This window comes from Pipistrellus hanaki (genome assembly GCF_964339955.1).
Source record: "Pipistrellus hanaki genome assembly, chromosome: 11".
Taxonomy (NCBI): Eukaryota; Metazoa; Chordata; class Mammalia; order Chiroptera; family Vespertilionidae; genus Pipistrellus; species Pipistrellus hanaki.
Window position 1 is genome coordinate 2,056,122 of NC_140513.1, and position 121,896 is coordinate 2,178,017.

Consider the following 121,896-nt stretch of genomic DNA (forward strand, 5'->3'; position numbering starts at 1 on the left):
ACTTAAAACAAAAAAATGAAATCTCATAAAAAATTAATGGCAGAGTGCACTGTGAAAAGAAGCAGATGCAAACATTTTTGGAATCCAAAAGATACTCCTAAATATTTATTATTTGTTTTTAGAATCTTTATGATTGATTTTTAGAGAGAGGAAGAGAGAGAGAAACAACGATTTGTTGTTCTATTTGTGCATTCATTGGGTGCTTCTTGTATGTGCCCCAACCAGGGATCAATCCTGAAACCTTGACATTTAGGGATGACACTCTTAACCAGCTGAGCTACCTGACCAGGGTAGAACTCCTAAATATTTTTTTTTAATTTAAAGGAGGAGGATATGTGTGTGTGTTTTTATGCTCAAGCACTGGAGAGCCAGGCAGCGGGCTGCCGGGCTGCTGGAATGGCTGATGAATTGCAGGGAAGAATCGGGAGGGTAGCAAGGCCCTCGCACACCTTGCTGCCTGCTTCACACTCCAGTTCCCTGTGGCAGATGGGGCGGGAGACAGGTGCCCTGCCCGTGCCGCCTCTTTCTAAACGCTGTGGACGTGGTTTCTAGTCCTCTGACTTCTTTGTGCTTGCCAACTCCTTCACTTGCCCCACTTTAATGAAAGGAGAAGTTTCTAAGGAAAGTCGTCATTGGTTTATTAAAATGTAAGTGCTTCATCAAAACGCATGTTTCTTAGATCAGGCATAAGACAGTTCCCTGAATTTATTTATCTCCCTCTTCTTGAGTAAGGTGGGTGTTCAGATCTGTTGATAGAGCCATCAGTAAGCAGAGCAGATGCGCTTTGTTCTCAGAAGCAAAGGTTTCTGAGATGGGAGGAGGGCCCTGCACGCGGTAAGCTGCCCCAGCGCACGCTCAGCTCCTGTTCCCGGAGGTCAGCGGTCCAGCTTGTCCCGCGGACCCACGCACACTGGAGCAGCGGCCCTGGCGGGCATGCCTGCGCTGCCGGGCGCTGGGAGAGCCGGCCGCTGTGGCACGTGCAGTTCTCTGTACCCCTGACTGATAGCATTACTCCTTTCTTCTGCCTGTTCAAGGTTTGACCCCAAGTTCTCATGCCGCTCTTACTTTTGTATTCCTCCTCTATTTGTCCGCCAGCAAGAAAGGGATGAATAGAGCAAGGCAGACAGTCAAAGGAAGGATGGGATTGGGCTGTGTTTCACCCTCCTTCAGACAGCAGGCACAAATATGGGCGAATTCAAAGCTGTAACGGTCCTCTCTCCTATGAAAAATAGATTTCCTGCCCTCCGTAAGTGCCCGCCCTCCCGCTCCCTCGCTGCTGCACAAGCTCTCCGGATCCGTGGCCCGGAGCTGCAGCAGCGGGGCTGCGGGCTGGGAGCACGCGGGAAGCGGTGACACATTTCAGGCGAACAGCTGTCAGCGCCGTGACATTTTCATTCATGGCTCCGGCAGAGCAACCTTTAGGGGAAAGGGGGAGCAGCCTGGTCCCACAGAAGCGCTTGCTGTTCGTGTTTTAATCTGCCGCTACATTTTTTAACAAACAACAACGTGTGAGAAAAGCACTTATTTTTTTATGATCTGTTTCCTGCCCCAAAACTTGCTTCCTTTTCCCTTCTCCCCGGGAAGTGCCGTCAGCCGCTCCCGGTTCCTTGGTCTCTGGTGCGTGCCGCACGTCCCACGCTGGGCGCGGTGGCCTCCTCCGCAGGCAGGTTGGATGGCTGGCTGGGCCTCGTGGCTCTGGCTGAGACTGTGCCCACATTCTGTTCTCAGCCGTCGGCACATGGTTCTGCCTCCACAGAGAGCTTGCTCCTCACTTGGTGTTAGGAGACCATCGGAGACCTTCGGTGGGTTGGAAGAGAGCAGACGCAGGTGGCTCACCCCCCGTTACGGATCGTGAGCTCGCCCGCCGTTTCATTAAATTCTAAAACACAGGACTCTCTGTGTTTGGTAAGAGCGTCGTCCTGTTATGCCAAGGTTGTGGGTTGGATCCCTGGTCAGGGCACATACAAGAAGCAACCAGTAAATGCATAAATAAGAGAAATAACAAATGGATGTTTCTCTCTTTCTCCCTCTCTAAAATCAGGATGAAGCGAGGGAGGGAGGGAAATTCTAAATGCAGCCCACTGAAAATTCCCCCGGGAGGGAGGGACTTACTGGGACCAGTCCCCCGTCCCTTCCTCCCAGGCCCCGGGGGTGAGGCCAGGCCCTCCCTGTGGCGCTCCTACGGCACGTCTGCCAGGAGAAAGGCCAGTCCTGGCGTCGGGCCGGGGAGTTGGGAAGAAGGAGTGTTTATTTTCTCTGCTCTCCTCTCTCAGCACTTCGGAGATGAAGATGGAGGATATTCTGGCTGTCCTGACAAGGGATGATTCTTTCCAAGCCAGACGCGGTGGTGGCCAGGTGAGTTTGACTGCTTGTTTGCTGCTGACAGATGTGACTCACTCTCCACTGGGGCGGCGGGGATTCTGGACGGATTGTTGTGTGCCCTCAAGCAAAGTGCATGTGTGAGGACCAGCAGGTTCCGATGAGGCCCAATCTGACTGAGCCTTCTCTCCACTGCTCCTGGGTGTTGGGTGGCCTCATCCAGTGGCTGGGCCAGCGTCCTCTGGACGTCCACCTGGCAGACAGGCTTCCTGCCCAGGCCACCCTTCGGCCTTACCGCCCAGCCCGGCGGGTCCTGTCCCATTGTCACCAGTGACAACTGACAAGGTCGTCCACCCAAGACTGCAGGTCTCTTCTCAGACACACTGAGTTCATCATTTGCTTAATGTGTGCATACACAGAGGAAGAAGAGAGTTGAGGTCGTTAAGAAGAAAACGTTCATTCCGCGTGCAGTCCCGTACAGGGTCCTGCGCTGTCTCCCCGCCAGGCAGGCCTGCCCGCCAGTCCTGCCCCCTCAGCAGCACACGTGTGTGAGTGTGCGAGGGAGTGGGTGGCGTTGCCGTCAGTAACTCTGTCTGATACACTAATCATTTGGATATTTCACATTTGTTTTCTGGTGCCTGAGGATAGACTGGGAAATCAGAGCCAAATAGACCAAGCTTAAAGAGGTTTTATCTGTCAGTGTGGTGCTAATTTGGATCGATATTCTCCCCGAGCTGGGGACTGGGTTTGACTGGCCCTGACGGGAGTTCTCTTGGTCGGAGAATACAGAGGGAAAGGAGAGGAAAACCACAGCGCCTGTCACCTGTGAGCTCGGGACTTGGGACTCCACTGGGCTGTGCACAGGCTCGGTCTCCTCTAGCCTCCCGCCTGCAGAGGAGGAAGCCCAGGCTCGGAGGTGAAGGGATGTTGACAAGGGCACACTAGTCGTCGGTCCTCCTGGGATGCGAGAGCAAGCAGTCTGATTTCACAGCACACACCTTACACACCAGCATCCCTGGAGCAGCTAACCCGGGAAAATGGGCTGCTGCCATTTTCATACAGCTCATGGTAACCGTTTTTATAGACCGAAACTGGTCGGTAAATGGTCCACAACAAAGCTCCCTGTGTGTAAGAAAACTGGTTAAAGACTCAGCTGATCAATAAGCTGTGTTCGGCGATGTTTGGTGGCCTGAGGACCACCCTTCCTAAGATGTACCATCAGGACAGCTGGCCAGTGACCCAGGACACGCCTGGTCTTGACACGCCTCTGCTCTTCTAGTTCAGGTTTTTATTTTTTATTTTTTTTCTTGGTGTCTGTAACCATATTTATCCCTGAGGCCCAGCAGAGGGGATCAGGGCCCATGAGTCACAGTGTTTCTATGGCAGCCGTTTGGGCCAGTGTCTGCCATGGATGGGGCGGCACCGGATTTGACATGGCTGCAGGTAGTTGGGGTTTTAATGTCCCCACAACTTGCCTGGTGGCCCCAGAGAGCTCTGCGGGATGTGCAGGGCCCCGGGCGAGTGCTGGAGGGGGCCGTGGGGCAGAGTGGTTCAGAGCATGGTCTCAGGTCACTCCTGGTTCCCCTTCCCAGAGGTGTGGCTGGCCACTGCTGGCTTCTAGTCCTCAGCTTCTCCGTAGTAAACGTAACGGTGGTTTCTTCTCAGGAGGACGCTGGAGGATGGAGTAAGAAATAGCCCAGACCCCAGCACAGCTGCCGTAGGGCATTGGCTATTTTTGCTGTGGTTCTTACCAATCATTGCCATATTGTCACATCGCTTCATAGCAGATGTGGCACCAGAGCCCGCTCAGTGACACCAAGCCTTCTGCATGGCACCAGCAGCTGCGGCCCCTCTGCTCCGCAGGACACGGGGCCCAGTTTTCCTCCAGCCTGGCCTTGGCCCGAGGCCAGCCTGAAGCCTTGCTGAGCCCAGAGGGCCAGACCCAGGGTCGCACACTTGGGTGTGTCTCCGTGCTTTACAGCTGGTGGCTCTGCCCTGGGGGCCCGTTAGCCTCTCCCAGCCTTGGGTTTTCCATCTGTACAACGGGGGGAAGCAGAGTGCCCATCTCGCAGGGTGGTCAGGAGGTTTAAATGAGTCGAGGCATAGAGCACCCTGCACACACTGCACCCCAGTCTCCTGCCCTGATATTTTTAAAGTTTGTGGTCTTTGTTTTTAAAAAGAAAATGCTAAGCATTCATGGACCCAAAACACCCAGTTAACTTAGAAAACTCCTCCGGGGTTCTAGGTTTCCTGTTGATGACAATCTGACTTGTTTGACCCATTTTAACTTGAATGCAGAGGACAGGGAACAAATGGGCTAAATTGACAATGTTACTCATGATCACGTGGACACACAGCCTAAGAGCTGTGAACAGCAAGAGGAGGGTAGTGGAGGCTGGGTCCGGCTTTGGTTCTAGCTGCCGTAGGAAGTGCAGTGCGTCTTGTTGGCTGTGTGCACTGGGGCAGCACGTGGCCGGTGCTGGCAGGTAGGAATGGGCCCAGGGGACGGACCTCCCCACGCGGAGCCGGGCGGCTCACTGCCCTGCCCTCCACTCACCTGGTTGAAGCCTGTTGTAAGTGTCCCCTTTGGCACATACGCTTCTGGGCTCCTGTATACAGAAAGCGAACCAGGGAAGCATCTGTAAAATGTATATTTCATATTTAGGCACATAAAATATACATAGCTGCGCCTGGGCGTATGAGTTCACCACCTACAAAGAGAATACATTTGATCTCCTCACTTTTCCGGGAAGCCCTCAGAGGTTTCTAGGGAATAAAACTCAGCTTGGCAATAAAGTGATTAAAACAAAATCCTTCCATTTAGTTTTAAAACGCTTTAGAAGTTAGCAAGATCAAGACACATGCTTGCCCCCGAAAAACCCGCTCCCCACTTCCGCTCCCACCTAGCACTCTACACCAACAATTGGGCGCCGCAATCTCCAGCTCATCTCCTGGTTCTGGTGGGCGTGGGGTCATCTCCACACACACGTTTCTCCTGTGAGGGTTTTGTCCTGTGAAATACGCCGTAAACTCATCCTGACAAACACTGTCACTGCCTCGCAAGACATTGGAATTAAAACAAGATCACCAGCCCTTGCATCGTGCCCTTTGATCGTCTGTCCGCCCCAGATCGTAGGGTCTCCAGACGGGGACCGAGTGCGTGCGGCTGTTGGGAATGTGTCTTGCCAGACGGCCTGGGTCCACTCGGTGCCGGCTGGCTTCATTAGCCAGCGCTGAATCCGTGCCTTCGGGGTGCCAGTGCGTCCTGTGGGGCCCCCGTGCCCCCGGGGCCTGACCCACCCTCATTAGGGGAGCAGCTTACTTGTCTGGGCTGAGCCGCCTGCGTCACTCTGCCCCTCCGTCTTCGGTTTAAATTTAGACTGTCCTCCCCACAAGACAGCCAGAAGTGCCTCGCTCACTCTCAGGAGGGGCAATTTTAAGATGGAGTGTTTCTGGGAGCGGGTGGGGGTAGGAATGCATGCTTTTCCTGAAGTATAGTATGTTTTCTGCCAATAACTTTTCTCATTTTGACTAAAACTGACCTCATCATTTCAGACGTGTGAACCCAGTTTTAACGCCTCTCTACATATTCCACTCGTATACACACTCACATTTTTATATGTGTGTATATGTAATTTTTTTTTTTTTTGGTTGGGGAAAAAAAGATGCCTCATTTTGAAACCTAAAGGGGGGAATAAGAAAAGCCCTTTGTAATATATTGCCATATTATCACTAAATCCCCTGACAGTTGTGTCACAGAAGCAAGTCACCTGTCACTTAAGCTTGAGGTCTCTTTAATTTTCTCCTGGAATTCGCACCAGGCTGTCTTTAATTTGAGGCCTTTATTGGAATTCTGAACCCTCTCTGCCTCCCTGGCTCTCAGATCTATTCTGAGAGCTGTTACAGAATGTATACAATAACCAACAGAGGGATTCGGAGGCTGAGTCTGTTTATTTAACACTCTGGAGGGATTTTTGTGCTTATTCGGTCCTGGCTGCCCGGCTTTCAATATCGCTTTGACAGCCATTCTGCCCTTCTCATTAATTTTAAACAGTTAAAACACAGGAAAAAGAGGGAAAAGTTTTCATTATTAAAGTGCTTTACTTTTTAATAACAGAGGATTCTGTCCGCCAGGGGAAGGGCACCCTCGCTAATTTCGCGTCCGTGTCTTTAAGAAGCGCGGGGAAGGTGACAGTCGCGCTGCGGAGGCGGCTTAACGAAAGGAGGGCAGCACAGAAAGTTTGCATTTCACATCAGTTAAGCGGGAGAAGAAATCCTTGTTAATGACAACAGCAAATGTCCACTTTCGTAACACGGCTTCCGAGTGACTTTTCTCCTGACATTTGAGTGGAGGATACCCTTAGGGGCCTGTGCTGTGAAATCAGCCCGCCTGTCATCAGCCAAACAGGAGCAGGGATGATGTGATTAAACTAAAAACATTTTCAGGGTGTTCAGGCTCTTAACACAAAGGTGAGTGTCGATGGGGAAGAAGGGGGCTTTTCTTCTCTCCTTTGTTCTCCTGGCGGCTCTCAGAGCCAAGGCTCAGGCGTCTGGGGCAGGCCGGCAGCCGGCCAGGCGCGCTGTCCTCTGCGGTCAGGACTGGGCTGGGCCGCCTGGTTCTCCCCGTTCCCTCCTCTCCGGGGGGCGCAGCAGAGGCTGGAAGCCCGTTCACAGTCACCGTGTCAGCCGCATGGGCTGCGCAGCATGCTCTTTTGCATCTCAGTTTCTCCTTCAAGCGTGTGTGTTTGTTTTAAGATGTGTAAGGAACAAAACACTCATGGCGGGGGGGGGGGGGGGGGCTATAAGGAATGGAAATCTTCGCGGTGGTTAAAGGATGAAACCATTTTATTAACCCGTCCCCTCTGCAGGGTCTTTCGGTGCACATAGATGCGATTTCTTATAGGGATAGCCGGGAGGGAGTGGGGGGGGGGGGTGCTGAGAGAAGGAGCTGCACAGCCTGGGGGTGAGGACGTGCTCTCTGGGACTCGGGGGAGCTCACCCAGAGGAGCAGCGGGAGGGCGGGGAGATCTGGGCCTCATTAGGAGGTAAAGAGTCTGTTTGAGAACAACGTGGCTTCTTTGGTGTTTTAATGCTGGAATTGGACCTGGAAAATTCCAGAGTGTCTCCAGTGGACTTCCAATCTGAGCATGCGTGCTAAGAGGCTGGGAAGAAAAGTTAGTAAATAAGTGAATAAACACAGACCGCATCTGCCCCGTCACAGCCATCCTTGCCTTTGCCCAACGTGAACATCTTCATGGCCCCTTTCCCTGGTAATATTGAGAGGATTACCCTGCCGGCCCCGAGGTGGTTACTGTGATTCACTGTTATTAAATCTATTTTAAACTGCTTCATTATGCCTGCTCTGACTGTCTCTCCTCTAATCCTCCCATCACCTCCAGCAACCCCAGGCTGCTGGCTCCCAGGAAACCCAAGAGCGAGCCACGGTCTTGCAGACGTTGTTCGAGGATTACGTGCACTCCTGCGAGGGAACGGTCGCCTGGGCCAAGAGAGGTCAGTCCGGCTCCCGGTGCGTGTGGGTGGCCAGCCCGGCGGGGGCACGTGCGCACCTCCGCCCGCACGCCCCACAGACGGGTCGAGAGACCGAGCTGGCATCTCTGCTCACCGGCAAAAGCCTTCAATCTCCCTAATGCTGCGGGGCTGGGAGGCAGGCACGGAGGGCTTTAACGTGATATTAAATGTTAATTTCATCCTTCCTCGCGGTTTGCACAAATGAGGCTTTATCTCAGCTTACATCACGACCAGAGCTCTGACCCGACAGCGTGGGGCTTAGCGATCCATTTTTCTCCTTTGAAAACCGGATAGGGGAGAGATGACCTGTCAGTAGAAATACCTGTAGAGATGGAAATTAAAGGTGAAGGACAGGCTGGCGATATTCGACCTGAGCAGTGCCTGTTTAAAAGGACAAAGAAAAATGAGAAAGCACCACTTCGTAGGGCATTTACAAAAGAGTTGGGCATTAATCTAATATTCAGACCCTTTATAGGGTAAGTTGTCTCCTGGGACCCCCGAGCATGAGGTGTGGGCTCAGCAGTTCACGTGAGTGCGGAGCGGAGTGGAGGGCTGGCGGCTTCTGTGGTGGAGCGGAGTGGGACCTGGCTACTGAGGCTTCCTCCTGTGGGAGGGCCACAGTTCTGGGTGGTTACCTGCTGGCTTCCTGTCTGTTTTGTTCCTCTTTACACGAGGATACTTTAGGGGGGAGAGAGAGAGAGAGGTGAGAGAGACATATCTATTGGTTGCCTCTTGAATGAACCCCAACCTGAGGCCTGGGATCAAACCTGTAACCCAGATACGTGCCCTTGATCAGGAATTGAACCTGAGACCTTTCGGTGCTGGGGCCAACACTAACCACTGAGCAACTGTTTTGAGAAAAATGCCTGACTGGTTTACCAGTACGGGAGGTCCTCAGATAGCATCGTTCTGTTAAAAGGCTGATGAGATGCTGCAGGAACTCCATCTTGTTTAAGTCAGTAAGGCTGTGGTGAAGCCACTTTTGTTATATTTCGTTTTGCTTAAAGCCGCAGAGCCTATCCACGACATTAAATGAAGACTTACTGTGTACGAACCCCATGGCATCCTTTCTTTTCTTCTTCTTAGGAGTTGGAAAAAATTTTTTTAAATCATTTAACAAATATGCATTGAGCTGGGCACTGTTCTAGGTGCTTGGGATACGCCGGATCAAACCAGACAAAATCCTTACCTCTCTGACATTCCAGCGGGAGGGCGACACGTTAAGTAAATTACACACAATCAGCCTATGAGAAGGCGATCTGAACTGTGTGGAGCATGGAGCAGAGGAGGGCTGTGGAGGGGTGGCAGGCAGAGCGCATTGTAAGTGGGGTCAGAGTGAGCGTTGTTAAGGTGACGGCAAGAACTCCGAGGTCAGGCCCCTGGCGGGATTCCAGCCCGTGGGACTCAGGAAGCAGCCAGCGTGTGGGGCTGGGGCAGAGGCAGATCACAGCAAGCGTCTGGGGCACCTGCCTCCAATGGGGCTGTCAGAGGGCTCGGGCCAGCGCTGTGTGTGGCCTGACAGGGGCTTCAAAAGAATGGATTTGGGGGCAAGGGGGGAGCTGGGGGATGGGCCACAGGCTGACCATGGCCATCAGGAAGTAGCTGGTAAACATGGGCCGGTCAGCCGGATCACCTAGTGCCTGTCGTGTATTTAGCTCTGAGAGCAGGCCAACTGCACAGGTGAAGGTGAAGTCCCAGTGTTCGCCCCATAACCGCTGGTACCCAATCAGCATGCTTCCTTCCAGCCGGGTCTGGATACAATCCAGCCTGAATACAATCCCGGCATTTCCCTGACTGAATCCAACAGCTCCTAAGGGGTTTCCGAAGGGCCTACCTTAGAGCTCCGCAGAGTTGGGCTGTTGCAGTGCCTTAGGCACTCAGCTTGCGGTGCTGCACATGCCGAGGCTCTGCTGCGGATGGCAGGGTTAACGCACGCCGCGGTGAAAGAGGTCAGCAGGCCACAGGTATGGGCGGCGTTCTGGCGAGACCAGACCTGCTTGAAGGTGTCTGGGTCATAGGAGTGAACGTCACAGGAACTGATCCTTAGGGAATGTGGTTCTGTGCCTTCTCATCATTACCACTGACCTTGTTAACACCAAGAAGCAGAGGCACTTGTCTTCCTTTGCGGGGGGGGGGGGGGGGGGGGGGGGGGGGGGCTAGGAAGTAGCTGTATCTTTGTTCTCACCGGCTAATTGGTTTCCACACCAGATTCCTGTGGCCAGTCAGTCAACCCTTCAGGCCTCCAGCTCTACTGTCACTGAGGCCCGGCTCGGAGGGTTGGGGGGTCTGCAGGTAATCGCGCTGCAGACATGTTGAATTTACAACTTGGGCCAGCTACCACACCCCTAAGTGATGCTCTTTTGCATTTCAGTCTTTGCATATGCAAAACCCCACTCCTGACTCGCCTCCCTTTATGCCTTTTCAGAGCCCACCTCATGAATAATTAACAAAGCAGCTGGGTTTCGCCTTTGTGGCAGAAAACTAGTTGGAAACTGGGCCAAGAACGCATTTGTTTTCCTTTCGAATTTTCTGACCCAGTCCCTGTTCATAGCCAGCGTTAATTGTTGTCAGTTTCCAGAAGCATAACCCCCTTTCCCCTCATTTCTTGCATCTTTTTAACTAGAGATTCAAGTGGCAAAAATAGTGGTAACGAAGGTTTGAGCTCCAGACCCTTTCCCTGCAAATTCCCACTTCTGCAGTTTGCTCCCCTTCCCCAACTCCCACCCCCACCTTCGGGCCTCCCCCGAGAGCAGGGGTGCTGTGCGCAGGAGCTGTGTTTGGCTTGGGAGGGACCTCTCAGAGTCAGGACAGCCGAGGCCCCGGGCCGGTCAGCCGCTCCTCGCAGAGGTCAGAGGAGGACACAGAGCCGCTGTGTCCCCCTCCCCGCCCCTTCCTCTGGGTGGTGGCCGCAGTGACGTCAGGGCGGGAGGTGTGGATGCCGGACTCTGGACAGACAGGTGCTCCTCTGGGGCCAGATTGCACTTGGCTCCCTGCTGCCTCCTTGACCCGAAGCATCTATAAGGCCATCTTTCCTGATCAGATGCCAGGAATAAATGCCATTCTCTGAGAAAGGCAAGATGTCCACGCAGCGTACTTCAATCTAGATTTCCCTTCGTTCATCAGCCGTGTGGCTCTGAGCCGGGACTCCTGACTGGAGTGCCCCAGCCTGGCCCAGCTTCCTCCCTCGTCCCGAGTAAACGTCCGCTTTCATTCCTTCTCTGCTCGCCCTTGTCCTGCCCCACAGCCCGCTCACTCTGCGGTCTGGACAGGGCCCCTCGGAGGTCCTGCCGAAGCTGCCTGCCCCTGAACTGCCTGCTTCGGTGTGAGGACGCCAGCCGTCCCCTCCCCGGTGAGAGGGGGCCTTGGGGACAGGAGGTTCAGAAAGAATGCTGCCTGGCCAGTGGTCCTGGGAGAAAGCACTCCCGCCACCTCTGGGCAAACTCAGTTCCATGTAAGGCTGTGGCCCCCCACGCCCCGGGGGGCGAGGAGGAATGGGGAGCAGGCAGAGGGGGCTGGTCTGCCCCAGCGGAGGACAGGGCCGAAGGAGAGGCTGAACCAGCGTTGGTTATAGACTTGAACAGCGCGCTTCATTGGCTTGGCTTCCATCTGGTTTCTTAGACAGTAAGCGGTGGGGATGGGGCAGGGGGAGAAGAGGCCTGGGCTCCCGGGCCGGGCGGCATGTGCGCTCTCTGAGGGTGGGCTCTGTGCTCTGTGTCCGGGGCCTGCCATCAGCCTCCAAGCAGCGGGAGCCATCGGCAGCGTTCGAGTGTTCTTTGAGAAAAGCAGCAGTCCCCAGATATGAAAAAGGGGAGTAAGCACAGACTTAGAGAGGGTGCAGAGGAGTTGCCTTGGTTATTATTTCTCATCGATTGGGAAAAGGAGTTCACTTTGCTCAGTAAATAGAGCTTTGATGGATTCCCAGGACCTTCCCGGAGCTGATCTGCTAAAATGACACTTTTTATTACTGTTCATAAACGCCAGTCTCCGGGTGCTGCTGGGATATTACGGTTAAGCTGCGGGCAAACTTGCCAGTCCAGTGGCTCGGCAAGCCGGCAAGGGAGGCTGCTGTTCAGTGCCCGCCTCCCCAGGCATGCCCGCTGGGCTCTGGTGGCAGGAGACTGGCTGGGAGGTGCAGTGAGCAGCAATGGCCCAGACGCTTTGAGAGCAGCCCCGCCTGCCCTGCCCTGCTCTGCTGTGCCCATGAGAACGGCACACACTCCATTGTCACTGCTCCTGCAGACACTCCAGGGGAAGCCTTTCCCCAAAGGGGTGTGAGTGGACGTGGCCAGAGCGGCACCCTCCTGGGACTGGGTCACCAGTGGGGCTAGATCGGGACCACTGCCTGCACTGTAAGACTGAACGTGCATGATAGGGTGTCGGGTGATGGCCATTAAGCTGTTAGCAGTCCCCAGGCTGAGCTGTTTATGGCCTGTTTTAGAAATGTAATCCTTTTCTTTCTCCTTTAAAACTTGTGCTTCACACCCTGGCAGGGTGGCTCAGTTGGTTGGCGTGCCATCTGTACAGCAAAGGTGGCGGTTCGATTCCCAGTCAGGGCACATGTCCAGGGTGCGGGCTCGATCCTCAGTTGGGGTGCATGCGGAAGGTGGCCAATCGATGTTTCTTTCTCACTTCAGTGTTTATCTCCCCTTCCTCTTTCTAAAAAAAAAAAAAGGAACGAAAACCAATGAAAATTGTTTCATTTCCTTTTGGGCATTCTTTGAATGCGCAGTGTCAGTCAGTCCTGGATACTTGAGAATGAATTTGGTTTTAAACTCCCGTGAGTGCTGGATGAAGTGGTACCAGTGACTCCTCTGGATTGGGGAGCTGGAGGCGGGGCTTGTGGTGGAGGCAGCACTTAACCAGAGTTTACACACTCTGTGTGCCAGGTGCTGTGCTGGGCCGGGCCTGATGAGGAAGCGGGCCCTGCCCTCTGGAGTTACTGCGTGCTCAGTCAAGTCTGAAGTGATGTTGGGTTTATCCAGGTGATAATCGGACCTGTAGGTGGTAGTTGGGGGTTTTGTTTGTTCCTGAGGGATTGAACAGCACGCAAGTTTAGGTTGAGGTTGCGGTGTATATAGTACTGCTGACTGGCCTGGCGAGGGGCCCGCCCAGGGCAGCCTCTGGCTGGAGTGCGTGCAGCACTCGGGACCCACCTGACAGCCTCCCTCCCTTCCTTTTCTCGCAGCCCTGCAGTCCTTCATCCGGGCCTACGCCACCTACCCCCGCTCGCTGAAGCACATCTTCCACATCCGATTGCTCCACCTGGGCCATTTGGCTAAGAGCTTCGGGCTGAGAGACGCCCCCCAAAACCTTGATGGCCCACCTGAGAAGAAGAAAGCGAACATGAAAAGGTAAGATGTGCAGATTTGCCCCAAGTCTGACGGGTATGGAGAGCCGCAGCAGGCCTTCTGTGTAACCTGCACTCTGATTTCCATGGTAAGTGACCACCAGTATCTGTCCTCTCAATATAGGTAAGTGCTTGGAGCGAGAGGATTCAATACCTAATTGTGACATTTTTAAGGCACTGGCAGAAGTTCAGTGGCGTCTTCAGCCGGGTCCTGATTGGCGGGAGCAGCAAGACAAATGTGTTGCTATCCTCACTGCCGTGGAGTGCCTGGGGGCTTCCCACTGTGGGAGCTCCTCCCGGGACAGCCTCTGGGGCTGGTGCGCAGACTCCTGGTGGTTCCCGGAGGCTGGGCTGGTGGCACACCTGGCCGGTGAGCGGTGAGCGAGGCAGGCAGCTCTCCCCCTCGCAGGGCCCGGCCGCCGTCCTTGGTGCCGAAGGGCAGCCGCAGTGCTGAGCGCTCCGAGGGGAGCACAGGGACGCCCTCCCTCGGAAGCTCGCTCAGGACCCTCCTGGTCCGGGGAGAGGAGAGTCGGGGAGGAGCATTGCCCTGTAGGGGCTCCGGGCTCTGAGCCCATCTTCACACATCAGGAGGCCCCTCAGCAAAGCCCATGGGTAACTTCCTTCCCCAGACAGCGTTCCCCAGCTGGCCCAGCCCAGGCCGGACCGCGGTGTGGGGTGCCATGGCCGAGGCGAGCGCAGGGTTTGGGGTGGTTGGCGTTCTTGCTCCCGCAGCCTGTGGGTGGGACACAGTGCACAGATGTGTGGGCACAAGAACCTTTGAGTGCTCGGGACAGGCAGTTTGCATTGTGTAGCCTTATATTTGCACATTAACCGCAAATGCCCAGACCCACGTGCCCTCTGTCTAGCGGCAAGCCTGCAAGCCGCGCGCTCCGGGACAGTGCCATCGCGAGGCATTAGCCTTGGTGGCATTAGCCTTTTCAGGGCCAGTTTCTCTGGCGTGAAATGGCAGGGAAGGGCCACTAGCGGGCATGACGTCGGTCTTGGAGTCACGGGGTGTGGGCCACAGGTCCAGCCCCGTCTGGTGTGCGCTTGTGAGCTCTGGGCCCTATTTTGCCTCCATTTCCTCAGTGACAGGGGAAAAAGAAGTCTCCATCTCTAGCTACTTTACAAGATTGTCTTCAGACCCAGAATGAGGAATTACGTGTGAATGTCCTTTGGGACCATAAAGGGCCAGACACAGGCCATAAAGGGCCAGAGCTGGAAGCCAGAGGGCTAAGACTCTGGAACCTCTGGTTGATCTGAGCAGGGGCTTGGCATCCACAAGGCTCTGAGTAACGGGTAAGGTTCTGCCTACTTCAGCTCCAGCGTTGGTGTTGGTAAGAAGCTGCTGCTTCCTTCATTACCAGCTCCCACTCGTGCAGGACAGTGTCTGAGGCGGGCGCTCCTCCCCGCGCTGCAGCTCTGGGCGCCCGCGTACCAGCTGTGCGGGCCGGGGCTCGGGGCACCAGAGGCTGCCCACCTTTGGGTTCGGGTAGCGTGTATCTGGGCATGTTAATTCCGGTAACAAGCATGTGACAAAGCCTGAGGCCTGCCCTGCGGGAGTGGCCTGGCCATCGGACACCATCAGAAGGTGGGGGGACCTGCCAGGTGAGACTGGTCAGAAGCACATTCTGGGAATGGCTCCCCCTGACCTCAGTGGAGCCCAGGACCCCATTGTCACAGGTGCCGCCGCCTCTGGAGTGTCATTGGCAAGTGTTACCCAGGCAGCCGCTCTTCAGACTGGCATGTCCTCGGCTCCCACCCAGGTCCTGGTTGGCAGGGCGGAGGCCGGAGGCCGTGGGAGGGGCTTAGAGCCAGCATTGTCCTTGAGAGGCCACTGGGGAGAGCGCGCTGCCTGCTCTGCCGACCCTCCTGGCAGATGGCACCGGGCGGCGGTGCCCTGCGCGGATTTCACAGGCTTTCTTCAGGGAAGAATGGGGTGATTAGCCGGCACAGAGCGTGTACGATGGCACGGGCAGCCTTTGATGTCTGGCTGGCGCGGCAGGGAGCGCGGTGAGCGACAGCAGTGTGTCACGGGATTACGGCGCCGTGACAATGCGGCTCTCTGTTCTTGCCATGTCACCACCGGCACAGCGGCTTCTCGTGGCCGTGCCCTTCTCTGGAAGGCATTTCTCTCCGCTCCTTACATCCGCCCACCCTGCCTCTCCTGCCAGTGCAGACGGCGCTCGGACACGGCGGGTCCCTTCTTTCCCGGGAGCTCCTGTCACTCCCGGGGGAGGGCCCGCTCTGCCGCTGATCTGCCTGGGACGGATAATTGCGGACGGTGAGCAGCGCAGAAACCTGACAGGCGTTCCGCGCTCTGTCGGGGACAAGCAAGTGCCGGGGCTGCTCTCTGAGGACGGAACCTACACAGTGCAGGGAACGGCTGTGGCCATGGCTTCTGAGCTGCGGCGTCTCCGTGAACCCGTCTGTCCCAGAGAGCGGTCCTCCATTCTGTGTGGGCGGTGAGGTGTTCGCCACACTGTCCTCGGTCCGCTCCCTGTGTGACTGCCCGGAGCGAGTGCATGTCCTCCGGACCTCTGTCTGCCAGCGGGCCTGGGCTGTAGGCAGGTCCTCTCCTGCTCCCCAGCCCAGGTCTCTGCAGCAGGCAGGGGGATTCAAGGGGGGTTATGGGGCATTTCCATGCAGTGACAGGGCAGTCTTACCTCGTCTCTGTGCTTGCCTTGACCACTTCTCAGGAAGAGAAAATCAGGGGTTCACATCCCCAAATGAAGTCTTAATCACCAGGTGTCTGCTTTCCCTCCTCAGTCCTGAGGGGGGGCACAAAACCTCTTCTGACACCTACACACCCGCCAAAACAGCCCCGCCCCACAAACCTACAGGCACACGGGCTGGCACTGTGCTGACACACTGACTGGGCGCCTCCCCACACCCCCCCCCCCCCCCACAACATGCGGTGCAGACACAGCCTTTCCCTCCAGGAGGCAGTTCGGGGTTTGAAGCCATGTGGGTTCAGCAGAGCCTGAGAAGCGGAGCTACGTTCCTTCCAGAGTTGGTGTCTGCCCAGGAGACGCTGAGAGCCAGCTCCATCTCTCTGAGGGGCAGGGCGGACCGTGGGGCAGGGCGTCCCTGTCTGTGTAACCGTCACACACGAGCAGAACGTGTTCAGGCTCAGGGAGCCGGCCCAGGTCCTCATCTGTCCGATGCTCCGGAGGAGAGAGAAGCGGGTGGGCCCTGAGGCCGGGTGTGGTGGCGACCTGCCAGGTGTCTGCTGCCCCCTCCCCACCAATCTTGCGCGAGCTGGTGCGATCATGACAGATACGAGAGCACCATTTCTCCCAGGTGGCTGAGTTCCTAGCCACTAAGTGGCCTTCCCCTCTGGTGCCTTGTCTTCTCACAGTCCCAGAGCCACGTTCTCCACCCACACCTTGGGCCTCCTTGAATCATTCTCTTCCCAGCCCATCTTCATGGCTCTCAGTGTCTCCTGGACTTCTAGAACAGCAGTCACTGTCCACTTGGGTTGTAGACAAGAACACGGCCTGGCCTCTAGGGGCAGCACAGGAGACAGGAGCCCACGCTGATCCTGTCTTTGGGACGTTTGTGCTCAGGAGCGGCGTCCAGACGGGACAGGGACAGGAGTGCTGAGGGAGGTGGCTGGCTCCCTGGTGGCGAGCGCCCGGCACAGAGTGGTCTGGGCCGCATCGTCCTTGCTGATGCTGCGTTCACAGGCTGGTCCACGCAGTGCCGTGGGCGCAGGCCGCAGTGGGCCTCGCTCCTTCCCCTGGCGCCCGTGCACCCGCTTTCCTTCCCTCCACGCCAGGGACGGCTGGGGGCCCCGCCGCCGGCTCTGGTGTCACTACACTGAGCCCGAGCTGTCCATGTGGCCTTCTGTTCCACCGCCTTCTCTCTGACCCTGCAACTGCCTGCTCTCCGCCGCCTGGGACAAGCACCCCGGCTTCCCCACCGGCTACCGAGGCGATTAGCGGCTCTCAGGGTGCCGGCGCCTCCTCACACCTGGGTCACTGCAGACAGCGGGAGCCTCGGAGCACCGGCCTGGAGCTGGGCCGGCCCGGACAGGCCAGCGTGCGTCAGGGCAGCGCCCAGCGCTCCGATGGCTGGTCCTTGCCCGGACCCTCCAGTTCATGCCGCCTCAGAAACAGGAGAAGCATGGCAGTCCCGCTGCCCTTCACCTTAGTCATCCTAACCCTCCCTCGGAGCCGCTGTCTGTCTCCTCACCTCCCCACACCTCACCTCCTTTTTGAGGGGCCGTTCCGCCCCTCCCCGTGGAGTGATGCCAGAGGCATCCGTGTGGCTGTGACCAAGCCCACGACCTGGGCACGTGCCCCGACCAGGAGTGAACTATGGCCAACCACGGAGGCACACTGGCCCGGCTCTGATTCTACCCAAACTGGGCTGCAGTTTGACCCTAAAGCATAAAGGAAACTGATGGGCCTGAAAATACAGATAGAATTAAAAATCCGCCCTGCCCAGAGCCGAGTCCTCCTCTCCCTGCTCTCCCGCTCACCTGCAGGCGCTCTGACCTCCTCGCTCGCTGGAGGGGCATCTGCCCGCCCTGCAGGGTGATCCACCCCGAGGGGGCGAGGGGGTCGCTCAGCCTCCACTGCAGGGGCTTCCCTGTGGTCAGATAAACTGATGTGTTGCCTGGTAACACCAGGCGGGTGGATGCTCAGGAAGCCCATTGGAAGGGGTTTGGTATTTGGGGGGCGAGGAGGGCAAGGGAGCTGGCAGGTTCCGGGAGAAGGACAGCTTGCCAGGAGAAGGGCCGTGTGCGCCCACCCTGTGCCTGGGCTTAGCGTGTTTCATCTCCCATCTGCTCCTGGCTCTCCCGGCTCGGCCTCAGAACGAGGGAGGGACAGGGAGCCGCCGGGGCGGGTGGGAGAGTGGGTCCCGCTGGGGTGGCCCTGCAGGTGGACCCCGAGGCGAGGCTCCCTCCTCAGGGACTGGTTTGGGAAATGCGGGCCCTGCTTGCTCTCTGGACGCCCGGGGCCTTGGGGTTTGGGTCCCACCTTCCAAGTACTGTTGACCTCGAACAAGTCAGGTCTGAGCTGTGGGCACTTCGGTGCGGCCCCTTGTGTAAGTCAGGCCCATGCTGTCCAGGGCACAACTGTGTTTCCATGGTCGCTGGGACCTGGCTGTGCCCAGGGTCAGTGCCCCGTCCGCCTCTTCAAGGCCAGCTGTCCGGGGACCGGGAAACGTCATACTGACTAGAAAGGCCTGAGGTCATACCCTCAGAGCGAGCAGGGCCATCTCCACTGCTCCTCCCAGCGGGGCCTGAGATCCCCGTGGCCGTCCCCCTCGCTCCCCGCCCAGTGGTGTTGGCGAAGGTGTGGGTGGGGGTGTGACTGTGGCCCTGGCACTGTCTGCTGGGCCGCCAGCTCCATCGGCGCCAGTGCACCCGCCCGGGTAGAGTCGTTCTTGCCGTGGCTTCACGGTGACAGGAGCAGCCGCTGAGGTGGTGGAGGAGCGTGTGCTGGGAGGCTATTTTGACTGAAACTTTGCATATTTTGAAACTCTGGTTGTTACATTTAAAATTATACACATTGTGAGCGCCTGGTTCAAACGAGGGGGAAGAGAAAGCACGCCTTCCTGTCACACCTTTCACTCTGTCTGTCATGTCACCGCCTAAAAATACCTGCGCGCCGAGTGGCAGCCTTCATTTCGGGGGTTTCGGTGCTCAGCGGGCGGCCTGTCTCCTGCACCACCAAACCCACACCAGCCCCGGAGGAGGGGCGTCCACCCGGGGTGGTCAGTCCCCTCGGGACGGGGCGGGGTCCGGGGCTCACAGCCCTGGCACAGCAGGGACCAGAACAAATCACACGGGGCTCAGCCTGGCTCCTGTGGCCTCGGGGAGCCGCTGCGCATCTCTGAGCCTCCACTCCTCATCACAGCCCGCATGCGGCCAGCAGGCGGCATCTGTGTCCTGTTTCACTTGAGCCTACGAAGCCCTCGGAGCTGCATCGTGAGCAGCACCCCGTTTTCCTGTGGGGGCGTCACAGAGCCAGGCCCCATCCCCACCTGCCCCATCGTCCACTGAGATGTTTCTGTGCGACCACATCATGGTCCTTTGTCCCTGTAACCGAGCTGGCCCTCCTGGCACACCGGGTGGTCCGTCCTGGACCAGCAGCCTGGAGTCCCCCTGGCCGTCTGCATCTTGGCTTCTGCAAAGGTAGGCTTGGGCGAGTCACCCCCTCCTCAGGTCTCAGTTTGTAAAGTAGGACGACCGCCTCCCCCGCCTCATCGAGCAAAGGTGGTATGAGGCAACAGAACCCCGAAAGCGCTCCCCTGGCTGCCTCTGACCCGGCCCTGCAGCACGGGCCCCCTCCCCCGGCTCAGCTGCCTTTGCGTGTCTCCCGAGTGGATGCCGGGGTGTGGCCGACACAGGCGGCGGCCGGAGCCCTGCATCGTGTGGTTGTGGCTGGGCGGCTCCCTGAGCTCTGCCGTCTGCTCAGTCCTGGTTCAATTTGGGTTTTAAAGTTCTGTCACATTTAGTCTGGCTTACCCTCCAATTATTACAGCAAAAAAAATGTTTCAAAGATAAGTAGTGGAAGGCAACATCTACCTCTTGGAAGCACCCCAAGAAACAGTGTTCCCCAGAGACACTGCCACTTCGGTGGTGTGGGCTCAGAGGTAACTGTGCTGGCGCTGGTGCTGTTTTGGTTTAAGTCCCAAATTAGGAAACATTCTTTTATTCTCCAATTTGCATTATTATTTTCCCTGTGTACCTTTGAACTTCTACACATTTCCCCTCTGATCCCTGGGGCAGGCCTTTGAAAGCAGCCCTGGTGCGCTCTGCTCACTGGGGCTTCCTTTGTGGGCATCACAGGTGGGTGTTCTACACACTGAGGGCAGGACCTGCATCGGCAGAGATGCCAGCCAGCCTGACCTAGAGCTGAACCCCAGCCATCCCGGGGCCTGGCTGCCTGAGCTGAGGCTCAGCGTCTGAAATCGATGCTCAGCCGTTGGCCTTTCCCACGTGGGTCGGGGCAGGGAGAGACCCCTGGGTGCCGAGCGCATGGGGTTGGGTTTGTCGGCTCAGAGTAATGGCAAGGGTCCCTTCAGCCGCTGAGAGATGTCTGTGTGGTGCCCGCCCTGGCTGCGGCCCCTGCCGGGCAGTCAGCTCAGCCCTGGAGGGGGGGCTTCAGGTGGGTTTCTCCGTCCTCTGGCGAGCTGCCGCGGCGGCCGCCTTGTTTGCCATCAGAGTGAATGTGTAGCGTTCTTTTTTCCCCGGAAAACAACACAGAACAAAGGCTCCCTTTCAAAGACGCCTGCTACTCTGCCACCTTTGTGAGAATCTGCCATTGCCGTGTCTAATCTGTGGCGCTCACAATATCAAAACAAGCATGGGAGGACCACTGCGCAGACAGCGCGCGGCTCCGTCTAACCAGCCGCCGCAGCCTCTTTCTGACGGCAGCGGGAATAATCAGCTTCTCTCTGCGTCCTGTTCTCTAGGCCTGACCTGGGGAGGAAGGCCCAGCAGCAGCGCCTTGCCGAGGCCTTGCTCTCGGAGTTCGCCAGCGGGCTGGAGGCTGGCGGTGCCAAGGCGAGAAAGCAAAGCAGACAGGCCGAGCCAGACGGCGAGCTGGACGAGCCAGACGGCGAGCTGGACGAGCCGAGCAGCGCCGACAGCTCCAGCGACGACTGAGGCCCTCGCCAGCCCGGGCCGTGGAGGAAAAGAAAAAGTGCCCCCATGACACAGAAATAAGCCCAGAAAGTGTTCTCAAACTCCTGCCACTCCCGGCCCGTCCTGTCCTCTCTGACCTCCCAGTGCCCTTCCTTCCCGACAGCCCACAGCCTTCCCTGGGGTCGTGGGGCCCCGGCCGCACAGTGTAGCTTAGCAGTTAGCCCGTATCTATCTGTAGACCGTACGCTGCTTACCCTCTCCCTGCCCCACACCCTCGCCAGAGCCCTGCGCCACCGCTGTGAGGCCCGGTGCTGCGGCAGCCAGCCGGCTGCCACCTGCCTCACACGCTGACCTGAAGAAGTTCCATGTGTACCCGTATTGGCATGCCTTTTGTAAACCGTTTTAAGATCTGGATTTAAATTTGTAAACGAATAAAAAATATTTATCCAACCATTTGGTCGATGTCCAAATGCTTTGTGGGGACCTGAGGGGTTTGGTGGGTCAGCGGACTCCTGTCCGCAGCTGCCCTGGCTCGTGCTGGGGTCACACATTGCTCGCCCTGCACGTCCACGGGAGACTCTCGGGGTGACTGACTGACCATTGCCCTTCTATTTGCCTTCGAGGTCAAAAGAAGCCAAGGCCCTGCGCTCCCCCCCCTTTGAATTCATCTCGTCTGGTCTCTGTTGTGGCCAGCCTCGGGTGCCCCTCTCCCATGGTGTCTGCTGGGAAGTTTGAAGGAGGACCCCCGCAGTGTATTGATTTCTCAATAAATGTAAGATTTGGACACGTGACTCCAGGGGGTCTGAGGAGGATGAGGGAGGGGTAAAGCCACCCACCTCTGTCTGCTTTGTCCCTTCTCCCACTGTCCAAACCCCCCCCCCCCACACACACACACACACACACACACCCGTTCCTGGGATGCTGCAGAGGCCCCACTGCAGCAGGCCCTCCAGACTGGCCCGGAGGCACCTCAGAGGCCGGAGCGGCTGGCCCGGTGGCAATCCTCATGCCCATAGCACACGCCAGGGCGGGGGCAGAGCTGCCCTTTATTTTGATGCCTGAAGGTTCACATGATTTGGATGAGAAAAGGAGGGATCAAACTCCAGCAGAAGCAGCTGTGTGAGAAACAGGATTAGCGCCTGATGGGGGCCGCAAAGGAACCCGGCTCTTCGTTCCCACGAAGGGGGAATCCAGAGAGCTCGCACTCCTGGGGAGGAAGTGCCAGAAGCGTGCAAAGGGTGAGCGACTGAATTCCCGGATCAGAACTTCCCTCCGCTTGCTAACACTTCGGTGAGGGTTTCTCATCAATACAGAAACAGAAACGGGCTTAGCAGCCTGAGGGTTAATATTCCCCAAATGTGAGGAACCTCAGAAGAAATCTTCTTATCGCAGCTCCTGGCAGATCAGACGGTTCAGGCGTCAATTAGGCAGAGCTTTGGCCTAATTCCACGGCACACATTCCGTGTGGTGTGCCTCCTCCGTCCGTCCTGCCTTTTCTTTCCTCTCATTTCCCAAACTTCCCGCTCCTCCTGCTTCGGGTCAGGGAGGATGTGGGTGTTTCCTGGTGGTGCAGCCCAAAGCCTTCCTCCCTGGCGCCCGTGGAATGTGGTTTTAACGCCACCCTCAGGTCTGCGACCCCGCCGGTCTCACACCACGGGGGAACCCAGTCTGTCCCTCCGGCTGACGCAATTGGAGCGGCATCTTAGAGCCAAGCAAACGCGAGAAGGGCCTTTGGACAAAGGCCGTGCATTCCTTCAGATTCCCCTCTCGCTGTGGTGGAGGGAGGCGAGATCGGGAGGAGGGGAGTCCATGAGGACCCTAAGGCAGCCTGTTCAGACTGCTGGTGGCCTTGCTGCAGCGCTTCCGTCCCCCAAGGGACAGCCAGGGACAGCCCTCCGGACGGAGGCTTTTCCCCGGGAGCCGGCGCCCGCGGGAAAGGGCGCGGCACTCATCTTCATGGACATCCCTTGTCTGTCGTCTGTCCACGTTGGACACTCAGATCAGCTCAACTATTCCCCGCAGCCTCACACCAAGGCCCCCGGGAGTCTGAGCTTCCCACCCCTGCTGCCCCTCCCGGCTGGGAGTCTAGGCTTATGGGAGCGGGGGGGCAGGGAGAAGGAGCATGGGAGGGGGCAGAAGCCTGGGAGGGGGCAGAGGGAAGGCTTCGGGGCCTCTTCCTGTCCCGCCTGCTGGGAGGAGTGGGACGATCACACTTTTTTCTCTTTTAAATGCGGGTTCGCCCAGCCCTGGGGCCGGAACTGCCCGGCTCCACCTGCGGCGCCGGGAGCCGAGCCGCCTCGCCCCGCCCGGAGGCCGAGGTTGTTGCCTCGGACGCGCAGGGCCGTTTAAAACCCCGTGATTGGAACTTGTCGGAGGCTTGTTCTTCATCAGTGTGAGGCGGCCGCCCCCGCGGAACAAGGACAATTACAGGGCGCGGGTCCGGGCGCGGCCGGGCGTCGGAGGCCGCCGCCCCCACCGGCGCACAAGGAGCAGCACACCAGTGCGCGTCGTCCTCTGATAGATTTTTAATATGATTTTAGAGAGTTTTGTTTGGTCTCATTCTTATTCAATGAGATTAATCTGGAGCACTTATCCCCTGGGTCTCAGTCCGCCCGCGCGCCCCGGCGGGGTTGTCCGGGGCTTGTTTGCACGGGGCTCTGAGAGACTCCTTTCCCACTTCATTAACCCGGCCCGCGGCCCCGTCCCCGCGCCCGCGCCCGAGCTGGGGATTTGCCGCCCCCATTCACATGCAAACCACCCCAAAGCCGGCCCCTCGACTTAATTAGCTGCTGTGCACTTTGCCGAGTGAGAATAATGCCCTCTCCTCACATCGGGAGCCGGGTGTGCGGGGGAGGGGGGGGAGGGACGGGTTAGGGAGCCATCGTAGTGGGCCGGGGCGGGTGTGGTGTAAGCTGTCCCCCCTCCACCTCCAGGCAGCCCTCCGGGCACCACCATGCCATCAAAGGAAGGGGCTCAGGTCGTCGAGCCCCCAAACCTCCCGGGCGTGTGAGCTGCAGGTGGTGGGGGGGGGGGGGAGCACCTACCCCGCCTCCCCACCTCCCGGAGAGGGAAAGGCCTCAGGAGGTGACCTTGCCCTTTGACCCTGAGCTGGAGGCCTGGAGTGAGGCTGAGATGTAAGCCCCTTCCCCTCTGGGGCTCATCCCCCCACTTACTCTGACTCGGGGCGCAGAGGGAGGGAGGCGATGCGGAAGTGGGGGTACCCGCTGGGCGTCAGGTTCCCAGCGAAAGCTCTTGGGGTCCCACCCTCCCGGGACCGGAGCCGCCGGGCGCGGGGCGGAGGGCGGGGCGGGGGGGGGCGCCTCGGAGCCCATCTGTCAGGCCCGCACCCGGCGGGCCGGTCACCAGCTGCCGGCGCCCGTGTCGTGGCCAGATGAGCCGGCTCAGCGAGGGCACCGCGGCCCAGCCCGGCCGCAGCGCCGGCCGCTGACCCACCGGCCCCCGGGACAGGCTGGGGCGGCGGGCCAGATGGAGGGGAGGCGGAGGCGGGGGTGGGGGAGAGAGGGAGACCGAGGCCGGGGAACCGCCCGGGCAGCACCGGGAAGCGGGGGGTGAGGGTGGAGGGAGCGGGGTCCCGGGAGGGGACACTCAGAGGGGCCACGGGGTGAAGAAGCTGCCCGCACAGGCGCCGTCCTTTGTACGAAGTTTATTTCACATTTAAAAAAGCGAGAGCCGAGCGCCGGTGGGGCTGGGTCAGGGCTGGGCAGGCCCCGGCCCCTTCCTGCCCCGCCTGCAGGGGGCAGCTCGGGGCACAGGGCACGGACTCACGGACACGGTCACGGCTCAGGTCACGAATAAATAACCTCATATACACTTTGCACACCGTATGTACAGGCGGCCGCCCCTCCACGGCCGCGTGCGGGTGGGCTGGGTGCTGGCGGGAGCGCGGGGGGCAGAGCGCCTCTGGGGGCGCCCCGGCCGCTTCTGGGAGGGACAACGGGGTGGCCCTGGCGCCGCAGGGGTGCCGTGTATGTACATCCGCGGGTGGCAGTGCTCCCGTGGGCTGGCCGAGAGGGAGGGCCCAGGGAGGCTGGGGGTCCGGGTCCGGGTCCGGGGTCCGGTCCGGCTGCAGGAGACTTGGCCTCTGGCCCTCGGGGACGCGCGGCTGGAGGGCCAGGGGCACCGGCGCTCACCGGGGCTGCGCGGCGCGGGGCAGCACGCCGGCCAGCGGGGGCAGCGGCGGTGGCTCGGCGCCCTGCAGGCCGTGCAGCAGCAGGCGGGGCACCAGGGGCCGCTGCAGGGCGGGCGGCGGCGCGCTGGGGCCGCGGTACAGGTACAGCGCGGCGCCCGGGTCCAGGTTGGAGACCAGGCTCTGCGGGTAGAAGTACGGCGACGGGAACATCCGCTGCAGCGCCGAGTAGTTGCCTGCCTCCGCCAGCAGCTCCAGCCCCACGGCCGTCTGCCGCTTCCACTTGGTCCTGGGGGCCGAAATCAAGGCCGGCGGGGTCAGGCCGAGGCCAGACAGCTCCGCGGCCGGACCCCCCGCGGCCCGGACCCCCGCCCCTGGGTGCGGGGCCATGGTCCTGCGGGAGGCCCGGGGACCCACCGCGGTGTCAGTGAGGTAGCGCCAGGCTCCGCTTCCCCAGGTTACACGAATCGGCTCCTTCCAGCGGCCCCGCCTCCCACGGCCACTCGTCCCCTTTGCAGAGAAGCAAACGGAGGTGCGGGCATTTTCCCAGATGGTCCCCACCGGGCAGAGCCCCGCTCCAGCCTCTAACCTCTCCTCTGTCCAGGGAGGCACAGCTGTCCCTCCCTACTTCCCCGGTGCACCCGCCCCCCACACCCCCCCCAGGCAAGATGGCCCGGAGAGAGGACCGGGAACCCTGGGTTTGCTACCACCTGTGGGCGAGGCTGCACCCCAGGAGCCCAGGCAGCCGCTTCTGCAGAAGGCGCCCCCGCCCCGCCCCGCCCCGCACACCCTCTCCGTCACCCAGGTCCGGGGCTGGGGCACCTCAGCCCGTCTGTTGCTGAAACCCCCCCCTCAGGCCGCTGAAGAGGGGGGGCGGCCAGGAGGTTGGGGCGCAGACCCTGAGTGTCCCGGGACCGAGGCTGGGCAGCCCCCTGAGGTCCCACGGAGGCGGCTCCCACACCGGCCGTTCCCCTCCCTGAATTATTCATCGTCGTCATAATTGTGTAATTACTGTAACGGGCCTTAATTATTGATGCCCGGAGCAGGGATCGTATTTATTATTCATGGCCGATGCGTCCGGAGGCTTGTTTATGGAGAGCGCCGGCCGGCCTCTGCCGGTGTGCGAGGGGCGTGGGGCTGCGTGTTCCGTGTGACGGTGAGTTATGTTGTGTGTGTGCCTGTGTGTGTGAGTGTGTGTTCTGTGTGAGGGTGAGTTATGTGTGTGTGAGCCTGTGTGTGTGTGTTCTATGTGAGGGTGAGTTATGTTGTGTGTGTGTGTGTTCTGTGTGCAGTGAATTATGTTGATGTGTGTGTGTGCCTGTGTGTGTGTGAGACCATGGGTTGAGTGTGTGTATGTGCGTGTGTGTTGGTATATGTGTATCTTTGTCCCTGAGTGTGGTAGGGAGGGAGATTAGAAAACACCAGTTCCCCAGTCCCCGGAGGAGCTGGGGCGGGCCCTCCCCGTTTCAGCACCAGAAAGACCGAGGAGGCCAGAGAGGCTGGTAGAACCCAGAGCCCTCCCGACCCCACCCCCAACAGCCCCTGCCCCCTACCTCCCTACCATCCCCACCCCCACCCCACCCCAGGGACCCGCCTATTTGTCCTCCCAGAAAAATACTCTGGACACAGACCACCACCTGCTCTGGCCTGAGGCTCCCCCGGGAGGACTCGGGGCCCTAAGTCTGAGTTCAGGCGGCAGGTGGGACCTGACTGGCCCATGGTCTGTCTGCCCCCCGCCCTGGGGGAGGCCTGGCGCTGGAGGCCGGCTCACGCCTGTCTCTGTGACGCGGGCAGGGTTTGGGCAAGGCCTTCTCTCCGGTCCCGGTGTCCCTGCGTTCACAGGACGGGGAAGCCCGGGGCCCCTATGGTCAGGCCTGGGACGTGCTCCGTGGAGGGGGTAGGAAAGGCGAGGGAGCCCCTTCCGCCCTACCCCCCCCCCGCACCCCTCGCCCCAGCCCTCCCCCCAGCCGGCCTCACCTGCGGTTCTGGTACCAGGTCTTGACCTGCGTGTCGGTGAGGTTGAGCGAGGCGGCCAGCTCCATGCGGTCCTGCACGCTCAGGTACTTCTGCCGCTCGAAGCTGCGCTCCAGCTGCGCCAGCTGATGGTCGGTGAAGGCGGTGCGCGCCTTGCGCGGCTTCTTCAGGCGCACCGGGGGGCTGTCCCGCGAGCTGGAGATCTCCCGGTCGCCCTCCTCCTTCACTGCGGGCACAGGGGCGCGTCAGGCCCGCCTCGTCCCGCGCCCCGTGCCCGCCGGCTGGCGCCCTCCCGCCCAGCTCCCCGGCCTCGCCGCGCCCGCTCCCCCGGCCTCACCGCGCCCGCTCCCCCGGCTGGCGCGGTCGCTCCAGTAACCGGGGCTCCCGGACAGCAGTGGTCCGGCTGCGGCAAAGCCACTGGGAACCGGGACCACAGCCCCGGATGGAGGACTGACCCCCCGGGGAGAGGTGGCCCAAACCGAGAGGACACACCCCCTTTCCCTGCGCTCCCCGAGGGTGAGCCCAGCGGCTGGCGGCACGCCCTCGGGGGAGGGGCGCAGGGGTCCCGCCGGTGGCTGTCGGATGCTCTGGCTGCAGGGGGCCGGTGAGGGCGGAAGCTGAGGGCGGGAGTCTGGGGAGGAAAACCCGCTTGGAGGGACAGGACGCTGTGCGCCCGGCGCGAACCCTGGTCCGGACGGTAAATCGCACCCACACCTCCCGGCCCCTCGGGGGGTGCAGACCTAAACGCCGGGCCCGCCGGGTCCTAAGCTGCAGCAGCGCCCGGTGCCCCAGGCTGAGCTCGGGGCGAATCGCAGGCGCCTGGTCTTGGAAAATTAAGCGATGGGTTTGTGCAGAGTCCGTTCCCCGGTCCCCACTGCGCCCACTGTGGCTCCCAACTAGCTCTGCATTGTGTGTGTGTGGGGGGGGGTTCTGCCCCTCGGGGGGACCCCCAGAGAGTTCTCACGCCTGAAGCCCAAGGACAGGACCCCAAGAGGGTTATTTTTCCCGAACACCACGGCGGCTCTCGCGGGGGTGACCGCACGGAAGCGCACACTGGCCAGGCAAACTCCGTCTCCCTCCTTCTCCCCTAACGCGAGGGTGTAACCAGAGAGACCACTTCCCCCAAAGGGGGTCCGGCTGGGCCCCCCCCCCCTATTCTCTCCGCCTCTCCTTCACGGTGAGCCTCATTGTGCCTGGCGTGTGTAGTGACAAGGTTCAGCTGAATGCGAGTTGATTCCTCTCTGCAGGAAACAATAATCCGGTTAATTGAGCCACCAGGGAGGGAGCCGTCTCAACCGGAAAGGCCTGGGTTTGCAGCGGGAGGTGCGGGCGCCGTGTGCACCGAGGCGGCTGGCGGGGCCGGGAGAGCCTCCGGGGAGAAAACGCCTCCTCCGGCCCAGCGGCCGCCCTGCCCTCCCGCCCGGCAGGGCACTGGCCGGCGCTGGGAGCCGGCTCCGCAGGTAAAGTTTAACAAAGTGCACGGAGACAACGGTCCAAACTCCATCGTGAAACCGCGGAAACCTGGATTCTTGGCCTAATTGCCCGCCGGACTGTTTGTGAAAACCCGCTTCTGGGGGCTGAGGCTGAGGCTGAGGGCTGAGGGCTGAGGGCTGGGGCTGGGGCTGAGGCTGAGGCTGAGGGCTGAGGCTGAGGCTGAGGCTGAGGCTGAGGCTGAGGGCTGAGGCTGAGGCTGAGGCTGAGGGCTGAGGCTGAGGCTGAGGCTGAGGCTAAGGGCTGGGGCTGAGGGCTGAGGGCTGAGGCTGAGGGCTGAGGCTGAGGCTAAGGGCTGGGGCTGAGGGCTGAGGGCTGAGGCTGAGGGCTGAGGCTGAGGCTGAGGCTGAGGCTGAGGGCTGATGAGGGCTGAGGGCTGAGCTGGGGGAAGGGGAGCTGGTGGTGGGGAGATCGGCTTTTCTCTAATCCTCCCGGCGCGGGCGGGAGCCTTTGGAGGCCGCCTCCAGTGCCTCCAGGAACCCGCCCGCCCCCTGCGGCCTCCGCTCCCAGCCCGGAGGCCACACCTCAACGCCCCGGAGTTTTTGAGACCCCCTCCGCCCCGGGGGAGGGTGGTTTGGAGCAGAGTGCCCGCTCGGTTTCTTGGCAGACGGATGGACAGACGGACAGACGGACAGACGTTGGCTCCAGCAGCTGGAGTCCCGGCAGACCTCCCTCCCTGGAAGCCTGGCCTGGCTCCTTCCAAACAGCACTTTGGACTTTCGTTCTCCTCGGAGCCTTTGAAGACTGACCGCCCCCCAGGCCCTCCGTGGAGCAGAGGACGCGCTCGGGAAGTGGGTGGGATGAGGCCCCCCGGCTGCTCTGTGTCCCCGCCAGCCTCTTCCCTCGGCCCCGAAAAAGCAGCTGCACCGCTCCGGGCTCGGCCGTCCCCGCCCTTTCACCCCGGGCTTTGTCGGCGCGAAGGCGGCACCACCTCGGGGTGGGTGGGAAGACCGTCCGCCCTCCTCCTCGCCGACCGGAAAGATACACGGACAGCGGCCCTCCCGCTCCCCGGTTAGACATCTTCTCGGACCCGGGGGCACTGATATTCCCAGGATCTCAAACGAAACCTCTCCTCAAAATCCCAAATAAAAGGAGACAGGAGCCCGATGCTCTCCGCCCGGCACCGCCGTTGGCCACTCCTGCCCCTCACTCTGCCACAAAGCGGGTGTTGCTGAGAATTCCCAGCAACAGAACACGGTTATAAACAGACGATCCTGCCGCTGCTCTGCCTTCCCTGCCTTCCCGCACCCGTCCTCCCCGGCAGGTTTGCTTCGCCGTGGGAAGCAGCCCTGGGGTGGAGCCCGGGGTTCTGGGCCCCAAGCCTGCGGCCTCCGGGGCGCTCTGCTCCACCTGCCCGCTTCCTGGCGGCCGGGCTGCCGGGGCCGGGCGGGCGGTGCTGGGGAAGCCGAGGACAGCAGATGGGGCGTGGGGCCCCGCGCGGTGCGGGTTTGAGGTCAGGGCCTGTCCACAAACGAATTCTCGGCCGGAAGGAGAGTGCTCCGAGCCGGTCTGTGTTTTTGTGAAGATGGGTACAAACAGGGGCCCGAGGTGCAGGCCCCAGGCGGCAGAGCAGCCGCCCTCGCAGGGAAGTTCTGTCTGAGGAAACGGCTCGGAATTAATTCTGAGCTGACAGAGCTCCGAAGGGCCTCGGCCAGCCGGGCTTCCGCTGCAGGGGACATGGCTCTGTGGCCGAAGCCCTGACTCCCCCCCCCCCCCCGCCCCGCCTGCCTCCCACTTCTTGCGGGGAGAGAACTGGTGAAAGAGCTGACGTCCAGGCAGGGGCCCGGCCACGCGGGCGACTATAAAATTAGGGTTCTCCTTTTTCCGATTCCCTTCCTTCTTCCTTCTTTTCCCCTCCCTCCCCCCTCCTCTCCGCCTTGGTCTCAGCTCCCTGGTTAAGGCGGGATGAAAGGGAACAAGGGCAGGTTCACAGAGGTGAGAGGCAAGCGAAGGGCCAGTGACCCCCAGGTAAGGGGACGGGGGCTGGCCGCTCGGAAATCGCTCGATTCTCTTAAAAATCAAATTCAGCGAGAACCGCTGGGTGGGTGCAGGGCTCCCCTCTGGACCAGCCCTCGGACCCGCTCCCCGCCAGCCTCCCAGCCCCGCCTGCTGCTGCCGCTCCTTTGAAGTGAGCATTCCTTTTGCATAATTCCCGGACCCAGAGCGCTGCTGGGCCCATGGGGAGGCGAAGCCCGGTTTTTCTCCCCGGAAACCCAGATGAAAGGGCGGAGAGTTCTGACTGTTCTTAGAATTCACTCTTCTGAGGAGGGCGCTCAGCGGAGCCCTCGGGGTCTGGTGGTTTTGCAGTCTTTTCTCGGCCTCTGGCCAGAGGGGCGCCCGCTCCTGCCCTCCAGCCCCCCTGGCAGGGCAGACTCAGCGGAAGTTTGGAGAGTTTGCTCTGTGCATTTGGGGGTCTCTCCTGGGCGCATAGAGTCCCCTTCCCCGAGGTCTGCACCAGATCTCAGTTGCTCAGAGGCATAGCCACGGGCACCGGGAGGTTCGGACAGGCCGGCTGCTCCTGCTCCGCGGGCCAAGGCCCCGGGCCGGGGAGGGGGCGCTCGGAGCCGGCCGGTGCTGAGCCCTCCGTGTGCACGAAGTTTCCTGCTGGTTTTTAGAAACACAGCTCCCCAGCTCCCGCCTCCCGCCGCCGTCTTACCTTTGTACTCGGAGTCGGACGAGGCGTTGCTGCCCCCTTTGTCCAGCTTGTCCCTGAAGTCCTCCCCCGCCTTGGGTGCGAGGCGGCCCCCCGGCTCCGGGGCGGCCGGCGGCCCGCTGCTAGAATAGGGCGCGCAGGCCGCCAGGGGCTTGCAGTCCGCGAGGATGTCCCTGATCAGGAAGGAGGAGGTCACCGTGCGCGACTGGGCTGGGGCCGAGAGCTGGCCCGGCTGCAGGTGCGAGTCCAGACCGGGGCCCGGCGCCCCGCCAGCGCCAGGCCTCGGGGCGCCCGCCTCCAGGCAGTCCCTTGCCGGCGAGGCCGGTGAGGAGCAGTCGCTGCTGCTGCTGTCCGAGCCAGGACTCAGCTCCAGGGGCGAGCGGCAGTCCCCGAGCAGGGGGTCCCCCTGGGGGAGGGCGGGGCTGCCCGCCCGGTGGGAGAGGATGGAGTCGATCCCAAAGCCATTGGAGCCTTCCATAGCCAAGCGTCCGCCTGTCCCCTCCGGCAGCTCCCCACCCACCCCAGCCCGGCCGCGCTGTCCTCGCCCCTAGCTGCGGGCTGGCATGGGGAAGGCGGGCAGGGAGCCTGCGGGCACCTTGGATGGAGTTCAGCCTCGGGGGAGCCCGGCAGCTCTGGGACAGCCTCCTCTGCGCATTAGATCCGAGAGGGCTCAGCGCGTCTTCTGCGGCATCGCGCCTCGCCGCCAGCCGAGGGGGGGTGGTGGGAGTGTCAGGGAGGGACGGGAGGGAGGGCGCGCCAAGTTGGGGAGCGCAAAGGGGGAGACGGACGGCCCGGGCGCTCCTCTGGCGCAGGAGAGGCGCGAGGGTGTTGGAATCTAGAGAGAACGGCGTCTGGAAATCCACGCCGCGCGCTTCCTCCGGGCGACGTGGCCGCAGGCGGCGGGCCCGCACCGCCGGGGGCCGCGGGCTACGGGCCGGCGCAGCGGCGGGCACCCGGCGGCGTCAGCACCGCGGACAGCGGCAGCGGCCCGGGGCGCATGGCTCTCCGGCGGCAGGTCCTCTCCGCGCCCCGCGCCGGCCGTCAGCACCGCGGACAGCGCCCGGCCCCGCGCTCCGGTCGGTCCTCCGCGCTCCGCCGCCCCCGCCTCAGGATGAACTCGGGTCACTACTTTGGGGCCGGGTTTTGTCTCTCTTTTCCCTCGGTATGCGGTGTGAGTGTGAGTGTGAGTGTGTGTGTGTATGTGACTGTGTGTGAGTGTGAGTGTGTGTATGTGAGTGTGTGTGTGTGTGTGTGTGTGTGTGTGAGTGTGTGTGTGTTTTAAAGGGGGCCAGCCCACGTGTCCCCGGAGTGACGCCGCTGATTGGCTGCGGCCGGTTTTGGGGGTGATGTCACGGCTCGGCGGTCGCGGCCCGATTCTCTTTCCGTTTGATTAAAAGAGACACCGAATTAATTACCGCCCGGCCCCCACTGCGTGCGGCGGTTCCGCGCGGTTTGCCGTCATTAGGCCGCGATGGGGCCCCTAACGGGGTGATTAGCTGGGGGCGGGGGAGGGGTCCGAGCCCGCGGCGCCCCGAGGCTCGGGATGTGAGTTGTTTGTTTTTTAAGTTCTCATCAACCCTTTCCGGCCGTTATTCAAGCGATTCGCCCCGGGGCTGTCCCAGGGCCCTGTTCTCGGCCCTCCCCGTCCTTCTTCCTCCGCCGCGGAGAGGGGCCCACCGGCGCCGGAGCGGGTGTGTGCGGAGGGCCCCGTCCTGGGGCCGTTTCCGGGGTGCTGGGTGTTTCCGGAGTCCTAGGTGTCTCGCGTGGGGCGCTTTGTGGCCCTTCTCTGCCCTCGTGGAGCCCTGCGGCCTGGCGGGCGGGAGAGCGGGTGTGCGCCCGGGAGGGCGGGAAGCGGCTTCCCTGGGGTGGGGTGGAGGGGGTGGGGGTGGAGAGGGTGGGGGTGGGAGTGGAGAGGATGGGAGGGTGGGGAGTCGTGTCCGGGACGCTGGGGGCCCCTAGGAATCCGGGCGGCCCGGGGGAGGCGGCAGGGCACCCATCCAGCCGGACCTGCGGCGGCCCGGCCCCGATCCGATCCGTGTCTCTGCGCCTCTGAACAGGGAGCGCGAGGGCCTTCGGGGCGAGGGCAGCCGCCGCCGCCGCTTCCCGTGCCTTTCCACCCCCCGCGCCCCTGCCTTTCGGGGTGCACCCTGCCTTTTGGGGTGCCCCGGTGCGGCCCGCGCGGGGGCGGATCGGAAGCGCGTCCAAGGCCTTTCCCAGCGGCTCGGGGACCGGGACCGGGTCTGGAGTCCAAGGCGGAGGGAGTCTCGCCCGCGGCTGCCGTGGGGCCTCCGAGGCGGGTCCGCGCGCCCTGCCTCCGCCCCCGGCCCCGCGCCGGCTCCGCGCCCCTCCCGCGCCGGGACCAGCCCGGACCCCGCACCGGCGGCGGGAACTTCTCCTCCTCCCCGGGCCCGGCCCCCGCCCCCCGCGCCGCCGGCAGATTGGAAGCGGCCCCGCCGCCGGCCGAGCGGGGCGAGGACCGGCTCCCCGGGGACGGCGCGCCCGGCTCGGCTGCAAGCTGTCGGGAGGCGGAGCGGGCGCCGGGGCGGAGGGCCGGGCCCGCCCTGCGCCCCCCGCGGGGCCGCCGGCCGCTGGGCTCCGCTCGGCGGGAGGAGAAGGGCTTCGGTCGGGGCCCTTCCCGCCGCCCCGGGCGTGGGCCTGGTCCTGCCGGGCGGCTCCGGGGACCCAGCGCCCAGCTCCGCTGTCACCCCACTCTGCGCCCGCGTCCCCCGGGGCACCCCGAGTGGCTCAGGGGGACCCCCTCCTGGCCGGTTAGGGCCCGCGGCCGCCCCGCAGACGCCGGAGCGCCCGCCCTGCCCGCGGTTGGCGGCTGCGCTGAGATCCCGGGCGGCGAAGGGAGGCCCGGGGCGCCGGCGGGCCCTGCGGGGCGCTGCGGGGAGGCTGCGGCCGGCGGGAATGGCGCGGGGTGTGGGAGTGAAAACGAGCCTCCTGAACCCGGACCCCTGCAGCCCCTGCTTTCCCCAGCCTCTCCTCCCGCCCCCTGCCCCCGCCTCTCCTCCCGCCCCCCCAGCCTCTCCTCCCGCCCCCCCAGCCTCTCCTCCAGCTCCCCCAGCTTCTCCCGCTTCCCCAGCCTCTCCTCCCGCTCCCCCCGCCTCTCCTCCCGCCCCCCCCCAGCCTCTCCTCCCGCCTCTCCTCCCGTCCCCCCCCCCCCCCGCTTCCCGCCCCCCCAGCCTCTCGGAGCTCAGGGGGTTCAGAGGCTGCAGGACACCTGGGTGTGGCATGGCCGCCTCAGGACATCACTTCACTCCTGGTCGGCCTCCCAGCTCCACCCCCACCTGCTCCCTCCCTCCCCATGGCCGTCCTCCCTGCACCTCCGAGAGCCCACACCTGCCCGTTCCGCTGAGGCATCGGGGTCCCGGGGTTCCGGGTGGGCGGCCCGTCCTCCCTTCGAGAGAGGAGACTGGTGGTCCCCGAGGGTAGGAGGGCCTGGGGGCTGGGTGTGAACCTGGGGAGCAGGAGGCAGGCCCTGCCCCTGGCTGACCCCGCCCCCCAGGGGAAGCGCAGGGAAGGGAGGGGAATCAGGTGACCGGCATTCCCAGGACCGGCCGCCAGGACTCGGCCTGAGCCCAGGGCCTAGAATGGGCGGCCAGCGCCCAGCCCTCTTCAGGGCTCCCACCCCTCCTCCCCGCCTCCCCTCCTCGCCTCCCCTCCTCTTCCACCTCTAGCTGCAAGTCCCAGTCCTCGCCATCATCCACTGAGATTGCTTTTCATCCTCCAGCTTCTCATGGCCCTGAGGCCCTAGGAGCCCCCGCACCCCGCCCCGCCCCCAGACAGAGCAGCCCCTTTCCCAGAGCAGGGAGTGCGCTGCCCAGGGCCCTGGCCCCTCTCCACAGCCGGACCTCCGGTCCCGACCTCTGCCTTTCCGCCCCACACAGCTGCTAACGCCAGGGGCCCCAGGGGCGTGGAGGAGGCAGCCTGGCTGCAGATCACATCCCTGCACCGGGCTCTTTTGGCGCGGGTTTGGCTATGGCCTGGCTCCCAGCCCCCCAGCTCCCCAGGGGCCGCCCCGCCCGGAGCAGATGAGGTTGCCTGAGGAAGGTTGCACCTTCCGGAGCCGCAGAGCCGGGGGAGCTGTGCCGTGGGCTCTGGGAGGACCCACGTCCTCGCTCAGGAGTGACCTGCGGCTCCATCCACCCTTCCCACCCGAGCAGCCACACCAGGGGCCAGTGCCTCGATGCCTCAGGCTGCGTGTGGCTCCAGAAGCTGCCGGACGGGACTGGGAGCGGGCCTGGCTCAGAACCCAGGCCCGAGGTCTTTATGGAAACGGTTCCCGTTTAAAACTGTGGTTGACAAAATATACGGTTTGTCTTGGTGGCTGAGTTTCGGAGCAACCCCGTCAACGGTACCTTAGGCCAGGGCCTGACCGCCACCTTCCTGCCCCCCCCCCCCCGCAGGGCCCCAGCAAACCGCCACCTTCCCGCCCCCCCCCCCCCCACCGCGGGATCCCAGCAAACACTTCCTGAGCTGCGGCCTCACCTGCTGGCCGTGAGGACAGGTGCGCCGGGAGAGGCAGCGCTGATGGCCCAGCGCGGCCCCGGACCTAACAGCAGACCTGCTCCTGGCAGCTTGGAGCGCCAGGCTGGTCTCCCTAGCCGTTTCCCCCCACACCCATCCCTCCCTCCCCCCAGACACACCCCAGAGGTCAGCTCCCCCTTTGCCCAGGGCCTCCGACCAAATCATTTTCCGCGAGGAGGGGAGGGGCGGGCAGACAGGCCGGCCGGGTGCGGTGGCGCTGTCTGCAGGCAGATGGGTGGGACGAGGACTCGGAGGGTTTGTGGGCCTCAAGGTCAGGCTGTGCTCAGCCGTTTTGTTGGTTTGGCCCCAAACCCCACGGAGCTCCCGAAACCAGAGCGAGGTTATTCTTTCTCCTCGCACTCCGCCCTCTCTCACGCAAGCAGGGCCCCCCGCCCCCCCTGCACGCACACCCAGCGTGCAGGCTGGCTGCCGCCCTGTCAGCGGGGAGCTCGCAGGGGACCCGGTACCCACCCGTCCCCGTCCCCTCATGGGGGACTTCCCCCCCACCCCGTGCCCTCCGGTACCGCCCCCCTGCATTCCGTTCCGGGAACCTGGTGAAAAGTCAACCTAGCTTTTGTTTTCTTTTTAAAATATATATACTTTTACTGATGTCAGAGAGGAAGAGAGGGAGGGAGAGATAGAAACATCAATGATGAGAGTCATTGATCGGCTGCCTCCTGCCCGCCCCCAATGGGGATCCAGCCTGCCACCCAGCGTGTGCCCTGACCAGGAATTGAACTGTGACCTTCCGGTTCCTAGGTTGACGCTCAACCCCTGAGCCAGCAAGGCTTGTTTACATTCTTTAATGAGTTCAAGCATCAGAGATTTCCAAAGTGAAAAGGAAGGAAGGAAAAGGCGGTCTGTCTCCAGGAGGGAAATGCAGGAGGAGGCGCGCGATGGGGGCGTAGGCCGGGCTGGCTGAAGGCAGGCCCCCCCGGAGCCGCTGGTCCACCTGCTGCCAGGAGATGGGCTTCCTCTGAACCCCGAATCTGTGGTCTCTAACCAGCACCAGTTGGGGAGCTGGGACGGGTGGGCCCAAACGCCAGGCCTTCGCTGTGGTCTGGGGTCTCCTGGCCCACGAGCCATGCTCTCTCGTCAGGCCCGCCAGTCGCAGGAACCGCCTCTGCCTGGTTCTTTGCTGCCATCGCTGCTAAAACCCTGCACAGCAGCCAGATTCCGGACCCCACCCCCTCGCTGTCTTCCTAGCAAGGAAATTATTAATTATCTGGTTGAGAGAGAGAGAGAGGCAGTGAGAGAATGAATGAGGTTTGGGCTCTGGTAGAATGATCTGGAAATGGGCCGGAGTCAGGGGGGAGAGTCGGTGTGAAAAGAAAGCTGACCTCCCAGCCAAGAGATCTGCTCTGCCTCGAGGGCTGCTAAGCACCTGGGCCCTTCCTCTCTTGGGACTGGCGTCTCCCCAAGTCCCTGCCGAAGGCTCCCTGCACGGCCCTTCCCCCCCTCCTGCCAGCGTGGGCACCCCTCCCTCCGGCTGCAGGGGGCGCTTCCTAGAATTCCAGGCCGCCGGGGGAAGGTCCAGACCAGCCCCCTCCCCCCGGGCCCCCACCTGGGCTCGGTTCAGTCTCTGACGGGCTGTTGCCAGGAGACCCAACCAGGAGGTAAAACATCCGCAAATGCCAATCAGCTGGGGAATGAGCAGAGACGGGTGCATGCCACACGCCGGGCACGGCCGCCCCACATGGCACTGGCCGCGGCTTGACTGGGACTTGGGACGGAGAGCTGGGCTTAGGCTGGGCTCTCCCCGGGTGCACAGTCTGTGAGAAATGGTCCGAGGGGCAGCCCCGGGACACAGGATGGCGGTCAGCACCGGCGGGGACCGGCTGCGGCAGGTGCGCCAGGACACCTAAGAAGGTGGGTGAGATGGAACCCGACCTGGGGCCTGGTGCGGGTGCAAATAATTAATGAGGGACGAGCCACGGGGGAGGGGAGGGCTGGGCGCTTCCGCGGCCGGGGGCGCGGGCCTGCCAGCGGGTGGCGCTGTAGGACAAGGAGCTGAGGGCCCCTCGGAGGAGAGCCGCTTCCGCCCAGGCGGGGCGCACCCAGAGCCGGATCCAGGAGGGGACGGAGGGCGCTGCCCCTGGGTGCCCGCTGCCCCTGGGTGACCGGTGACCGGCACAGCCCAGCAAGTCCCACTGCGCTGCCCGCCGTCTGCGGGGCGGGAAGGGATGGGATGATCAGGTGTGAGAGGTTGCCGCAGCCTTTTCTGGCCCAGCCCACACTTTCCTCTTGGCACAGCCAGCCTGACAGGGCTGGGCGGGGCACTGCCCTGGGCATCTCCTCGTTGGCGCAGCAAGCGGGCCGCCCCTTCCCTGCGTGAGGGGTTCAGACACAGGGTGCTGGTAAACACCTTTCCCCTCTCGGTGCACCGGGCCCCACAGGCTGTTCCGGAACCTCCTCTCCGCCCTCGGGGCGCTGTATGGTAAGAAAGTGGCAACGCACACGTGTTGGGGCTCCGGCTAAGCTGCCGCACCTCCTTTCCTGCAGTCGTTGTCCGGCGTGGCCTGTGCGGGGGCTTTGTCTCACGGTGAGGCACAGAGAGGCTAGGACACTGGCCGAAGGTCACGCAGACATGACCGGGCGGAGCTGGGTTTGGGCCCTGGACCGAGGGGCTGGCTGCGGGCTCGGGCCAGGCCTCTGCCCCGGGGGCGGCAGGCTTCGGGCGCTTTAGCTGAGAGGAGGGGGGTGTTCTGCTCCGGCTTCTGTGGGGTGGGAGGACTTCAGGCCTGTGGAAGGCCGGGCTGAGCCCCAGTCCTGACGGGGTCATGCGTCCGGCTTTCCTGTGGACTCGGCTGCGCCTGCGCAGGGGCGGCTGCCAGGGGAACTCACTCAGATCTCCAACCACCAGGCTGGTTGTCCCTGCCAGGCCCGGCCTGGCCGGTAGGGGGCGTGAGTCACCGCGAACATCCACGCTGAGGTCTTTCACAGAGATCGGGGGCACTGCGCACGGGCCCGGCCCCTCCCAGGCGGGCCCTCGGCTCTGGGTCTGGGCCTGAGCCTCCTGACCCCACGCCACCTCCTTTCTGAGAAGCCAGGCCCCACAGGGTCCCTGCGTCCGGAGCATAAAGAGGAGCCGGTCAGGGCAGGCCCTGTGAGGGGGCCCAGGTGCCTGGCGGGGGAGGCACGGCCCAGCTCTCACCTGGGTCCCGCCCGGCCTGGGCAGGAGTATGGGTCTCGCCTCCGCCTCCGGGTGGAGGGACGCCACCCAGTGTGAGGGCTGCTCCGTGGTGTGGGGTGAGGGGAGCGGGAGGGGGTTCAGGGATCCACTGATGTTCCCCAGGGAAGAGGGGCGGAGAGAAGGGGCGGGCCAGCAGGGCCTTGGAAGTGACCGGGGCTCGATGGGTGAGGTGTCAGGGGTGAGGGACACACTTGGCCCGACAGCGGGGTTGGAGGAGGCCCCGTGCATGCTGGGGGGACGCGGAGGGAGCAGCAGGTTGGCGGGAAGGTCAGGATTCTGTCCCAAGTTGGACACATGAGCTGGCATCCGGGGGAGGAGTGCTCCGGCCAGGGGGGGGCAGGGAGGAGTGCTCAGACTGGGGGGGGAGTGCTCGGGCCGGGGGGGGGGGAGTGCTCCGGCCAGGGGGGGGGGAGGGGAGTGCTCGGGCCGGGGGGGGGGGGAGTGCTCCGGCCAGGGGGGGGGGAGGGGAGTGCTCGGGCTGGGGGGGGGGAGTGCTCGGGCCGGGGGGGGGGGGGGGGGACACACGTTCTCGGGCCGGAAATGAGGTTTGGGAAGCCGGGGCAGTCCCCTGGGGGAGGCCGGGGGAGCTAACGGCCCTCGGGGCGTCTCCTGCGGCCGCAGCCGCTCCCGCGCCGCTCGCAGCACACGGTTCGCGATAGAGACACAGGAGGCTGACAGCGCGTTTTAATTAAAATAGGTCAGATCTGTGCGGGGAGGAGCCGGGGATGGAGGCCGGAGCCGCGGGGTTGGCTGAGAATTCCTTCCTCTGTGCCTCCAGCTCGCTCTCTGAGGTCCACCCTCAGGGTCGGTCTGGGGGAGAAGCCGGGGGAGCAGGCCCCGAGGAGTGAGGGTCCTCCTGCCGCGGGTGGAGGGCCTCAGGCACCCGGGGGAGCAGCTGGAACTCTGCGTCTAACGAGGGCTTTAGAGCACGTGTCCCTGATGCGGGCACAGCCTGCGGACTCGGCCTGTGGTTGGGTCTGTGCCGTCGGTGAGGGTGAGAGGGGCGGGCGGCTGCCAGAGGGCGGGCGGGAGGGCCCCCAGGTCGAGGGGCGCTGGGCGAAGGCGAGTGAGTGTGGCCTAACTAAGGGGGGGGGGGCTCTTAGCAAAAATAACTAACGGAAGACCTGCCTCCGAGGCCCTGCAGCAGCAGAGCCCACGAGAAAACAGGGTGGGGCGAGACCATAGTCCTTCCGGGGCTTTCCTCCGCGGCGGCTAGGGGTGCGTGTAGTTGCCCAAACGCAGGGTCCCCCGGCGCACGGCCACCTCCTCCCGGTGCGCCTTGAGGGCTCTCTGGCGGTCGGCCTCGGTGGGGAAGGTGTCGAGGTGCCGGCCCACCTGTGGAGGGAGGGAGATGGTGGGCGGGCGGAGGCTGGGGCTCGCCCGTCTCCCCCCCTGCTCCCCTCACCTGCCGCCCAGCTGCGCTTCATATTGGAGAAACAATGAAGCAGCCAGCAGAGGCGCAGCCGTTGGGGGGGGGGGGGACAGCGGCAGACGCGTGGTGACGGTGCCCCTGATGATGTCAGTCACTGCGCATCCTTCCCAGCTCTTCCTCGCCATCAGCCCCCCACGAGCCGACCCTCCCAGGGCCCCTGGCCCTCACGCCCCCCTTGGTCTGGAGGTGGCCCCGTGGGAGTCCCGGCCCCACCCACACACCAGACCAGAGTCCAGGGACTGTCAGTCCAGGGGCCGGGCTCTCCGTCAGGGGAGAGCGGGCCCGATGGAACCCAACTCGCCATCCCCATTTTACAGATGGGGAAACTGAGGCTCAGAGGGGTTTGGTCCAGGGTTGGCTCCACAGGGAATCAGAGGCAGACAAGTTCTGTTTTAGCACCACTCCCTAAGCTCTAGGCACTATGTTCCAGATTCTTTCTAGAATATTCTGCCCATGCTGAGGTTGGTTAGTTATTCCAGGACATGAAACCACAGTCTTTGTCTCAGCGGGGGGTGTGTGTGTGTGTGTGTGTGTGTGTGTGTGAGGGGAGATGGTGTAGATCCTGTCGAGACTCTACAGACAGCCACAGACTCTCTCCTCGGGGAGGAAACACACCCCCACGTCCTAACGTAGGGGACAGTGCAGGATGCCTCAGGGGTCCGCGGACCCCTGTCCCCCCTGGGCCCCTGTCCCTCCTCGGGCCCCCTGTCCCACCCGCGGGCCCCCTGCTACCCCACGGGCCCCTGTCCCCCCTGGCCCTGGGAGGCGGTGTTTCCGGGAGCGTCAGGCCCAGCCGCAGGTCTCAGGTTTCTTGGCTCCTGTAACCGTCACCTGACGCCCTCCTGACCCGGGGCTTGGCACCTGGCGTTGAAGGCATTTGGTGGAACCACGATCCTGTCCTCAGCCTAATCTCCAGTTTCAGAGAAATCCCCACTCGCCCTCAGAGAGGGGACTGAGCAGAGAGGGGAAAAGCCGGAGCAGAGGCCTCCACACCGCGGTGTCGCCTCTGGCGAGGGACGCAGATTCTGACGGTGACACGATCTCCCGGAGGCAGCTGGAGGGGCTCCGTGCGGCCGGCGCGGCCGGTCTCCGGGGGCCCCGCGGGCACCTGCCTGCTTCACGCGCCCAGCGGGCTTGCTGGTGCCGGGCACTCATTTCACACCAGCCTGGGGCACCCGATGTTCTCCATCGTGCAGGTGGGAGTCAGGGGCCTGCACACGGCGGAGTCTGCCCGGGTCCCCCGGGGTGACCCCAGGTCCTCCTGGCGGCACTCCACCCCGCTGTGAAACACGTAGTCACTACCCGGAGTCCCTCTCTCCTCCGCCCGGCGGCTCCGCCGGCGACGAGGGTCCTCGTCACCAGCCAGGCCCACGCCGTGAGCCGCCACGGCCCTGTGGGCCCCCGAGGGGAGGCAGGAGCGCCACGGAGCGCGGGGTTCCTTCAGAGACGCTTCTAAATGGAGCCGTCCGAAGGCTGCCCGCGCCCGGAGCCGGGAGACAGCTGTGCTGATGGAGCGGAGTCGCTGAGGTCAAGGCAGGTAAACAAGAGGGGCGCCAGGCAGCCAGCGGTCTCCACTTCGCCCAGGACCTCGGCTTTGGGGCTCCGTTGCCCAGTCACTCAGAAGCAGCGCCCTCCCAGTGGGCAGTTTCCTTTGGCCCATCCTCTTGGTTGTCAGACGCCCTTGTCATTTCGCCAGCTTTGCTCTTGACTTGGTTCGCTCCTCCTCTGAGGTTTATGTAACACCACCGGCCCGGTGCACAGATTCGTGCACATTGAAAGGGAATTCGTTAGAAGATGGCCTGTGAGGCAGGACTGGGCGAGACGGGCCGGACACACCCTGGAGCCAACCTCCCATGGCCCCTCCCTGGCCAGCGGCTCCCGGGGTGGCACTGTGGCTCAAAGGGCATCTGCAAAGTCGGCAGAGTCCCTCTGGCAAGTGTGGTCCCTCGGCCTGGCCTGCGGGGATCGGGCCGGAACTGGCTCTCTGACATCCCCCGAGGGGTCCCGGAGTGCAAGTGGGCACTCTGCAAAGTTGCTGTGGTACAGGGTGTGGAACACAAACACAAGAGGGCAGTAAACCAGATTCGGGCCAACAGTGGCCCAGCAACACAACCCACGGCCGAAAGTGGAATCTTGGGGCCCCCTGAGGAATCGGCCCCCCCCTCTCCGATTCCGGGGTGCATCACCGGAGAACCGCCGCTGCCAAGTCACTGCAGTTCGGCAGCTCCTGTGTTGAGCGTCTGCCCCTGGTGGTCAGGGCACGTCATAGCGACCAGTGGATGGACACAGAGTATCAGCCTTTTATATACATAGATAGATGGTATTGGCAACTATGCTGCCCTCTGCATTTTCTTTTATCTCACCTCACACTATTAAGTATGTTTATTTTTTGCTCAGTTCTCTTCTCACTTCACGCCTACTGAGTTTCTGTTTGGATTTCTTCTCTGACTTTTCAGTTATTTATAAATATGCTTTAAAACTCCCAGGCAAGCTCAGTAGTTACGTTTTGTGATTGATTTCTAATGTAAAGTCTTTGGTGCCAAAGCGATAGGTGTGTCTCAGATGCCTTGTCAGTATTTGTTGAGTTTTCGGTGTGTGTCCTGTTTGGAAAGCCCCGTCCAGTCTCACCAGGAAACCCTGTGGCCACTGGTGCTGGGAGGACTCAGGGGCCTCGTCTGGCAGAGCCAGGGAAATGGGGATAAAACACAATTACAGTCCTAGCCGGGGTGGCCCAGTGGAAAGAGTCAGGCAGGGGTGTGTGCCTCAGTTGCAGGTTCGATCCCTGGCCCTGGTCAGGGCGTGTGTGGGAGGCAACCAGTCCATGTGTCTCTCTCACATCGATGTTTCTCTCTGTGTCTCTCCACCTCCCCTCCCCTCTCTCTAAAAATCAATGGAAAAAATGTCCTCCAGTGAGGATTAACAAGAAAATAAATTTAAAAAGAAAGCATCCAGGACCCAGAGGCGAGATGCTGGTCATCTCCTCTGCCGGTGGCCATGGCCTTGGCCCGGGAGGGGCAGCTTGGCCCACGTGCTGAGCAAGGAGTGGCCTGTGCCTCCTCCTCCCTCTGCCCTGGCTCCTTCTCCCCGCAGCAGGAGCCTGGGCCGAGCGGGGACACTGAGGCAGCCCCAGCCCGGGGCTCTGGACGGTGTGTGCGGGCACCAGCCGGGAAGAACCCTCCGCGGCCCAGGCACAGGCGGGCGGCTTCCCGTGAGCCTGACACGTCCTCCGCGGAGCAGCGGGGCCAGCCGCCCAGCCCCCCGCCCCACCCCAGGACGGTCCCCCCAGAGGACACCGAGTCTCGGCCAGGTCTGGGGGCTGAGAAATCAAAAGGCAGGATTTGAGAAAAAATAGCCAGATTTAAAAAAGTAAAAAAATAAATAACCTGCCAAACAGAAAAAAGAAGAGAAAAATGACAGCTATAGAGATTTTAGTTTAGGGTTGTTTTTTTCTAAGTGACAAGTGCTCAGGTGACGGGGAGCGAGGTTTTCTTGAGAAGATTGAGGGGCTGTCTGCTCTAATGAGGGCGCTCGGAGATTATGGATCAGTCCCAGGTCAGTAATTCCTGTCAAGCCGGGCCGCGGGGGTCAGAGGCCCCCCGAACACGGCCCGTGGGGCGTCGCCGGCCAGCGCGGTCCGGCTCCGCCGGGACAGGCCCGGGAGGGGAGCTAATTAGTGAGGCGCCGGGCTCTCCCGGGACATCTGGTCTCCGAACCCGCTCTCTGCTCCCAGCCCTCTCCTCCGTGAGCCAAAAATAGACCGAGCAAGGACACAGGCCGGCTCACGCTGCGTCTCCGAGCACAGCCAAGCTCGGCGCGGAAAGCCAGCCTCCCGCTCCGCACAGCTGTGCCGGAGGGTCCCGGGCCGTGCGGGTGAGCGGGCGGAGCGAGGGTCCCTGGGGCAGGGGGCAGGCTCACCCAGCGGGAGGGGAGGCTGAAGCTCGGGGTGGTGGAGACGCTGGCCCACGGACGCCCAGCTGCTGAGCGGGATGCCTGACCAGGGTCCAGGTCTGTGCTCCGCGGACCGGAGGGCTCCTGAAACCTGCTGGGGCAGCAGCAGAGGCGGCCCCAAAGTCTCTGAAAACGGGAACCGAGCTGCTGTTCCCAGAAGCCACACCACCGTCTCTCGGTCATTTCCCAGGACCAGGGAGGCTGGGCAGCAGCAGTGGAGATCCCAGTGGAGCAATGAGTCTGCCCACCAGATGCGGGATGGGGGGGGGAAAGGGTAGGGTGACTGAACTCCCCAAAGACCTGCTTGTGCTTCTTCAGCCTCCGAGTGGAACAGGTTTCAGGTGAGAGGGAGCCACAGCACATCCTGCGGGAAACCGAGGACACTGCCCCTCCCGCGTCGTCCGAGGCCATTTTGGCCGCCATCTCCCTCTTCCGGGCTCCAAAGGCTGAACCCAGGTCTGAGCATGAACCTGACTCACGTGGGCTATTTTTTTTTCAAGTGGCCTAAATCTTCTTTTTTAAAAAACAGCTCTATCTATATATATAAAAGGCGAATATGCCAAGGTTCCCCTCGGAGTTCAACCAGGAGACTGGGAGCTCGATCACTGACCACAAGGGGGCAGCGCGGAATGAAGGAGGGCCCTGGCTGGCACCTGGCAGCCGGGGAAGGAAGGCCCTGATCGGCCCTGATTGCCAGCCAGGCCTAGGGACCCTGTGCACGAATTCGTGCACCGGGCCTCTAGTTGAGATATAATTTATAAAATGTACCCATTTAAAGATTGAAATTTGGGTTGTTGATGCTTTTTGGTTCTTATGAATGATGCTGCTAGAGACATTCGTGTGTGGACGTATGTTTTCACTTCTCTTGGTTACACACCCAGGAGTGGAATTGCTGGGTCATGTGGGAACTCTGGTTTTAGCCTTTGGGGAAACTGTGACGGTATTCTAGCCAGCAACCTGCGCTGTTGTCCCCCCCCCCCGCCCCCCCCCCCCCCCCCCCCGCCAAGGATCCTGGAAGCCATCAGCCACTCGCCATCCGGGCTTTGCTCTCTGAAAACCCTCCTCCGAGAGGATGCCCCTTGGCAGCTGTTTGCAGGAGGCGGACCAGACGGGAGGAGACGCCCCTTCCCCTTCCCCGACTCCACCTTGGAGACCCCGTCCAACACACACACACACACACACACACACACACACTCTCTCTCTCTCTCTCTCTCTCTCTCTCTCTCTCACGCACATGCACACACATGCACACACTCACATGCACACTCATACGCACACAAACTCATACTCGAACACACATGTGTGCACACACACATGCACACGCACGCACACACGCCCAGGCACGCACCCCCGATGCAAATGATACCCGCGGAGCCATCACTGTGAAGCTCGACAGAAAATAATGAGAAACACTAAATCTTTTATAAGGTCAACACGCGCCTTAGCTGAGCAGCTGTCAAACAAGAAAAGAATTTAGCGCCGGAGCCACGGAACTTCCATCGGCTCATTAAGCCCAACAGGCCGGGCCTGGCGTGGCGGAGACGGCCCTCCGTTTGGTGTCAGTAATTTGCCGGAGCGAGCAGAGGCAGCGGCGCCAGAGGGGCCCGGGGCGGCTGGGGAATCGTTAGCGCGCCAGGAGCGGCCCGGCTCCTAATTGGAAGCATTGGGCATTATCAGCGGAGGATCTGCCTCAGTTCCCTGACAGCTCGTGGGCCCGGGATGATCGCCCACTTGTCAGTGCAAAAGACCATTAAAAACAAACGTTTTGGTTTAATTGGAGGCGGTGCACCGCGAGGCCAGGTGAGGGCCGTCAGCCGCTCGCCGCCCGCTCGGCCCGCTGGGTGCCGGGCCGGGGGTGGGCGGGTGTCTGTGTTTCCTGGAGCCTCACCTTTCAAACTGTCTGCGAGGCCTGGGTGGGAGATGGAGGGACTTCACAGGCGGCAAGGGCTGTTCTCAGCCGGTTGTCAACAACGCGGTGACAAGCCAGCCGCCAGGAAGAGAGAGGCCCCTTTCCTCCCGGAGCCTGGACGGCGTGATGGCGGCGGTCCTTGTGGCGTGTCCTCCTGGGAGGCCGCCCGCAGGCCTGGCTGCAAATGGGGGGCGGGAGAGTCGGGCAGGGCTGCCCTGCCCACCCCACTTAGGGGTAGCAGCATACGAGGGGGTGGGAGACTGATTCCCAGTAGAGAGTAGGGCTTTGAGTATATTTTTATCCATTTCAGAGAAGAAGAGAGAGGGACAGGGAAACAGCAACATCAACGATGAGAGAATCATGGATTGGCTGCCTCCTGCACGGACCCTCCTGAGGATCCAGCCCGCAACCCAGGCATGTGCCCTTGACTGGAATCGAACCTGGGACCCTTCAGTCTGCAGGCCGACGTTCTATCCACCGAGCCAAACCGGCTAGGGCTGGAGTGGGACTTGCTGTTTTGTGCAGAGTGAGAGCTAAGGAGGCTCTGAGCGGACAGCCTGCCGAGACGGGGCTGGTGTCTCCCCAGTGCCCCCTTGGGGGCCGGGCGCTGAGGACACAGAGGAGGCCACTCCCTGCGAATATCAGCCTCCGCCCCGCCGAGCTGGGCTGTGTGCTCAAGCTGTGTGCGGACGCCCGGTGCCGGGCTGATGTTGTGCGTGTTGGTATCATGAGCGCCGTGGGTACCTGATGAATATTCATCGGCGCCTGCCAGCGCTCAGAGAGGCCTGCACATTTGTATGTTAATCTCGCCCCGTCCCACACGCCGCCATCTCGTCTGCTGCCTGCCGCGTCTTCGATGAGACCACACCTCAGGAGCCCGCGGTCCCCTCAGGGACCTCTCCGGACGTTTGGGTGAAGGGTCGGGCTGGGAGGGGGCACAGGTCCCTGGGAGCAGGCAGTCCCAGAGCTCCAAGTTTTGCTGCCGAGTTCAGACAGCGCGGACGCCTTAATTGCTTTCTCTGGAAGTTTCCAGGCAGCGGCAGGCGGTACCCGGGCGCGTGGCTCCACGGCAGAGCCTTTGATCCAGGCCGGGCTGCGTGTGCGTCGGGCTGCCGAGCGGCTCTGTTCCTGCCAGGGGAGGGGGACCCGCTCGGATGTTCGGCGCACGGCCCGCTGGGAAGGGGTGCACACGCTGAGGGGGGGTGTTCTCTTATTGGAATAATGAGCAGGAAGAAGCTCTTGGGGTGCGTTTTAAGAAGAGGCTGTTTAGTTACAGTAAGAATATGAGAGTTAAGTGTCCTCTGCATGCCAGCCTCTGGGCCCTGCTCTGGGGAAACGTGGGCAGACAGGAGACTCTCAGAGGTCTCAGGGTGACTGCTGTCAGGAACAGCTTGTAGGCACTCAACAAGTCTTGGCTGGGTGGACAAACAGATGGATGGACTGATAGATGGATGGACTGATGGACAGATGGATGGGCAGGTGGATAGATGGTTGGATAAAAAGATAGATGGTTGGGTAGATGAATAGATACATGGATGGATGGATGGATGGATGGATGGATGGATGGGCAGATGGATAGACAGATAGATGGTTGAATAAAAAGATAGACAGATGGCTGGGACCGGTTTGGCTCAATGGATAGAGCGTCGGCTTGGGGACTAAAGGGTCCCGGGTTCGATTCCGGTCAAGGGCATGTACCTTGGTTGCGGGCATATCCCCAGTAGGGGGTGTGCAAGAGGCAGCTGATTGATGACTCTCTCTCATCGATGTTTCTAACTCTCTATCTCTCTCCCTTCCTCTCTGTACAAAATTAATAAAAAAATAAAAATAAAAATAAAAAGATAGACAGATGGTTGGGTAGATGAATAGACAGAAGGATGGTTGGGTGGATGAATGGATAGACTGATGGATGGACAGATGAACGAACAGATATATGGGTGAACAGATGGCTCTCACTTAGAAGTGGGAACAGGTGATTGTGTTCTCCTAAAAGTCATATCCTCAATGGGATGGTGTTTGGAGGTGGGGTTCCTGGGAGGTAATTAGGATTGGATGGGCTCATGAGGGTGGGGCCCCCAGGATGGGAATAGTGCCCTTCTCAGACAAAACACCAGCTCTCTCCCTCTTTCTCAACACAAGACAGTGGCCATCTGAGAGCCAGGAAAAAGCCTCACCAGAACCCAACCATACCAGCACCCCAACCTCAGACACCAGCCTCCAGATCGGAGAGAAATCCACACCTGCTGTCTAAGCCCCAGCTGTGGGTGCTGCCGGAGCAGCCAGAGCAGATTAAGACTGACGTTCAGACTCCTCGCTTCTTCTCGAAGCCCCGACTAGCTTCCCATGGAACGCATGAAAGCGTAGCCACAGGTAATACTTTAATTACAGTCGTGCAGGCGCCGCTGATGGGCGCAGGGAGCTGAGGACTCGGGCTTGGTACCTGCCCCACCCACTGGCCCAGCTCAGCCCTCCCCCCGGAGACCTGCAGGCACAGCCAAGCTCAAGAACCACCTGCAGGGCTGGTGCCAAAGCTCGTCCCACACAGAGACCATTGCTCCGACCGTCTCCCCGCTGGGCGTGGCCAGCGCCTCGCACCTACTGCACGGCCCTCTCTCCTGCTGTCCCCACTTTTAGATTCAGGCCGGCTCAGTCCGCCTTCTCCGCCCCGTCCCTGCCTCGTGCCCTTTGTAACCGCAGCCTGGACCCCGGTCAATGGCTTCTTTCCTCTTTAGCCTTCGGGCCAGACTCCAATTTCAGGGGGGTTGTCAGGTGTAAAGGCGTTCAGGGCGGTGGACAGTTCTGTTTATGGCAAGAGCTTAAATCAGCCAGGCCAGGTGGGCACGGCCCTCCGGGCACCCATAAACCCTGAGCTCATGGCCACCGTCCACTCACCTTCCCAGGCCCGGCGTTTAGGCCCCCTGACCCCTGAACGCAGGTGCGGGTCTTACTATTGCTTGGCCCTGCCAGCACCCATGGGCGCCAGCCCCACCCACTTGCCTCTGCTTCGCTAGGACCTGGGGCACGGACTTGAACTTGGGAGCCTTAGCTTCTCTTTCTCGGACACGACTCCTCTCCTCGCACCTGGTGCTGAGAGGACAGAGTCGAGAGATGGTTCATCAGCGCCCGCCCAGCGGCGAGGTGCGGCTGCGCCTGCGGTGCTGTGGCTGTGGCTGCCGCTGGGATCGGCTCAGAATAGCTTCTTGGACGCCCTTCCCCGCGCGCCGCCCGCGGCGCCTTTGGCCGGAGTCCCCGCTCCCTGTGCTGTTTGCTCCGCTCGGAGGCAGCGCGTCCCAGGCCTCTGAGGAGAGGGAGGGCTGAGGCCGGAAACCACGGCCCATCTCGCCTTCTCCCCCGGCTGCCCTGCGGGGCCAGCGGCCTATGTCTCCGAGGGAACGGGAGGGGGTGTTAGCGCCACAGCTTTTATTTATTTTTATTTAAAAAAATATATTGCCAAAACCGGTGTGGCTCAGTGGATAGAGCATCGGCCTTCGGACTGAAAGGTCCCAGGTTCGATTCTGATCAAGGGCATGTACCTTGGTTGTAGGCACATCCCCGGTGGGGGGTGTGCAGGAGGCAGCTGGTTGATGTTTCTCTCTCATCGATCTTTCTAGCTCTCTATTCCTCTCCCTTCCTCTCTGGAAAAAATCAATAAAATATATTTAAAATAAATAAATAAATAAATAAATAAATATTGTCATTGATTTCAGAGAGGAAGGGGTGGGAGGGAGAGAGAAGCATCAGTGATGAGTATCACTGATGGGCTGCCTCCTGCACGCCCCACACTGGGGATCCAGCCGGCAGCCCGGGCCTGTGCCCTGAGTGGGAATCGAACCTCGATCTCCTGGCTCCTAGGTTGGTGCTCAGCCCCTGAGCTGCGCTGGCCGGGCGCCCCCATGGCCTTTAGATGCCAGGGTACCGCCTCCTGGTGCACCTCGCCGGCACTTCCGGCAAAGCCGTCACCATGAGCCCTGAGTGAAGATCGAGGGTGTTTATCCGGGGGGACTGGCCGCCTCCTGCTCCTCAGCGTTGGGGCGATCGCACCGGCGGCGGCGCCTGCTGCCAGAGGCTGACACGCGGAGACGGGGGTTTGTGGGTGCCGCGGAGCGAGCCCCCCCGGTGGCCCACACTCCCCCTCCAGCCCAGGGGAGTCTCCCCGGATCACCGAGGATGCACTCCCTTGGGGACCCCACAGCCCCATCGGCACCCAAATTCAGCATGAGGCTCCGTGTCTCTGGAGGTTAGGAAGACAGAGCTGATGCCCGAACAATGGCTGGCTGTTTGCCGGGGGATGTTCGGCACAACATGTGAATCTTTCCTGCCCAGCGGGGGGAAGGGTTTTCTGGGTTAAACGGAAAATTCCCAGGTGCCAGAGGTTTCAGGGGACACGCTGGGGGTCCCCAGGACGCAGGGCAGGTCCTGTTAGAAGTGCCAGCTCCCCTGTCCCCTGCGATGCCGGCCTCGCCTGCCCCCCCACCGTGCCCTGGGCACAGACGCCTGGCCCTCCCCCTGACCCGCCCCCCCCCCCCCCAGCTCCCACAGGGCCAGGAACGCTGCCATTTGTCCTCGTCCCAAAGCCTCCGCTCTGCTCGGTGACCTGCCAGTCTGAGCAGGAATGAATGTCACCTTCCGAGCAGCCTAAGAATTCCTGCCTCCGAGGCCGGAGCTGTGCAGCCCATCAGGCCCTGCCTTCTTCCCTCTGCGACGGTGTGAGCGGGGCGGGGGCTCCGTGCCGGGGGGCAACGCCAGCTGCATCGGACTGACTCACCCTCCCCTCGCCCCATCCCCGCCCGTGGCACATCCTCCTGCGCCCGCGCCCCGCACAGCAGCACCGACGTCCTCATTCCGGGACAGCACGGCCCAGGGCCCTCAAAACACATCCCGGGGCGGCCAGCCAGCTGTGACACCCCGAGACGGGCTGATGAGTGGAGGCTGCCGGGCCTGTTCTCCCTTAAGCGCTTACACACCCGGGCCGGCTGCAAAGGTAACTGCCGACCCCGGGGCAGCTCAGGGCCCGTCCGCCCACCCCCGCCTCTGCCCGCTGTGCCCACTGTGCCGCCCAGCCACTCCCTGCAGACTCAGGAAGGGCAGCGGCCAGAGGTGCCACACTCCCCCTAAATGCACCCCCAGGGCCCCTCCCAGTGCTCCCTGCCTAGTGGCCTGGGGGCTGGAGCCCTCGGTGGGCGGGGCCTCAGGACGAGGCACCCCCCTGTGCAATGAGGAAACGGGCCCAGAGCGGCCCGGCGGCCAGCCCAGACCCAGCATCTGTGTCCCTGAGAAAGGCCGCGTGCCAGCGGCCGGCTGCCCTCCCTCCGGGCACGGCCATCGCAGAGCCTGTACGGTGGCCGGCCCACGTAGAGTCTGTCCGCTGGGGCCCTGCGGCCGAGGGGTCTGCCCGGGGCTCGTCCTCCTTTCCTGCCCCTCCGCGGGGGCCTGTGCGGCCGGGGAGGAGCCAGCCTGCGAGGCCGGGACCAGCCCGGAGGGGCCGCCTGCCCTCGGCGTGTCCCGTGAAAGGCGTTTAATTACTTCTGACAGAGTTCAGCGGCGACATCTGTTCGCGGGCGGGGAGAGTCGGTGCGGGTCATCCATCACCGTGACAGGCTGCGGTCTTTTGGAAGTGCCTCTCCTTTCCTGGCGGGCCGGGGCGGGGGCTGGGGCAGGGGCCGGGGCGGGGGCCGGGCGGATCAGCAGCCACAGGACGGGCACCGGGCAGAGGAGGGCCCCCTGTGGACGGGCAGCCGGCCTCCTGAGGGCAGACCGGGCGCTGGCCACCGGACGGGCAGCCCGGCCTCCTGAGTGCAGACCCTGGTGCCACGGAGCCAGGAGCCCCGACCTCCCCGACAGCGTCCCTGCTGCCTGGACCCAGATGTTGGGAATCAGAGAGCAGAGAGCCAAGGAGGACGGAAATGGCGGGACACACACACACACACACACACACACACACGCTGTGGACAGCAGCACTGAGCGCGAGGCGGGAGGGAGGCCGCGGTGGGGAGGCCGGGGAACCGGGAGAGACGGGAAGCGGGCTGAGGCTGCCGGGGTGGACGGCCGCACAGCTGCATCGCGGGCCGAGGCCTGCACAGCCAGGCATGTTCCGAGCGCGGGGGCGGCGGACGGGCGGCGGGCAAATGGCCGGTGACACAGCGGACAGGGCCACGGGCGGCACGGGGGGCGTCGAGGGGGCGGCGGTGCTCACGGGCTCGGCGCGTGTTCCGCCGCATTAGGCTCAGGGAGGCGCCGGCCTGGCTGGCCGCTTCGTGCAGCTGTCCTCCCGGCCAGGCTGGGCGCGCACCCCGTCCTGACTGCTGTCCCCAGGCGCCCCGTTTCCTCCCGGCACCGTGCCCCCCGTGGGGAGGCCGGTCTGGGCACTGCCTGGGCCACGCAGCCGAAGGGAACCGCTCAGTCTGAGGTCGGAGCTGTGGCTGCTGCAGGCAGGTCAGACCCCGCGTCAGCGCCGAGGGATGCCCCGGGGAGCCTGGCGCTGTGGGTGAGCTTCTGCACCCCAAGTCCCCAGGGCAGGGGGGGGGCTTGAACGGCCCCCAGTGGAGGGGTTTGACCCACAGTGTCCGCCCCGTGGACAGACCCCAGGCTCAGCCATCAGACGGTGGGGTCAGCCCAAGGCTGCCCTCACCAGCAGGCGCTGTGCCCGGCCAGGGCTCCGGGCAGAGCAGCCCCCGCGGGGAGAGCGAAGGTGGTGGCCTGAGCCAGGCGGCGTGAGGGTGCGCTCGGGGCTGCCAGCTGCTGCTGTCGGGATTATGCCGTGGCCGTGGCCGTGGCCTGCGTGGCTGGGAGCCCACAGAACTCGCCGGGGAGGTGGGGGGAGCCGCAGGGGGACGGGAGCGGACCTGACCTTCTGGAAGTGAGGCATGTGCCAGAGGGCGTCCAGCTTCACCGGCGGCTTGTACTTCCTCAGCTGGCTGCTCCGCGTCTCGTACAGCTCCCCGAGGCTCACCTGCCCCGGGAAACGGGAGGTGCTCACCTGGGGCTCCCCTGGCCGCTCCCCTGGCGCTCAGAGAACCGAGCTGCCAGGAGGGGGCGCAGGACAGGGGTGTCACAGCCCGAGGGTGCCCTTCCCCTGCACCCAGCCCTTCCCCGGAGGACTTCAGGGCACTGCCCCCCGTGGCTCAGTGCCCGGCCGTGGTCAGTGTGTGGAGGGCCGTGGATGCCGCCCGCATGCCGCTCTGGGGCCCGGCGTGCAGCCGCCTGGAGGGCAGGGCACGGCCCAGCGCTCCTGTCCTGTGCCCGCGGCTCATGCAGGGAGAGGGACCCCACAGCGTTTGCGGGGAGGAGGCTGGATCGAAGGGAGGGCTGGCATCTCTGGAGCAGGTCCAGCCCAGGGCGCCCTCGGAGGAGAAAGGAGCACTCTGGGGTTGGCTCCAGCCTGTTTTCTGAGGGTGAGCTGGGTTCTGTCCGGCACACAGGCCATGCCCGGCCCCCCAGAACCTTGGTCTTGGGGCTTAGGTAGGGCTTCAGTCTGATCGTCACCAAGATCCCCTCGGGCTCTAACTTCCCACAATGCCTCGGGCTCTAACTTCCCACAATGCCTCGGGCTCTAACGTCCCACAATGCCTGGTGGCCAGGCCACAAGCAGCGAGGTTCGCAGCCCTCCCCCCCACCCCCCCGGGACAGGCGTGCACGGGCTCAGTCTGGAGCTGAGCTTTGCGGGGCCAGCCCTTCCCGCCTCTGCACCCTGACATGGCCGGGGGGCGGCCTTCACCTTCTGCTTCTTCTCCAGTTTGATGGCCTTCTGGGCGGCCTTCTGCTCCTGCACCCACAGCTGCTGGTAGCGGTGCCGCAGCAGGTCGAACAGGGGCGTGGAGGGCCTGCGGGCGAGGCGGGTGTGAGGGCCTCCCCGGCCACCCGCCCACCCTCCGGGGCAAACCCTCTCCCCAGGAGCGGGTCACCCAGACACTGAGGCAGCTGAGGTGAGGCGATGGGGGCCCAGGAGCGTGGTGCCCTATTGGCTCTACTGTCTGCATATTTGAAATTTTTCATAAAAAGAGAAAAAGAAAAAAACGAAAACAAACAGTGGAGAAAGCTCGTTGTCCTCCCCATCACTCCTTCCCGACCTGCCCTTGGACCCCGACAGCTTAGCGGTAGCCACAGACACAGGCCAGGGTTCTGATCGGGGCGGAGGGGCGAATGGTGCCTCCCCTCCCCCCTTCCACAGGACATGTCCGTCCCAACCCTCGGAATTGGGGGGTGGTGGCAAGGACTGTCTGGGGAAAGGGCTGTTGAGAGGGGGGCAAGTTAGCAATCGCAAGACGGCGAAGCATCGTGTGCGTGCCCCTTCGGGCGGGCTGGGACCCGAACGGTGTCCTGGGGAGAGACACAGGCAAGCGGCGCAGAGGTGGGGGTGCTGTGAGGAGGAGGCAGAGGGGCCCTGCAGGAGCCCAGGCCCCAGGAGCCTTGGTTTTGGAGTTTTGGGCTTGAACCCCAGTGTGGGGCGTGCAGGGGGCAGCCGATCAATGATTCTCTCTTATCATCAATGTTTCTCTCTCTCTCTCCCTCTCCCTTCCTCTCTGAAAGCAACAAAAATATGTTTTTAAAACAAAACAACAAGCTGGGGAGAAAGAGCCAAGCATGTGCAGGTGCTTCCACACAGGTGTGAACTCCTGGAAAAAAGACTGGAAGGAAGCCGGCCAGTGATGACGGGGGCGGGGGGGGGGGGGCGTTTTCCCCTTCCGGTCCCCCTTCCGGTCCACTCACTGGTTTTATGTGACTCTTTTTCAAAAGAAAGAGAGAGACGGAGAGAGGGAGAGAGGGAGAGAGGGAGAGAGGGAGAGAGGGAGAGAGGGAGAGAGACAGAGAGAGAGAGAGAGAGAGGGAGAGAGAAAGAGAGAGAGAGAAAGGGAGAGGTGGCGGAGGGGAGAGAGGGAAAAAGGAAGAAATAAATCAAGCCTGAAGTCGTCGATCTGGCTGGGGCCACGGAGCCAGGGACGGGCGATGGATCTGGGTCTCCGGGCTCCGTGTCAGGGCGAGAGCCCGCCCCGCCAGGCACTGTCCCGCGAGCATCGGCCAGAGTCTCCCTTCTCTCCACAGGCAGCTGAGGGGGTGAGGGGTCAGGCCCTGGCAGAGCCGGCCGCCTGCCCCGCGCTGGGGAGCTTAGCATCTTCCGAGTCCGTGGCTCCAGGATGCATCTTGGGGACCATTTTCCCCTTTTCTCCCACAGCCGTTCCTCGCTCCCTCACAACGTGTTCGGTTCTCGGCGAGGTCAGCGGAGGTCTGATAACAGACGGGCATTTCCCCTGGACGAATGGTGTTTGCCCCGGGCCGAAGCCCCCTGGGCTCTGCAGCTGTGTTGGGAGGAGCGGGAGGGGTTCACACAGATCTGCATTATTTATCCTCATTAAAGAGGTGTGGGCGGGGTGGGGGACGCCGGAGCCCACAGAGGTCAAATGGCCGGCCCAGGCCGGTGTCTGCGGCCAGGAGAACGCGCAACTGAGCTCTGCAAAGACCGAAGGGGACAGGCCAGCAGGCGGCTGCAGCTGGAGGCCAAACCCGGGGGCCTGGCCGTGCCCAGGTGGGACCCCAGACCTTCCCCATGCTTACTCCGGGCTCCCTGAGCTCACAGGCCTGCAGCAGCCACAGCACTAATCCTCATAGCTCCGCTTCCCGCTGCTTCCTCTGTCCTCAGGACAACACCTCAGAGACAGGTGCTGATATACCCATTTCACAGGTGAGAAGTCAGAGGCCCAGAGTTGGGTGTCTTGCACAGCCAGTGAGTGACGTGCTGCGTTCTCCCTGGAGGCCTGAGGGCTTGTTGCTCGGCAGCCCCGCCCCGCGCAGCCCCGCAGGCCGAGCGCCGCTCAGAGGAGAGGACGGCTCGGTGAGCAGCAGCGGGGGACGAGGAAGCCCCTCCACCTTTTGCTGGGCCTTCGGGTTTGGGCAGAAGATGGCCGAGAGGGGTCCCTGGACAGAGGGGTCAGCAGGCGCAGAGCCAGGGAGCCCGGCCGGGCTGGCACCACGCCTCTGACCGGCCTGAAGGGCGTGGGCAAACAGCTGAGATTCGCACATTGCCGCCAGCTGCAGACTCAGTAGCTCCTCATGACTCTGCAGTGCGGACGAGCGTTCCTGCTTTCCGGTGGGGAAACTGAGGCTCAGAGAGGTTCAGCAACCTGCCTGAGGTTTGCTCCTGGACTGGGAGCAGCCAAGGAGGCGGATTCAGGCTCCAAATTGGGTTCCCTGGGGGCCAGGACCCCAGAGCGGGTCTGAGTGGTCCCGGTGGCCGGGCTGCTGGCCCTGCTCCGGGCCCGGCTGGCCGGTGGAGTCAGGTTGTAATCTTCTACCTGTGACTTCCCCGAGGTGTGTCCGCTATCCAGAGCCTCCGGTTTGCCCCGACGCCCGGGGGTCCCCTCCTGGGGGTGCCAGGCTCTTCGCTCAGGGCTTCCTCTGTTTCTGGGCAGCCCGCCCGGGGCACGGCGAGGCTGGCGCCCAGGGCCTGGACAAATTGCTTGCTGATAAGCTGGCAGGACCAGCTCGGCACGTTCCTGCAGCCTGACATCCCCACTAACCGCAAAACGGTGTCAGAGCTGGGGCTCACGGAGCGGGAGGCGGGGTGGGTCTGCAGGAAACCTCAAATTAGTTCCATCCAGTCCGTCTCCGGCCTGGCGACTGATGCCCGGACCAGGGCCGATCTGCGATGAGGGGCCGGGGACCGGGAGGATCATTTGCAAACATTAGGCTGACACCGGTGAGAGCGGGCTGAGGGCTGACAGCTCTGATTTGCCGGCGCGGCTCCGGAGCGGGGAGGCTCTGCGGATCAGAGGGGCCTTTCATGGCAGCCCGTCTCCGGCCGGCCGGCGGCTCATTAAAACTCGGCGGGGCCGGCGGTGTGGGGGCGCCGCGGAGCCTTCTGAGGGGCCCGGGTACACATCTGTTGAAAGGTGCCGGGGAAGGCAGCCTTGGGTCTGACAAACCGGATTTCAGTGCGGCTCCCCGCTCACAGCAGGCTGAAATAATTGGTCATCAGTGACTACTAATTCGGTTTAGTAGCCAGAGGCGATTTTTTTCTTCCCGGAAAATCAATGACAGCGCGGAGGCCTGTTCAACGCGACTCCGCTCCAGACGGGCCCGTCTTTGACGCGTGATGCTTCTTCCAGCGGAGACAGCTATTTTGTTAAAATGAAATTAAAATCCACCTCTAATATGCTGGCGGGCGCCCACATGGCCTCCGGGCTGACGGAGTGGACAGCGGCCACCAGGATGGGCCGTGTCTCCTCGGCCGGTGTGACATTCTCAGCACGCCGTGGGCCGTGGAGGGTCTGGTTTGGGAGGAGGCTGGGGGCTGGGCTTCCCCCTGGGGTTCTAAGTCACAGCTGAGCCCCGACAGACACCCAACAGGGACCCTTCTAAGACCCTGCCCCTCTGGAGGGGTTCCTTCACTGAGTGGGGCCTGGGGAGGGTGCCCTCGTGTGCTCGGACAGCACCCAGAGGTGCCCCTCAGGCTGGGGTTGCGGCTCGCCCGTTGGCGTGCCAGGTGACCCCAGTGACCGTGCCGAGCCCTTCGCTTGTGCCCTGCGTGACCCAGCGGTTTTTTCTTCCGAGCAAGTCTGACCACTGTTGCCCACACGTACCGAAATTACTGTTAAATCATTGTTTTGCTTTCTTTACATTGAAATGTAATTGAGATCATTGCAGACTTCACATCCTATATAATAAAAGGCCAATATGCAAATCAACCAAACAGCAGACTGACCAGTCGCTATGACGTGCACTGACCACCAGGGCACAGGTGCTCAAAGCAGGAGCTGCCCCCTGGTGGTCAGTTGCTCCCACAGGGGGAGCGCCGCTCAGCCAGAAGCCCTGAGCAGGGCTGGCGAGTGCAGCGGTGGTGGCAGGAGCCTCTTCCACCTCCGCGCAGCACGAAGGGTGTCCCACTGAGGGCTCAGGGGTGGGCCTAAGCTGCCAGCTGGACATCCCCCGAGGGCTGGACTGCGAGAGCCCACAGGCCAGAATGAGGGACACACACCCCTGCCCCGCCCCACCGAGTGCACGAATTTCATGCCCCGAGCCTCTAGTGCCGTTATAAGAAAGAAAACAGAGGTCCCAGGAACCCTTCCCGTGGTGACAGCTGTTCCCCCTTGGTAGCATCTTGTGAAACTCGAGGGTAAAATCACATCCAGGACAGAGACACTGAGACAGTCTCCCCTCTCGTTCAGATGTCCCCAATGACTTGTAAGTGTGTGTGTGTGTGTGTGTGTGTGTGTGTATTTCTTTTCAAAATGTATTTTTATTGATTTCAGAGAGGAAGGGAGAGGATGAAACACCAAGGATGAGAATCACTGATCAGCTGCCTCCTCCACGCCCCCTATGGGGACCAAGCCGGCAACCCAGGCATGTGTCCTGGTTGGGAATCAAACCGTGACCTCCTAGTTCATAGGTTGATGCTCAACCGCTGAGCCACGCTGGCTGAGCTAATTTTTTTTTCAATGGAGGAAGGGACTCACGGAAACGAGAGTGCCTGGGCTCGGGAAGTGCCCGGGAGCCGGGAGACACCAGGCCGGCCTGGGTCAGAAATTGCATTTTGATGCCCCCCCCCCCCCCCCCCCCCCCCCGCCAGCGTGCTGAGGCCAGAGACACAGTCCTGAGGGTGAATGGGAATCACCCAGAGAGCTCATGAGCCAGAGAGGTGCCGGGCGTCACCCGCGGACATTCTGACTCACGGGGCCCAGGGGCCGGCCTCCGCATTTACCGGGACGCCCCCTCCCGAGGGGTCACCCCTGTGGAGGCCCCTCCGCCCAGGGGACAGCGGCAGCCCCTTCACCCCACTGTGTCTTAATTGTCCTCCTGGGCGGAGGGCCTGTCTTCGCTAACGAGCAGGAGGCCGGGGCGGGGCAGAGGCCTCCCTCCTGGGGAGGACCGAGGACTCGGCGCTAATTAGAGAGGGGGACCTCTGGGCTGCCGGTAGTTTTAATTGTGGATCCAACGTAAAAGCTAATGACAGAGGGAGGCTGCGGAGGCACACTCCTGACTTCTAAACTCGGCTAAGAGGTCATTTGCAATTTGTTAACATTTTCACGAGGGTGAATTCAATTAGCAGTTCCCTGCTCCGGCCCAGCGGGGGCCGAGGGAGGGCGGCAGGGCTGGGAGGCTCAGAGAGGGCCCCTCCCGCCCTGGGGTGCTCGTGCCCCAAACAGGGGGCTCTCCCCACGCACCCCCCCGCCCCGGCACGCCCTCTGGACAGGGAAGGCTTGCCAGACCCAATGGCCACGGCTGGGGCCACACGGGAACCTGCTCAGGATCCTGGCCTGGGGCAGGTGAGCAGCCGGTGGGGCGGCCCTGCCAGGGCGGGGGGCGGGAGGGGGAGGCGGGAGGGGGAGGCGGGAGGGGGAGGAGAATCTCAGCATCTAGCATGAGCTGAGGAGGTCCCACTGCGCCCGGCACCCTGGGGAGGGGCCTGAGGGACCTGCACGTGGGGGAGGGCACGGGGCACCGGACAAGCACGGCTACTCGGCAGCATCGGGCTGACGGAGTGACGTTTGCAATGGCCGGGAGTGCCACGGGCTTTCCGTGGCCTGAACCCACACCACAAAGCACGCGCTGAAGGGCTGCAATGGGACAGCACTGGGAGGCGGTGGGAGGGTGTGCATTCCGCCTCGGGCCGGAGCAGAGGGGAGGCTGCGGGGGAGGTGAGCGGGCTGAGAGCCGGCAGTGTTTTCTGTTATTCCTTCAACGGTTTTACCGAACGGCCGGGAGCGCACGGCGGCGTGTCACCCGAGCGGCGGGTCCAGGGGCTTGTTGCTGGAGTTCCCGTGAACAGGAGGGAGGTCAGGGCACCGCTGCTCCTCAGGAAGCCCAGCTCTGGAAAATTCTACAGCAGGCGTGGGGCCTGTGCGATGCGTGGAGGCCCCAAGGGGGAGCAGTGGGGCCTCGTTAGCACTGACCCGGCCGGCAGCTCCTGATGGATGACGGGGTTCTGGCGGGACAGGCCCCGGGGGAGCGGCCGCCCCATCCATTATGGCCCATCAGCGCCTCCCGGAGCCCTCCCTGCTCCGAGCGCCGGGAGCCGGGCGGGGATAAATCTCTGTCGGGCGCAGGAGAGGGAGAGGGAGAGGGAGGGTGAGAAATGTCTCCCCCGGCTCCGGCCTCAGGGCCGCGGCGGAGGGGCAGCCGGCAGGAGGCTGGGGGACGGGCGGCCCCGAGAGGTTGGGCCCGGGCAGGAGCGGGGGAGGGACAGCCCCCGGCATGGCCCTGCCTGGGCTTCTCGAACAGGGACGCAGCTGGCTCTGAGGAGGACGGGGCCCCCCTCGGACCCGGTTTGGGGTGTCCCAGGCCCCGGCCCAGCAGCATGTGTGGGTCTGAGGGGCCAGCCAGCACCTCCACCTCCTGGAAGGGTCTGTCCTAGGCACTGAGTCCTCATGCTCCCACTTACCACCTGCGACCTCTTGCTCAGGGACATGCCTGTCCGTGCCTCAGTTTCCCCGTGGTTAAATGGAGGCGGGGTTATCTGTGGAGAGCCAGGCCCCGCCACGTGCTCCCTGGCGCCAGCTGTTGGTCACTGTAGATGCCGACCTGCTGCTCGCCGCTCCATCGTGGAGGGGGCTGGGGAGCAGCCATGGCTCCCTCTCCCCGGCCCTGGCGTGTGGGACCCTCTCCCATCCCACCCGCCATCCCGATGCTTACGGGCCTCCCCCAAATGTACGACGTCACACCTTCTTTGTTTTTCACTTGATGTTACAAGTGTGACCTGAGCAGCAGAACTGAGTGGGGAGGTCGCCTCCCTTGTTCTGGACGTGCTGCCTCTAGTGACGTGGCCAGAGGACACATGGTTCGCTCTCTGAGGCGGCGTCTCCACGGTGTGATCCATAGCGGATAGGGGAGCAGGGCAGAGGGGTAAATGGCACGGGACCCCGGCTTCACCATCTCCTCGCTGGGTCTCTTCGCTTTCAACAGCTGCCTCAAAGCCCGGAAGGGCCCGGGCCATATTTCTCCGACAAACACCGAGTGACACCCCGGAGGCCGCCCAGCAGGACCAGCGTCCGGTGGAGCAGACGGGCGGGGGCGGAGGGCGGCGGATGCTCGGCGGACGGGGGATGCGGCTGCGTAACCACGTCCGTGGAAACACCTCGCGTGGGAGAGGCCCTCATCCGGCTGCGCAGAGGTCAGCGGTTCACCCTGCGATCACGGCCGACCCCGTGTCCCAGGGAAAGATCAAAGCACAAAGCGGTTTCTACCGGACTCCCGTTGCTTCTGCGCAGATGGAACGTGGGAAGACTGGGCGTCCCACCGCCGTTAGCCTCGGTCCGGTCTCAGCGAACGTGGCTGGTGTCAGGGAGGACGGTGCTGTTGGTGCTGTGGGCAGACAGGGTGCCATTCGGAGAGGTGAGGGGTCTTTGCCAGGCCCGCAGGCTCCCCCTGGTGGCCAGCCCGGGTTCCTTCAGGGGGTTCAGGCCTCCCCGCGGTGCCTGGGAGGGAAGGGGCTTGTTAGCATTCTGCAGGCAGGTGGGTGGGTGGCTTGGGTTTGGGCCGGCGGCTCCGGAGTGATGGATGGGCCCGCTGTAAATTTGTGGAATAAATCAGCTTGGCAGGGAGATTCAAAACGCCTGTCAGGCAGCAGCATTTTTAACAGCCGCAGAATTCCCTCGTCCTTCCCATTTGTCAGCGTCGGCTGTGCGGGCCTGAGAGCCGGGCGGGCAGGGGGACGGCAGCAGCTCCTCCCTCTGGTGCTTCTCACTTTTCTGTGGTCCCAGCGCTTCCAGCACCAGCACCGGACGGTGCGGACGGGCCTCATGGGTGTTCTGCTGGCGCCCTGACTTAACCACGCCGTCACCGTCTCTGTATTCAGATTCCAGGACGCTGGGGTGGGCGGAAGCCGGCCGGAGCGCCCAGGGTTTGGAGTGTCCGGGGCCAGGCCACGGGTAAAGGCTTCCAGAAGAGCCGGACAGGACGGCTTCCCGGTGTCCAGATGTCCCACCCCAGCCCATCCCGGGGCTGGTGAGGCAGGCGGATCAGATCAGATGGGACCAAGCCCCGCCCCGAGGCAGAGCAGCCAGGGGCAAACGGCTCCGCCTCTCTGACCCTCTGTCTCTTCTTCTGTAGACCGGGATGCAGAGTTCCAGGCTTTCAGAGTTATTCGAGGAGAGGAGGCCTCGAGCGCTCAGCTCGCTGTCTGACAAGTGAGAGTAACAAGGACACGTCCTGCCTCCTCGGTCCACAGCGGGCTCTCCTGCCGTCGGCGCTCCCGGCAGGCGCTGCGTGGTGGCATCCCCGCCTTGCGTGTGGCACGAGGCTCTGGGCAGGGCGGTGGCAGAACCCTGGGCATCCAGAATCTGCCAGGAGCACCAGCTGCTGCCCAGCTCTCGCCGCCCCCACCCCGCCCCCCCTGGCTCATCATAACGGACAGCCCTGGGCCAATTAGGAGCAGCCACAATTAAGATGTGCCCAGGGCATGTGAGCATTTGCAAACACTTGTTAAAACGCATCAATAATTAAGTGCCTCTTTAATCGTTCCATGTCTGGCCTCCGGACATATCTGTTTATAAACCGTGGGTCCCAGCATGCTTTGGGGCCTCGGCCTCTGGGAATGGAAATTGAAAATTCTTCCCTGACTGGAATTCTGAGGTTTGACGGGGACACGGTCGAGAGGGGGCACGGGCTTTTAACGTCTCTGTGGTGTGAGTGACGGTGCCCATGGGTTTCTTTACTCACTCATTGGACCAAATCTCCCCAAACTCCTGGTAGTCCAGTGTGGTGGGGTTTGGTGTTAAACACGCTTTCAAAGTAAAGAAATAAACACACACAAAAAAAAAAAAAAAAAAAAAGAAAGAAAGAAATAAATAAACACAATCGAGGCTTGTCAAAGGTGATCATGGGCGAATGGGCCTCGGCCCCATAACTTCACGTAATAGCCCCATTGCGGGGTGGGGGTGGGGTGGGGTGGGGGTGAGGGTGCGGGTGGGGTGGGGGTGGGGGTAGGGTGCAGGGAGGGTGGGGGGGTGGTTTTTAACCGCGCCGCCTGCATCTGCTATCCGGCGGAGGGGCGTGCGGGCCTGTCTCAGTAAAAGCTTTTCCAACAGCCATTTAACCTCCATTTGCGGAGAAATAAAGTGAAATTGATGCTGATTCGGGCCCACTTTGGGGGCCGTTTTTGTTCCATAAAAGCCCGTTTGCTTGCCATTTGCCGAGCGGCCCTGTCACTTCCGGGAGGGCGGCCGCTGATGAAGATAAAGCTTTATGGCCGCGGGATTTGCCGCTAACAGCAACCTCTAATGCAGCATTTTCATTTCCGTGCAATTAATGTTAACGTCCGCCACGAAAATTGTCATTAAATACCATTTTAAAATCCATTCAATTTGCATACGCAAAGCCCATTTGCCATCGAGGGGGATCTGGCCGGCACTCCATCAGGCCTGCGCGGGGCCGCGGCCGCTGGGGTCCGCAGCGATTTAAGGATTCTGTGCTGAAGGCGGAGCTTAATGGACGCCCTTTCTGAGCCCCGAGACGAGGCACTGCCATTGCACATGGAAAATGGGGCCCCGGCCCGGGAACTGGTGCTGGCTGCACCTCAGTCCCAAGGAGGCGGACGAGCGAGCACTGGACGGGGAGTCCTGCCTGGCTGCAGAGCCGGCTCCCGTCTGCCACAGGCCTTTGGAGGCACCGCGGTGTCCACGCTCACCGTGGAGGTCCCGGCTTGAGGAGGGCGTCACCACCGACTGCCACCTGGAGGCGCCGAGGACGCGGTGGGAAGTGAAAAGGCAGACGCGGCTGGTGCCAGGCCAGCAGCGTGGGGGCTGCGGGCGTGGGGCCGGGGGAGGGGATTCAGTGGGACAGGGTCCCAGGTTTGCAGGACGAGTTCTGTGGACGGATGGCGGTGGTGGCTCAACAAAGTGAATGCACTTGAACGCCACGGAATTGTGCGCTTAGAAGTGGTAAATCTTGTGTCTGCTTTACCCGGTGAGAAAGATTTGAAAACAAACGCACAAACACACACACAAAGCAGATTGCGATCGCCCTTGATGGTGGGCACAGCTGAAGCCGAGCACCGGCTCTCAGGCACGGGGGCCGGGCTCGGGGCTGCGTGCCGCCAGGTGCTGGGCTGAGGGCCCGGTGTTGGTGCCAAGCGCAGGTTTCAGGGCTTTGGGCTGACGGAGGCTTATCCGGGGAAGCAGGGGGCAGCGGCCGGCTGTGGGGGCACCTGCTGATGCCGCCGCTACTGGGCTCTGTCCTCCCCGTCTGGGGACAGAACCCCCCCCCTACCGCTTCCTCATCAGGAGCCCCTGGGGATTGTGGGACTGATTCCAACCAAACCCCCTCCAAGGAAGGGGGAAGGGGTCAGGCCTGGCCAATCAGAGCGTTAGAATCTGCTGGCCTCAGCCATTGGCTCAGAGGCAGACAGGTGACCCAGGGCTGGCCAATCACTGTATCTCACAAACCTAACGGGATAGACTTGATCCGAAGGTGGACCAAGGAATCTTAATCTGAAGGCTTCTGTAACACACACACACACACACACACACACACACACACACATACACACACCCGGCACTGAGGGAACAGGATGGGCTGAGCCTGGCTCTTCTGTCCCCGGAGGAAGACGCTTGTCAGAGAACAGAGCCCCAAGTCAGGCCCGGAGAGACACAGCGAACACTGCAGTCGCCGGGCACCTAGATCCGGCTACGCCTAAAGCTCTACCTCCAGCAGGTGAGCCAACGAATTTCCCTTTAAAAATATCGAGGCCGTTTGAGTGAATGGATGACATGCAACCCCTTCTACTTTCACTGAACCTCATGCCCCAGGTAGGCCTCTGACCCATCGCTGTGACAAGGTGTGCGAAGTGCATGGATTGCCAGACCCGGTCACCTGCCCCTCCCTGGAGCCAGGAGTCTTACGCCACCTAAGGCCCTAATAGTCACTGCCAAGCCCGCCCCCACAGACGGACGGAGCAGGGCCAGCCTCACCGGGACAGGATCCCAAAGGTCATGTTCTCAGGGACGGAGGTGGGGCGGAGGGGGATGAAAGGGGGACAGAGGGGGGCGGAGGGGGGCTGAGGTGGACGGAGGGGGACGGAGGGGGGACGGGGGGGGACGGAGGGGGGACGGAGGGGGACAGAGGGGGATGGAGGGGGGACGGAGGGGGACGAAGGGAGGACGGAGGGGGGACGGAGGGGGATGGAAGGGGACGGGGGGACGGAGGGGACAGCGGGGCAGCCTCACCGGGACGGGATCCCGAAGGTCATGTTGGCGGGGATGGAGGACGGCTCCCGCTTGAACCGCCGCTGGTCCTCACTGGTGATGCGCAGGTCGTTGACCTGCTGGTACAGCAGTGTCTCCCGCGCGGTGACCAGGCCGGCCTTCACGGCGCCGCGGTTCATGGCGATGTAGTCCCGCCTCAGCTCCTCGTGGCAGGTGGGCTGCGGCTTGTACACGTTCCAGTGTCCGATGGCTGGGCGGGACAGAGGTCGCGGCCGAGGTCAGCGGGCAGCACGGCCATTCGGTCCCGCACCCTCCGTCACCGAGCTGCCGGCCTCTGCTTGCTCCGGAGGCTGTGTGTGTGTGTGTGGGGGGGGGGGGCTCCCGAGATCCCAGCAGGCGGGGAGCACCCGGCTTGGTGGTTAAGCCCTGGCTGAGTTCCTTCCCAGCTCCCTGCTTGGCCCTTCACCCCGCCACGCCCAGACCATGGTGTTCACCAGATCGAGGCTGCTGGCCAGGCCCAACTCACTTCCCACAGTGTCCTAGGGAGAGAGCTCCAGCCGCCGACATGTTCTCACCTTCCGGGACCCCTCCCTCAGCCCCCCAACACACTCTCACCTTCGGGGACCCCTCCGTCAGCCCCCCGTGTGCTCTCACCTTCGGGGACCCCTCCGTCAGCCCCCGTGTGCTCTCACCTTCAGGGACCCCTCCGTCAGCCCCCCATGTGCTCTCACCTTCGGGGACCCCTCCATCCAGCCCCCCAACACGCTCTCTCCTTCAGGGACCCCTCCGTCAGCCCCCCGTGTGCTCTCACCTTCGGGGACCCTTCCGTCAGCCCCCGTGTGCTCTCACCTTCGGGGACCCCTCCGTCCAGCCCGCGGACGTAGAGGCCGTAGTTGAAGTCGAGGCCGGGGAGGGTGACGTTCCGCTCCCGGGGCTTCCCCAGCTCGGCCTGTGGGAGCACAGAGCGGGGGAGGCGGGGCTCGGACCAGCGGCTCCAATGAGGCACCCCCCCCATCACCGATGCCCGCCTGCCCCGCCGTGGCAGCCGTCAGGGCCCGGGGAGAGCGGCTGCACTGAGCCTGAGCTGAGACGGCCCTTCCACAGAGACGCCCAGGAGCCCCTGTGGAGACGCGTCCTCCCTCCCTGGCCTCCTCCCTCCCTGTGGCACGCCTGTCACCGTGGGCGCTGGGCTGGCCACCTCCCCGCTCCCTGGGTCTCTGGGATCTCCTCCCGGAGCCCCGGGGTTTGGGAAAGACTCCCCTGTGCTCTCTCAGCCACACCGCCCTCAAGGCCCCGTGTCTGGCCTGGGCCACTGGCCGGCCTCCTGCCCCCGCAGCACCCGGGCCAGGGCCTGTCCTCCTCAGAGCGCCATCGGGGCCCTGCCGGCCCCGGGCCCAGAGACAGTATTCGGGCCTCCGGCTTCCTCCTCCAGCTCCTCCAGGTCCCGCCTCGCTGGCTCCGGGGCCTGAGCGCGTGGAGGGAGGGGATCGGGGACCGTGTGGCTCACCCTGGAATTCACGCCTCCCTGGAGCTGGCAGTCCGGGCCCTGCACCCTCCAACCCACCCGCCCCCACAGCTCCACCTCCCAGACTCCCCCACACGCCGCGGTTTGGGGGGGCTGGCCCACTCCCCTCCCTGAGGCTCCCGAATGCCCTGTGCTTCTGCCCACCCTCTGCCGTCCTCATTCTTCAGCGCCTGCACCCCCTGCACTCACAGTGGCCGCTCCCTCCCGTGGCCCCGGTAACTGTCCATCTGGGGCTCAGAGCCGAAGGGACCTGAACCCCTGTGCACAACCTGCGAAGGGGCTGAGCCTTGGGCTGTAGCTTTAAGGGACAGTTGTGTGTTGTGTGAGTGATAATCACAGCAAAGCGGTGACAGTCAGGGAGTGTGAGCAGGTCACAGCGTGTGTGCCGACAGTCTAATGTCTGTCTCCCTGGCAGACGGTGAGCTCAATCTTCATTTACTTACTTTAAGGTTCATTAAAAACATTTTTTTAAAATAGGCATTAATTTTTAGAGGTTTTAGGTTCACAGCATCACTCAGCAGCAGGAACGGAGGCTCCCATCGGCCTGCCCTGATGGTCTTTGTTTTCACCCTCCTTTCCCGGCTCAGCACAGGCGATGCTAGGGCATAGGAGGGTGAATGAAGGAATAAGTGAATGAATGAGTGAAAGGCCTGCTTGGAGGCTGTCAGTTCTGCTCCCCACGGAACCTGCCAGGTGTCTCCCTCTTCCTTCCCCTCTGACCCTGGCCCTGACCTTGCTGGAGCACCCTGGGGTCCGGCCTTCCAGGCGGTGCCGGGTGCCCAGTGCCCGGTGCCCGGGCCTCTGCGAGCTGGTTTGTTTGCATTCCTCCCACGCGACTCCCTCTGAGCTGCAGACGGAGCTCTGGCTCTCATTTGTTTATGAAAATGATCCGGCCTCTCCGATGACTGCCGGGAAGTTAATTAAAATGTGACTTCTCCGGGCGAGGCCCCCCTCTGGGCAGGTGCAGGTGGGCAGGCGTCCAGCTGGCAGAGGAGCCACAGACAGGCTCGAGAGCTGGCTGCCGCTCGGGCAGGCAGAGGGTGGGGCCACGTTCTTTTTCTGGGAACCAACAGCTGCCGACGCGCACCGAAGCCTCTGCTGCGAAGATCATCCCGTGGGAGCGCACTCAGCTTTTCACTCCACAAACATTTATTTCCTGCCGCCTCCGCGCCAAGCCTGTGCCCGGAAGCCCATGCCCGGAGTGTGACGGAAACAAAGAAGAGGCGTGGCCCCCGCCCTCGTGAAATTCATCTTCTCGCACAGAGGACGACCGAACAGATTGCCTCGAGAGCTAAAAACATTAGGCCCTAGAGTGAGGCAAGACATTTGCAATCCATGGACCTGACAAAAGATTCTTGTCCATCATATGTAAAGAGCTGTTACAAATCAATAAGAAAAAGGCAGCAGATCCTATAGAAAAATGGGCAAAAGACTTGAATAAGCACAACAGTAAGAGGATGTCCAAGCGGCCAAGACCCACGAGTGAAGGTGCTCAGCCTCAGTGCTGTTGGTGAGGGTGGGGAGCACCTGGTGTGCTCACGCCCTTGGTGGGCATGTGAACTGGTGTGGCCACCGTGGGAAACGGTGGAGCTGCGTCTACTAAAGCTAAATGGATCCAACCTGATAACACCCCCCTGGCTCCCAGCAGAAACCAGTGCCCCGTCCATCCAAAGCTCTGTCTGGGAATGCGCACAGCACTGCGATATGTGACGGCCACACCCAGCAACAGCCCTAAACGCCGTCCCAGGCGGAGAGATCGTAGTGACGTGTTTATCCCATAGAGTGCCCCATAGCATGGTTCCCAATTGGGGTGATTGTGCCCCCTGCCCCCGAGGTCATCCAATCGTGTCCAGGCACATTTGGGGTTGGGAGGGACTGCTCCCCTCCAGCGGGGGCGGGGCCAGGGCGGCTGCTAAACACCTCACTGCCCACGTCCAGCCCCTCCCCTGTGCGTGCTCTGGCCCTAACGCCCAGAGTGCCTCGGCTGAGAGCACGCGCCTCCACGGAGAGAGGGCACACTGTGCACACCCACGGGGTCCTCACACACAGTGCCAGTGGGAGAAGCTGCCCCGGGGAGTTCAAGTGCAGCATGGCTCTCTGGGGAGGAGCCGGGCCTGGGTCCCCCGGGGCGGGGCAGTGGCTGAAGCCGCTCCGGAGGCTGAGCGGCGCTGGCCTGTGGCCTCCTGACCCCAGGCGGGCGCCCTCCCGCCCGCTCACCTGGACAGCGGTCACACATCCGACGGGCAGTGGCCGAACGGGAGACCCACCTTCAGACAAGGCTGCCTGCACACAAGGACAGACAAACCGCAGCGCAGACAAACCAACTCGGCTCCCAGAGGGTTCTCCGGGCGGTTCTGAGCGGAGGGCTGGGGGGTGGCATCTGGAAGTTCCTCTCCTCTGACCTCTCTGACCTTTCCAGACGGTCAGAGGTGTCGGGAGTAGACAGAGAGATGCCCCGAGAAGCTGGTGAGAAGCAGGCTCAGCTGCTGGCGGGTCTGCTCCGTGGTGGGCGGGGTTAAGGAGATTGCTGTGGCTTCAGAAAACATCATGGGGTTCCCCTGGCGCTCGGACACCACAGCTCAGTGCTCCCCCACAGCTCAGTGCTCCGCACCGCAGCCCTCACAGCAGCTGTCTGAGCGCGCCCTCCCCCAGGACGGATGGGGACACAGAGGTCCGAGAGCCCGCAGGCCGATGCCCTTCAGCCCCCGCTCCCCGTCTGTGGCCGAGCTCTCAGGCACCGCGGGCAAACCCTCCGGGGCTTGGAGCGGCCTTCCCAGCCCGGTGGGTGTGACCGGGCCCCCGGCCGGCCCCTGTCACGGGCTGTGAGCCTCCAGAGCTGAACGTGCAGCAAAGTCCCGGCTCGGGGTCCGACCACCCGCCTCCTCCGCAGCTTCCGCCCTGCCTCCCCGAGCCTCCTCCGTCACGGGCCTGGCTGGACGCAGCCCTGGGTGACAGCTGTCCCACCAGCAGACAGCTTCATTAAGCCTCATTAAGATGTCATCCCTGGCCTGGCTCCCCGGCTCTGCACTCTAATTAAAACCATCGCCGTCCGCGTCCCGGGGGCCTGGGATCTCCGGGCTCCTGCACGGAGCTGCCTCCGGTCCCGACGGGAAGCCAGGCCCGGAGGACCCGGCCCGGAAGTCCACTCGGAGCAGCTGGTGGCCGCGTGACCAGCGTGGGGGCCACGGGGGCTGCCTTGTCCGCCGTCACCCGCGGCCCCAGAAGGCGGGCCCCTGGCCCTGAGCCTCGCCAAGGCCCGTTTTCCCAGGGACAGCTTCAAAGCAGGTGCCCAAGCCTTGCGACTCCAGTCTAACACTCCCACTGGCTGTGCTGTAACCAACGCTAACCAGGCCCCGCGTGCCACCCAGGAGGCGGGCATGGGCCACCCCGGGCGGCTTTGTCCCTGAGGCCGGGGCTGGTCCGGAGCCTGGGCTCTCTGGGGCGTGGGGGGTGCTCCACGCCTGCGTTCTGGACCCACCTCCAGGCAGGAACCCCACTTCCCGGCAGCTCCCTGACCCCGGGCCGGCGTCCGAAGGAAAGGAGTGCTTGTTCCACACGGAGCAGCTGCCCTCTCCCTGCTTCCTGTCCGGGCGTCTGGGGAGCCCGGTTACGGGCAGTTATTAAATATCCCGCCCCCGCCCGCCCGCGGACGCACACCCGGCCGAGGCGCGGAGGGTAGTTCATTATCTATCGCACCACAACGTGAGATCCTGGCACGAGAAGCACAATATAAATGCAAATTGTGGCCGTGATTAGCATAGAGGGTGTTTATTTATCTCCATAACAAGAGCCGCCCATAAACAACCCTGGGAGACAAGGTGCAGGATGCCTCACCGGCACCCCGGGCCCGGGGCCAGGCCCTGAGCGAGCACCGAGCGGCAGGGAACCGGAATGCCACGAAAGCCACACGCAAGGAGACCACACCCACGTGCGATCCAGTAAAACAATGTCAAGTGGGAAAAGCCCAGTGGGATTTAGGTTTTACAGAGACCACGGCGGCGGCCACGTGAGAAAATCCACTAACCACACCAGAAGGAACCACACCAGCTGCCTGTGAGGGCGGGAGGTTAGAGATGGCGGCCTTTAGGGGCGGGATTTTACTCACTTTAACAGGCAAAAGGCAGGGTTAGGTCGTAGCTTCTGTGCTATATATACCTGCCAAGGTCAGAGTTCAGGATCTCCCGCCCTGTGGGTGTAACTGCTGGGAATTTATAACGGGGTCGAGAGGGGGAACCCAGGCCGAGGGGAGGATGGGGAGCCAGCATGTGACTGTGTCACACAGGACTGAGTCCCAGCTCTGCCCCTTTCCACGTGACCCTGGGCAAGTCGCTTAATTTGTTTTAAATATTTTTATTGACTTTGGAGAGGAAGGGAGAGGGAGAGAGATAGAAACATCAATGATGAGAATCATGGATCGGCTGCCTCTTACATGCCCCACACTCGGGATCGAGCCTGCAACCGGGCCTGTGCCCTGACCGGGAATTGAACTGTGACTGGAACGGTGACCTCCTGGTTCATAGGTCGGCACCACTCCCGCCTGGAAAGTCACTTCACTTGCCTCTTCCCCTTTCGGGCTGGACGACCTCGGCAGGCCACGCGGAGCATTCGTGGTGTCGGTCCCAGTGCGTGCCGCCCGGTAAACGGTTGCTGCTCTTGCATCGTCATCATCGAGTGGCCTGGGCAGCCCTGCCACTCAGGCCGAGGGGAGCGGCGTGGGGACAGCCCCAGCGCGCAGCCGGCCACTCCACCGGGCCTCACCGGCCTCCCCGGGCCTCACCGGCCTCCCCGGGCCTCCCCGGGCCTCCCCGGGCCTCACCGGCCTCCTCGGGCCTCACCGGCCTCCCCGGGCCTCACCAGCCTCACCGGGCCTCCCCAGGCCTCACCGGCCTCCCCGGGCCTCCCCGGGCCTCACTGGCCTCCCCGGGCCTCACCGGCCTCCCCGGGCTTCCCCGGGCCTCGGGGCGCTGGCCTGGGCAGAGGCTCCTCAGGCCTCGGGCGGCTCCCTCGCCGCTGCCTGCGGCTGTGGCTGATGTACGGCCTCGCCGCGGGAGGCCGTCATGGTGCCTCCCGCGTTCCCTCCCCGCCCCTCCCCCTCGACAGCTTGAAGCCAGGTCCTTCATTTGCATTTACATGATCTCGCTGTGCAGCTTATGAGATCGAGAGATTTATTTGCTACTTAGCTTGATGTTTGATTACAGCCGGCGAAGGCGGCGGCCCGGCGGACGCATCGCTCTGAGCCGGGGCCTCTGGGGGCCGGTAACTCAGCCGCGGGTTTGGGGGATGAGGGGGACGCGCTGCGTTTGAAAAAGGCAAACGTGAGGGGTTGGAGGAAACAGTCACCGAGATTCGGGTTGAAGCGAAACAAAAGCAATAAACCCGGCCGGGGGTCGTCCCCGATGTGAGCCGCCGGCCACTCAGAGGAAACCCGCTGTCCGGGGACCGAGCTCCAGACACTCAGGCCCAGATCACAAGCCCCTGTGGAGGGGCTCCTCCAGTACAGGGAGGAGGTGAGGCTCGAACCCCGAATTACCAGCGTGGCTCTTGGGACAACGCTGGGTCTCCAGGTCTAGCTGGGTGGCCTCGACCCAGTTACCCCACGTTTCTAAGTGATAGAATGCGAAAGCAGCCTCCTCTGAGAAAGAAAAGGAGGAGACAGTGGGCGCGGGTGGAGGGGTACAGGGCGTGGAGGGTCGGGGGCCCAGGCTGGGACTGCCTATTTGAGGTCAGGCCCCTCCCATCCCGTTGCTCCAATGGTCCCTGTGGCGGAGCTGGTGCAGGTGTCCTGGTGGAGGAGGAGGGGGAAAGGGAGGAGGAGGGGTCTCCTGACCTTCTGTGTCCAGGGAAGCCCAAGGCCAGGGGGCCTGATGGCCCCACTCCCGTCTTGGCCCTCGGCCCCGGAGGCCTCACGTCGGGGCTGCTGGGAGGGGAGGGAGGGGAGCCCTGGCCCGGGAGTGCGGAGCCCGGGAGCTGGTGTTCGGCCTGGTCTGCCCGGGGACACCGTCTGCCTCTGAGCGCCACAATCTCCGAGGCTCCGGGGCCCGGAGAGGAGCGGGCACCCCGTGGGCGGCCAGAGGCTCCAGGGGAGAAGTCCCATCCCGCCCGGCCTGCGAGCCCAGGACACCGTCTTCTACCCTCTCCTGCGTGGCGTCCACGGCTTTAAGGGGAAAGAGAACCACTGGGTCGGCCTCTCGGGGGCCTATGAACTGTCTGACCCTCCTCCCCGGTGACCTCTGAGTCAGCTCCGGCTGTGGGACCGGACGGCCATCCCCGCCCCACTCAGGAGGGAAGACCAGGTTTCCGGGAGACGTGAGGCCAGAAGCTGGGGTGCGGGGCAGGCAGCGGGCAGGTGTGCTGCCGGGCGGCTCTTCCTCTCCCGTCCTCTCTGGGAGGAGGGGGGAACTCCTTTGAGCCCACCCAGGTGAGGGGTCCACTGGAAAGGAGGAAGTTCTGGATCACCAAGGAATAAACAGAATGCGGGTCCCCTCTCCATGGGGCTGGCCGGTGAGAAGGGAGCGTTTGGCCAGTGCCGTGGGCACAGAGGCGGCAGGGGCGAGGCCAGAAGAGGAATCCGAGAAGGAACGAGGAGGAGGAGGAAAGCACGGGCTGGTCTGTGCACGTCTCAGCGTGGCCGAGATCAGAGGCACACGCGTGTTCAGTCTGACGGGCGGGCCGGCTGTGGGCCTGTGTACGTGTCCGTGCTCCTCGCGGCTCCCTGGGAACCGGCACGTGTAACGAGGAGGAAAACGTTCCCGTCCCCCCCCCCCCCCCATAAACCCTGTTCCTCCCGAGAACAGAGGGAAACGCCAGTTCCGGCGACGCCGGTTTTGATGTATATTTCATGGCATCTCTGATTGTAAGTTTTATTTCCGTGTCCATAAGAGCCGCGTTGTAATGAGTGAGGAGGAGTTTAACACGGGATGGCAGCTGACCTGCTGGCATGCCGGTGGCGGAGCTGCACGGGGAAGCTGCTAATAAGGACGCCGCTGGTTTCAGCGGCGGTGGCGGTGGCGGGTGGCGGGCGGCGGGCAGGGCCCTCGCTGCGGCCTGCGGGGCTGTTTCCGGTTGCTTCTGTGCTGCTGCGTTACAGGGAAGGGGTGAGGGCCTCTGCTTGGTACCCAGGGCAGAAGAGATGCATGTAACCGAATCGCAGATGGAGGAGCGTAGGGAGTGAGTTTGAGGATTTGGGGATCGAGCCCACAATCCAGGCCTGTGCCCCGACCGGGAGTTGAACTGTGACCTCCTGGTTCATAGGTCAACGCTCAACCACTGAGCCCCACCGGCCCGGCGTGCCCGTGTGGGCTGAGGGGTATGCTCAGCAGACAGGCCCTGATTGGCTAAAAGCCTGCTTCCTCCGGCCATGTGTGAGAGCAGCTGGATGTGTGACCATCTGAGCTAACAGGTCTCAGCCAGATCCAGCCCGTCCATCGGGGCTCCCTGGACACTGGGCACTGCCCACTGGGTCTGCGTCCACGACTGAGCCCTGGACCGCCGGGCCAGTGGCTGGGAGGAGGGAGTGAGCGATGAAAGAGAAGGTCTCTGCGCCCGGAGGACGGAAGAGGAGGAGGGGGAGGAAGAGGAGGAGGGGGAGGGGGAGGGGAGGGGGAGGGGGAAAGCTGTGCGGTAAATGATTTGATGGGCGGCTTCTCAGGTGCAGTCGGCTGCCTGACTCAGGCACAGATTTCAAACAGGCGGCGTAGTTGCTACACGTGAGCTCTGTTTGTACTGAGCTTTGAGCTGGGAAATTACCGAGCTCCGAGCCGCTCCCACAATTAGTCACTGACGGCTGCAGTGAGCGTGCCTGTTACCGCGACGGGCCAGGCTGCGGGCTGTGCGGGCTGGGACAGCAGCAGACCGAGCTCTTCTCCCTGCCCCGCGCCCCTCTCCGGCCCCCCCACCCCCGGGCCCCGTGCTCCTCCCCCCGCCCCGTGCTCCTCCCCCCCCTTCTCCTCTCCCCGCCCCTCGCTCCTCTCCCCGCCCCTCGCTCCTCTCCCCGCCCCTCGCTCCTCTACCCCCCCCGCGCTCCTCCCCCCGCCCCGTGCTCCTCTCCCCCGCACCCCCCAGTGCTCCTCTCCCCACCCCGTGCTCCTCTCCCTGCCCCGTGCTCCTTTCTCCCCCACCCCCCAGTGCTCCTCTCCCCCGCACCCCCCAGTGCTCCTCTCCCCACCCCGTGCTCCTCTCCCTGCCCCGTGCTCCTCTCCCCACCCCGTGCTCCTCTCCCTGCCCCGTGCTCCTCTCCCCCGCACCCCCCAGTGCTCCTCTCCCCACCCCGGGCTCCTCTCCCCACCCTGCATCAGGAGCCGTGGCCCCCTCGGCGGCGGAGCGCCTGCTCGCACACCCACACCGGTGCGGCCCAGCCGGTAATTACCAAACTGGAAGCGGGCAGCGTCTCCTAATGAGTGACAAGCTGCCGCGCGGAAATCTAATTTGGTCTAATTAAGCCGCCTTTTGTGAGGATTTGTCTTCAGATGAAGAGGGAGCGAGCAGATCTAAATGCAAATGAACGCCCGGTTCTGGTTTAAAGGCCGAGGCGGAGCCGTGTCTTCGGGCAGGCCCTCCTTTATTCCACAGGAGTCTCTCCTGGTCACCTCGAGCCCCCACCCAGGCCACCCGCCCCGGGGAGCCCCCACCCGCCTCCGGGGAGCTCCACCTTTTGGTCCCGGCCGCTCAGGCTTTGCAGATGGCACCCCGGTCTGCACAGAACAGCGGTCTGCGAAAAGCCGGTGGGTCTTCCCTGTGGAAGGGACCTGCTCCAGGTCTCTGAGAGCGGAGAGCGCCCCAGTGCCATCGGCGCTGACAGCAGGTGGAGGTCACCCTGCCCCTCGACCTGTGCGGTGCACCGGTGCCCAGCTGAGGTCCCTGGGTGCTGTCTGTCTTTGAGTGTGTGCGCGTGTGTGCATGTGCGTGTGCGTGTGCGTGTGTGTGTGTTTTAAATGTGTTTTTATTGAGGAAGGGAGAGGGAGAGATAGAAACATCAATGATGAGAGATAAACACCGATCAGCTGCCGTCCGCACACCCCCTGGGGGATCGAACCTGACACCTGAGCATGCGCCCTGTTGGGGAATTGAACCCTGACCTCCTGGCTCATAGGTTGACGCTCACCCACTGAGCCACGCTGTGAGGAGCTGGATATTTGTGTCTCCAAACATCAGGCCCCTCATTGGATGGAGTTGGAAGGCGGAGCCTTCGAGAGGCAATGAGGCGGATGGGGGGGTCAGCGCCCCTATGAGAAGCAGCCGGGGGAGTCGCTTGTCCTTTTCATGGTGAGTGCGGACCCAGGAGAAGCCAGCGCTCTGTAAGCCAGGAAGAGGGTGCCTGCCACCCCCCACCCCAGCCCCACCCACCTCTGGAGAACCGAGGGGCGGCTGTCAGCACCCTCCTGACTCGGTGGCAACACAAGACCCTGAGCTTCTCAGCTCAAAGGGGATTCGATGCAAAGAAAGCCGCCAGCACCAGGTCCTCTGCTCCGACGATCCCCCTGCCCGCCAGCTCCCGAGTTTCTCCCTGGCCCCGGCCACGAGAGCCTGCCACGCACCAAGGAAACTCAGCCCACAGAGGCCTCCTCCCACAGCGCCCCGCCCCCAGGCAGGGAGACTGGACCCAGCCTGGGGCCCGGATGCCCCCAGTGCAGACCTGGGTGCCTTCGGAGGGAGCCCCGTGGTGGCTGGGGCCTAAGCACAGGCCCTGAACACGCGCTCGGACCCACTGGCCGGCGCCCTCCATGCACGCTCTCCGGTGGGCTCTCCCAGGCTCCTCTCCAGAAAGCCGAAAAGGGTTCCAGGGGGTCGGGAGCCAACTGCAGGGCTGAGGGGGGAGGGTGCAGCCCTTCCCTCAGAGGCCCAGGCCCGCCGGGCGACGGCAGCTGGCCGGGGCTCCTCCGTGCGTCTTACAGGTTCTCATCCCAAATGCTGCGCCTCCTTAATGCAAAACCGTCTCAGCAGGACACGGCGCCTCTGCTCTCCTCCACCCGCAGCTCCCCCGAGAAATCAAACGTAATCCCCGCTAAGAAGCTTTAAATAATTTTGAGCTTTCTTATCGACTTATTAAAATGCAGCTTAAAAGGCGCCTTCGATGCAATCCTTTTACAAGGGTCAGGGATATAAAAATGGAAGGAATCTGATTAGTAGATCCACTGGAAAGACGAGCAGTCGGACCCAGTGTGGACTATTGCAGAGGGCACTTCCGGTGGCATCTCCCGTACCCGCAGCCGCCTGCCCGGGGCAGCGCCATCCTCCAGCCCTCGCCCGTATCCCTGCAGCCCACTCACCGGCAACGCCGGGTCCCGGCTGGTCCTCTCGCCACAGGCCCCCCCCCCCCGTGTCCCCCCGCGGCCTCATCGCCAGCCTGAGGACCCCATTTTCTTAGAAACCCCTTCGCTAAGGGCTTCCCAGGGCTTCGGTCCCAGGTGGCCTTTGACCCCTGGCGGCGTGAGCGGCAGCGTCCTGATGCCCGAGAAGACATGTTTATCTGGTCACGGGCGGACCCTCCTCGTGTTTGCGCTCAGAGTGAGTGAAGTGAATGAGTGAAGTGAATGAGTGCCCAGCTGCCCTAAGCAAGGCCAGCACTCTCCCTGCCTCGGGGACCTCTAACTCCTGCTGCAGGGCTGACCCTCGCGGGGCACAGGGCTCCAGGGGCCTGTGAAGATCGTGTTTATGTTTATTTCTCGGTTGATCCTCACCGGAGAATATTTTTCTGTGGGTTGTTAGAGTGGGAGGGAGAGGGAGAGGCAGAGAGAAACATTGGTGTGAGGGAGACACATCGATTGGTGGACTCCTGCACACACACCCTGACCAGGGCCAGGAAACCTGCAACCGGGGTACGTGCCCTTGACCAGAATCGAACCCGGGACCCTTCAGTCCGTGAGCCGATACTCTATCCACTGAGCCAAACCAGCGAGGGCCATGCAGTGATGTTTCCATTCTTTTTTCCCAGGAAGAAGAGAAATGTAAGCACATCCATTGGCAGGACAACGCGTAACGGGCGGAGGTGACGTGCCCGAGGCTGTGGCCGTTTGTCCACCTGTCACCGTTCACCCGTCACCACTCACCCCGCTCAGGGCCTGGGGCTGGCCTGGGCAATGGCCGAATTCCTTTCTCAAGAAGGAATAAGCGTCCAGGTTTGAGGCCCTGCTGCCCAGGAGGCAGCCTGCACGCAGCAGAGAGACACTGAGATGGAGGGAAACTCCCTCTGCCCCTCCTGCCGCCCGCTGCTGAGAAAGGCTCAGCCGCACGCTGCCGAGAAACTCAGAGACACTGAGATGAAGGGAAACTCCCTCAGCCCCACGCTGCCCCCTCGCAGCTGAGGGACCTGGGAGGGCATCCTTGCTGAGCCCTCTCCCTGCCCTGCAGCGTGGGGGCGGCAGGGAGCCGCCTGCCCCGGGCGCCGTGGTAATGCGGGCGAGATGCTGGCGAAGGCCCTGGCCCTCCGTGAGCGCTCACCAAAGAGCAGCTGTTACCACCGTCATCGCTGAGCGGGGAGAGGCCTCTGCAGGGCCCACTTCTACGCCCTGGCTGGTGTGGCTCAGTGGGTAGAGTGTCGGCCTGTGGACCCAATTCAATTCTGGTCAAGGGCACAGGCCTGGGCTGCAGCTTGGTCCCAGTAGGAGGGGTGCAGGAGGCAGCCGATCAATGATTCTTGTCCCTGATGTTTCTCTCTCTCTCTCCCTGACACCCACAATTCATATATGGATGTATGTGTGTGTATGTATGTCAAAGAAACTCCCACTTTTACAACACAATGAAGCAACCCGTGTCCGGAGCAGCCAGAACCAGTGTCAGCTCCCCCGCCTCCATGTTCCCTTATGATTTCAGGGGTCACCATTGGGGTCACCACATGGGTCCCGGACACCAGGAACCTCTCTGTGCTATTTTGGCAACTTCTTACAAGTCTATAATTATTTCAAAATTATAAGTAAAAAAACAAACACGGAGCCCGCGAAACCTCCTCCGAGAGAATGCTGCCGCCAGGAAGGGCCGTGGACCTGGCAGGTGCATCTCATTTCCCGGGGCGCTCGAGGAGCCGGCGTGTCCCCCCAGACCCCCCCGCCCCCCGCCCGTTCAGCTGCGTGGTATTTTCCTTCATTATGCTGGCGCCTCCGAAGTAAACCTCTCTAATTTCCTACACCGCCGCTGTTTATTTAAATGCTAACTTGCATTATGAAGTGATAATCCACGCGCGCAGGAGATGACTTACGAAGCATTTAAATTAAGAGGAGCAGCTAATTGGGAGCATGTGTCCTATAAGCCTTGCTAACACCAGGAAACTGCAGATGATGGGGGAAGGGAAGGCATTCTATCTCAGTCGTCTTCTTTGGAGAGCAGTCCCTGTGATCCCACTGGCCGGCCCCCCGGCCCCTCTCGGGCTGGGGTCAGCGCTGCTCACAGAGACCTCCGATCTGGCAAGCTGTCCACCCCCTCCCTTCTTTCTGATAAGGGAGCATCTTTTTATTCTTCTTAGAAAGCTGCTCAGCGTGATTACAAAGACGTAAGTGGTAAGGATGGTTACTATTCAGACATTCACGCCTTATTGGAGAGAGGACATTTGGGGCAGAGGAAACAGAACAGGTTGCGTCTAATAGTCATTTTGGACTTCCCTTTTGGAAAGGCTGCCTGGTGTCTATAGGTAGGTTGAGGATTGGCTTGAACACCTGGTGCTGTGTGTGTGTGTAGGCTTGTCCCAAGTACGCATGTGTGTTTGCTCACCCATCCTTTCTCTTTTTTTAAAAAATATCTTTATTGATTTCAGAGAGGAAGAGAGAAGGAGAGAGAGAAACATCACTGACGAGAGAGAAGCATTGATTGGCTGCCTCCTACACACCCCACACTGGGGATCGAGCCCACAATCCAGGCATGTCCCCCTGGCCAGAATCAAACCCAGACCCTTGGTCTGCAGACGTCTCTTACCCACTTTTATCCCTGAGTGGACAGCCGTGTAGATTTCTGTGGGACAGATCCCCACAGCGTGAACTGGATTTTTTTAATGGAGACAGCTTTCCGCCAAAGCTCAGCTCCCACCCCGAGTCCAGGGGAGGCGTCTCCAGGTCAGGCACACGGCCCGTCCTTTCTCTCGAGCTGAGCTGCTCGGTCCCACGGCCGCTGCCCACATGCGGCCCCATGAAAGGTGGCCGGCCCCCCAGGCGCTGTGAGTGTAAACACCCCGATTTCAGAGACGTGGTCACAGGAGGAGCGTAACCGCACTCGTGGGTGGTTTCCAAACTGGTTACCTGAAGAAATTATGAGATTTTGGGTCTATTGGGTTAAATAACATTATTAACATTGATGTCGCCTGTTTCTTTTTATGTATTTAATGTGGATCCCAGAGCATTTTAACCGCATCGGCGGGCGGTGCAGGTTTTCACCGGCCAGCGCTGCTCCAGACCCTCCTGCTCCGCAGCCACTGGCCCCGGAGAGCAGCCTCAGAGGCAGGTGCGTCCAAGCTCCGCCTTCCCTGCTTATAACTCTCCTGACTCAGCTTCCTCATCTGTAAAGTGGGTCATTGAGAAGGTTCTGGCGTGGCTGGGACCCACAGTGAACGGCACCTGCCCCACCCACAATCCTCTGGGCGGGGAGGAGCGGGATGCTCAGTGAATGGGTATTAGGGCAAGGACCACCAGCCCTCCCTGCGTCCCGGATTTCTGCCCCTCAGCATTGACGAGGAAGCTGGAGGCCCGGGCGTTTATAAAACCTGCCCGCTGTCTCCAGGACGCGGCCCAGCCGGAGCAGGAGCGGGGCCGGGCTCGGGCTCCCGCAGGCCGGGCTGCGCGCAGGGAGCCGCTCTTTAGCCGGCGGCGCCTGCTCCCCGGTAATTGCCTTGTTACGGCCACGGGGCCATCGCTCACGGCTCCCGGGAGAGCGGGGAGCCGTCTGCCTTTGCTAGACCGATGGCCCCGTGACAGCCCCTGCCGTCCTCCCAGGGAGGGCCCCGCACAAGGAATCCTGCGGAGCGGTCGTGAAGACGTGATTAAAGCTCTAGATTTATAGCTTCTCCGGGCTCCGGGCCACGCTGCTCCGGCTGCTGGGCGGGGAGGGAGAGGGGACCGGCCGCCCTGACCGGAGGGAAGGCTCCAGGGCAAAGGCAGCTGACCTGCCGGCCGATGGCACAGGTGCCCCTGGGAGGGGCCGTGGGTGGACCCCGTCCTGCCATTAGGGAGAGAGAGGGGACCCGGGCACACAGCTAGGTCCTCTGACATGTGGGTGGTCTCACCCGGAGCAGCTGGCCCTCTGCGGGCGCCGGGTGGGGGAGCTGTCTGCACACACCGTGGTGGGCGGTCACGGTGAAGTGCGCCTGGATCTCACACAGGGCGGTGACGCTGCTCAGAGGGGGAGGGAACCCTCACCTGGAGCCCAGCGCTTAGGGCTCTGAGCTGCCGAGAACGGCCATGGACACGAGGGGAGAGGGGGCCATGGATGCAGGGGGGAGGGGGCCATGGATGCAGGGGGGAGGGGGCCATGGCCGCAGGGGGGAGGGGGGCCATGGACACAGGGGGGAGGGGGCCATGGACGCAGGGGGGAGGGGGCCATGGACACAGGGGGAGAGGGCCATAGACGCAGGGGGGAGGGGGCCATGGACGCAGGGGGGAGGGGGCCATAGACGCAGGGGGGAGGGGGCCATGGACGCAGGGGGGAGGGGGCCATGGATGCAGGGGGGAGGGGGCCATGGATGCAGGGGGGAGGGGGCCATGGATGCAGGGGGGAGGGGGCCATGGACGCAGGGGGGAGGGGGCCATGGACGCAGGGGGGAGGGGGCCATGGACGCAGGGGGGAGAGGGCCATGGATGCAGGGGGGAGAGGGCCATGGATGCAGGGGGGAGGGGGCCATGGATGCAGGGGGGAGGGGGCCATGGATGCAGGGGGGAGGGGGCCATGGACACAGGGGGGAGGGGGCCATGGACGCAGGGGGGAGGGGGCCATGGACACAGGGGGGAGAGGGCCATAGACGCAGGGGGGAGGGGGCCATGGACGCAGGGGGGAGGGGGCCATGGATGCAGGGGGGAGGGGGCCATGGATGCAGGGGGGAGGGGGCCATGGATGCAGGGGGGAGGGGGCCATGGATGCAGGGGGGAGGGGGCCATGGATGCAGGGGGGAGGGGGCCATGGACGCAGGGGGGAGGGGGCCATGGACGCAGGGGGGAGGGGGCCATGGATGCAGGGGGGAGAGGGCCATGGATGCAGGGGGGAGAGGGCCATGGATGCAGGGGGGAGGGGGCCATGGATGCAGGGGGGAGGGGGCCATGGATGCAGGGGGGAGGGGGCCATGGACGCAGGGGGGAGGGGGCCATGGACGCAGGGGGGAGGGGGCCATGGACGCAGGGGGGAGAGGGCCATGGATGCAGGGGGGAGAGGGCCATGGATGCAGGGGGGAGGGGGCCATGGATGCAGGGGGGAGGGGGCCATGGATGCAGGGGGGAGGGGGCCATGGACGCAGGGGGGAGGGGGCCATGGACGCAGGGGGGAGGGGGCCATGGACGCAGGGGGGAGAGGGCCATGGATGCAGGGGGGAGAGGGCCATGGATGCAGGGGGGGAGGGGGCCATGGATGCAGGGGGGAGGGGGCCATGGACGCAGGGGGGAGAGGGCCATGGATGCAGGGGGGAGGGGGCCATGGATGCAGGGGGGAGGGGGCCATGGATGCAGGGGGCAGGGGGCCTGGCACAGACTCCTCACCGTGGCGGTGGGCCCAGGACCCGGAAAGCTGAGCAGAGGGCAGGGTTCAGGGCCAGCTTTATGGGTGGTGGGATCCTGGGAAGCCCTCTCTGCTCTCTGCCCAGCGTCTCCTGCCTTTGCGACTCTCTTCTCTGCGAGCCAGCAGGAGCCTGTGACTGGGGGGGGGGGGGCTGAAATATGGCGGGCGTGCGGAGCTCCCGCGGCCCTGCCCGGCGCGGGCGGACATAAAGAGCAAACACATCACTAACGCCGGCCCGGCCGCACCGGCCTCTCCCGCCGGGCGGGCCGTCTCGGCCTGAGCACAGCCTCAGGCGTCCGGTGATTTATCAGCCGCGGGCGGGGCGAATGGATCGGAGCGAGCGGGCGCAGCGGGAGGCACCGATGCAGGAAACAAAAAACGCGAGTGAGGGACCGCGTGACAGGACGGAGGGCTCCTCCCGCGCGCTCTCCGAGGGAATAACAGCAAGGCCTCCATCCTCATCCTCCCTCCTCGGCGCCGCCTCCCGCCGGCCCCCGCCGGGGCAGAGCCGAGTGCGGGCCTGCCTGGGAGGGGCGCCCAGGTGACGCCAGGCAGAGGGCCCAGCACAGGGGTGTTGACCCTCAGCCCCTCCTCGCCGCCCCCCTTCACAGCAGGGCCGCCGGGTGGCGTGGTCTCGGCAGGACCTCCCGCCGGCTCGGCCAGGGCACGGCTCCTCCGGGGACCTGGCCGCCAGCTGAGTGTCTGGAGGCCGCTGGCTCCTGGGACCCAGAGCCGCTGCGCCTGCCGCCCATCTGCTTGGTACACGCCCTGGCGTCTGTCACTGCGGTTCCGAGAGACTCCCGCCCACGGAGAAGCCGCTAGATGCTGCAGCAATAACTGGGAAACGGGCAAAAAGTAACCAGAATGCTTTTCTCCGCTCTGCCGAGAGGCACAACGGGAGCGTTTATTGCTCACAGAACAGTGCCTCTCCTCACACTGGACAGAAAAAAATGAACCCCGATAAGTTACGATGCCCCTAAATTCCAGAGAGCGCGCGTCAATTACCGGGGCGCAGGCACCATCCCCGGGGCAGCCTGCTGATTGGGACCGTAATTTATGGTTATGACGCTTCGGTGCAAACGCGCAGGCTGATCAACCCAAATCTGTTACAGCTGACGTCCCTCCCGGCCCGGAGGGCAGTGCCTGGGGGCGGTGCTCGTCTGAGAAGAGCCGTGTCCTCCCGGGCAGAGGCCGCGGCCAGGCCGGGGAAGCGCCCGTGGGCCGGGCTGACCCTGAGCCCGGACCCAGGCGGTGCTGCCACCATGGCCGCGTCCGGTGCTCCTGCTCCCAGCCCACCCTGAAGCCCTTTCTGTGCAGATGTTTCTGTTATTCCTAAACATCAATTGTTTAAATGTGTTATTGATTTTCAGAGAGAGAGAAACATCAATGATGAGAGGGAATCATTGATCACTAATCTCCCTACACGCCCCCTACTGGGGATCAAGCCCACAACCCGGGCCTGTGTCCTGACCGGGAATCAAACCCGTGACCTCCTGATTCATGGGTTGACACTCAACCACTGAGCCTCGACGGACGGACTGATATTAACCAACGTTGAGATGCATTCCTTCTTCAAGAGATACGGATTGTATTGGTGTTGGTATTCTTAAAGCTCAAATAGTCGATCTGGAAGGATTAGGAGTCACTGAGGGACTCCCTTCCGCTCACAGGAGGAGGCTGGGATCCCCGAGGTGCGCAGGCGAGCGACGCCGCCCCAGGCCGTGTGTGAGGGGGCGGGCGCCGCCCAAGGTTCTATGGAATCTCATGGAACAAGGGCCATCCCGCTTCTCTGCTCCAGCTCCCAGGTCACACAAGCAAGGCTTTGTGATGTTCACATGACATCCATGCCCGTGTGTGTGCATGTGTGTGTGTTCTTGGTCCACGGAAGCCTGAGCCTGTCCCTCCCCATTTCCGAATTTAACCGCAAGGCTGAGCGAGCCCTCCGCCAGGAGACAGGCGCCGCCCGGCAAGCAGCTGGCACCCGGGCTTGTCATCTAATTAGCCGCTCCCCACGCAGGGCGCGTGGCAGTGTCCCCGCACGGCGGCCCCTCCCCTGGGCCCTCGGCAGACACAGCGCGGGCTGTGCAACACGCACCGCGGGTGGAACCCCCTCCCGGGCCTCTCTTCCCGCAGCTGCCTTTGAACTTGGGCGGCCTCATTAGGAAATATCTCGGGGGGGGCTGAGGGAGGGGGCAGGTGGCTCTTCAATCACCGCGTTCCGGCGTGTTCCACCTGTGAGCGAGGGAGAGGCCACGCTCCAGGGAGCAGAGGGAGGACCACGTCCACGCAGGGAGCGGAGACAGAGCCCGCCTGCCGGTCCGCAGGGGCCTGGGTTTTGTTGCTGTTTGTTTGTTTGTTTGTTTTAGTTAATCTTCACCAGAGAGTATCTGTCCCATTGGTTTTTAGAGCGAGGAAGAGAGGAAGGAGGGGAGAGAGAGGCGAGAGAAACGCATTGATTGGTTGTCTCCCATAGGTGCCTGGACCAAAACCGGAGATCAAACCTGCAACTTAGGTTTGTGCCCTTGACCAGGAACCGAACCCTCAACCCTTCCGTTCGCAGGCAGACCTTCTAGCCACTGAGCCAAACCGGCCAGGGCTCGCAGGGCTGCTCTCAGTTGTTTGCTGGGCCTGAAACGGACGGGAAGTAGGATGATACGGCTTGTCCCACCTCAGGAGGCGCCCTGAAACAACCTGAGCAGTGGATTCCACCTAGTTCACTGCCTGCCTCCCCCAGAGAGGGCGCTATGGACGGGGAGGCTGCCCCCCCTCCCCCCCCCAGCGTCCGGTATCACTCCCACGTTGACTACAGGCAGGAGCAGGGGGAGCGTGGGCCCTGGAGCCAGGCTGGTGCGGGTCAGGGACAGTCGCCGGCCCTGAGCCTCCAGCCGGTGCTCAGCACCCTCCCAAACCGCAGGTGACCTCCATCGCGGTCCGCCTCCCCCTGCGGGAGGAGGGCGCGGCTCTGCGGACGCACGTGGCACGAGTGTGCCGGCCGAGCCCACGGTGACAACGTGGGTGAGAGGAGGCCGGGTCACCCTGGCTCTCCTGCCTCAGCACCGAGGGCATGGATGGGCATGGACAGGGCATGGACCAGAGGCGGGAGCATGCGTTCATTCTGACCAGGTGAGCCCCTCCCCACCCCGCCCCCTGCCGCTCCTCCCAAACGTTCAGGGGTCACTGACTGCTCCCACACCTCCTCGGTCCTCACCCCCACTCTGGGGTCACCCCACAACAGCCTTCAGCTCCGCCTCCTGCGTGTGGTGCTGTGGGTGTGGCCCAGGCAGCCACCAAAGGGCAGGTCCCCAGCCCCCTCCCCAGCCCGTCCCGCATCACACTGCACACAGCGCCCAGGCGGGCGTCTCTGGGAGGGGGGGGGGGGGCAGGGGGGAGGTCGCACACCGGAGGGTCCTCCCGCCTCCTGGGCGCGGGCGTTGCTAGGTGGAGGGGGAAGTAGGACTGGGAAGCCCGAGTAGCGGGCGGCAGCTCAGCTCCAGGTCAGAGTGCAGTCCCCCTGGCTGCTCGCGCTGCCTCTTTAATTCCTAGGCTTTCGGGAGGCTCGGCTCCACCTGTCCTCCAGCTGCGGGGCCTGCGGGCCACGTTCACCTGCGCGCACGGTGTGGGAGCGGCCTGGACTGGAGGAAGCCCCAGCACCGTCACGCAGAGGACAGGAACCTGAACGGCCCTCCTAGCCACAGGACTGCCAGCCGCAGACCTCCTCGCTGCGGAGTGGCCCCAGGCCCCACCGGTCCCAAGACCCTCCCCCAGGGGTCACACAGGGAGCACCAGAGCCAGAGGAACAGGACTAACCGGACGGACGCTCTTCTCCGTTTTGTTGTTTAGCATCAGTTCATGTTCTCAGCAGCAGCATCACCACACCAAAGGCGGAGGCAGCCCACGGGACAGGAACCAGAGGCGGGAGTGAAACCAGGTGAGCCCCTCCCCACCCACATGCCTGGACAGACAGACAAACCACACGTGGTCCAGCCTCACAGGGTACATTCAGCCATAAGGAGATGGTGCTCCCACACGCACTGCACCTGAGGACACGGCGCTGAGAGGCTGAGCCAGGCCAAAGGCACGAGTCCTGTGGCTCCCACTTCCCTGCGGTGCTCGCACAGCCAGTCCACAGGCGGCGGGAGGAGGCACGGTGGTGCCGGGGCTGGGGGAGGGGGTGGGACAGAGACTCACTTTGGGAAGAGAAAACTGGAGACAGATGGTGGCGATGGTGGCTATGGTGGCTATGGTGGCTATAGTGGCTATGGTGGTGATAGTGCCGATGGTGGCGATGGTGGCGATGACCGCGATGGTGGCGATGGTGGTGATAGTGGCGATGATGGCGATGGTGGTGATGGTGGTGATGATGGCGATGGTGGTGATGGTGGTGATAGTGGAGATGATGGCGATGGTGGCGATGGTGGTGATGATGGCGATGGTGGTGATGATGGCGATGGTGGTGATGATGGCGATGGTGGTGATGGTGGTGATGGTGGCGATGGTGGCGATGGTGGCGATGACAATGATGGTGGCGCAGCAGCATGAGGGTACTTCATGGGACTGACTGCGCTGGCAAAGGGTTAGGCCCAGAGCCTGGTTTGCGGTGGCTGCACAAACTCGGGGGCCCATGGGGAAATGGCCCAGAACTGACTTCACGCCGGGCTGTGGGGCAAAACCCACGCGTGGCGGACCCTCGTGGTGATTCCCCGGCGCTCACAGCTCCCACTCACGTGTGCTCAGGTCTTCAGGTGGCCTCCGACGTGAAGCTCACAGGCTAAGTGACAGCGACGGACATCGTGATAATGTAATCATCCCAAATGAGCTCGTCCCCGGGGCAGACAGCGGTTTCCAGCCGAGGGAGACTTTCAAACGAGCTCGGTGTCCGTCAGCGATAAAACACGCTCAGCTCGAGCAGCAGACACGGCAGATCACATGTGCTGTCGGCCCTCACTGACACTGTCCGAGCGGCGCCTCCGCAGAGCAGGCAGAGGGCGGGCGGGCAGCGGCTGGCCAGAGGGTACCCCGTGGCACGGGCTCTCCTGGCTGGTGGGAGCGTTTAGGAACCAGGGCGGTGGAGGATGACCGGTGGGGACACACCAAGCGCCCAGGACTGCACAGTGAACAGGTGTGTTGTATGTCAGTTGGACCCCGCCTGCTGGCCGTGGGGTTGTGCAGAGGGAAGCAGCACAGCCAGGAACACGGGTGTTTTTCTCACATGGACAGGTGCCGCCAGTTTCGGTTCCATTGAGATACGAATGCCATTCTGTCCAGGTGAGGGAGGTTCTGGAATCTACCCGCTGAGAGTCCTTTGTTCCACGCTGGCTTCCCTGCTGCCTTGAAGCTCCCCAGGGAGAGCAGAGGCTTTTCCTGCTTTATTCCCTGTTCCTGTCCCTGAGCTGCTCCTGACACAGAGCAAATGCCAGGCAAACGTGTGCCCCTGGGCCTGGCGGAATGTGGGGGGCACTCCGGCCGTCTCTCCTCCACCTGGAACGAGCACACAGGTGCCTGGGACCTCCTGGAGGACTCTGGGGGAGGCCTGGGGTGGCACTGGGTCCTGCATTTGCAGCCGGGGCCAGGGACCGGGCGCAGCCGTCTGTCACCCACGCCGAGAGGAGCGAGTCCAGGCGGCCGGACGCCAAGCCCGCCACCGGAGTGGGTCTGGGCTCAGATCCCAGGTCGTCTGTCCCCCCGGATCGCACCGCGTTGGGGAGCCGGAGCACCCGCTGGTCCCCTGGGGAGGAGGATGAAGGCGACCGGCAAGATTTTCCCATGATTCCCAGGGAAGCTGTCATTTCAAAGCAAACAGTCCACTCGATGCGCAGCCTCCAGTGCCGGCCGGCTCTCCTGTGCGGTGGGGAGGCGGGGGGAAGGGGGGAGGCGGGGAGCGGGGAGAGGGGCGCCTGGGCCCCCAAAGAAGCAGGCGGCTCCCTCTGCCTTTGTGTTTCCGAGCGTGTAAACTCGGTTCGAATCACAGCTAATGAACGACCACCTTGTTCTTCCAAAACAAAAACACGCCGCGCTTCCCGGAACTGCAGCCAAGCATGAAAAGGCTGTCAGCCGCGCTGCCACTTCCCGCTCCTCCTCCGCGGAAGGCCCTGTCACTCCGGAGCGGCTCCCGGAACATAACGAGCGGGTGTCTGGGAGATCCAGCCCCCCTTCCCGCCCCCCAGGAGCGTGCCGGTGGCAGGGTTAGGGGTGAGCGCCACTCACTTTGAAAACAAAGGCAGGAGACCCCCAAAGCCTGGGGCGGCTGCTTAGGAGGCAGCGGGGGTCACCGGGGGCGGAGGTGGGTAGGGGCAGGAGAGAGGGTGACAGTGATGAACACGGGGGTCTGTGCCAGCTTCAAATCGCAGCGGCCGGACTGTCACTCAGCAGCTATTTTGGGAGCACAGCAGGCGGCATCGCGATGCCACCCGTGGGGGTGTGGAGGGAGCGTGGCCCCGGCCGCGGATAGACAGGGAGCCGCAGCTGGCAGGGCTCCAGCCCTGGCTCCACAACCACGCCCGCCCGCCCCCCGTGGATCTCAGTCCCATCGCCCTGGAATCTCAGGTTCCTTGACCCTAAATGACAGCGATGACAGCCCGGCAGGGTGGCAGCTAATGAGGCGGTAAACGCAGAGGCCCCGTGTGCCCCTTCGCGCAGCTCTCCATGCCCATCATGAGCGTCGGTTGCGGGCCGAGGGGAACCCAGGCGTGGCTCTTGGTTCTGCCACCCATTAGCAGAGCGACTTCAGGCAAGTTGCTGTACTTCTCCGGGCCTCACTTTCCTCATCTGTGAAATGGGGATAGCAATGGCACCAGCGCTTGTGCCGTTGTGAAGATATCATTTGAGAATCCATGTTTAAACTAGTGCTACACCATGGAGGGGCTCAGGGAATGTGAGCTGCCATTATTATTATTATTATTATTATTGCTGTTGATGATGATCATAGTGACATTTCTCATTGAATGATGTTGATGATGGTGATGATGTTGATATATGAATAGTGATAATGGTGATAGTGGTGATGATGATGATTATCCTCATAATAGAAATTTGAAAAGAGGGGTGAGGGCCCTAGCCGGTATTGCTCAGTGGATAGAGCATTGGCCTGTGGACTGAAGGGTCCCAGGTTCCATTCTGGTCAAGGGCATATGCCCAGGTTGCAGCTCAATCCCCAGTGTAAGGCATGCAGGAGGCAGCCGATCCATGATTCTCTCTCACCATTGATGTTTCTCTCTCTCTCCCTCTTTCTTCCTCTCTGAAATCAATAGTGTGTGTGTGTGTGTGTGTGTGTGTGTGTGTAAAAACAGTTCTTAAAAAAAAAAAAAAAAGAGAGAGAAAACGGGTGAGGGAAATCACCTAGAACACACACACAAACACACATACACACACCCATATATAACTATCACCAGTTTTCATTCTTCAGAGTTCCTGCCAGGCCCTGGTCATGGACAAAAATACTTTTTGCAAAACTGTAACCAAACCAGAGGCAGAATTTTGTGTGTGTGTGTGTGTGTGTGTGTGTGTGTCCCCCCCCCGCACACACACACACACACACACTGATCGCTATTCTGTCAGGAGCGTTTCCCGTCATAATCCCCCTGCAGCACTGAGGCCTCCCGGAGAAATGGAGGATGGCGACGGCGGTGGCCACGGCCTTCTAAAAGCAGTTCTCTCCCGAATGCTCTTTATCACGGCCATGCCACGTGTGACTTCACGCCGAGAACAGAAGCGGAGCTCAAAGCCTCCCTCGAAGCAGGAGTGGGAGAAGCTCACTCCATCCACCTGGACCCACTGCCCAACGCGACGGTCTCTGGCCCAACTCTGAGCGGGTGGAAGGGTGGCCCCAAAGATGTGCCCGAGGGCCTGGGTGCGACCTCACTGGGAAGCCGGTCTCTGCGGACGGAGTGACTGAAGGACCTCGAGGTGAGATCATCCTGGCTAAACGCGTGCGCCCACCCCCAAGGGAAGTGTCCTCTGGGGAAGACAGGAGAACGCAGGCGCAGAGGAGAAGGCCGTGCGCGCCGGGAGCGCCGGGCGCCGGGGAAGGTTCCGGGGCTCCGGCGGCAGCTTGGTTTCGGCCTCCTGTCTCCAGAGCCAATATTCGTCTGCTGCTTCGAGCCATCGCTGTGGTGGTTGTCATGGCAGCCACAGGAGACGAACGCACCTACCAAGTCCATGGCCAGGCGGCTCTCCCGCTGCCCGAGTCTCCCCGGGGGTGAGCGTCTGCTGCCGACGGGTGGTGAGCCCGGACACACCGTCTGGGAACCTGACCTCAGGCTCCCGGCACAAAGGCCCACGCGGCTAAGTCCACACCCGGCTGAACCCTCCCTCCCTCCCTCTCTCTCTCTCTCTCTCTCTCCCTCTCTCTCTCTCTCCCTCCCTCCTTCTCTCTCTCTCCCCCTCTCTCTCTCTCTCTGGTCCGGGGGCAGTGGGGTGATGAAGTCGCTAGCTGACATCACCAAGCATGAAAGCGTTTGGAATGAAGCATGAAAGGGTGCCCTCCTGGTCTGGGAGGGTCCGGTCACGCGGCTCCATGAGGTGCCCTGTCATCTCGGCGGAACCAGACGCTGCCGGGATCCCCGGAGGCCGAGGGAGCACACTGGCCTTGTCTGACTCAGCCTCCTCGGGGACTGGCCACCGCCCAGGTGGCCGCGGCGTCCACAGCTGACCGGCCTCTTCCATCTCACGTGCCCCAAAGCAAGCACAAGCCGCCCCTCCTCCCAGGCTCTTGTATCCACGGCCGGGAGAGGAGCCAGCGCTTCTTTGCTCACTCATTCAGCAGACGTTTAATGAGCACCTACTTTATGCCAAGAGCTATGAGGACTGGGGATAATACATGAAAGAAAGCTGGTTCCTGCCCCCACGGACCCCCCCCCCACACACACACACACACAGACAGCTTCATGTGCGTGCTAACAGTGGTGACAGCCTCCCGGGCTCCCAGGACTCTTGGCTAAAGGTCAAACTCCACAGCTGGCCTCCAGCAAGGCCCTGCGTGATCCCGCCCAGAGGACACAGCCCTGCCTCTCCACACTCCCTCTCACATCCAGCCACGCCAGCCCCCTCAGTGCCAGGATCACTGCACGCTCACCCAGCCTCTTCACACATGCTCTGCCAGGAGCCCCAGGTGCCCTGTCCCTCTCCTCCACCCCACCTCCCATTCCTCTCCTGGTGAGTTCAAATCTCAGCTTATTTCATTTTTTTCCAAGAAATTGTCCCTGACCCCCACTCGTAGCCACGTGAAATCGATTAGACTGTAGGGTTCCACACGGCAGGAATCATGTCCAATTTTGTTCACCAATATCTAGTCCAGTGCCTGGCACAAAAGTGGAAATTCAGTCAATACTAAGGTGTTTGTTGACTAAAACAACAGATGGATGGATGGAGGGAAAGATGAGAAGATGGAGGGATGGAGAGATGGAAGGAAGGAGGATAGATGGATAGATGTATGGATGGGTGGAAGGAAGAAAGGAAGGAAGGAAGGAGTATGGATGGATACATAGGTGATGGATGGATGGATGGATGGATAAATAACTGCAGGAAAGGAAAATAAGTATGGTGTAAGATATGACCTCAAGGAGTATCTTACAGGTATTTAAACCTTACATTGGTATTTAAACCTTATGCTTAAGGTTTAAATACCAATGACAAGACAAAATACCATAGATGGCACATGGCTGTTTATTCATGATGGTCCATGGGCTCTACATGCCATCTCCATGACCCCATCAAGAGTGGCCTCAGGGTCAACATGACGAGTGCCACTCTAGGGTCACCTTGTTATCCTCACCATGACTCATGGGCCAGGGCCCAGCACCCAAGCCCAAAGCAGTCACATGCTGAAGTCCGAACCAGGGACCTCAGAAGGTGACCTGACTGGGCCAGGGGGTCATTGCGAAGGCAGTTTGTTAAGATGAGGTCCTAACAGAGTAAGTGGGCCCTAACCCGATGTGACCTATGACCTCAGGAAAAGGGGGGATGCGGACATAGACACACATGCAGGGAGAAGGCCATCTACAAGCCCGAGGCAGTGCCAGTGACAGGCCCTGCCTCACGGCCTCAGAATGAGCCCGGGACCGGCACCTCGACCTCCGATTCTGGCCACGCAGGTTGCGGACATTCCTCAGGGCGGTCCTAGCCACAGGGCAGGCAGATCCCAGGGCTGAGAGGAGCTGGGGAGTCAAGATGGGATTCAGGTGGGCAGAGGGGACGGGGGGCAGCGGGGACGGGGGGCAGCGGGGACGGGGGGGCAGAGGGGACGGGGGACAGAGGGGACGGGGTCAGGGGGGACGGAGGCAGAGGGGACAGGGGACAGTGGGGATGGGGGACAGAGGGGACGAGGTCAGGGGGGATGGGGGCAGAGGGGACGGGGGGCAGAGGGGACGGGAGCAGAGGAGACGGGGACAACGGGGACGGTGGGCAGGGGGGACGGGGTCAGGGGGGACGGTGGGCAGGGGGGACGGGGGGCAGAGGGGACGGGGGACAGAGGGGACGGGGGGCAGAGGGGACAGGGGCAGAGGGGACGGGGGGCAGAGGGGACAGGGGCAGAGGGGACAGGGGCAGAGGGGACGGGGGGGGGGCAGAGGGGACGGGGGCAGGGGGGACGGGGGGCAGGAAGCCAGAGCATTCGCGTTAGAAAGGGAGCAGTGGCAGGCGGAGGGGCATCTCGTCTCATCGCAGGGAGGACAGGTCTTGCCCCCACGGCAGTCAGCGCTGTGCCCACACCTGGGCCAGGCCGGTGCCCGCGTCTTCAGCCTGGAGCAGCGGCTGCCGGCTCTGGTGTGGCACATCTCATCACCGTATCAGCGGCGCTTCCCGCATTTAGACGGACGGCGAGTAATGATCACCGGCCGGTGGGATGTGTCCCTGGGAGGAATTACAGCGGGGCCTCTCCTCTCCTCTCCTCTCCTCGCCCCCCCCACCCCGCCATCATTCCTGAGCGAGCGCCCAATTAACGGCGGCTCCGCGGCGTGCGGCACGGGAGCGGCCTAATGGAGTTCTGATTTCCCCGCGGCGAGTCAATATTTGCCACGAGGAGGAAAAATGTCCCGCACGCCGCCGCCCCAGACGGGTTTGGTAGTTCAGGGGGCGGGAGTCTCCTCTTTTAGGTAAACAGAGGCGGAGAGTGGAGACGGGGTGTGCTGGTGGTGTCTGCTGCTACTCCCACGATGGCGGTTATTAGACATCTCGCTGCGAATGCAGAGACTGTCAGAGACCGCCCACGGCTTAAAGGGCCGGAAACAGAGCCATTTGCTCTAGAGGAGGAGCGATGCTCTCCAGCCCAAATCGACTTGGGGGTGGGGGGGGAGGAAGGGGAGGAGGCATTAGGCACCCCTGCTGAAGGCCTTGGCTGTCACCCCCCAGCCCCAACTAGGGCTGCGTGTGGAAACCGAACCCCACTTTGTCACAGACGTGTTGCACCTCGCCGGGCCGCGTGCGCACATCAGGTTCTAGGCCCCAGTCCCTCCTAAGAAGCCGGTCCCCAAACAAGGATGCTCGTCCTGCGGAAAGACGGTTCCATTTCCCGCTCAGACCGGATGGAAAATGTGCCTCGCCAACGCCATCGTACACGGAACTCAACGCCGTCCTCCCGACACAAATAGGAGACGGCACTGGGCGCGGCGTGGAGAGCAGCCCTGCAGGAGAGCGGAGGGAGACAAAGGAACCTGCCCGTTCTGTTCTCGCTGTTCCAGAAGCGGGGCCGGGGGCGCGGGTACCAGCTACAGGTACCCGCCCAACAAGTCCCTTCCCTGTCGGCGTTCAATGGGATGACGACCTGTTTCCAATTAGCTGGAACATGACAAAACCTCAGCTCTCAGCCGCCAGAGCTGCCGGGAGGGGGCCGCCTGAGTGACAGGCTCTTTGTTCCAAAGTTTGGGGGCCACCGCGTGGCCGCCATTACCCGTCCCCACTCTCCCGCGCGGAGGGACTCGGGTCCTCGCGGCTTAAAAATAAACAAGGTAGATGATCGCCCTCTCATTAGATCTGCTCCTGTCGTACAGGTGACTTTTCCCCCCATTAAAACCGTTGATTGAAGGCCGTCCGCTGTTTACAGTTAAAAATGCCGTTCCTGCTCTCCGAGGCGCTGCCGCCTGCAAATCACAGCGGCGTCTGGTTAGCGGCAGGGAGAGGCCCAGCCTGCAGCTTCGGGGAGACAGGCCAGCAGGCGCCGGGCGGCACCTCCGGTCCCCGAGGCCCCGCCGCCTTTGTTCTGCTAAGAAAAATTAACCTCAATCTCCGCTCGGTCCCGGATTGATTACCATAGTCATTTAAATACTGGAATCTCCTTTTCAGCGTTGGGATAAGGAGGGGGCCGGGTGGGGGCGCAGAGAGAGGCGGGCGGGAGAAAGCAGGGCTGGGGGGTGTGAAAGGAGGGAAGGAGAAAACAGAATAAATTATGGGACAAAGGGAAGCGGCCTTTCTGCTCAGAGCCCATCTCGATCTTCCACTTGATTGGGAAAGTTGATGAAGTTTAAATGAAGCAGAATTAGGACCTCAGGCCGCCGAGCAGTGGCGGGCGCGGGGGAATGTGCCTTTCAGCGGCGGGGCTCGGCAGAAAGCGGGGCGCGGCCTAAACGCCGAAATCTTCAATCGCGTGTCCCCCCCCCCCCCCCCCCCCCGCCGCCGCCACACGGACGAGGCGGGTAATGAGCTGGGCCGGATCGGCCTGTTGGTTAAAGAAATTAATCCCGCGGCCACTGCCGCAGCTTTGAAGCCGGTTGTGTGGCCGGCCCAGGCCATCTAAATGCTAACGAACTGAGGCTGTGCTTTTCAGGGCCGGCTAATCTGATAACAATTTGCTCTCGCTGATGAGGGAGGTGGGGCGGCGTGAGGGGGCGGGGGCAGGGAGGACCCCTTCCCTTTGAAGGGCTGAGGCCACCCTGGTCCGCCTGGGTGGCAGCCTGGCCCTGGCCCTCCAGGCCCCGCCGGCGGTGCACACGCTCTGAAGAGCCCGAACCCGGGCCGTGGGAATGCAGCGTCCACGCTCCCCTCTTTATGTCTTGTCTCTTCCCAAGACGTGTGCGCAGACACCCCAGATCAATGCCTTCTCCAATCAGGCTCCCCAGTTCCCTCGGATACCCAAGCTCCGGGCGCCCAGTGTCTCCCTGGTCCTGCGATTCTATATCTGCGAGGCCCTCTCTCCCCGCAGGGCCGAGTCCTGCCTGGCCTCCCAGCCGTTCCCCGGGCTTTTCCGGACACGGGCCACAGCCACGGCCACGGCCACGACCGTCCCTCACGCTCCTAACTCTCCGGCATGGCTGACCTCCAGCCTGGCCCTATTGTTTCAGCCTTGTGCGGACCACGTCTGCACGTGTGGGGGGTGTGGTGAGTGCGCATGTGTGGTGCGTGCGGTACATGTGTGTGCATGGCACATGTGTGGTGCGTGTGTGTCTGGTGTGTGTGCACAGGCGTGCGTGGTTTGTGCGCATGTGTGGTGCATGTGTGGCGTGTGTCCATGTGTGGTGTGTGTGTGCCCAGGTAGGCTGTGGGCTCTGTGAGAACAGCAGGTGCGCTCTGAGGAGGTGGGTGCTTCAGAGGACGGAGACCTGACTCCTCTCCCGTCAGGACAGGGAGCTTCTGGGGCGACAGACAGCGTGGCCGACCCATCAGGCCCTGCCCTCCGCCATCTCCCCGCTGTGTGGCTTGAGCATGTTGCTGAACCTCTCTGAGCTCAGAGCACGGGGCCTGCAGAGCAGACAGCATGTCTGAGAGAGTGGCACTCGGCAGGGACTCAGCACATAGGGCCCTGGCGTCACAGAGTTCTGACCTGCCCGGCAGCTGTGGCCTCCCTCGGAATGACTGTGGGCGACCTGTGTAACCTCTCCAAGCCTCAGCTTCCCCGTCTGTAAAATGGGAACGACGCTAGTCCCATCTCTCCGGGGGTGATGCTACGAAGGGCCAGGCACACAGGGGCTCCACGAAGGGCAGCTGCCCGCTGGTGCAGGGTGTCAGCTGGCCACAGGGTCCTCAGCCAGAGCTGCCGGGAAGCCCAGCGTCCCGCCCCCCCACCCCCACCCCTGCGACACGGGGGGAGAAGGCGGAGGGGGGAGGGGTCAGCCCCCCAGCGCCTGCCAGGCGGCCTGGGAGGATCCGCCTGGAGAAAGCAAGCCGCTGCCGAGAGAGACGGGCCCTCAGACGCCAGACAGAGCCCCCCAGAAGGGTGTGACCAGGCCGTCGCCAAGGCCGCCTCTCCTAGGTGGGACACACAGAACTAGGCACTGAGGGTACGGGGAAGCCAGCCTGGACGTGGGCTTTGTCCGCAAAAGGACTAACAGTCTCGTAGACACTGGATAAGAACAGACAGCAGAGCAGTACGGGTGAGGGGACCGCCGTCGCCCGGACCATGCTCACCTTGTGACCGGCCCGAGCGGCGCCCGCCAGTCCCTTCCCTCCCCAGCCTGCCTCCCCCTGAAGAAGGAGCCCACTCGCTGTCTGCGAGCCGCCCCGCGGAGGTTAGATGACTCTATTTCCCACGTGCCTGCACTTCCTGTTTGTGACAGCCCCCACGGAACACAAAAGCATCAATAAATTATGGAAAAACCGGGGCGCCGTGATCATTTGCACTTTCGGAGGGGGGCTCCATTCAATCAGTCCCCGGTACGTGCTGCCTCTCCTGCGACAGAAGATTCCAGGCTGTCAGGGAGCAACCCGAGCCGTCTCCCCGGAGCCGGATTGACAGGCATCGCCGGGCTGCGGGCGCCTGCTGCTGACAGGCTCTGGTGTGCGGAGCCGCGGGACTCCGGGGAGGGGGCGGCAAGCCGGTTCTTCTGTTTCATTTCCTTCCTCCCGGAACGCCGCTCTGCAGGGGAGCCGGCTACAGACGTCGCTGCAGACGCCAGAGCAGACGCTCTTCCTAACGGAAACATGTCCGTGTTCCGGGGACCGCGCGAAACGCCCGCGTGGCGAAGTCCGTTCTGCTGACGGCCGGGCTGGCGCGGCGTGAAGCAGGAGGAGCCCTGCCGAGCGGGTGGAGATGCGATGCAGGTGTGGGCGTGTGAGCTGCTCACTTTTCACCTGGTTACTGGTCATCGTGCAGGCCTGTTCTTTCTTTTTTAATCCTCACCTGAGAATATTTTCCCATTGATTTTTAGAGAGAGTGGAAAATGGATGGAAAGAGAGAGAGAAATATTGATGTGAGAGAGACACATTGATCGGCTGCCTCCTGCATGCGCCCTGATCAGGGCCCGGGCCAGGGAAGGGGCTGCAACTGAGGTCCGTGCCCTTGACCGGAATCGAACCCGTAGGCCCATGCTCTAGCCACTGGGCAAAACCGGCCAGAGAGGGCCTGCAGGCCTGCTCTTGACAGACTGACCTGCATTGTCCTGGTGACGTCCGAGCCTGTGAAGCAGCCCCGCCGGTTTGATCAGGTGGCGTGCGTGTGCGATGAGAAGCAAGCCGGGCGCTGTTCACCGGAGGACACAGCCGAGCACCGGCCCGGAGGGGGGACCAGTGCCGGGGCGAAGGGGCTATGTCCTTCCCTGTAGACGCGGCCCCCGGGTTCAGACTTAGAACCTAAATACGCTCACAACCTGCGTGCCACCCTGAGGAGCCACCAGCCAGGCCCCAAAAGAAACCTGAGCAACTGATTTTTTTAAAATATATTTTATTCCCAAAACCGGTTTGGCTCAGTGGATAGAGCATCAGCCTGCAGACTGAAGGGACCCAGGTTCGATTCCGATCAAGGGCATGTACCTTGGTTGCGGGCACATCCCCAGTGGGGGGTGTGCAGGAGGCAGCTGATGGATGTTTCTCTCTCATCGATGTTTCTAACTCTCTATCCCTCTCTCCTTCTCTCTGTAAATAATCAATAAAATATATTAATATATATATATATATATTTTTTTTTTTATTGACTTTTTACAGAGAGGAAATGAGGGAGAAACATCCATCAGCTGCCTCCTGCACACCCCCCACTGGGGATGTGCCCGCAACCAAGGTCCATGCCCTTGACCCTTGAGTCTGCAGCCCACGTTCTATCCACTGAGCCAAACCACTTAGGGCCCGATTTATTTATTTATGTATTTATTTTTAAGATTTCTAAAAGGCTCCACAATCTTGAGTACCTTCAATCTTCTTTTCTTGAAAGTCAAAACCCCAAAGTTTGTAATTTAGATTTTTATGTGGAAGCTGTTTGCAGTGGGGATCCTGCTGAGCCGGGAGCCGTGCTGCCAGCGCCGGGCAGAGCCCGCGGTGCCATCTACAAGGGGGGCCGCACGCGGCGGCAGCCCGGCTCCTCTGCCTCTCAGGCTCCCGGCACGTGGGCCGGCTTGGGTGGAAAGCCCGAGGCGGCGGTGAGCACTGAAGTGTGGACAGATCAGAACGGCGGCAGCCAGTACCCACAGCCCATCAGGAACTGGGGAGGAAGGAGAAGGGAAGGCCCTCGGGCCCCGCGCCCTGGCTGGGGAGGAGCCGGGGGCAGTGCGAGGGCACAGAGCCCCCTTCACAGGGAGCGGCCACCCCCGCCAGGGCAGTCCTGCGCTCATCTCATCTCTGGCCCCAAGACAAGTCCCTGGCTGTTAGTCAGACATCTGCAATCCCCAAGCTCAACGCAGGAGCACAGAGCGAGGTGGAATCGGTCCTGGGAGCTGGGCGGCTAGCGCCACCCAGAGGTCAAATGCTGTCCTCCAAGTGGAGAAGCACAAGGAGAAAAGGAAGGAAATTTGATTTCAGTAGTAGGCAGGGTGGGCAGAAGAAGGTTTACAGGCGTGAGTCCATGAAAAGGTTTATCCTTGTGTGATTTATTTTTGTATTATTTTCCATAGGAGAATCTATAAACCCAGGTTTTCCCATCCCTGTATTATATTATGTGTGTATTCTGTATATATACACGTATGTGTAGATGTGTACACAATGTATGTATATGTCTAATGTGTGTGTGTGTGTGTGTGTGTGTGTGTGTGTGTGTGTGTGTACTAGAGGCCCGGTGCACGAATTCGTGCACAGGTGCGGTCCCTTAGCCCAGCCAGTGATTGGGGCCAATTTGGGCCATTTTGCCCAGTCCTGACCCATCAGGACCGATTGGGCCTGGCTGGCAGGGGGAGGGGGGAGGTGTGAGAGGGGGAGAGAGGAACAGAACCGTGGGAGGTTGGCTGTGGGAGCACGCTGACCACCAGAGGACAGCTCCTGCGTTGAGCATCTGCTCCCTGGTGGTTAATGCGTGTCATAGTAACCGGTCAACTATGGTCGTTCAGCTGACTGGTCTTAATGGTCACTGAAGCTTTTATATATGTAGATGTGTGTGTGTGGGCATCACACATGACAGACTCACCAGGGAGAACAGTAACTCCAAATGCAGTTCGTATGCAGCCAAGAACACCCCAGCGTGATGCCCGGGCAAAAGTGACGACCTAACACTAAAGTGCTGATCAGAGTTGGGGCTTGGTTCTCCCCTTGATCCCAGAATGGTGAACCCCATGTGCCTGCCCACCTGTCCGCTCAGAGTGGCTGTCACCCTGAAGTGAGTGAGGGTCTTGTTCTTCTTGGGCGTGTGAGGGAAGGTGCCCAGGGTGACAAGCCGCTTCGGGGGGGGGGGGGGGGGGGGTCCAGGCACATGGCTAGGGGAGGCAGGAGGAGAGTCCATGCGTCCCCACCAACCAAGTACCTCAGCGAGTTCCAGCGCGATGCTTAGAAACCCGAGGCTCCCTGGACCCCACACACAAGACCCCCAACAAAAGCCTCTAGTCTAGGCCCCAAGCGGGCCTGGAGCTCAGGGAACTAATCTTACTGAATCCATCACCTCCCCAGCTGGCATTTCTAGAGGCACACTGCCCCCCAGCGGCGCGAGGTGGATCTGCCGCGGACCGCTTCCCAAAGCCAAGCTCCACTGGCCTCAGCCTGGGGCCCGGGCCGCGTGGGGAGCGGGTGGACCACCAGCCCGGAAAGGAGATGAAAGGAGGGGAGTGCGGTGCAGGGGGCGGCGATCCAGTCAGAATCCTCGGGTCCCCACCCCCGGCAGTCGGCCGCCCAGGGCCTGGATTCGCGCTGTTTCTCAGGGTCGCGCCTCTGATCAGAGTCGGGTGGAGAGGAAGTGACTGTGAGAAGCGGGGCTCCCAGAGGCACAGCGCCCATTGCGGGGCAGCAGCCGGGGCGCAGGGCGGGGGGTGGGTGAGGACGTTGGGGGTGTGACATGTGTCCCCCGCAGGCTCCCGGGTGAATGGCAGCGGCCCCGGGGGTCCCCCTGCCCAGTCTCCCCAATCGCCCCCTTTCATGGGTGCCCTCATCACCCCACTCTGAGGACCAGAGCGGAGGCGCAGGATGCCGCCTGTGGCCGCAGGGGCCCAGGTCTGTGTGGACCGGAGCGGAGCCCCCAGCCCCGCGCTGGGGCCGGGCCCGGGGCCGGGCTGGACGCGGGCCCCCCGGACGGACGGCTCGGCGAGGGCCGAGCTCCCAGGGCCTCACCTTGACGATGAGCGGGTTCTGAAACATGGAATCGCGCACGACGCCCAGCCGCTCGTTCTCCATGCCCGGCCGGATGTCCGCGATGGTCAGCGGCCGGCGCGGCGGCGGGCAGATCTGGCTCACGGAGCGGTGCACCGGCTCCTTCGTCCATCGCAGGGGGTCGGGGCGGGAGCTCTTGGCCTCCGGCATCCTGGGCTGCGGGAGCGCTTCCCGCTGGGCCCGCGCGGAGCCCGGGAGCCCCGCTGGGACCCGCCACCTGGGCCGCGGTGGGGGGGGGGGGGGCTCCGGGCTCCCTCCGGAGCGGGGTGCGCCGCCCTCGGCGGCCTCCCGGGCCAGGGAGACCTGGCGGCCCCTCTGGGTCCCTCTGGGTCCCACGGCAACTTCTGGGGGCCGGACTGCGGGTCCGAGAAGGAAAGAAAGTCAAGACCACCCCTTAGGGAGGAATGGGATGGCCGGTCTCCATGACGACGGGACGCCAACGGTTCTGAGTGGACCTTGTTTGTTTCGGGAAACTATTGCCGGCCATCAAAGCGGACGTTTTCAGATTTTTTCTTTCTTTTTTTTCTTTTTTTTTTTTTAAATAAAAGGCAAGCGCCTGTGTTTTATTTATTTATTTATTTATTTATTTATTTATTTATTTTAAAATATATTTTATTGATTTTTTACAGAGAGGAAGGGAGAGAGATAGAGAGCTAGAAACATCGACGAGAGAGAAACATCGACCAGCTGCCTCCTGCACACCCCCCACCGGGGATATGCCTGCAACCAAGGTACATGCCCTTGACCGGAATCGAACCTGGGACCCTTCAGTCCACAGACCAACGCTCTACCACTGAGCCAAACCGGTTTTGGCAGATTTTTTCTTAAATAGGCGTGAGAAAACCCCAAGAATAATCCCTGGTGTTAAAAAGTGGCTCCAGAGGGCCACTTAGCTTTCCAAGTCAAAGACACCCTCTCACCCCATGTGGGCGTGGGCACACATACACAGACACACCCCACATATACCACACACACACACACCACACACACACCACACACACACCACACACACCACACATACCACACACACACCACACACACACACACACACCACACACATACCACACACACACACCACACACACCACACCACACACACCACACACACACACCACACACACACACAAACACACACACAAACACACCACACACACACATACCACACACACACACACACCACACACACCACACACACCGCACACACTCTCGAGGATAGAGCGCTAAATGTTTCACTAAATGTTTTGCGGTGAGCTAGGAATCCTCACTCCAGGCCTGATGCTCCCGCTAATCCACTGGCTGACCTCAAACTAGTCACCCTCTTGGCTCCTCAGCATTTATCTTCCGTGAAGTGGGGAGGGAGGAAAGTCTGGAGTTAACTGTGATCCATGGTGCCCAACTTTGTGCAACGGAAGGAAGGGAAACTGAGAGAAGACGCACTGAGCCAGAATACCTGGTAACGGGATCCGGCATCTGCTTTTTAAAATACCTCCTCCCTCCTTCAGACTCCCCTGAAAAAGCTCAAAGCTGAGAAACGTTGGAGGAGTGCAATGAAAACCCATGTAGATTCCCCTGGACTCACAGCCCTTGGTGTTTGCCACGTTTACTTTCCCACTGTGACACACACACACACACACACACACACACACTGCTGAATTGTTTTGAAAATACCTGCAGACAGTATTATATTTGACCCAAAACACTTCAGCATGTATCTGCCAAGAACAAAGAGATTCTCACACGTAACTATAATGTCATTATTATGACTTTAATGCAATGCTATAATGGTGCCTCGCATTCAGTCTGTATGCAAAGTGAGATCTGCACTTTCTACTAGCTGCCCAGGTGCCTGGTGCATGTTTTGGGGGCCACTAACCTGGAGGACCTCTCATCTGTCTTCTAGTTCCAACCTTTAGTGGGTTTATTCCCCCACCATTATCATCGGTAACTCCCCAACTATCCACAAGGCTCAGTGTGAGGAGTTCACCACGGAGCAAGCTTCACCACCACGGACCTACACCTCACGGCTTCCCTGCCAACCGTGGACTAGGGTAAGGTACCCTGAGAGTAAATACCAGACCGAACTAATGAGCCATTTAATCAATAATCGGCGAGTGAGAGGGAGTAATGTCTCCAAATCTCCCAGTCCCCAAATGGTGGCAACGTCAGGCTTCCAGAGGCGGTATCACAAAGGTGTGGGTCACAGCTTTAGGTTTGGAATGAGGAACCTGGTTTGCAGAAAGCAGTTACAGAAGCTAAATTGAACAAGTTATCTACAAAGATTAATTCTAGTTTCGGGTCTTGGGACCACTGAGTCAGCGGAAACACATTCTCTGGAGCCACTGAGGCAGCTCCGAGTACCTGTGCTGTCCTGGTCTCCAGGTGCAGAAGGACGTGTTTCCAAGGACCAGTAAGATCACAGTCAACAGGATATTCAAACCACAGACCATGGAGTATTCCGTTGAATGGGATAACCTACATAAGTTCAAAAATCAAAGGAACTTTTCTATTATTTTAGCAAGCAAATAAATACAGAAGCCAAAACAGCAGGGTTCAAGTTAAACTGCAGTTTCTGCCGAAACCGGTTTGGCTCAGTAGATAGAGCGTCGGCCTGCAGACTGAAAGGTCCCAAGTTCGATTCCAGTCAAGAGCATGTACCTTGGTTGCGGGCACATTCCCAGTAGGGGGTGTGCAAGAGACAGCTGATCGATGCTTCTCTCTCATCGATGTTTCTAACTCTCTCCCTCTCTCTTCCTCTCTGTAAAATAAATAAATAAATAAATAAATAAAATATATTAAAAATAAATAAACTCTAGTTTCTACCTGAGATGATCGGTACCATGCTTCGGGACACCAACATTATTTCCGGAGCAGACCAGACAGCTCCCACTGCTCTCCGGGGCGGGCAGCAGCCTGGGGCGGCCACCTGTGGGTGGGTGTGATGTGTGCTGGGTTTCTCCGACCGCTTCACCTCCGGACTTCCAGACACGTGGTCCCATCAAAGCCACGCTCGGCAGCTCACACAGGTGGTGCCGGGAGAGGCAGGAGAATGGAGTTGTGGAGGAGCCACGTAAGTCCTCTTGGACAAGACACATTAAAGCCCTTGATTCTCACCCACAAGGGGAGGCCAGTGACACCTGGCAGAGATCACTACAACAGGGTTAAACGAGAAGACAGGTGTCAGCGTGGCTATGTTCCCTATGCAGCAAGGCCAACAGCCTGAGCGGTGCATGCGTCCTGGTCTTAACTCGATGGACTGGTTAAAGCGTCACTCTTAATGCCAGCTACGTTTGTTCAGGACTCGGTTGAAATGGGAGGACTGGAATAGGTTTGGAAGGCTCTTTCTGCCTCCTGGAAGCTCTCTACCTCCGTCAGACCCTGCACCAGCCGGCCCCTGCCCTCGGCTGAGGTCATCTCCTACCACCCTCCCACTCACTGCGGCCCAGCTGCCCGCCTTCCTGCCTCCTCCCGCAACCAGGTTCAGGGTCTCAGGATTTGCCTCCAGCCTGGAGCCCTCTCCCCTCCAGGTCTGCGCCCCCTTTTCACTCAGAACTCTCAAAATGTGCCTCCTCCAAGGGCCTTCCCTTCCCTCTCAGCAGCAGGCAGGGTCCCCAGGTGCTCCCCTTTCCTCACAGGGAACCGGGAGCCTTCTTGGTCGGTTTGTTTATCTGTCTTCCTCGGTGCGGACCCTCATCACCTTCACGCTGGGACTGCGGATGGAGCTCAGCAGAAATCATTAAGTTAAGGGGATGCATGAAGTCATTGGCACCATACATACCCGTTATTCTGTACTCTAGGAATTAAAATCTTTTTTTTTAAAAGGGATGCAGGCATGAATTGCCAGCCCATGGAAGAATTCCGCCCCAACTTCTTAGTTTTAGGGCCCCGCTCTCCCCTCCCCGACCCCAGGGACAGAATGGGCAGAGACCACGCCTCCGTCCCAGACCCTCCAGCTGCCTGCAGGTCAGCGTGGCAGCGGGATGCCTAGCGGGACCGGAAGTGACAGGCCACTTCCGCTTCCGCCACAGCGGCACTTCCGGGTCGGGAGGACGGCGGCGGCGCTCCGGGCCTGCAGGTAGAGAGAGAGCGGGTTTGGTTCCGGGTGTTGGAGCCGCGCATGTGGGCCCCGAGGCGGTGGTCGTTGCTCGGGAGGCGCGGCCGGGCCCCGGGGTGCGCGGCGCCCGTTCCCCGCGGCCGCGCCGGCCCCTCGCGCGGACGCCCGGGGCCTCGGCGCCGAAGGGGGCGGAGTGGGCCCCGGGGCGGACCCCTCCTGCCCGGCGGCGGGGGCGGGGGCGGGGGCGGGGGCGGGCGGCTCTCCGACGAGGACAGAAACGCGAATCCGTTCGTCCCCGAGGCCCCGAGCGCCGGCCGGACCGGGTCCCGCGGAGCCGCGGGCGCGGGGCGGCGGCGGCGGTTGGGCCGCGCGGCTGGCGCGGAGCGGGAGCGGGGGGAGCGCCGGGCGGCCTCCTGGGGGACTTTCGGACCCTGGACCCGAGGGAAGGCGGAGGCAGCGCGCTCCCGGAGGACGGGCTGCCGGTGCCGAGCCCGGCGGGTGGAGCGGCCCCGGTGTGTTCCCATGGAGGGAGGGGGAGCTGGAGAGGTGGGCCGGGCCGGGCTGGAAAGTTTTGGGACTTGATCTTAAGAATAACGGGAAACCTTCCCGTGGCTATAGCCGGGAGTGACTCTATATTTAAAAGGTTGCGTTGAATTCAAGCCACCAGAGGGAGAGACTTGGGTATTCACACAAAAGAAAGAAACGATGGAAAGTAGAAGAGTGTTCCGTGGCATCCTCTGCTCTGGGCATTGCTAGGAAGAGGCCTGAAGGGGCCAGGAAGGTGCCTGTGGGATGTAGGGCAGAAGGCCCTGGCACTGTGACCCGAGCAAGCTAGGGAGGCGGAGGGTGGGAGCGACAAGGACCAGGGCTGAGAAGTGGATGGAAGTGAGGAAACGGAGAGAGCAGTCTCTCTCAAGAGATGCTGCTGTGCCAAAACCGGTGTGGCTCAGTGGATAGAGCGTCGGTCTGCGGACTGAAAGGTCCCAGGTTCGATTCTGGTCAAGGCCATGTACCTTGGTTGCTGGCACATCCCCCAGGATGTGCAAGAGGCAGCTGATCGATAATTCTTGCTCATCGATGTTTCTAACTCTATCCCTCTTCCTCTCTGTAAAAAATCAATAAAATATATATATATATTTTTAAAGAGAGATGCTGCTGTGAGGGGAGGAAAGGATGGACTTGAGGGGAGAGGATGGGTGCATCCTTTTGTCTCTCCTTCCAACTCCAATCCTATATAATAAAAGGCTAACCTGTAAATAAACCAAACGGCAGAACGACCGGTCACTATGACTTGCACTGACCACCAGAGGGCAGACGCTTAATGTAGGAGCTGCCCCCGGGTGCTGTCAGACCTGGAGCCAAGAGGAGGACGGTGGCATGTTTGCGGGACCAGGAAAGGGCATGTGTGGCTGGAGCACGGAGGTGGAAGGAGAGGTAAAAGGTGACGCTGTGGGGAGCATGCGGCAGTGGGAGCAGGCAGAGGGGTGCCATGAGCCTGCTGGGCACGTAGAATAGCATGCGATGGATAGTCAAGATTTCAGCTTGTCACTTGCCATGCAATTTCATTTTCTGTGATTGTGTTTTTCTCCTGAGGCTAATGTGTAAGATGCTTTGCAAATAAGCCGTTGTTGTCAAGTTTCCCTCTAGGAGTAAAATGGAAGGCGAATGGAGCGGCTTGGACATCCACACTCCGGTTTTTGACAAGAAGAAGAAGCAGCACAGACATCGCCTTCATGCCCACGAGAGTTCCCGAGATGCCCCCCTGGTGAGCGGGCACGCTCACAAAGCGGAGAGGGGGCAGAAGAGGAAGGACCGCCGGCTTCCCGCCGCTGCTCCTTTGAAAACATCGGAACTCGGTGAGGAGGCGGCAGAGGCCCCTTCTCCGGCCAGGAAGAGGAGGAAGAAGAGAGCTTTGGGGATACAGGACGGGACGGGCGTGTACGTCACAGTGGATAAAGAAAACATCGAGAACATGCCGAAGAACTTCAGAAGGGATGTTGACATCGTTTATATTGACAAGGGCGGGGAGCAGGAGGCAGCCGGAGAGCCCGAAGCGGACCAGTCGCCTGCAGTTACGAAGCGATGGGAAGAGCCGCACGATCAAGTCAGGGGGAAAAAGAAGAAGAAGAAGCGGCGGCGGGAAGCTGCGTCCTGCGATGCCGGGCTGGGGGAGCCGGGCCCGGGCGCCAGCGTCCTGCCCCAGCCGGAGTCCCCGCCTCCTGCGGGCCCGGGAGGCCCCGTCACACAGCCGCCGGGCGCTGCTCACGAAAAGAAGCCTGGGAAAAGGAAGAGGGAGGCTTCACACCGCCGGGGTTGTAAGAGTCCTGGGGCCGCGGACTCCGAGGGGCCGCAGGTGCTCCCTGGCCGGGGGGACCCCTGCAGATTAAAGAAAAAGGCCAAGAAAAGGAGGCGGAGGTCTCCCGGGGACAGTGCTCCCTCGGGGCTCCCCACCAGCTTTGAGGACCCGCTTGCCTCACTGGAAGGTAACGCTTCCTCGATGGAGGCGAGTGCGACACCCCGGCCCCGAGAGGAGGAGAACCAGGCGTGTTCGGAAGCGCCGAGGTAACCGCTGGGCCTATGGGGGTGCCCCTCCTCCGCCTGGGGCTGGGGCTGGGCCTCTGTTAGCACGTCCCCGGGAATGGCAGGCCTCCCCGAGGTGGACACAAAACGGGCGGGACTCGTGCCGTTCAGCCATGTGACGCGCAGGCAGCTTCCTTTCTGCACAGGTAACGGGCAGGGAGATGAGCTTTGCGCTAGAACTCTTCCAGCCTGAAATTCTGTAACTGACTGACGGCATTGATGACCCAGATCACCGGTCTCTCTTTGCGCGTAGATAGAAGAAAGGAAGAGATGACCTGTAATGTTACTGAGCAGGGAAAAACTTGAATTGGGTCTAAGAAAAGAAATGTTAACAGTAGTTATATAAGTATCATTTGAGGATAGCGTCAAATGAGTAAAAGCGGGATTTCTTTTTTAACCACTTCAGCGCTCAGTGTCTGGGACTGGGGACAGATTCCCCCAACCCCCAAAGTTTACTCGGTGGCTTTCTTACATTTGCTACGTTGTCCTGGCTTAGCATGGTTCCACCACAGTGACGTGAGAGAGGCCCGCCGCGGGTGGTGCTGGGAACAGTTGTGGCCATGCTCAAGTCATCCTCTGGGCCTCTTACCCGGGATGTTTTTAGAACGCTGATGATGAGGCAGGAATGGTCTAGGACTATGGTTCTTTCTCTTTTTTAAAATATATTTTTATTGCTTTCAGAGAGAGAGAGAGTAAGGGAGGGGGACAGAGAGTTAGAAACATTGATGAGAAACATCCATCAGCTGCCTCTTGCATGCCCCCTACTGGGGATTGAACCAGCAACCACGGCCTGTGACCTGACTGGGAAGCAAACCAGTTACTTCTTGGTTCATGGGTGGACGCTCAACCACTGAGCCACACTAGCTGGACTAGGACTGTGGTTTTTAACTTATATTGGGCCGTGTGCCCCTAAAACTGTTGACCCTTTTCTTAGACAAATGCACACCATTTTTTCCCAGTTTCCTGTCTGAGCAGTTAGTTGATACAGTTGAACATATGAAAAGGAGATTTGAACATCTGGCAGAGAGTTTGGGGATGAATTAGTGAGTGATTTATACATAGAAAACCAAGCAAAGGTAAATGAGGCCATTACTGACCACAGCAAAAATAACTGTAACCATGGAAACCCTGGATCATTTCACTAATAACATTATTATAAAACAATATTGTAAGGGTTAGGGAGAGGCATCTTGGGCGTCCATGGGGGAAGAGAGGACTAGCCTGTTAGGAATTAAATAAAACAATAATTGAGAAATAGGACTTTAAGAAGTAATCTCTGGTAGAAACGGCTTAGGGTGCCACGTCTGCCTTGTAGGCACTTCTGAGGGATGAATCCAAGTTAGCAGGTACTCCGCGAGTCCAGACATCCCCACTGAACCACCTCTTGTCGAAGTGAGTCACTTCAGGAAAAGAATTAAAAAACTACCAGCCGCTGTGGCTCAGCAGTTAAGCATCAACCCAGGAATCAAGAGGTTACTGGTTCGATTCCCAGTCAGGGCACATGCTTGAGTTGCAGGCTTGATGCCCAGTAGGGGGCGTGCAGGAGGCAGCAGATGGATGATGCTCCCCTCTCAGTGTTTCTGTCTCTACCTCTCTCTTTATAAAAATCAATAAAAGCATTTAAAAAACAAAAGCAAAAGCTAAGTGACGTCTCAGTGCTAATCGATCCAATTTCCCTCTTAGGTTAGGAGCTCCCGATGAAGAAAGCAACTTGGATTCGGCCCGAGATGGCGAGGAGCAGTATCTGTCCGAAGACTGGAGAGCCGCAGATGATGCGGACGTGGACCTGGCCTCCGCCGTGAGGCAGCTCCGGGAGTTCATCCCCGGCATCGGGGCGAGGGCCGCCGCCACGATTAAGCGCATGTACCGGGACGACTTGGGACGGTTCCAGGAGTTCAAGGCGCAGGGTGAGCTGGGTGGCACCTCGTGCTGCCGAACGCCCGAAGCACCGCCAGCCCGGCTTCTGTGAGCGGCTCAGATTCACAGATTCCCCGTGGCCGTCCTCCAGCCACGGCGGCTGTATCTCCATCCAGAGTTGCTTTTTACATTGAACTTGTCAGGGTTTCCTTGATACATAAGAATAGGTTTCAAGTGTTCTTAATAGTACATCATCCACCCAGAGTTGTCTGACTGAAATGGAACCAGTGACGTGCACAGGTTTCCTCTTTGCCCAGCTGGCCAGGGAGGCAGGGAGGACTGGCTGCAGGGACCAGGTCACCCACAGACGAGGTCATCCTGAAGAAAGGGGCGGTGGCGGAGGAATTGGCTGTGGCCTGGGAAGGATACGGAAGTGCAGTAAACACTAACTCCTCAGCTTCCACAGGTGTCATTTCTGTCCCTGAGACATTAACTGAGGGTGAGCGGGGGGTGGGCTGGGGCCAGACAAGCCCAGCTTGGTCTCCTTGATCTCACTGTGTGACAAGCGCCCCCAGGAAGCCGCCTGGACTTAAGAATGAGCTGCAGAAGGAAATTGGGTTCTGCAGCGGGACCGGAGGCCCAGGTCCTGCACACCTGCCGGGCGGGGGCGGGCTGGCGTGGGGACGGGGGGCGGGGCCCTGCGTGGTCCTTGCTGAGGAGCGCCTGCGAGGTTTGCCCGTTCTCATTATTGACAACATACACTTTTCCTCCCTCCCCAAACCCTAGGTGTCACCATTAAATTTGGCAAGTTTTCTGTGAAGGAAAATCAGCAGTTAGAGAAAAACGTGCAAGAATTTCTGTCCCTGACGGGAATCGAGAATGCCGACAAGCTGCTGCACACGGACAGGTACCCGGAGGAGAAAGCCGCCATCACCAACCTAAAGAGGAAGTACGCGTTTCGGTTGCACATCGGTGAGTTCAGGCGTTCGCTCTGCTGCCCTCGGCCTCCCACCTTGGCGGCAACTCTGGTGCTGTCGGTGCTGCCGTGGGGACCTGTGTCTCATTGGCAGCCTGTCTGGGGTCAGGAATGTGCTCGTGCCTCCTAGGCACAGGCTTCACAGATTCTAGAAAGAATGAACTGGCTGCCGAAACTGGTCTGGCTCAGTGAATAGAGTGTCGGCCTGCAGACTGAAAGGTCCCAGGTTCGGTTCCGGTCAAGGGCATGTACCAGGAGGGGGTGTGCAAGAGGCAGCTGATTGATGATCCTCTCTCATCGATGTTTCTAACTTTCTATCACTCTTCTTTGTAAAAAAATCAATAAAATATATTAAAAAAAAAAAAAGAAGAAGAAGAATGAACTGGCCAACCTCAACCTCTGGCTTCCTTGCTGGGTAACAATTAGGTTTTGGTTTCCCTTCCTGTTCTTCGCGGTGTATGTTTTGCATTTACTGCGCCAGCACCTCCAGGAGGCAGCAGGGTCTCCTGAGCATTTTCAGTGCAGCAGTGTGTGTGTGTGTGTGTGTGTGTGTGTGTGGTCACCGTAGCCGGCACCCTCCTGGAGGTGACGCTTGGAAATCAAGCATGAAGCCGTAACATTGGCCTGAAAACCTCTCTCAAACCTAAAGGAGCTAATTTCCGAGGTTGTGCTGGGATGTGCCAGGAAAGCAGCCGAGCGAGCCCTGCGGAGGGAGTTCCACTGCTCAGGGAGGAGGCAGGCGTGCTCGTTGGAGAGTTCGTTTGCAGAACTGCGGGCAGTGTCCCCGCTGGCCTCCCTCTGATTCACATTCCGTCAGCATTACTTTGCCTTATGAGGGTCTTTTCTGAGAACGGGAGGCCAGAGCTGGAGCCACATACAAAGTGTCCGGTTTTCAGAGGTCTCCAAGGCAACGGGGGATTGTGTACATCCGCTTCCCAAGACAGCTTCCCGCAGGCCCAGCACCCCAGCCTTGCCCCGGTCCAGGACAGCTAGTGTTAAAGGGCTCTGGGCCCCTCCGCCCCGTGACTACCTCATGCCCCCCGTGAGCCTGCTGACCGTCTCTCTCTGGCTTAGGGAAGGGCATCGCCCGGCCCTGGAAACTCGTGTACTACCGAGCCAAGAAGATGTTTGACGTCAATAACTACAAAGGCAGGTAAGCGCGTCAGCGGCGGGACACGTCTCTCTGGCCTTTGCTGACCCCGACACCAGGTCAGGGGTCCGGCCAGCAGACTGTGTGACAGCAGGCGTGCACTGCGGTCAGGGGATGTCTTCATTTCCATCTCCAACTCGCACCTGTGTGGTCTCCCCTCTGTATCTTCTGCTTTTTTTTTGTTTTAAAAAAATTTTTATTTCAGAGAGGAAGGGAGAAGGAGAGAGAGAGAGAAACATCAGTGATGAGAATTATTGATCGGCTGCCTCCTGCACGCCACCTACCGGGGATTGAGCCCACCATGCCCTGACCAGGGATCGTACCATGGTTCATAGGTCGATGCTCAACCACTGAGCCACACAGGCTGGGCCTCCTTCTTTACGCTCTCATTCCCACACTCGCTGTGCTCTGCCTCCCTGTGCTCTGCAAGTCTGCTCTGCTGACTATACGCTTCTCATGAGCCCGGACGTCCCTCTCAGGGCAGCCTCCCTGACACGGCGCCCAGGTCTCGGGTCGAGTAAATATCGGAAGGTGGAGGTTAATGTTACGTGTGAATTTCGCCTAACGAATAAGTTTTAAAATGAAAAGGAAGCCAAGACTGGTTTGGCTCAGTGGATAGAGCATCGGCCTGTGGACTCAAGGGTCCCAGGTTCGATTCCGATCAAGGGCATGTACCTTGGTTGCGGGCATATCCCCAGAAAGGGGTGTGCAAGAGGCAGCTGATCGATGATTCTCTAGCATTGATGTTTCTAACTCTCTATCCCTCTGCTTTCCTCTCTGTAAAAAATCAATAAAATATATTAAATAAATAAATAAAATGAAAAGGAAATTGTGACGTTCCCTTTGTCGCAGGTACAGCAAAGGGGATATGGAGAAGTTGAAAATATACCACTCCCTCCACGGCAACGACTGGAAGAAGATTGGGGATTTGGTGGCTCGAAGCAGCCTCTCGGTCGCCCTGAAGTTCTCCCAGATCAGCAGCGGTGGGTGTGGCTCCCGCCCGCCGGGGGCTCCCCCGGGTAGTGGAGGAGCCCGTATGCCGGGCTGCTGGAGCCTGTCTCTGAGAGAGCCGTTGGCTTTTTTGCATTTATCTACAGAAAGAAACCACGGTGCTTGGAGTAAGACGGAAACCCAGAGACTAATCAAAGCCGTGGAAGAAGTGATCCTAAAGACGATGTCTCCCCAGGACTTAGACGAGGTAGATTCCAGGCTCCAGGAGAACCCCGAAGGCTGCCTGGCCGTTGTCCGGGAAAGACTCTACAAGGGCATATCTTGGGTGGAAGTCGAAGCCAAAGTGGGAACCAGAAACTGGATGCAGTGTAAAAGTAAGTGGTAAGTTTTAAGGCGGCTGATGCAAATTTCAACAAGACCTGCTCTCTCCTCCCCCTCCCCAGCTCCGCACACACACAGTTCCCGGAGGCTGGGTGGATGGGTGAGGTTTAGGAACACGTGGTGGCACCAGGTGGGAAGCCTTCCATGGTGAGAATTGCTGTTCCTTGGCTGCTTCGGCTCCCTCAGTGCCGGCATCGGGTTCAAGGTGGCACTTGAGTGGCCCGATTCACTGTCTGTCCTCCTCACAAGGCACTGAGGCTGGTGAATGACTAAATAACATGCAAGACTTGCTTTGCTTCTCAATCTGAAGGAAAAAGCACTTGTAGCCGGAACATACATTGACTTCATGTAACATGTCATGACCTGACCTCAAGTGACACACTTCAAACCAGTGTACGTGAATGGCTGTTAAAACACCAGTGCCATTACCACATCTCTCCCTTAGCAAGGAGGTGAAGGGAATGGCTGCCATGTCCATCAGGTGGTGGCGTATCGTGCTGTGCAAGACAAGGACTTTTTAAATATTTTACAGTGGGCTGCTCCTCTCCTTAGGAACTTCCCCCTTTCCTTCAGCCATTGGCTTTGGGCCTTGGAGGAGCCATCAGATCATTCATCTTTGCTAAATTTGTCTCCGTTGGTTTTCAGGCAGCTGCTCACAGTAGAAGAGCAATGTCCCTCTGTTTACGAGCAACTAAACCAAGCGCCACAGCGCCCTCTAGCAGCTGCTAGAGGCCTGCTTCCCCCTTTTAAACTTGTTTATTATGGCAATTTTCTAACACGGTGGATGGTGGCAGATGTGGGCGGGGATGAGGTACAGGAGTTGGAAAGTGGTGCTGAGGAGGGAGTTTAGCTGAGAATACAGGGAGCTTGAACGGAAACTGCACCTCTGACAGTGAACTGCACTACTCTTTCTGTGAATGCAGGACAGAAATTCTCACCAAGAGGATGACAAATGGCCGGGACGTGTACCGCGGGGTGAACGCCCTCCAGGCCAAAATCAACCTGATTGAGAGGTACGGCCCGGAGTGGCGTTGCCCCTATCACTGCCCTGGCCCCGAGAACAGCAGTGAGCTCGAAAACTGAATATTTGTTTTCTCATAGGTTGTATGAAATAAATGTGGAAGATGCTAATGAAATAGACTGGGAAGATCTTGCTAGTACCATAGGGTAAGTCCATCCTATAAAATAAAAGGCTAATATGCAAATTGACTGAATGGCAGAACGACCGGTCGCTATGATGCATGCTGACCACCAGGGCGCAGATGCTCAGCTCAGGAGCTTCCCCCTGGTGGTCAGTGTTCTCCCACAGGGGGTGTGCCACAAAGCCTGCCCTTCATGTTATCAAACCGTTTTTGTTGTTGTTAATCCTCATCTAAGGATATATTTTTCCATTGATTTCTAGAGAGAGTGGAAGGGAGAGGGAGAGACAGAGAAAAACATAGATTAGTTGCCTCCTTCATACACCCCCATCAAGGCCTTGGAAACTGCAAACACAGTACATGCCCCTGACCAGAATCGAACCTGGGACCCAATCATTGTTTGCCTCTACATGCTTAACAGATAAAATTATCACCCTAACCACCTTAACTGCTAGATTAATTATTGAAACAAATAAGTCACACTTTCATTGTTTAAGAAAAATTGTCCAGGCAGTGAAGTTAGTGATTTTCACTTTAGAAACTAAGATTTGGTTGTTTCAGTCTTACTTCCTATAAAGTGCAAGGTTATTTGGGTCACCAAGACATCATCAACATCTGCTCTTTTAGCTTTAAAAAAAAAAAAAAAATCGGGGCCCTGTGCCTTCCAGTGGTGACCAGTATATAACCTAAGCGTAATGGGGAAGAGGGTAGAATTTGGAATTAAATCACCCAAGTGTCCCTGCTCTGCCCTTTATTAGCTGTGAGATCTTGGACTTCTCTGTGCCTCAGTTTCCCCGTTTCTAAAATGAGGAGGAAGAGTAGTGGCTCCCTGGTATAATGGCCATGAGGCTTGTTGGTTGCTGCGTGGGAAGTGCTGAGGGCAGGGCCAAGTCCAAAGTGATTGACGGCACATGCTGGCTCGTGTTATACCAGCTGTACTGGTTAATAATGCGGATTTTTTTTCAATAGCTGGAGTTACACATATGTTGACATATATGCGATTTGATATGTATGTCATCTTGTATTGACAAGCTTCAAAACTTCATATGTCAAATTTTCTGAAGGTGTTAACATCATGGATATTTTTATGCTTAAAAATGTCAAATTTTGTGCCAAAAAATGAGCATTTGCAGGAAGTTTTAATTCACTATTTTGAAGAAAAGTGCTGCTGGAAGTTATCCTATACTTTGGGAAGCTTGTGGTGAACATGCTCCATCTCAAGATACTTGTGAACGCTGGTTTAAACACAATCATGTTTTGATGTGAAAGACAAAGAACGTCCGGGTCAACCGAAAAAGTTTGAAGGCCAACAATTACAAGCATTATTGGGTAAAAAAGTGTGTCAAACTCAAAAATAACCTGCAGAAAGATTAAACGTTGCTCAGCAAACAATTTCCGATTGTTTACAAGCAACGGGAAAGATTTTAAAGGAAGGAAAATGGGTGCCACATCACCTGAATGAAAGACAAGTGGAAAACCGAAAGTTGTCAGTAAAATGTTGCTTCAGTGGCACAAAAAAAAAAGTCTTTTTTGCATCCAATTGGGACTGGTGATGAGAAATGGATTTATGTTGAGAATTCCAAACACACAAAATCATGGGCTGATCCAGGTCAACCATCAACATCGACTGCAAGGTCAAATCGCTTTGGAAAGAATACAGTGCTCTGCGTTTGGTGGGGTTTGAACCACGCTTTGATCGTGAAACGACCAGAATGGGCCAGAAGACACAGCAGAGTAATTTTGCATCATGACACTCCATCACACACTTCAATACCAGTTAAAGACACATTAAATCTTGCCTGGGGAGTATGAACCCACCTGCCATATTCACCAGACCTTGCTTCTTCAGATTACCACTTGTTCCAATCAATGGCACACACACTTTCTGAGCAGCACCTCAAAACATAGGAAGAAGTGGAAAATTGGGTTTCTGAATTGTTTGCCTCAAAACAAGAAAAGTTCTATTGGGACGGTATCAACAAATTACCTGAAAGATGGGGAAATGTGTAGCTAGCGATGGACATTACTTTGAATAAAGCACTTTTGATGTTTCTCTTGAAATTATCGTGTTTTGATGACAAAATCCGCATTATTAACTGGTACACCTGGTATTTTGTCTTCCCAGCTGGTACCTTAGGTTATTCCAGTCTAAACAGAACCCATCTTGTACTGCTGGCTTCCTTCCTTCTGTGTGTGTGTAACCAGGGATCACAGCTTCCATGTGTCTTCCTTGTATTACTGCTCTGGTCCTGATGACTTCACGTTCAAGGGGAGGAAACCTCAGACTCAGGTCTAGGCCTCCCCTCAGTCACTGCAGTTAGCTCTCAGAGCTGAAAGGATCAGGTTTCGGACAGACACTAACCTTTCCCCTTTCCTTCCTAAAGGGATGTTCCTCCGTCTTACGTCCAAGCTAAGTTTTACAAGCTGAAAGCCACCTGCGTTCCCTTTTGGCAGAGGAAGACTTTTCCAGGTCAGTGTGTGCAGCGGGTGAGTGTTGAGAACGGTGTGGTGCCGCGTGCTGGGCGTGCCCCTGGCAGGGACTTCCCTCGAGAGCCTCCGCTCCGGTTGTCAAATGGAGACAGTGAGCGCCATCAGCCCTGCCCAACAGGACCTGCAGGGCTGAGGCAGATAGCGACCTGGCCATGTGGTCAGCAGGATGCTCGGGGCTTCGCGAGCACTCAGTGAATGCTCGTGAGGGCTCCTGGGTTCCCATCACGTGCACACACTCACCCTGTGTGCACACACACACACACTGCATGCACACACTCAACCCACCGCGTGCACATACACTTTTAGGAAAAACATAAGAAGCCACTTCCTTCTTTGCAGCCACCTGTGGGTGGATAGATATGTGATTCCCAGACCCAGGTCATCAGAGTCATGTGAGGGGCATAGCGGCCCATCCAGACCTGCAGGATGCTCATCACCAGGCGTTCGGGGCTGGATCTCCCGGACAGGCCTGCGGGAGTGGCTCAGTGGCTGCCCCGCCCCGTGTCTGGAGACCACTGGCTCGGGTGCTACTCTGCCCGGGCGTGTGAGGAACCGCGTGCATTCAGCAGGCACCGTTCCCTGGGCTGAACCCTGGCCTCATCCCGACTGAGTCCCTGACGTCTCAGGAGCCTGGGTGCCCTCGTTTGAGAAACAGATAGCGGGCCTGCCTCAGGAGTGTTGAGAATGTTGAGTGAGCGAATGGAAGCAAACCAGTGAGAACAGGGTCTTGCCCATGAGAACAGCACTGAGCAGGCGTGTCAGCAATGCCCTCTGACCCTTGACCTTGGGAAGAGGCTTTGCACAAATCACTTCAAAGGTCAATCTTTCTCTTTAGAGATCATAGACTACCTTTACGAGACGAGTCTGCCTTTGCTCAGAGAGAAGCTGGAGAAGAAGGCGGAGAAGAGAGGCGCGGCGCCCCCTCCCGCGGCGCCCCGGCGTGTCTTCCTGTTCAGGGACATCTTCCACTGCGACGACAGCGAGGAGGAGGAGGAGGAGGAGGAGGACGGAGGCGGGCGGAGCTAGGAGGGATCCTCCTTGTGCTTTCTGGGTTTGGCTGTGTCACATCGAGTGTCAGCAAGCTGCTCTCTCTCCGCGCGGCGGCTGGAACAGGCGATGCCGTGGTCACAGGAGGCGTGAGGGTGGCGACCTCCCGGTGGAGCATTGAGAATGACTGTCATTGGCCGATGCGTGTGTTTCCCTGTGAATTGACTTAACACATCTGTTCGATGGCAAACAAGTGTGGTTTCTGTGGAACCCGTGTCCCAGCCCCCAGGGCAGCAGAGGGGGGCGCGGCGTGTAAACATTGGTCGTGTGGCAGCGGCAGAGTGACGCCTTGGCCTCTGCTCTGCTTGTTTACGTCTGTGTTCCCGGCGGCGAGGTGCACATGAGCGCTGGAAGGAAGTTGTGGGTGTGTGTGCCCGCAGCCTGGTTTCCGTTCTCATGCACAGGGCACAGGTGCCCAGCTGGTCTTCCTGGGGGTGCGCCGGTTTGAAGATGTGCATTTTTCATACAGGAGGCCCCTCGGAGCCAGCCCCCGAGTTCATGTGGGGTTAGCTGCAGGGAAAGCCAGCGCTCCCTTCCGTTGCTTCCAGAAAACTGGCTTTGCTAGACGTGGAAAGTGCCACGTGCGTGTTGGGCGCACACGTGCCTCCGGAGTCTCCAGCAGTCAGGAAAGCAGAAGCACTCCTGATTTTAAGCAGTATTTAATGTCGGGGTCTAGGCTACAGAATTGTTAAGCAGGATGAGGGAGCAAACGGGGAGGTGGAATACCCAGCGATGAGCCCGAGGGGAAGCCGCCTCGGCCTGTGGCCCAGCGCACCCCGTGCTCCTCCCCTAGTGAGTGGTCTGGAGCCCGGGCAGTTCCGTCCCTCCTGCCACTCGGCCTCAGCAGGAATGTGTGTCTCCCAAACACAGCGCTCCCCCCTCCTCCCTCCCCCTCCCCCCCTGCGCCTGTATGTCTCCCAGGTGTCTCCATGGGCAGCTGAGCAGGACCCAGCTGGCCAGGCTTCTGGCTACGTGTGTACAGGACGGAGCACGGGGAGGAGCGTGTGGGTGGACAGTGTCCTGTTACAGGGGTGCTGCCGTCCGTGCCAGGATGCAGCCCCTATGCCCGGTGTTCTCATTGCTGTCACTTGTGTGACATCATGCTGTGCTGTTGGTTCATCCATCTGTGATGCCCCCCATTTCTCCAGACCTGCCATTGGAGAAGGAGGAGGAGCGGGTTAGGAGTCCTGGTGTCTCCCGTCCCCAGCAGCTGATCAGTGTGGGGTGGATAATACACAGTAAATGCTCAGGAAGCTCAAGGTGTTTCATTTTTAGAAAGCATTTTGCCCTCAGGCATTCCTCTGTCAAGCATACCAGTCTCCATGCTGATGGGATAGAAAGTGCACGTTCCTTTTGGAGGACAGCCTAGTCAAATATCGCTGATCCTGCCCCAGCCGGTGTGGCTCAGTGGATAGAGCATTGGCTGGGGACTAAAGGGTCCCAGGTTTGATTCCAGTCGGGGGCGTATGCCCGGGTTGTGGACTTGATTCCCAGTAGAGGGTGTGCAGGAGACGGCCAATCAATGATTCTCTTTCATGGATGTTCTTATCTCTTTCTCCCTCTCCCTTCCTCTCTCAAATCAATAAAAATATATATTTTTAAAAAGACCTGACTTACAGCAACAATATTTATATATATATATATATCTGATCCCTAAGAATGTGCCTATTCTGTGATCCTGCCCCCTGCTCCCTGGTTGCAAGTCTCGTGGGGACCCTCAGCGTTTGGGGGCCGGGGAACGGCACAGGCATGCTCTGGGAGGGAGAGCGCCCTTTTTTACCTTCTCTCCACTGGAGTCCTGGCCTCTGTGTTGCATAACGAAGCCTGGAAACGAAGACCCGTAGCTAAAAAGCATGCCATGGAAAAGGGTCACATGACCAGGAACTGCAATAATGCCAAGTGGAGATTGTTGGATACCATTGGCTTTGTCCCTCGGTCTTGTTTCTCCTGAGATAGGTTTCCTTTCCCCTCTTACCGCAGCTCACTTCCTGCATCTTCTTCCGAGCGCAGGCAGCACCTGCACTTCCTCCTCCGCCCTTTCACCCTCTACGCGGGGTTGTCTGCACAGAGAGTTCCAGATGCAGCTGTGGACAGGCAGACCCGGTGCCTGTTTTCTCCACCTGAAGAGATCATGGAACTGGTGTGCGAGAAAGGCTCCTTTATCACATGCAAAATGAAACATGCACATGTTCCTAGGAAACTTGGTTAATAGCTGTTTATTCCTAGAATGGCATATCCTATATAATAAAAGCATAATATGCAAATTGACCAAACGGCCCAACAGTGGAATGACCATCCAGACAACCATCCGGGACCACACTGACACCCACTGGTACCAGGCCAGCCGAGGTGGGTGCGATGCAATTGGTCAGGGGCCCAGCCATCACCCCAAGATGGCCCCAGAGAGAGAGGCCCAGGCCACCCACTGGCAGACTGCAGCGGGTGGGTGGGGTCTCTCTCTGCGAGGGATGCCCGGGTCCTGGGTGCCAGCCGCCAGAGGGAAGCCGGTGCCAGCAGCTGGGGTTAGAAAGGCCTACCCCTGTATGATTTTGTGCATCCGGCCTCTAGTTGTACAATAATGTTAAATGCTGACAGGTTTGGTTAACACAGAGTTCGTATATTTTCTTGACTTTGTAGAAGTAAAAACATGAAATTGTGTATATAGAACCATTAAATGTGTGGGAGGAAGTACGCCCCAGGGGCTGGTTTTTCTCTGGACGGTGGGTTGTGAGCATAGAGCTTAGATGCTGATGCTGATGCGGACAATGGGCTGCCATCAGGATCTGCAGCTGAAGGCGAGGCCCAGCGGGAGGTGCGCTTCCCTTTTTCACTTTAAGGGCTAATCCAGCTGCTCTGCCGCCCAGGTGTGGCTTCTCCAGGGACCACGTCATTGTTCTTCACACACGCCCTGGCCCCTGGCACCGCCTGCAGCCTCCTGTTCCAGCAGCCACACACCCACTCTGAGGGAGAAAGACCCTCCTGTGGCTCCTAGGTCCTGGGTTTGGTCCAATGCCGGTACTGAAGCTGGTGCCCGGCTCTGAGCGCTCACTGCACGGGAAGCGGGCCCCTGGAGCTGGGATCTGGCACAGCCCCCCTTGAATGGCGGCGGGAGATGGTACCCAGTAGGAAGGGTGCCCTCCGCAGAAGAGGTGAATAGACTGAGGAAGCAACCACAGAGGAGGCGACAGTGACTCGGCTACATTCACTGCTATGACTTGGCCCCAATAAACGTGTGTACTTGGTAAGCGATTTTTATAGCGCTCACCTATGTCTCCCGCGCCTCCGGCCATACAAATGTTACCTTTGCCCAACAATCCAGAAGAAGAATCCAGAATGTAGGAGGGGCCGCTGGTGGTGTGGGATGGTGGTGCAGGAGGGCGGAGGGTGCAAGGGAACCAAGGCTTTGGTTTGGGATGTGCTGGGAAGAGAATGGATAGAGAGAAAGCCACTAGAGAGATGGATTTGTTTGTTATGTATGAAACGGACCACCCCACGTAGAGGGTGAAAGGGCGGAGGAAGAAGCGCAGGTACTGCCTGCGTTCGGAAGGAGAAGAGGATGCAGGAAGTGAGCTGCGGTAAAGAGGAGAAAAGAAACCTGTCTCAGAAGAAACAAGACCAATGGGCAAAGCCAATGGTTGTGCAACAGTCTCGACTTGGCATTATTTCAGTTCTTGGCCCAGTTCCTGGTCATGTGACCCTTTTCCATAAGCATGCTTTTTAGCTATGGGTCTTCATTTACAGACTTCGTTATGCAACACAGAGACCGGGACTCTGCAGTGGAGAGAAAGTAAAAAAAAAAAAAAAAAAAAAAAGGATGCTCTCCCTCCCAGAGCATGCCTGTGCCGTCCTCCTGGCCCCCAAAACGCTGAAGGTCCCCACAAGACTTGCAACCAGGGAGCAGCAGGCAGTGGCGGCTAGTCCTGGGCTAACCCACTGCACCTGGCAGCATGTTGATCACGCACAATGAGCTAAGATGCAGCAATGAGCAGTAATATTTGGTGCCTGTTTTCCCAAAGGCTGCACAACCCAGCACCGTCTCCAGATCCTCTCCTGAAAGCCATACCACAGTCAGTTCCTCAGCCTCCACAAGCAACACACCAGCCCACTCCCCGCCTAGCCAGTGGCCGGAGTCCATTTTAGTCCCCACACAACTCGAGGCTTTCTCATCTCAGCCGGTACCCCCGTTCTTAAGGCTGCCTCTTCTCCCCGGTACCCCCACATCCAGTCCCTGAGCAAACACGCCTGGACTCCGTCTGCCTCCACTGCCTCTAACGGGTCTCAGGCAGCATCCTCTGTCTGAATTGCACAGGTCCTGCTAATTACACATCAGCCCTTCTCCAATCTGGACTCCCCACAGCTGCGCCCTCACTCCCATTCCCGCCCTGTTTGGAAACCTTGGCGTGGCTCCCCACTGCATGGGGAGTGTCTGTCCTAGTGTCTTCCATCA

General features: G+C 60.8%; 4 protein-coding genes across 9 annotated transcripts in view; 2 read left to right on the forward strand and 2 right to left on the reverse strand.

Moving 5' to 3' along the window:
• Window positions 1-21,251, forward strand: part of DDX31 (DEAD-box helicase 31) — a 55,080-nt gene extending 33,829 nt beyond the window's left edge. The window contains exons 17-20 of the mRNA XM_084898651.1: window positions 2,274-2,355; window positions 7,719-7,830; window positions 13,034-13,199; window positions 20,627-21,251. Coding sequence (XP_084754777.1) covers window positions 2,274-2,355; window positions 7,719-7,830; window positions 13,034-13,199; window positions 20,627-20,819 — 553 coding nt within the window. The 3' untranslated portion in view covers window positions 20,820-21,251. The remainder of the gene's footprint in view (window positions 1-2,273; window positions 2,356-7,718; window positions 7,831-13,033; window positions 13,200-20,626) is intronic.
• A 3,205-nt stretch (window positions 21,252-24,456) lies between these two features.
• On the reverse strand, window positions 24,457-32,018 carry BARHL1 (BarH like homeobox 1). Of its 2 annotated transcripts, XM_084898661.1 has the most exons (4): window positions 31,659-32,018; window positions 31,067-31,236; window positions 26,923-27,140; window positions 24,457-25,234 (listed from the first exon to the last, which is right to left on the reverse strand). In XM_084898661.1, exons 3-4 carry the CDS (start codon window positions 26,985-26,987, stop codon window positions 24,946-24,948), a joined length of 354 nt encoding a protein of 117 aa, XP_084754787.1. In that variant the 5' UTR covers window positions 26,988-27,140; window positions 31,067-31,236; window positions 31,659-32,018; the 3' UTR covers window positions 24,457-24,945. The 2 variants fall into 2 exon arrangements, with proteins under 2 accessions (XP_084754787.1, XP_084754786.1); XM_084898660.1 differs by having other exon boundaries at window positions 26,923-27,145; window positions 31,067-31,762.
• Window positions 32,019-39,462: 7,444 nt separating this feature from the next.
• On the reverse strand, window positions 39,463-101,045 carry CFAP77 (cilia and flagella associated protein 77). Of its 3 annotated transcripts, XM_084898663.1 has the most exons (6): window positions 100,790-101,045; window positions 66,058-66,157; window positions 65,230-65,458; window positions 53,793-53,898; window positions 52,926-53,027; window positions 39,463-40,124 (listed from the first exon to the last, which is right to left on the reverse strand). In XM_084898663.1, exons 1-6 carry the CDS (start codon window positions 100,976-100,978, stop codon window positions 40,002-40,004), a joined length of 849 nt encoding a protein of 282 aa, XP_084754789.1. In that variant the 5' UTR covers window positions 100,979-101,045; the 3' UTR covers window positions 39,463-40,001. The 3 variants fall into 3 exon arrangements, with proteins under 3 accessions (XP_084754789.1, XP_084754790.1, XP_084754788.1); XM_084898662.1 differs by lacking the exon at window positions 39,463-40,124 and having other exon boundaries at window positions 52,249-53,027; XM_084898664.1 differs by lacking the exons at window positions 52,926-53,027; window positions 53,793-53,898 and having other exon boundaries at window positions 39,866-40,124.
• Window positions 101,046-104,851: 3,806 nt separating this feature from the next.
• On the forward strand, window positions 104,852-120,699 carry TTF1 (transcription termination factor 1). 3 transcript variants are annotated; one of them, XM_084898653.1, is made up of 11 exons: window positions 104,852-104,899; window positions 106,515-107,440; window positions 109,142-109,365; window positions 110,102-110,287; window positions 111,366-111,444; window positions 112,294-112,424; window positions 112,539-112,773; window positions 113,697-113,786; window positions 113,875-113,940; window positions 116,297-116,382; window positions 117,238-120,698. In XM_084898653.1, the coding sequence occupies exons 2-11, from the start codon at window positions 106,533-106,535 to the stop codon at window positions 117,426-117,428; spliced, it is 2,196 nt and encodes a 731-aa protein (XP_084754779.1). In that variant the 5' UTR covers window positions 104,852-104,899; window positions 106,515-106,532; the 3' UTR covers window positions 117,429-120,698. The 3 variants fall into 3 exon arrangements, 2 of the variants coding, with proteins under 2 accessions (XP_084754779.1, XP_084754778.1); XR_014796296.1 differs by lacking the exon at window positions 104,852-104,899 and adding an exon at window positions 105,955-106,312 and having other exon boundaries at window positions 112,539-112,766; window positions 117,238-120,699; XM_084898652.1 differs by lacking the exon at window positions 104,852-104,899 and adding an exon at window positions 105,955-106,312.
• The last annotated feature ends 1,197 nt before the right edge of the window (window positions 120,700-121,896 follow it).

Bases quoted from the DNA above. Each gene is read 5' to 3' on its own strand.
- BARHL1 (XM_084898660.1), bottom strand. From the start codon at position 31,541: ATGGAAGGCTCCAATGGCTTTGGGATCGACTCCATCCTCTCCCACCGG. The intron at 27,146-31,066 runs GTAAGACGGCGG...CTGTGCCCGCAG, and splicing joins GTCCGACTCCGAGTACAAAG to TGAAGGAGGAGGGCGACCGG. The intron at 25,235-26,922 runs GTGAGGCCGGCT...TTCGGCCCCCAG, and splicing joins ACCTGGTACCAGAACCGCAG to GACCAAGTGGAAGCGGCAGA.
- CFAP77 (XM_084898662.1), bottom strand. From the start codon at position 100,978: ATGCCGGAGGCCAAGAGCTCCCGCCCCGACCCCCTGCGATGGACGAAG. The intron at 65,459-66,057 runs GTGAGAGCACAC...TGTCCCGCCCAG, and splicing joins GGACGGAGGGGTCCCCGAAG to CCATCGGACACTGGAACGTG. The intron at 53,028-53,792 runs GTGAAGGCCGCC...TTCCCGGGGCAG, and splicing joins AACTGGAGAAGAAGCAGAAG to GTGAGCCTCGGGGAGCTGTA.
- TTF1 (XM_084898652.1), top strand. From the start codon at position 106,256: ATGTTTGCGGGACCAGGAAAGGGCATGTGTGGCTGGAGCACGGAGGTG. The intron at 109,366-110,101 runs GTGAGCTGGGTG...CCCAAACCCTAG, and splicing joins CCAGGAGTTCAAGGCGCAGG to GTGTCACCATTAAATTTGGC. The intron at 113,941-116,296 runs GTAAGTCCATCC...TCCTTCCTAAAG, and splicing joins GATCTTGCTAGTACCATAGG to GGATGTTCCTCCGTCTTACG.